The sequence below is a fragment of the Astatotilapia calliptera genome, chromosome 7 (assembly GCF_900246225.1).
Source record: "Astatotilapia calliptera chromosome 7, fAstCal1.2, whole genome shotgun sequence".
Classification (NCBI taxonomy): Eukaryota; Metazoa; Chordata; class Actinopteri; order Cichliformes; family Cichlidae; genus Astatotilapia; species Astatotilapia calliptera.
Window position 1 is genome coordinate 39,843,487 of NC_039308.1, and position 121,896 is coordinate 39,965,382.

Sequence of the window (121,896 nt, forward strand, 5' to 3'; positions counted from 1 at the left end):
CAAGCCCTCACATTCCTCTGCATAATGGAGTGTGATGGAGCACACACAGCTAAAAAAAAGAAAAGAAAAAACAGACATCTTTAAACGGTTATTCAGAGCTTCCAGTCAGAACTGCTGTGGTTTGGGATACAGTACGTGGGATGGTGTGTGTGTGTGTGTGTGTGTGTGTGTGTGTGTGTGTGTGTGTGTGTGTACGTACATCTTGAGGAGGATGTGCTGATTCACATGGAAGAGCCGGGTGTGTCAGACCAGCCTTATACTTGTGTCATGGTTGAAGCACGAGTAAGACTTTATGGTTGAAAGAAGTGTAAACCTCCTGAATGATGAAGTTCACATTCTAATTCACGGAAAATTTGCAACGACACATTATTATCCATTATAAATGTTAGAAATATGAGATTGTGGAATTGTTTTTTACTTTTTAATTAGAGTAGATATGCTTGTGTCTAGCTGGAGCATAAACAAGGTTCATGTATCAGTTCACTCCTTTTGTACAAGAGATGGCCTCCTCGGTGGCTCTAGTGCACTCCCAATGTCATTCCATGTACCTCACTGCATCTTTTGTACAACCCAGCATCATCTAAAGACCTGTTTAATTTTTCAAAAAAATTTTAAACACTTTTAGCATTTGGGGAGCAAAAGAAAAGCTTAGATTCGTGGAGATATGATGGAGACATGTTGAGTCTTTCAGCTTTCCTTTGACCAACAAAGAAAAACAACAGATACAAATCTTCTAAGCACGCTATGGTTCCAGCATGGACCTCTAAGAGATCAAACTGTATCAGTGGTGATGACCTTGAGACCAAACAGCAGTCTGAAGCCTGAAGGTATTCGATCAGACATGCGCTTTTTGGTTTAGCAACATTCATGGGTCTATGCTGTGTGATTTTTTCTTTTGGGTCAGATTTTAATACACTTTTATTGTTGCTGAAGTATCTAAAGACAAAATTAAGGTGTCATGCAGATGTTCTATTGCAACACCAACACGGAGAATGATGTCTTATGCACATCGTGGAGGTACAAGTCCATGTGCGTCCATGTCATAATGGGATTTCCAGGGTGCAAACTAAAAATGGTTTCTTGGGCACACTCAAGGGTTTCTGATTATATCTTGTTTTATTATGCATTACCGATTATGAAGGATGTGTTCAAGACAAGAAAAAAGAAAGGGCGGAAGAGGCTGTCTAGTGTATTTTTTTGTAAATAACAAGTGATTCAGAACAAGAGTTAAAAAGGTGGCACCATTCATGGCCACAGTATTGTGAAAAGTTTCCGCTGCACAACTGAGTGATTTCACATTTTCACCTTTGGTTTAATTTGCACAAAGATTTCTCTGTCTGGATATGAAGTCTGGGATTCTGCACTATCAGGAGGATTGGATCAGCTTTGGAAACATAAGATGAGAAATCATTTGACTTTAAAAAGATTAGTAGATTGTGGAAGACTGATATCTTCCACGCTGAGAAAATTACCATGAAACACTCGTAAACTGATGAAGTTAGAGTAAATGTTTTCTAAATTTTGAGCAGGTCTGTACTATTTCAAGAGTTTTCAGGGGGGGGAAAGGTAAATTTATAATAATGCATTTCTAAAATGTTTCAAATTAGGCTTTAGCAATCTGCATCATTAAAACACTGTCAAACTGTTAATGTATCAATATCACTTTAGGTACTGTATGTGATTAGCCACCTTTCTCAAACATACTTCTCAGTGTCAGAGTCTGGCTCAAGTGCCATGACAAATAATGGGAGAGAACACAATTAAACCAAATTTTAGCGATTTATCGACCAGATAATTTGGAAAACCATAATACTCCATGAGGTGTGTTAATCAGTTATCAGTGTGTCAGTAGTTGGATGCTCTCATGTATCGCTGTGCTGAAGGCAGGTTTTGGACTCTAAGTGCAGGACGCAGGAGACAGGATGTGAAACCACTTTAACTTTTATTACTGTTAACTTACGAAATATAAAAAATACATAAGCCAGGACAGAGCTGGACTAGGAAACCAGGAGCTGAGGGTTACACAGCAAGAGTAATGAGGAATTCAAACCAAGAGTTTAAATACACAACAGGGAGTAGGGCAAAGTGGAGATACCTAGGAAAAAACAGCTGAGCTGAATACAGTAAAGAGACAAGGGAAAGCAAAACTGAACACGATGCACAAAGGATATGAGACGATCACAATACAAAGGGAAACATAGAGGCTACAACACATGAACTGACATGGACAACAAGGGAAACAGACATGGAGACATGACTGACTGGGGAAAAACAACACAAACTACAAGGCACAGACAGAACAGACAGACACGGGGACACAACTGCATTGACAAAGGGTAACAGACACAGAGACAAGTCTAACTTCACTATTGAGACTCAGGACAAGATACAGAGAGACAAGGATGGACATGGGAACATAGTGAGGCAAGAAGGGGACTCCAAGCAAATCAAATAGACTTAACCTATAACTAAAACCTGGAACTAATAATTCAAATGCCAAAACATTAAAATCATCAGTTGAAAACACAGAACGCTGGGGCCAAAACCCAGGAACATGCCAGAATTACTAGAAATATTAAAGTGAACAAAACCAGAGAGTCCATAACACTGGGTGTATGACCCAGGAACCATGACAGATGGGCGATGGATTGTTAAGTATGCATAGTGTTGTAAAACCTCAAACAACTAGGCCAAAGCCAAACCAACAAATATGTGATAGATAAATGAGAGACGAGGACAGTCTGTTCTTAAATGCTCCAGAGAGACTGGCCAGGTGCTCCCAGATGTACTGATTAACCCCGCCTACCAGGAACATGGAAGACAACACAGTGACAAACAGAAAGGGACAGCAGGCCCTGCCCAAAGCAGAAGGCCGGCACAACAGTAACATTCAAAGATGGTGTAAGAGAAACACAACAGGGGTGTCAAACAAGCACATGCATTTTATATGTATACCAATACTAGAGCTGCTCTAGCAGCTGGACTTTCAGTAAGCAGCTCTGCGTGTTTGATTTTGCTTCTTTTTTTTACACCACATACGCCTTCTAGAGCAAGTTCAAAGGGATTTGTGTCGTCTCCTAGCACTGAACCAGTGATGTTTCTCTTGTTTGGCAAACCACTAAAGCAGTTCATTAGGCATAAAGAAAGCTCAGACAGGACCACTCGAGCTTCAATCCGAGGAGACTTGTTTATACCCCACAGACGGACAGCATTTGGGCAGAACGTCCTCTCTGTTAAGGGTGGCCATCTGTGGAACAGTCTTCCTCAACCCATTAGAGAATGCTCGACATTCAATTTGTTTAAGGCAAAGGTTAAAAACTGGTTATGGACAAATCAAGTGTGTGATCATGTATGAGTTGTATAGTTTTAAGGTTTTATTTGGGAACAGAATGGTGTGTATGTGTAAGTTTGGTGATGGAGTTTTTATTATGAATGAATGATGAATTTTTATGAATTATTATGTCTATTTTTATGCTTAAGGACAACAGATGGAAATTAGCCCTTGGCTATAATCTGGTATGTTTACATTCATGTAATTTTTTTTTACATTTATGTTCATTAACATGCACTGTCCTAAATAAATAAATAAATGTGTAAACCATAGGTTAGTGGTTCGATTCCTGGCTCCCCCTAGTCTGCATGCCAAATATCCTTGGGCAAGATACTAACCCCAAATTGCTCTCCGATGCATCCATCGGAGTATGAATGTGTGTGAATGTTTGTTAGAAAGCACTAAGAAAATGTGCTGGTGTGAATGGGTGAATGCAAAAGTTGTGTAAAGCGCTTTGAGAGCTCAGAAGAGTAGAGTAACCAGTCCATTTACCACTACATAAGGAGATGTTGCGTTCCAAGTAATTTATACTAAAAAACCAGCTAGGAGACAGCATTCTCTTTAATCTACTCTTTAAGAGCAGAGACAGCCGGGTACTCAAGTATTCTTGCAGTACTATTCATTGTGTCATTTTCTATAACATCAGACACTTTAACAATGTATTTGTTAAAAATAGTTTGTACCAATTATATTAGGCTTAAAGATCTAACTATGCACAGTGTCAAAATGATCAAAGTGCATTTACATATCTACATATCAATCTAATCACATCAGTTTCTTCCTGACTAAGAAGGACTTGATCGTTATCTGGCCATAATACACAGTGCCAAATTTGGTGAAAATATATTATTAATATGTTAGTAAAAAAAAAAACTTCATACCAACTAGAAATCACTGTAGTGGAGGGCTGATTTGGACTTGTTTTGCAGCCACAGGACCTGGGTAGCTTGAATTCATTGAGTCGACTATGAACTCTTCTGTATACCAAAGTGTTTTGTAGTTAAATGTGATCCCATCTATCCGATAACTAACGCTTGACCTAAATTGAGTCATGCAACAGGACAATGATCCCAATTTCACCAGAGAATCTACAACAGAATGGCTGAAAAAGAAAATAATCAGGTTGCTGCAATGACTCAAAGTCCTGACCTCATCCTGAATGACATGTGCCAGAATCTTAAGAGCTGTGTATGAGTCCCTGCAAACCTCAATGAACTGGAGCAAAAATCCTCAACAATGATGTGAAACACAATACCTTGAAACAATTACTTCAAGGTATTGCTGCTAAATGTGGTTGTACAAACTACTGAATCACTTATACCCTGTTAGTCAAAGGACTAGTCTTGTAAAAACATCTTATTGACAATCTAATCAGCAGCAGTTTAACTAAAGTAAAGCAGACTTAGAAGAAAAGTTATTTATGAAATGTATTACTTTTAACAAAGTAACCAGTTGTAACAAGCACAAGTCTGTATTCTAAATATCTAACTTGGTTACTGGAACACTTGCAACACTCTTTATGATTAAATTAATTTCACAAAAATGGCTGGAGGGTTTGCCAGTCGTTTGGTGTGTCTTACAGGTCTGACTCAACACTGCAAACAATGTACCAGCGTGGTACTGTGCATGAACCAACAGCTGCTCTGCATACCTTCCAGTGCTGTCATCCTTAATATTCACGTGACCTGCAGCCAAAAAATCTCAAAGAGTAAAAAGTATCACTGTCTTCTACCTGGCTGGAGCCAGCACCCATCACTTACGAGAGTAATTCTTTGTCTGCCATCCATGAGAGGAAATTACATCCCTTTGGCACAAGGCGTGAAATCTCTATCAGCCCTGGGATGACAGGGTGTTACCATAATGATTAGAGGGAATACAGCTCAAATGATGTTGTTGCTGCTTTCTCTTTACATTGGTAACTTTGCTGCCTGTCTAAATACAAGAATAATAACACACACTACCAAAGAAATGAGCAATCGTTTTCCCCCCTCAGGACGTTCTGGGTGTTTATTTTACAGCACGGGAGAAAAAGCAGTGACAGGTGCACATCATTCTTCTGCTCAGTGTGAGGTAATATTTTCCACATTTGCAAATATGAACCCTTTAGGGTGATGACACAAGAGGTTCACCGCATAAAGGTGGCAAACTCAAAGGTGGTGAAAAAGCTGTTGAAATGTTTTCCTGGCAATAATAGTTTCCATCAAATGTGGTCAGAGATACAACGGTAAGTGTTGTGTGGTGCGTTTTCTAAACACGTTTCTTACTATTTTGATGCATTTCATGTAGAACATCATCATCATTTTTTTCTGTCACACGCATCTACATAACACTGTTTTTTTGCTTTCTGTCAGTATCACATGTTTAATATCAGCACTTTTTCTATTTGAATAGTTTGCCACACTCCTGCTGGTGGATCTTTTCCTTTTTGCCACAGGTCATAACCCAACAATATCCCTTTTATGTGATCATACTTACAGCTACACTGGGAAGCACTGGGGTGACTTATTAACCTGATAAACACCTTCTAATGTCCATCCTTGCTTCATATTACACACTCTTGGACACATGGAATTTGATAAAGCAACAGCTATTTTCAAATTCAGCTGCTGTCCTTGCACGCTCTAAAATGTATTTCTATTTGAACACATGCCTACTGTATTGTGTACAGAATGACTCATGTCACTAACATTACAGACATGGACAATGTAGCTCAGAGGCAGCGCCTGGATATCCCAACAGCTTCAGTAAGTGTAATAAACCCTTGAAGTTTCAAGTGTTAATATGTCCTCAATCTCCCAGCAACAAAATCCCTCATAAACACATGTTTAAAACCTGGGGTTAATGACTTGCGGCATGCTGACGGTTGTGCGTGAATTAGCTGTGATTTATTGGGGAGGCCTATGTTTGTAACAAACCACTCATCCTGAGAGAAATATTTACAGGTTTCAGTCTGCTCCCTGCTCACTTCCTGGTTGACAGGCAAACACATGCAGGACTTTCAAACTATTTTCAACCAAAATGCTGATCCCATCAGCTTTTATGATGTTTGCTTTGAACTTATTGTGGCAGCAGATGGTCTCTACTCATTTCCTACAAAACAAGACAAAATGCTGTCCCCGAGAGAGCTCATGGTCATCACTCGTCAAGGCAACAGTGCTACCTCTGTAAAGGATGCATAATTGCATCTGGGAGGCAGTCTTGTTTTATCAGTTTCTAAATGTATCATAATATCTTTTCTTCTCTGATTTTACAAAGCAATCACAGTTGCCCACCCAATAATATCAGTTTTTATTTCCGTCCTAATTTTATCAGTAAAATTCTGGTATAACAGCCTGAACAACTCAGGCATGCGGAGACAGATAGGTGTGCCGTAGACTCTCAGCTGGTTTCATTTTATTTGGTTTCCAGAACATTTTTTTCAGAGTCCACTAAAGAAGACTGTCCTATCCGAGATGACATAGAGACAACAGACGAACATTTACCTCAATGCAGAGAAAGGCATGTGACACAGAGAGTTTACATACGGTGTCCAGCACATTGCAAGATAGATCTGGGCTATTTTGGAAAATGGTTTGAGGGGCTTTCAAGCTTGCTATGAAGATTTTCCACCACTCATAACAAATGTGACAGTCGATGCCTCAATATGCCGGGGCCTGTCAGGACATTCCTCCCTCCAAAACCGATATCCTCATTCTCCCCTTCTCATCTTCATCCCTCCACCTCCTCTGTAAGGTAAGCAAGAAGTGAGGTGCAGAGACAGAAGCGATTTATCTGTGACTTCATTCATGCCTACTGTAAAACGAGGATGTTGAACAACTAATAATCAATAAATGCTGAGGTTTCGTCATCATATAGATTTGATTAATATAATCCAAACACCCGTTTGTTTGACATTCTGAGACTTATTTATTTTCTAATAAATATCAGACAATTGTCAAATAACTAGAATTGGATGTCTCGAGACTGGTCTTGGTCACGAGACCAGTCTCATGACCACTTTTACGTGGTCTTGGTCTTGTCTTGGTCTCGCTGTCTGGGTCTTGCTGTCTCAGATCGACATAGTGGTCGGGAGATTTGGAATCAACAGTATCCATGACACATAACGTAACGTTCGATAATGTGTCGTGCGCAAAAGCATCAGCTCTAAGAGCCGTGCTTAGAGAGAGCTTTGCAGTGAATCAGAAGAGTCAACTCCCATTGAGCGGCTACTCACTTAATTTCTTTTCGCTGCTCAGCTCTCACACAGTGTCTCAGCTATGCTCCAATCCCTCCATGTCTTATGAAGCATAAAGCAATTTTAACAAATTTGATCCATAGTCTTTCACATTGTGTACGAAAAGAAGAAAATTACAATTACCTGCTTCTTAAACTGACTTTGGCCAAAGCAAAGGTTAAGTTTTAAAAGGAAGAAATGTCAGCATGCATAATTAAAAATTTGTGTAACTCCTCAGTAACATATATTATAGTTTTGAAAATAAATACTTTAAAAGATTCTTTTCAAGATTTACTTCCATCGTGAAAGATCAGGGTCTTCTTTCTCTGGTTTCTTTGCCCTGGGTGATGATGGGTGTGGCCTCGTAGCATTTCTTATAGTGCTTTATTGTTATCTGATGAAAGCTCTACAGAATAAGTACCTGCTTGTTGACTTGTTTTAAAATAGGAGAAATATGCAGTGTACATAAGGTTGTGTCTTTTCTTTTTTAATTATCACTGCCACATTAAAATTAGTAGTCAAAGCTTACACGAGTCCTTTGTTCAAAGAACTTTATCTCAGAAACATACAAGGCTTACTATGATTCAGCCAGGGTCACTGTTTTTTAGGTAACAGACCCATTTCTACCAGCTGCTCTGTGCCAGGAAGCATTATACATTATTAGTGGAAAGAATTTTGAATGAGTCACAAGCAGAAACAACACCATCAGAGAGAAGCGAAAAAGGGGATGCCAACAGACTAAAACCAAAAACATTCTAGGGGTTGATCCGATACATCTAAGTGAAAGAACTGTGGAGCAAACCTATTACCCTCAAGGTAGAGCATAGTCAGCAACCAGTAGAGCAACAAGCCTGAACTGACAGAAAGGAATACACATACAATACATGTGCATACCACTCTGCAGACATTCATTAATAAAACAATGATAGAATTTACATTAAACTGACAACCTCAAAGAAACACTAATTGGATAAAGATGAAGATATCGTAGGGGTCATATGCCATGCGTGTTCTCACTCACTATAGACAAATGATTATACTGAACTTGACCCAGCCTCAGTATTTATATGTTTGGATCTGTATTCTCTGCCTTTCCTGTTGTGATAACCCTGTTTGTAATCAAATAAAAGCTTCCTAAATACATTTAACCTTGACAAGCTCTGTTTCATTTGTTGCAGTGATGGAAAGTTTGGCTTCAAATGTATAGCAAAATTAACCTGGGGCTAATTTATGATTCATTTTTGCAGTGTTTGTGGTTTATCATGTCATATATATATATATATATATGTGTGTGTGTGTGTGTGTGTGTGTGTGTGTGTGTGTGTGTGTGTGTGTGTGTGTGTGTGTGTGTGTGTGTGTGTGTGTGTGTGTGTGTGTGATTTAGAGAGCTTTAAGTCAAATCAAAAAGCCTAGAACAGGAACATAAACATTTTTAAAACATAGTACGGGGTCTTTGATTAACTCTGTTGTTTTCTCTGATTTTGCTTCTATTTTGGTCTTTATTTTATTCCTAATCTTAAAAGATATTGCTGGAATCTGAGATTGAGACAGAACACATTAAATTAAATCTAAACACTGGAATGAAAAAACACATCCTCAGACAGAGAGAGAAGGAAAGTTTGAGTGTTTCCCATCTACACCCATAGGCCTGCACCTGCACAGGGATAAATGGGTGGGCACACTTGTAGAATACATATTATTCATGCCTGAATGAAAATACAACCACAGATTGTATTCACATGATAAAAAAGTGCACACCTTTCATTCAAGGTGGTGTGTGTTTCAAACCACTGATGAAAGTTCTTTGGGTACAACAGGAAATCCCTGTACACTGTGGGTGCTCTGATATCATTGTTCCCTCTGGAAACTCCTGGACAAATAGGCATTTCTTCCTCATGAAGTCACTGGAAGTTCTCCAAGCTGCAGCTCAGAATGCATATCTCCAGGGAATGTTTGCCTGGATGTCCTGTGGCTGTTTGTTGCATTAATTCAATTTAATCTATGGAGAATCAAGAGGCTCAAAGGACAGAGTAAGGTCAGCCAGTGGTGACTGCTGCAATATTCTTCACCTGCATGCTAAAAGTAGCATATGCAAGCTTTATCATTAATAGTACATGAAGCAATAAAAATGTGCCACATGCTACCTGCTGCAGTAATTGTTCTTTGAGACACTTTGTACAAATAGACAGGGCAGAATCTAATAACTGAGGAGAGATGAGAAGATGGTTACTGGTTATAAGCTGTCATACCAGATGTCTAGCACTCTTCTGACTTGATTATTTGCAGAAGATCAAATCATCTCAGCTGAACCAACTAATACAATAGGAAACATTCACATAAACTTAAGATGAACTTGTAGAGTCTTTCATGCTTAGAAGGTTGACCTCGTCTTTGCCAGTATAATTCCATCTGTCAGACCGGAATGGGCCACAGAGATATTAAATCTATATATATTACGCAGGATTTGTTGGTTACTGTCTGTAAATACGTTTTCAAAGTCTCCCTCCCTTTCCCTGTCACTTCATAACAATGTTGGTGGCAAGTAATGTGTTAAAAATATGTGCGAGGACTGTCTGGGTTATGTTAATGCCTGTGTTGAGTGGGTAGGTACTGCAGCTTTACGCCATCTGATATGCTTTGCGGCAGGGCTGCCAAGTGGCAGTTTTTACTCCTAGCTGTCGCACCCGTTGTTGTGCCATTAAAACTGATGCTGAACATACGTTCAATAAAGCAGTGTTATAAGGAAAGCTACCGAGGGGTCATTCTACATGGTGTCAGAAGTAACCCGGACCATCGCTGGAATAACGCCATAAGGGAGGAAACAACAGAATGGCTAAATTTAATCCCTCGACAAGCTTCCCCTTCGATAAGCCAACGGAATGGCCCGACTGGAAACAGCACTTCGATTTGACAAAACTGAATAAGTCTGTCAAAAGAGAGCGCTACATCTTGCCTACCCCTGAGGAAACAATGTGGGGCAACGGTCTTCTCCTCGCTGGATGCAGCCAGTGGATTTTGGCAGATCCCGCTGCACCACGAGACTTGCAGACTAACAACATTCATCACCCGTTTGGCAGGTATTGCTTTAAGAGGCTGCCCTTTGGGATAACAAGTGCACACGAGATCTTTCAGCGAAAGATGTTGGAGACCTTAGAGGGGCTTGAGGGTGTAGAGGTCTTTATGGATGACATCCTGGTCTATGGGGCCACAGAGCTGACAGAGCCAGCTTCGCTTCCAAGGGCACCTGATCAACTATTCTGGGGTCAGGCCAGACCCTGAAAAAGTGAAAGCCATTCTTCAGCTGCTATCACCAGAAAATGTGCAAGACCTCAAATGGATCCTAGGAATGGTTAATTACCTGGGCAGATATATTCCTGCTCTTGCCACAGTATGCCAGCCATTGTACGAGTTGCTTAAAAGCAAAAAGATTTGGACCTGGGGCCACCCACAGCAGGCAGCCTTCGAGAACATCAAGAGAGTGCTTACATCAGCACCTATTCTTGCCTTATATGACGCCAACAGACCCACAGGTGTATCCACTGATGCCAGTAGCTACGAGCTTGGGGCTGTGCTGCTTCAGCTTCATGGCGCAGAGTGGAAACCGGTTGCCTACTGCTCTAGACCCCTCATGCAGGCTGAAACAGGCTACGCACAAATTGAAAAGGAGGGTTTGGCTAGTGTGTGGGCCTGCGAGAAGTTTGACAAGTATCCATGTGGCTTAGATGGCTTCAGTCTTGAGACCGACCATAGACCTTTGGTGCCCCTGGTCAAGAGCTGGGACCTTGACAATGTTCCATTGAGGTGTCAACTCCTCCTGATGCAGCTCATGAGGTACAAGCCGGAGGCCGTCTATGTCCCTGGCAAAACGCTTGTCATCGCCGATACGTTATCACGGAGTCCACAGACTTGGGCTGAGGATGACACTAGCACTCACAGTGAAGTGGACTGCTATATAGCCACTGTGTTACCGGGCATTCCAGCATCCCCAAGCCGAATGGAAAGCATTAAAGCAGCCACTGCAACTGATGTTGAACTACAGACTGTCATCACATACATACGCAGTGGTTGGCCTGCATATGGAGCTAGTGTGCCACCAAACATCAAAGTGTACATGAAAATGAAGAATGAGCTATCAGAGGCCAACGGCCTGGTCATACGAGGCTGCAGGATTGTCATTCCAAAGTCACAAAGAACAGCCATTCTAAACAAACTACATGACGGGCACCAAGGCCTCACCAAGTGCAGGGATAGGACTAATTCATCTGTTTGGCGGCCGGGGCTCTCCACTGAGCTAAAGAACGCAGTGCTGCAGTGCCACACCTGTCTGGCACAGAAGCCAACACAGACAAGGGAGTGGCTCATCTCCACACCTTTGCCGGATCGTCCATGGCAAAGGATAGCCCTGGATCTCTGTGAACACAACCAGAATAATTACCTTGTTGTGTCGGACTACTACTCACGTTTTCTGGAAATACTGCACCTACCATCCACGACCAGCGGTCAGGTTGTTCAGAAACTGAAGTCAACCTTTGCTAGGTTTGGGATCCCTGACTAGGTGGTAAGTGACAATGTCCCTCAGTTCTCCAGCTCTGAGTTCCAGGCCTTCACGAGAGCGATGGATTTCGCCCACATAACATCTAGTCCCCACCACCCGCAGGGAAATGGTCATGTGGAAAGGGCAGTACAGACTGCAAAGAAAATCCTCCGGCACGATGACCTACTGATAGCACTAATGTGCTATAGGTCTACTCCCTGTACCACTACAGGCTTCGGCCCAGTGGAACTCATTATGTGGAGGAAGATCAGGACAAAACTGCCCACCTTGGAGAAGAATCTTCAACCCAAATGGTCTAACAAAAGAGAGGTTAAACGAAGGTACACTAGTCAGAAGGCCAAGCAGGCGTTCTACTACGACCACCGCCATGGTACTAAGCCCCTACCTCCACTCCATCCAGGGGATGCTGTCCTTACTAAGCTTGACTAGGAGAAGACTTGGGCAACACCTGCCATTGCCTCCAAGGAGAGTGTCACTCCAAGGTCTTATCTCATCGCCACACCCCAGGTGCGGTGCTGCGATAGAACCGCCGCCATCTCCACCTCGAACCATCTCCACAGGCTACGCCAGAACCCCTTCCACCACCCACTGCGGACACTGAGGGGCTGCCATCCCAGTGCGTTGGTGTCTCCACTCCAGAGACCCCACGTTTAGCCCCTAGTCTGGCCCCAACGCTTGCACCCACTCACGCAGACGTACCAGATCAGGTATGCACGAGGTGCAGTTGGGTACGCAAGCCAGTGAAGAAGTGGTCATCAGAAATGTACAGACTGATCTACACAGGGATTTCAAAAAAAGATTAGAGACACTGGGTATGTCCAGTGAGTGATATTGGTGAGAGTGTTGCCAAGTTGTGACTTGAACAGGCTCCTTTCCAAAAGTTGGGGTGCCAAATTGCTTAGTGAGCTCGTTAGCCAGGAAACTTTGCTGTCCCCCAGAGTCTACAAATGCTTGAAGAGACAGTATTCCTTTCACAAAAGATTTTAGCAGTGATCATAATACTTGGTAGGACTGACTCAGATGAAATCTTTCCCACCAGCATCCCCACCTTGGCTGCTGGGTCTTTTGGTCACAGGGACAGAAATGACTATCACAATACAAAAATTCGCCAACCTCAATTCTTTTTCACTTTTCTTCCAGAGCAGGTGAATTTTTCTAGTTGAATGGGTTCAGCTTTAGCATCACTGCCAACTATTCCTCTTCTCCTCGTTTCTTCTAGAGGATTACCCCTCTACAAGCGGAAACAGAACAGAGATGGGCCTCATGGGAGTTTAGACTATAACGACACTTGCAAATGTAGTCATCCATCCTAGAAACAAGTGAGTCAAGAGAATGAGGCAGGTCTCTTAGCAGCTAATTTATCTCTCGTGTAACTTTTAAAAAAAACTCAAAGGAAAGCTTTTTCCTGTTAACCAGCCTCATCTGCCAAAATCCAGCAGTCCACAGAGTAACCAGTCACACTCCTATTTCCCTGTCGCAGACTGATCAATCTACATTATAAGCGACAGCATCTGGGTTCATTGCTAGGGGTGCAACGATACACAAAATTCGCGGTTCGGTTCGGTTCGATACTTTGGTGTCACGGTTTGATATTTTTTCGATACAAAAAAAAATGTTCATGCCTTTTTAATTTGTCATTTATTAAAATTATAAATATATATTTTAACTCAAAAGTACAGTTTTTAAATTTAATGTTGCTGAAACAACAAAGTAATAAAAATAAATAAATCTATCTGATTGAGGAATCACTCATCTTTGGAAAAGAGAGTTTATTACAGAGAAATGGCTCTTTCCAAAATAAAAGCTATACTATACGCTTCATCTGGGCTATATTCTCAGCAGCATATTAAACATATCAGGTCCCATAAGGAGAATCATGTGCTAACGGCTGTCTAAATGACTCGGGTAAAGTTTGTAGCATGCGTGCTTGTTGTTTTTGTCTGCTTCCACTTGTCTTTGCACTAGGATGATGTCGGCGTAAATGTGCAGTCATATTCGTTGTGTTCCGACTAGTGCTGTCAGCGTTAATCTCGTTGAAATAACGTCACGCCACAACACGGCAAATCTCCGTTAACGAACTACCACGGATCGCCCATTGCGTGGGGCTGGACGGCCAACACGTTAACGAGCTAACTGCGCTAACGCACTAATTCCCACCAATGTAATTGAGCATTGCGTGGCACATCATACATACTGTTTTACTTTTGTCCATGACGCGCTTACCTTCAGGGTCATACGTCACATGAAAATCCAAATAGTTCCAAACACCGTACCGGAAACCCGATCTGTACCCCGCATGCGCAAATCTTACATCACTTCCTCTCTTTGCCAACATTGCGACATTCAATATATTTGAATGATACGGTTAGCGCCCAGTTAGCTCCTAGCATTTCTCAACAGCTCTGCCTCCTTTTTGACTACCGGGACATTTAAACAATGGATAATCCGTATCCGCAACAAATTTTTGCTTTTCTCCTCAACAGAGAGCGTTCCCCGATTGAACAACAGCGCCGCAAAATAAGAAGAATGGTGCCTAATGACAGAGTCAATAATACAGACTTTATAATATGTCACGTGAAGATTCAGCAGCCAGATGAAGTGTTTACTGGCAATTGACAGTGATAGCGGACATTATGATCACTTTTCCAACAATCCTCTCCACACAGACAAGCATAAACACACTCGATTATCACTAAATCTGTTAGGAGGTGGTGGGTAGGTGTACTGTTGTTGTTTGGGTTTTGTTTTCCTTTTGGTTATAGGTAGGCGAGGCGGGGCTTGATGGCATTCCAACACACCTGCGACGCATCGGACGTCATCAGTGAGCGCTTTTAGGGAGCAGAGTCACGGACGTCTGGTGTCGGAGTATTATCGCTGTCACAAGTGGTAACGAGTTAGCACAGGCTGCATCTGTTGATTTTACACTGTGGAGCTGTATGTTTTAAAGGATCCACGTTTCGCCTACTTTTCTTTGTCTTAGCCTGTTCCATCACCTGCCCGCCTACCTAGGATTTTGTGTTGGCTATTCTGGATCCGCGACGGAGTGCTACGTACCATCAGGCGGCGATCACCGCAGCGGCTGTGGTTTGGGTGGTCAAGTAAGCTCTCCAACTCTCTCCGTCCACTTGTGTTTAACGTTCGGCTATCAACGGTATGCCATAAACCCTGTTTTGTTCCCTGTTGTCAGGTAGCTCCGGTGCATCTGCTACCTACCTGTATGCTTCGGCTCCATCTCATCGCCTCGGTGTTTTCCTGCTGGCACATTTTTATTTATCACTGTATATAGCCCCTTTCCCTTGTAAATATTTCCCCTTACTTGTGTATATATAAAACTTGCATCACCAACTATTCTGCCTCCGTGTGTGTTTCTGCCACGTAATCCATCTGTGTAATCCAGCTAACCTAACAAAATCAAATTTAACACACGTTTGTAATGACGCTAATTCAGTTTAAAATAGGGTTCATTCGCTCAGTCAGCAGGTGGCGGTATCCTCGTACACTGGGGACTACACTGCCATTAAACGAACAGAAGAAGAAGAAAACCCCTGCACATGCGCGGTACGGATCGGGTAGACCCGATTTGTACAGTCCGACTTTACACATGCGCAGTAAGGATCGGGAGTCCCGATCTGTCACTATCTTTTTATTTTTTTTGTTTTTGTCTACATTATATTAAATGTTTCATTATCAGAAACATTTTAAGAGATACTTGTTATTCTTAATATCTTAACAGATACTCTGACTGACCTGTAACTATCGTAAAATGCTTCGACCGGAAGTAGACACCTTTCGCGCATGCGGTGTACCGATCGGGTTTCCGGTACGGATCGGGTAGCGACAAGGTTCAATTTGCCATGTTGCAAGGAGAGCTTAACTTCTGTCTCACTAGCTTGCCCTGCACTCAGTGAATCTGCGTCCGACTACTCCGCCTAGGCTGCACTGTTGAGCGCAGATCCACTGAGCCGCTCAACACAGACAGCATCGTCAGAAGGAAAGTTGATAAAATAAATTAAAAATTTTGTATTGTTCGATACATATGCGTACCAAACCGAAAGCACTGTATCGAACGGTTCAATATCGATACGAGTATTGTTGCACCCCTATTCATTACATTGTTTGGTGGAACTGTCTGAACATTAGTGCGAATTAAGTGAGCAAACTATGGCTTTTATCTAACTCCCGGGAGAAGGCTTGCTGTGATGGAAGGGCTTTTTCCAGAGGGTGCACTATAAATGGAAAAGTGGAGGCAGTGGAGCTGTGGGTTTCAGACAGGTGGTGGAGGCACAGCTGGAGATGATTCAGATTGTAAATAAAGAACCCGAAATCTGCCAGGTTCACTTTTCCATTCTGAACACTCAAAGCTCTTTACACAACTTTCCTCATTCACCAATGCACTTTTTTTCTATGCTCTAAATACTTTCTAACATTCACACGCATTCATACTCTGATGCATCAGAGAGCAACTTGGGGTTGGTATCTTGCCTGTGGATATGTGGCAGACTGGGATCGAACCCCCAGACTTCTGATTAGTAGGTGGCCTGCTCTACCTGAGCTATAACCACCCCCTGAAGCATGATGCCTTGTTGTGAGGAGAGAAGACCCAATTGTATTCACCAAGTTGAGCTCTGTGTCTGGAGAGGGCTCTCCTGACTGAGTCTTTTTCTGCCATCTTTGTGGCCAAACTGTTCTGTCAGGCTTTTGACTCCTGGATACAAATACAGGACACAAATGTAAAAATGTAACAGTTTGGGGGGGTTTCTTTGCTAGCTTGGAGCAAAACAGAGGTTTATCCAAGGAAGTTATTTCAGAGTTGAGCTGTTGGAAGAGCAGGCAGGATATCCACAGATTTCCTTCAAAAGTCCACAGATGCTGTTACAGGATTCTCCATAAGCACAACAATCTACCATCCACTGAGGGATTTCTTCAGCCAATTACTCACAGGTAAGTCAATTGCCAATTGCAGTGTTGGGAAGGTTACTTTTAAAATGTATTCCATTACAGAATACAGAATACATTCCCCAAAATGTATTCTGTAACGTATTCCGTTACGTTACTCAATGAGAGTAACGTATTCTGAATACTTTGGATTACTTAATATATTATCATGCTTTTTACAACTACATGAATGTACTATTGCTGTGATTTATTACTATTACTGAAGGTCCGCGGCTCCGAACCGTAGTAAAGGGACCTCTGACTAATACCATGGGTTCCGTGTTGGGCTCGTAGCCGAAAAATAGCTTTACTTCGTTGTGTGGGTCAACTTTGCTTGCGAGAGACAGAGAGAGGCGTTGAAAGGCTGCTCCAACGGAACTTATTGATTCGGAGGAAAACACGAACACAGTGTACAGTAGAGTCTTAATAGCTTACTTACAACTGGGCTCGTCAGGCACTCTTCTTGGCTGAAGTGGTTATTATTATATTTACATGCTTCCAGCTCCCGTTTCTGCTCGATGACAGCTCGTACTTTTCCACTCGCCTTTTTCTCCCTCCTCGCGCTCACAGACACATAACGAGTATGGCAGTGCATTCTCCCAGCAGCACGGACTACACTGCCCATGAGGCTACATTAGAGCCATACCTGTAGCTTAGCACAACAACAAAAAGGCGCTCTCTCACCCAGGAAACACGCAGAGAGAGAGCGTCACCCTGTAACCGTGGCAACCGTAACGCTGCCGCCTGGAACAACAGAACATCACAGCTGTCAAATAAAACCCAAACACTCCTGACCCACCACATTATGAAACAGGAAAGTACCGCCGTGTAATCCATTTATTTCATCAAAGTAACTCTATTCTAAATACCACCTTTTTAAACGGTAACTGTACAGTTACTCATATTTTGTATTTTAAATACATAACGGCGGTACATGTATTCCGTTACTCCCCAACACTGGCCAATTGTTTCCAGGTGTGTCACGGTGGAGGTCGAGAACCACGACAGAAACTGTTGCCAGACATAAAGACATGAGTAGTTTTTACTTGTTTACAGCAAAATTGCTGAGCTGGAATTAGAAATAGAGCATGTTTGAGTTCAGTAATGTAAAGCACAATAATGCTTGAAATAATTTTAGTAAGCAAAAAACAAAGGCAATATGTGTAGCAATTCATATATAATTTACCGATAACAATATAATAACAAAATTCTATGATATTTTAGCCAGAGCTTGCCATCAGAGAAAGGTTCTCTGTTATCTTCAATTTACTTAGTTTTGCCATATTCAGTGGCACACGATTTTATGAGTTGGACATCATGCTGGCACAAAGCAAATATTTTAAAAAGTCATCACACAATCATTAGAACGTTTGAACAATTGAGCCAATATTTATAATATCTTGCTCTTGGACAGAACATTTGCATCCTTATTAGGCTGCTGCATAAAAGTCTTGTTACAGTATCATCATACCATTGGAATCCAAACTGTAATACAAACCAAAGATAATAGCTTCCTCTGCTACTCTTTCATAAACTCACATACTCTCATGTCAACACTGTCCTCCCATCCTGCTTTGCCCTCCACCTAGCCAGCCCCTCCCCTTGCTGAATGCTTGTCTGTCAAAACTGTCCACTGTGTGTTAATCCAGTAGGATTGTGTTGTTGTATTGTCACAGTGCCAGGAGCCAGGGGTCACTTTGATTGCTCTGAATGCTCAGCATCCCTCTGTTTTGCCTGATGTGTTTCTGCTTTGCTGTCTGACACTGTCATGACCTAGATTTTTTTTTTTGTCCCTCTGTTTAAATTCCAGGCCAAGGTCTCCAAACAAGGCATGTTGTTGTTTAGTTTGCCCACCAATAGGCAGGATCCAGCACCTGCCCATTAACAAATGAGATGCAAAGTGCAGGCAGTCAACAGTTTAGCTTTCTACTGTAGTACAGCCCCATTTTCAAAGAAGTAGGTAAAATGTGTGTAAAGTGTGTAAAATGTAAATAAAAACAGTATGCAATGATTTGTAAATTTCATTAACCCATTTTTATTCACAACAGAAAATAGAAAACTAGTATGAAATCAGTGCGAGGGCTTCAGAACACTTCCAGAAAACTTTGTCTAAAAGGAAACAGACCATCCAACTTGTTTTCACTGGTTAAAGGCTGTTTTCACTCTAAAGGCTGCATCTCTGATGGCACTAGTTCCTATGGAATTGGAATTGGAAGCTCTAACATCTGAAAAGTCATACAGGTTTTAGAGCAACATATACTCCCTTCCAGACAACATCTTTTTCAGCAACACAATGTTAAACTCCGTCCTGCATCTCTTACAACAGCATTGTTTCATAGTAGAAGAGTTCGGGTGCTGATACTTTCCTCAACTATAAAAAACAGAGAAGAAGACCCAGGACTGTTGAGCAGCTAGAATCATCAATCACACAGGAATGTCTCATTGCAGCACTGTTGGACACTGTCCCTCTCCCAACAGTCCTGCAACTGATGTAGAAAAGTACCTGTTATGTTAATGAAACTTCATTACCCAGCATTCCTTGTTCAGTCATGTGATTGCATCCTCTCCTAGGCTAACAGAAGCAGGGAGCTGTTTGGGAGTTAGGAATAGCCCATCCTTTATTTGTTAAGGCTGGTGTGCATCACCTGTGTTTGAGGCAGCTTATGTAGACCTTTTGTCCTTATTTATATTATAATGTGTTTTGTTCCTGTTTGCAAAAACTACAGCATACCTATCCTTCATATACTATCACATTGAACATATATGCAATAATTTCTATTTCTTTTGTTTACCCCTTTAAAATCACATAATCCATGCTATCACAGCACGATCCGTCAATTTTCCAATGACCTTCAGAAATCTTTGGTTTGTTAACTGAGGCTGCGGTTAAGTGACTGTAGAGGAGAGTCCACCACAGTCAGCACTCTTTAGTCTTCTTTGGTCATCAAGTGACTCCTGCAATAGTAATCCTTTTTCCACAACAAAGAAGAGGGTGGAGTAGGTATTTGGACAAAAAAGTTCCACTTCTCTTTGGTAAGAGTGGTGTCGATTAATTGCAGGTATAAGACTCAGTAGGACACAAAACACTACCAAACTTCAATATTGCCAACACTGTGGTTTACTTTGGATTTGGCTTTAATACACTTTGGTATCATTCTGTCTTCAGTTTGTCTTCTATATATACACCTGTATATAATATACCTTTCTATTATCGCCACTACTGTCTGACATTTATTGGTAAATAACACATTTTTCTGTATTTTTTTCCCAGCCCACTCCAGAGCATGTTTTGTTTTCTCTAGCAGTTTAGAAGGCACTTGTAATAATCTTGTTCTTACAGGACTTTAGCTGATTGCATCCTTGGAAAAGAAAAATACTTAGAGCATCTTTTTTTTTTAGAGATAAGTGCATAGGAGAGATTAAACAATCAAATCTGTCTCAGTTTCTGCTTCTGCTTCTGAAAGCTCATTGGTAGATGTACAATGCTACCACTGATACAGTAGCGTAATTTCATGTCTTTCGTATCCTGAATATTAACATTTAGTTGGGTTTAAATGTTTCTTTTCCCAAACATTCAGATATTTTCACGGTTGAAGATATAACAAACTGAACACACTGAACTGTTTAAGAAAACTGTCATGTTTACTAACTCCAGAAAACACAAGTGTGTAAACAGACTGCACTTTTCTGCTTTGGTCAATTTGTCTCTTTAATGCAAGTGCTTTCTAACTAATATTCACACACATTCATACACTGATGGACGCATTGGAGAGCAACTTGGTTAATATCTAGCTGTTTGGCATGCAGACTAGAGCAGCCAGGGATTGAACCATACAATTAGTAGATGACTTGTTTTCCTTCTTGAGCTACTACCACCCTCTTGTCCTATTATGATTTGATAACCATATCTTCATATGTTAACTGCAGTTTAGCAGCATCACAAGCATCACAAAATGACTCAAAGTTAACCCCTAACCAACTTTCTGAAGTTGTTGTCACGGTTTGCCGGGGCAAGCCGTGTGAATAATAATGGATCCAACTGCAGGCTGCTGAAGTGGAGGGTGAGTTTATTTGCAACTAAAAGGTACAACAGACAGGGTGGCGAGGAACAAAACGGTGAAAACTCTAAACTGGGAAAACTAAATAAAACACTAACCGGAATACAAACGTGACATGCAGGGAGAATGACCAGAGAATCAACACAGAAGGGTGGAAGGGAAATAACACAGACGAACCAGCAACTACCATGACAGAAGACACAACTTAAATACACCCAGAGAAGACAGGGAGATTACACGCAGGTGGGGAACACAGCTGGGAGTGATTATCGTGACGAGACTAGGGAGGCAAACTGAAAACACTCACATAAGACGCAGACCTTCACAATAAAACAGGAAACACATACACGCAATGACATAACACACCAACTAAACACAGACTGGGGGACACAGAACATAGGAACATGAACAGAAGAATACAAACACCCAAGGTAACCAAAACCACAGAATACTAATAGACTAAACATAAACACGGAGTCGCAGACTCCGGACCATGACAGTTGTAAAACTTTTGTCTTCAGAAGCGAATTCTTCTCCAACCGCCTGAGGAGAATGTCTTCCTGTTGTTGTTCCTCTTTAGACATCTGAAGACCTGCAGTTATTCTAACAATGTTGGCTGGTGGGTTCAGAGCATGAAAGAGTCAGAGGGCAATAAATCTATGTAGACCAAAAACCAAAAGAGAAAATATGTGGTAAATCAGCTCAACAGGTGGAACATTGTGCTCAACAATAATAACCAGGCTTTGTACATTACAAATTATTGTGGCAATAAACATCTCGGTGTACCTTTCCAAAATAAAAGGCCTGGAGCAAAGCAGACATGGAATGTAGGTGGATGCATTTCCCAAAGCATCGCTGTTTGTTTTGGAAAAACTTCACAAATAACAAACCTTTTATATATATAAATATGAGTTTTGGGGCTGTGAGAAGAAAAGCCTTGCAGGCTGTGTAATAATCGCACTCAATCACATGTCTATAAAAGGCTAGTTTGTTTAGCCAGTAATTAACCCTGAGGACTGTTGGGATTCAATGGCTCATGATACAAGTCCAGTAAAGTGCACAGTGGCGTCTCTCATTGCTAAAATGTTGAAATGCTCCAGGGAAGTGACTTTGGGCTTGTTGTGTCTCCTCTGCTCCACGCTGCGCTGACTTCCGTACGGGGCGGGGTGCCACTGAGTCCGGCGCACAGCTCACAGCGCACCGTCACCAGCCGCTCTCCCTGCACCGTCTCCCGGCCTGACTCGACAAAATGGGTTTAGAGAAGGAGAAATTGGATACCAGCATAATTATGGACGAAGATGAGTTCAACAGATCGATAGAGCCCATTCTATCGAACAAGGGGAAAGTGTATACAGCGTCACCCGACAGAGATCCAAACGATATCAACCCACATCTGAAGGTAAAGTCTGTGCGATGTGTTGGGTGATACTTTGAAATTGAAACTACAAAAGGTGAAGGCTGTCCAGATGAATTATTTGTATAGCCTATTGCACTATTATTGGATGGTTTTTGTAGTCCAGCAAGATTGTTAATCTGCAGTATGAATACCTGGAAGTCGCTGCCTGCGCATTAATCCATCACATTCAAACACTTTCCTGCCTCTGTTTACTTATTATGTTTTTATTGCTTGCCCTATGACTTTTGTGACCTAACAGGTGGGCTTTGAAGATGTCATCGCGGAGCCCATTTCCACACACAGTTTTGACAGAGTGTGGATTGGAAGCCACGCCACCTTTGAGCTGGTCAAATTCGGTTTTTACCGCCTGTTGACTACTCTGCTTGCTGTGCCCGTGGCTTTCATCCTGGGGATAGTGTTTGGAGTGCTCAGCTGTGTTCACATCTGGTAAGGAGTTGTTCTCAGGCAGCAAGGTCCCGATGTTGTGCTAAACAGTATTTTCAGACAACAATATGTGAACACACAAATGATCCCACTGTAACAAGTTAATGTTGAGAAGCAGTGAACTTACAGTAGATTAGTAGAATATTTGTAGAGAAGACATCTTAATTCATAAAGATTAACTAGTATGCAAAATATCAACATTTCCAAGAGCGTTACGTTAATTATTACCTTATTCTGTTTACCTTGTTTAGATCATCGCATCAACATTATGAACTCCTGCGGCTTTCCACTATATTTGTTCTGTTCTTTAGGCAAACATTGACACAGGTTATTTTTACAGTCAACATCATATCCAGTGTGGCATTGAAACATTATGTCAGCAATTTGTTCTTATATTTGGAAAATTATGTCATGCTTATGTCAGCTCTATATGTCTGCAGCAAACCCAAAGAGTCTATTTGATGAAACAACATTTTATGTGGAGTAATGAACACCTTATGGAAAGTTGTGAGGAACATTGAGTTCCCCTAGTAGTGATGGAAAAAATGTCCTATGTCCCATGTCAGTTAGAGGGTGCTCTAGCAGCATTTGGAGCCTGTTTTCAGAGCAGAGTGGGACATTCTTTAGATGTGCACGGAGCACTGTAGAGTAATTTGTACATGACTTTTCACCTAACTGAGCTCTCTTGGGGCTTATAAGCTTAAGAGAAAGTCAGGCACAGGTAGGCATCACCAGAACAGGGCAGTGTATCAGGAGACCATACACAGGGGGTGTTAGTCCAAGGGAGGAAATAGCTTCACAATACACTGAAACAAACTTCAAAATGCAGTATGATGACCATCTTTCATCTTTTTCCTAGACAGGACCTATAAACTTTTTTAACAGCTGAGACAATAACAAGAGCAACTGTTCTGGCAACACAAATTAGTTTAAAACAGAAATCTGTGATGAAACCTCCATGCCTAGAAAAGTGACCCTCTGACCTTCTTCCTCCAGGGTGGTGATGCCTATGATCCAGAGCTTCATGATGCTCTTACCGTCTATCCACATTGTGTGGAGGAGTCTGACGGACATTCTCGTAACACCGCTTTTCCACAGTATGGGGAAAATCTTGTCCTCCATTCAAGTCAAGGCTACAGAAAACTGAAACTTCTGTCCCTGGGGAGAAAGAAATGTGCCGGGGGGACTGGAGTCAGTGACGAAAGAGTGACTGAAGCAAGTCAGATACATCAACTCTAAGTGAAATATGATATCCTGGTGGATGTTATTGCAAAGTAATATTCTGTAGATTTTTTTTTTTTTTTGAAAAATGTGGCCATGAGGGCTAAGTTTGTCAAACATATAATCTGATCTGCTTTTTCTCAGAACACATCAAATGAATGGTTTGAAACAGCAAAAGCACACCTGTGTTCAGTCTGAGCGAAACAAGGTTAAAACATTAGAAAATTAGAAATTTAAGATATGCTATGAACATATTTCACTAACCCTTTTCAGTGTATCAAGCAAAGACACAATGCAAATAACATGACTTGCAAATAAGCAAATCTGCACATGCAGTCATCTAATGAAACCCTCATATATTTGCAGACAGCTTGTGTGCACCACCCAAAATGGAGTTGTTTTGCTGATTGTGACCAAAAGATGTTTGTCATTCCATTCCTTTGTGGGTGGCAGAGTTGTAAAAATTGTTGCTGTTCAACCTAACATATTGCTGACTTGCTAAGAGATGTAATATTTTTGATTTTTTATCTATATATATTGTGTATATTATTAAGCATTCAGCTGGAAGTTTAATGTAATGAACCGAATAGTTTGCTCAAGAGCAGTTTATTGGAATATTAAGCGCTATGAAGCAGCTTGTTGCACATTTGCAGCCTTATTTTACTGTATCAGCAATAATAATGGGCATTTGCTTATGTATGGAGCATACAGTTATTTAATTATGTTATATAAACAGGATTGTAGATCATTTTAGAAGGGCCTTTCTAATTTATTATTTATGGGACAACTAGTTCTTGATTGACAGACACTGACATCAAAAGACTTTACTACAGTGTGATGAAGGAGTTCCGTATTTCATTCGACTGAAGCCTTGGTTGAGCTGAGTGAGACTGTGGTACATGCATTTTGGATAAGCTTAGTGAGCTGGGATTTGGAATACTTCTACAGCTGGAATTCATTTAAAAAATGACATGATTTTTACCATTTTGGAGTGGTTTTGATAAATGTTTAATTTGAAATATAAGCTTGCACAGCTCCTACTTGCAATGATCTGCACAGTCCAAAGTTTAAAATGTGTTATTGAGAGCATCAGTGCAGCAGTCAGGTCTGCGTGTCAGGTACATGCTTATATGTCTGTTTGCTTTTGTACTGTTTTCACTGTGCACTTCTGTCAAGTGCAAACCCACCTTAGACACTCACGGTCTAAAACCAAACTTTGGTATAGTTCGCACATCCCTTCTCATTCCCAGACCGTCAAAAGAAATTATTTCTGTCAAAGCCACTGACAGAACTGAACAACATATGTTCATTCCAGTAATGAGATGGTTGTTACATTTCCTCTTCTTTAGAAATCTGTGACTACTTTTGTAACAACATACAGGGAAGCACAGTGGGTAGCACTGTTGCATCGCTGCAAGAGATATGAATTTGCTGGCCAGCTGTGGCCTTTCTGTATGCAGTTTGCATGATCTCTTTGTGCCTGCGTGGGTTCTCTCCAGGTGCCCGGCATCCTCCCACAGCCCAAAGACATGCATGATGAGTTGCTTAGTGGTTCTAGATTGGTTGTAGGTTTGAATAAGCCTGGATGACTGTATGTCTCTGTGCTAGCTCTGGGGTGGACTGGTGATTTATAGGATGTACTCTGCCTCCCACTCTATGACAGCTGGGATAGACTCCAGAACCTTTCCACCCTGCAGTGGATGGATGGATGGATTATCACACTGAAAATTCAAAATAGCCTTTAAGGTTTTGCATCAGCTCTCATAAAAATACCTGATTAGGATTCCAACTAAGGAAACGCTAGGTTATTTGCTGCCATTTGGACTGATCTTCAGAGCTTTAGTTTATAATCTTACACTACCAAGCAGTGAGTGATGGGTATACATTTCCAGCTATACCTCCTGTTTGGTGCCTCGGGATGAGAATGTATATGTTGTTGCTTGGTTAGTTGCTTTTACTGTTTGAAGTCTGAAAAACTTGACAGCAAGCTAAAACGCCTGTATACCTCTCACATACTGTATTATCTCACTGTTGTGGCTCATGTTATAAACAGATGCTACATCCAGGTGACACTGACCAACATTTCCACATATTTGAGTTTCTGCAGTCCTTTGTAGTCTTGTAACAAATATCAGAATTTTTAAGTAGATGCTATAGTTTCATTAGAAGCTAGTCGCTAACGTTGTAGTCTCTTGTTGGAGATAGTAAAATGGGTTCATCCGAAAGGGACACACAACAAAAGTTAAACTTGTTCAGTGCAATTAAGTTTATAGTAGATCACAATTCAGATTTTTCAAGGAAGATGAATCAGTTGAAATAAAAGCTACATTGGCATGTACTGGTGGTTGCACTGCTGGCTAACCTGCTGAACATTTAAATCAAAAAGCTGAACGCTGTATGATGCAATGCTTTGTTTCAATGCATTTTGTTGGGCTTTGTGGTCAGCTCTCGGATGACTATTAAAGTAGAGTTGTACAACTGAAGGTGGAAGACAGTTGTGTGCAGCAGCAGCATGAAACCACAACATTTTATCTGGGCTTTTTAGTCTAGCGCAGGCTATATATTCATTAAAGACAAAAAGGTTATAATACTGTAAGGTATTCACTTGTCACTAAAGTAAAACTACTTAAACTACTTTACTTTTAACAGTAATGATGCTACTTTTATGAGTTTGATTTTAATTTTTGTAGTTACTGTTTTACACAACATTGACACATTTTGGAATGAAACTCTTATTTTAACAATAAATATGTCCTTCATGACAAAAATAAAGATCTTTTTTTTCCTTAAGGTAATTCTTCTGTGTGTGGTTTCTTCTTTCTGTCACAGTAGATGAGTGTGGTTTTGATGTGCAGGTGAGTGCCAAAATAGTCTCATAAATCACTTTGCTGAGATTTCATAACACACTTTCCTATACAAAGATGAGCTGTGCATTGATGGAACATGACCTGAGGCTTTAGCTGTTAGATTTGCACGCCTGCGTGGCATTAACACTCATAATGCTACACAGAAGTTTTTTGTTTGTTTGTTTTATGAAGAGTAGTCTCTTATCCAGACATTCATGATGTTCCCCTTTGACCAAATGAAGAGACTCAAACACAGTTCTCTCTTGAACTCTGTCCATCTAAAGCTGAGTTTTCAAATTATAAAATATTTTGAGGTGCAAGTTGAGCTGTTGTGTCTGGCATTTCTCTTTTTGTCTGATAAATAGCTTCAGCTAGCCAATCACAGCCCAGCCTGAAACACAACGCTGTATTATTGTATAATTACAAGGAAATTAAAGGAACGTCTGAATGCAGTGAAATTTTTTCTGGCGTGTTCCAGCAACCAGTGCCAGAAACAAGCCAAAGAGTTTCTTCGCTTTGACCTTTTGACCTCCAACTCTTGTTCTTTGTGGATTAAATCAACCCAGAACATAAGCAGTGTAAAGACAGATAAGCACTGATGCTCATATCCACAACTACAACCACTTATTGCATTTGTCTGGACTCTGGAAGGAAGCTAGAGCACCCAGAAGAAAATCCACAGGGACATATGGAGTTGAACATGCATACTGCACACAGAAAAGCCCCACCTGGCTGTTGGATTTGAACCCAGGACCTTCTTGCTCTGAGGTAATGGTGCTAAGCACCACACTGCTGTTGCTGCCCTATGCATATCATGCAATGTAAAAAATTTCATTTCACATATGTTTAAAAAAGCAATAATTTAAAAAATGATCCTGCATTAACCTGATACCCTTATGGCTGTTTATTCTCCTATCACAGTTAACTCCGTCCTGATACTCAACAATGTCTATTAGTATTGTTTCCACTTAATTTTGCGCAAATGGAAATTATAATAAGTTTGCTTGTAATTTCTAAGCAATTGACACTAATGTGTACTGAATCCAGTTCCTATTCCATATCCTCATGACTTTTTACCTCTGGCACTGGTGCTGGATGAGTTGTTTGAGATTCTGTCTTCTCAGTGTTCTGAGTGGCAATTAAGTGTTTTTAATATTCTCAGCATCAACTTAAACTGCATCATCTGAAATTTGCCACAGTTCACAATGTTTTTTGCACCTCAGCTTACATAAACAAAGTCATGCTAGTGCACAATGTGCAATCTCATTTGCACAAATGTTACTTAAATTTGCTAATATTTTCCACAGTGTTAGTAGCAGATTGTGTAAGCTTCTCTTCCAGGCTTCAGCAAAGTAACATCTTTGTTTGAAGCAGGTGCTCATTTGGTTATTTTGATCTCACTTCAGTGCCACACCCAGTGAACTCAAGGAGGCTAACCAGGTGTTTATTCATAGAATAGCTTTCTAAAAAAGAAAAAGAAAAAGCATTACAGTACTTCATAATAAATGAAAGCAAGAAGAAAAATGATGCCTACACAAGACTTGTTCTTTTGCAGAGACAATGAAGCAAAATGCAAACAACTGAAGTCTACAAAACCTTCATTGGTGCACTCTTTTATCTTAACATTATGCGCTAATGAAACATTAGTGCTTCAGGTTTTTAAAAATAATTTTATTTGGTGTCTTGTATGACATTATACGTCTGCACTTTACTGTAATTGTATTAAACTGGAACCAACACAGTCCTGTATCCCTACATGGCGCCATGTTCAAACGTGTCCACTTGAACTCATTCCACTTGAATTTATTGAAGAAGTTTATACACCTGCTCATTGAAATGTTGAGGAAAACAATCAAATTGTCACTGGTGAGTTTGGTCAAAGCTATTTATTCACTTCCATACAGATTTGAGCATTTATGCATTACTTTTAGCCTTTTCAACAATTTAGACATATGCTTATACTATTTAACCTCTAAATGCATTTTAAACATTTCTGTAATATTTTCTTTTTTTTTTTCTTTTTTTTTTTGTGTCCCGTTTGGATCTTTAGCCATCAGAATTGTTGTCTTAAGGCCAAGAAAGATGCCAAGCGGATTTATTTTACCAAGTGGATCATCATGGCCTTGCCATATTGGTCCATTTGATTGACCTTTATTATAATTATGAATTTATTTTATTTTCAGTTGCTACAAATGGGACAGACATGACTGGGGGATTCTGAAATATTTTCAGCTTACAGTATATATTTGTCATGGTTCCAGCGTTTTGAGTTTTGGCATGTTTTGAGTTTTCTGTGAGTTTGTTTTGTTTTGGATTTTGTTCTTGCATCCAGTCCTTTCAGCATAATGTTTCCTTGTGCTTCTTAGTTTCCCTTTCTTTCCAGTCTGTGTTTCTCATAAGATTATGTCATCTTTTGTTATCATCTTTTGTGTTCCCTTTCTCCTCAGTCAGTCATGTCTCTGCAGTTATCTCCTGCCGCTGTGTGAAGTTCACATGTGTTGGTCTCAGTGTTTGTTGCTTCCTGCTTTATTCTGATTGTCACTCATCTCCTGTAGGTTGTGTTAGTTAAGCTTCCCATTGTCTCCTTAGATTCCATTCAGCTGTGTTTCCTGGTGTTTCCTATCTCCGTAATTACCTGGTGTGTAAGTTGCCTGGCTTTCCCTTTGTCTTCTGCCAAACTGTGTGTTTCTTTCTCCTGTGTCTCAAAGTTAGGTTTCTCCCTTTGTTCATTCCTCGTGTTATGATTCTCAGCAATAAAGCCACACAGCAATATTTTCTCAGCTATTATGTTCAACTAATAATTTTTCAGTAATGGTTAGGTCTTGTAATAATTCATCAATAGCTTTTAGCCTTTAGTTTTAATCATTCATCACTTTACCTACTTCCACTGTGTGGAGATACTATTAGCTATTACTGTTATTAATACAATTGTTTAATTACGAGAAAATATTCATCCATTTTTCCCAATTACTCATCTACTTTAATCATTTTTGCCTCCCTTGTTTATAGATAACTTTCAATGAATTAAAAATGGTTTTAATTTTTATTAATTTGTATTATTTTCTTTCTTGCTCCTTAAGTTCATTCATGTTGCTATCACAAACAAATGCACACCAGTTTTGTTTGTAATAGTTTATTGGCGCTACAATCATCAATAAACAATTGAAATGAAGTTCCTGGAGATAGAGTAGATAGCAAAGTGTTTAAATTAAATAACAGAATAATTACAGGATAAAGATAGTAAATGAATAGCCCAGAGTTAATAAGAAATAAGGTGCTCCTCAAAATAAACAGCAAAGAGGAGTTACTCTTCCTTGAACTGAGATAAGCTTTCACACTGAGGAAGGCAAGAGCTGACATCTCTGTGCATGTTGCTCTAAAACTAAAAGCAAATGAGAGCTTTGAAAAATGTAAAAACAACTTCATCATTGTGCCAATCCGTTTCTTTTATTGACACGCCAGTGAGACGCACCTAAAATTTGTTTCTATTGCAGTCCCTCTGGCTGAAAACAGCAAGGTGCCAGCTGGCGTCTCTCCACGATGAGCTGACACAAGAATGTAAACAGACCAGAGTGGCCAGCACGACTTCAAAACCTGATGAAGCTGACACCTTGAAAAACTGGGTTCACTAACCAAAATATAAATGTGATCTTATGAAGCAGCTGATGACAGGCGTGACTTTAGATGTGCTGAAATAGCTGAACTACATATTTCTTTCTTCCCCTCTATCCATTATAACCACTTGGATTTTTCCCCGTAGGCTAAGGTATGGCAAGTGTCCACACCTTGCCAGGTTCAATTAACTCCCACGTTTCACTGAACAAAAAACTTATTATACTCTGCTGTGATCCCTAAATATGAAATTCCATGCCGGCTACAAACACCCTTTCAGTCTGAGATCACGTCAGTCTCTCCTCCAGCCGAGCAGGTTCCAGGGTGGCTCTCCTGTCTGCTCACTGGTGACTCCCCAGCTGCGCTCTGCGGTATCCGAGGAAACACTGGAGGTTTCCCCGTACGCGCTTGTCCACTGAATTTTAGTCACGTCCAACAAAAAGGGCAGGAATAACTTCACTATACAGGACTCTGAGAGAAAGACCCCGTCCTCCCAGTTTGCATCCACGCCTCCCTCTCTGCTTCCTATATTATCTTTTTTTTGTCTGTTTCAACGTGCTAATCTCTCCAAACGTGAGGACAGCATGACAGGAGGACCGAAGGACGGCGAGACAGAAGAGGTACAGTATAGCTCTCAGCTGTAGTTCTTTTAATTTGTGGTTGTTTGTTTGTAGCTGACATTTACTTTTCTTACAGAAGCTGATTATTCCCCCCCCCCCCCCCCCCCCTCAAAAAAAGAGAAAAAAAAAGAAAAGAATGCGTTCACGAGGGGGAAATGAGTGCGCTATGTTTCTGTCCTTATCTTGCGCTCTGGCACCCAGTCATGAGCACTTCTCCCACACAGGCTAAGAGAATGCGAAGGTCGATGCAGTTTACATTAGAATGTGGGTGTGAGGATTTTACCTGTTAGGTCCTCTTTCAGCACAGTAACCGATTATTTACGCACAAACGTTTAAACTGTACATTTCCATGCGTTATACAAGGGGGAAACAAATCCATTTTTTTTTACCGTAAAATTCTGAATTTCAGTCACAAATCTCCCCTGTCCTTTAATGCCAACTGAAGTCGTGTGGTGTGCGTAATAACATAAGGTGCTTGACTCGTAGGATTGAGGAGGCTCATAGAAGCCAAAGGGGTCTTTACGCATTTTAAATGAAGTTTTTGCATACGTAATGTGAACATATTACAAATGACATTGCAAATATAACTGAATTCGTGATTTTCTTTACTTTCTAAATATATATTTTTCGTGTAGGAAGAGTATTAATTGGAGATTCGTTCATATTTAAAAAAATAACGCCTTTGCACGTTTCTTAAAAGTGTTTCCATTGCCATGGGTAGACAACACGTTGAATCAACTGTATGTCATGTTAACATACTGGATTAGTGTCTGGGTGGTGAGGACCCCTTGCGGCTGGATGAAGGGGTGTGGTACTTTACTTTCTATTCACTTAAACCCATCCCTGTTTGTGGGGAAGCCTGGTAACTTGCAGCTCCAGTCGCTCTCTCTCTCTCAGCGCGCTACACACTATTCCTTCTCCTCTTCACCCTCTTCTCCTTCTGTCTCCCCCGGCTCTTTGCAGGAGTTTCTACATTCGCCGTTTATCCGAAAACAAGGGAACATATATAAACCCAACAACAAAGACATGGACAACGACAGTCTGAACGAGAAAACGATGGAGGATGTCCACACCAAAGAGATCGACCTGGTCAACCGGGATCCCAAACACATAAACGACGACGTTGTTAAGGTGAGTTAAACTTCAAAGACTGGTAACTTCTGAACTTTATGTTTTCGTCCATGGCAACCGAAACCACCTGTTCCCGAGTTTACACAGGGTTTACCTGTATCACAGGCGCTGCAAACTGAAATAATCTCTAATAAACGATGTCCATTTTATTTCTATGAGCTGTCAAACAAGTTATCTGCGCGTCGGACACGCATGCAGTTTTGCGCACCTTTGCTATGCGCCGTGTCAGTGTTACCACTCAGTGTCTTCCCCTATTAGGAAGAAGCTTTGCAAACGTATTAAAGATCATTGAGCTGCAGCGATACAATGGCATGCAGTCCCCTTGTGTGGAGTGGGCTTGAAACGTGAACGTCCCAACTTCGCTCCAACAGAGGAAACATAACCTATTTCCTGTTGTTGGAACACACATTTCCCACAGTCCTCGCTGCACACGCCTGTCTAATGGGAAAGTAAAATTCTGTCCATAACAGAGAAGTCTCGCCGGATAAATACTCAGTACTTATTTTTGTTAAAAGCACAGGGAGAGATGTTATAGCGGCAAAGGAGTGGTGCGCTGCAAGCCACCTGATTCATCTGTGTGGGAGAGAGGAGCAGCAGCCGTGTGCGCCCGGCTGTGCTCCTCTCCAGCTGGTGCATCTGGCTACATCAGAGTGGGGTCAAGCAGCTCCCTGCGTGTTCAGGAAGGGTCAGATCTTTGAAATGCCTGAACTCTGCCTTGTTAAAACAGGGAAACACCCAAGTGGGCGATTAGTATGAGGGGATCCCTCACCACTCCTTATCCTCCCTTCTTTCCTCCCATTCTGCCACTGCCCCCTCCGTTTCCTCCCCGCATGCCTATAGTTGCGTCAGAGGAGTGAGTCCATTTGTTTCTTTTTGTTGGCAAATACAAGGTTTTCAGTAGAAATGAGTGCCTGTCGCTGCTGATGTAACTAATCAGACCATAACTACTGAATATAACCTTTCTCTTTAAAGAATATATAAATGTGGTAAAGTTTCATCCCCTGCCAAATTGACTGATGAAAACATACTGACAGAGCATTTTGATTAAAACAACCATAATACACATATACAAGGAATCCATTAAAAATGTTGTGCTCATTTAATTTTCTGTTATTACATGACACTCGTTTCACATACAACCTGCCCAAAAAGTACATTTTGTCTTCTATTTCTCGTTAAATATTTGAAAACACTTAGTTTTTATGGAGTTTATCACTGTCTGAGAGGCATGTGTGTTACTGCCAGTTTGTGCATTTTTCCCATATGACGCACAAGTCTATATAAAATGTGCCATGAACACGATGAATTCACATGTTTGTATGAAAACACTTTTACAAAATATTTGTTGCTGGGTTTGGAAAGAAAAAGACTCTCATTCTCTAGTTTTCCTGTTTGCTGCTTCTATCCCAACTTCTTCCACCACTCTCTGGCTGCTCTCTCCCTGCTCTCTTCCATTGTGACAGTGAGTCAGACTCTCCTTCCAGTCTCAGAATAGAATGCAGCTTCACGATTGTCCCACCCCTCGCTAATCAAGCCAACAGACTGCTGCTGAAATGACCTGACAACACATGTGCATACACTGTAAAAATGAACATGCTATAGGCAGCGTTTAACGTAAGACGCCTGAAACCGTTCAGCTTTTAACTAGCAGTAGTAAACATCTATTGGTAGTAATAGATGTTTACTAATAATACAACGTAAACTGATAGTAATACTTAATACCTTGTCTTCTTGCGACATAGAGACAGTATCAGAATCCTTCTTTGTAATAAATTATACTTAAAAAAAAGACTTTCATATTGAGTTAATAAATCCCAACAGAGAAGCCTCTGGGTATATTTTATAACGAGAGGCCCTTAGGTACTCATCGCCTCCCTCTGGATTTTGAGAGTAAACACTGATAAGTTTGTACAGTGTGCTGTATACAGCAGCTCTGAGGTGCTTTGAGGTCAGTGAAACAGCTCAGCCAAGTGGAAGCGTGCATTCAGTATGCCCCGATGAAACACACAAGCAGGGAATCCCTTCCAGCGACGCTCGCTCTGCAATCCACCATGACCACACGCAACCCTCAAATGCCGGACTACCATATAAATCTGTAAAGCACGCATTCAAACACACTGCTTAGATAGCACACAGACGCAAACACACAAACACTGCATTCTTATAATCAAAGGTGCACTCCTGTTGCTGCTGCAGCTGGCCTCAATCACCTGGCCACATCAAACAAGTTCCATTACTGCCATGCGTTTGGAGTTTCTCCTGCAATGATTTTTTTTTTCCATTTGGAGGAGTTGTGGGATTTTATATGGGAGAGGAGGAGCTTAGGCCCAGCAACGAGAAGACTGAAAATGCCCCCAGTGGAGAAAGTTTTTTAGAGGGAGTTGTGAAAAGTTTGAGCTCTGGCAGCAGATCTGAAGTCTCTATGGTAAAACTGAAAGGAATGAAACACTCCCACTAGGACTGCAAAGTCTATTTTTGGTCCACTCTTAGTGGTATTTTTACTTATCTGCCTCATTCTGGGATTTTTAGTTGATTACAGATGCCTCTGGGTATGGGATCTTGTTGTATGTAAAGCTCACATGTCCTGCTTTGATAATGTCTGTGCTTTTTATTAGCCTGCGCACTCCGCTGTGGGCTGAGACATCAGGCGCTATTAAAACCTTTTTGAACTCAGTGTAGATTTGTTTCCGTGCAAATGGCATGCAAATTTAACAAAGCGTGTAGAGCTATGACAATAAATACATGCAAAAGATTCCGTTTTATTTTTACTCGTGTGGCGCCAAATAATAGCAATAATCATTCCAAGACACTTTTATATTGTGGTATAAGCTTGTGTTTTGATCCAAAACAAGTCGTGTGTAAATCATTGTGTTCTGCCACCTAAAATCAAACACACTGACCACTAAAACCCTGCAAATAGTTCTGTAGAGCACTACACTCTGACCTTCTTCTCCTGGAGCCCACTTTGTCTATTCAAGCATAGTCGACAGCCTTAAGACAGAGCTCCAGAAATAGAACATGACCTTATTTACTCAATAATACAGTTGCCTTGCTGACTGGTCACACACTGGTCTCGAGACGCTATTGTTTCATATCAAACTTCTCAATGGAGGTCCCCTTTTTTATTTAGCACAAAAGTGATATTTTCTTAATGTGACTTGCTTATTTGCTTATTGAACTAATGTTCTTCATTCAGGAACTGCTAATCCCTAATCCTTCTTTAAACATGTAAATAATTAGATTAAACTGCCTAACATAACTGGATAACAGATGTTTTCTATAAGGGATGCCCATATCACTTTTGGACAGTCGGAATTCAAACAGCATTCTTGCCAAAATCCCACTTAACACTCGAGTGGCTTACAAAGGAAGCCTCTCCTGAATTACAGCAAAGGTAGTAATGATAACTTTCCTCAGAATTGCAAATGAATAACAATACTTTAAAAAAGAAGAAGAAGAAGAAAAAACCCAGGAAAAACACCAAAGAGCACCGTTTTATGTCAGGAACTCCCCACCACCCTGCTGTGGTTGTTTGTGCCTCTCTGAAGAAGGCTCTCATTTAGTCTCAAAGTTCTGGAAACTGGCGCCGAGTTGGCCCACTTTAAAATTTGTAGCTGTGGAAAAATTAAATGGACGGCGGGCTGGTTTTGTGGCTGCAGTCAGTTTTATATTATAAGGCTGTAGTGAGCTTCGCCAGTTGGTGTTGTGAGAGACGCTTTGTGCTGCTTTCAGGATAAAAGAATTGGACTTACAAGCTGATGTTTCAAGGCAAGAAAAAAAGGCTGGATGTGAGGAGTCCTTTTGCTAGGACTGTAAAAAATATTACATTCACCCCAACATAAAGAATAACAGCATGGCATGAAGTCCTAAGACACTCACTGTTATGGACTTCAGTGACTGGTATGTGATTTGGAGCCGTGCATTATATTACAGATTTCTGATGTATGGATGCTGTTGCAAAATTAGAATCTTCAATCCAGTTTATTTTTTCCAGATTTTATATAAAAGTTGCACTCTGGTTGCTGTTATCACATTATTTGTAATACAAAATATTACATAATATTAAATCACTTGGAACATTCTTATTATATTGGCGAATCTTAACCGATTGCTGACAGTCTGCAAATTTACATTACATGTAACATAATAATGGCAAGAAAAGGGAAGATTAAAAGCAAAGTGAAAATATTAAAAAGATTTTTGAGGATAAATATTTTCAAGTTGACTGGTAGAAAATAGAAGGAAGGAGTTGCAGGAGAGCTATTTTTTAGATCTAAATTTCTATTTCATGCTACTTTAAACAGGAGACAAAGAAATGCATTATTTATTTAGCTTATACCAGTATAGCTCTCTAACTTTCTATATGTATTTTTTTAAATCTAAAAATTACCAGAAGGTTATATATTGTCAGCTCTGGATTAAGGGCAGTTACATATACTATTGCTATTATCAATAAATATCCCTATAGAGTAATAAATACACTGCAGAAAATCTGTATCACTTTTTAGTAAGATCTGAAAGTGGTCAAGGTCAGACAGTTTGTGTAAGCAGGAGTCACATCTTCCAGATGGTGCATCTCCTAGGAATGAAGCACTTCACTTTTCCATTTCATTGTTAGTGTAACACTAGATATTATCTGCTTGACTTATTGGTATTGCAGCTATTAGCCCTCAGTAGCCCAACTACTTTGACATGACACAGTCTCCAAGTAACTGTAAAATAAATATTGATTTGGGGCTCAGAGGCCTAGGAAGAGGCTGACCGGGAGAGGAAGGTAGGTTGAATAAGCATTGAGATGCCACTTTTCCCTCCATTCTTTAAACACCAGCAATCAGCCTGTGCACACTTGCATTGAGTTTCCTATTAAAAAGAAACCTAACAGGAGATGGAGGATGTAGCAGAAGCCCAACAGCCCAACAGTTCATCTACCAGTAACATTTGCTATTTTTTCTGTGTGTCCGGTCATTTCCAATGTAGGAGGCACGGGAGAAAAAAGCCCCTGGGCTGATTTTCAGAAATTGAAGCTGATACCAGAGATAGCATTTGTGCAGTCAGTGTATTGGGTGGGGCAGATGCTGGATTGCGTACCAGTCCCTGCTAGGAGAGGTATAAATCTTGTCAAGAATCCCACCCTCCAACTCTGCGAAGCTGACATATTAACAGGGAGTGAAGTTGATTTGTGTGGAAATAATGAGCTTGGATTTGACAGCGTTAAAGTTTCCATAGTGGTTTCATTTGCGCCATATCAGAACTCTTGTGAAACTCTGTTGGCAGGGGATGAAGGTATTTAACAAGTCAGAGTGTTGAGTTTCAGCTGAATGCAGTGCTGATATGTTTTTCTGTGTCTTAAAATTCCATTTTTCACACAGGGATAGTTCACCGAAAGCTTTGTATTCTCATACAAAGTTTTTACCAGCAATTTCTAACTCGTCTACTTTCATCTTCCTTAGGTTGAATTTGAAGATGTGATTGCAGAACCCGCAGGGACCTACAGCTTCGACGGTGTGTGGAAAGCCAGCTTCACAACCTTCACTGTCACCAAGTACTGGTGCTACCGCCTGCTGACGGCACTGGTGGGCATTCCCTTGGCGTTGATCTGGGGAATTTTCTTTGCCATCCTGTCCTTCCTGCACATCTGGGCCGTGGTGCCGTGTGTCAAGAGCTACCTGATCGAGATCCACTGCGTCAGCCGCGTCTTCTCTATCTGCGTGCACACCTTCTGCGACCCGTTCTTCGAGGCCATGGGCAAGTGCCTGAGCAGCATCCGAGTCAGGATGACCAAGGAGGTGTAGCATCCCAAATCAGGAGGAGGATTCAAAAGAGGGCCAGAAGAATGGGCGCAATGGAGATGGGAGGGGAGTCAGAACAACAACCAAAAAAACCGAAAGAAGACGAAGAAAATAAATGGAAAATGTGTTGAGACTTTTCCAGAGTGGGGTGGGGGCTGGGTGGTTGTTTAGAGGTAAAGGGGTGCTGTGACATGGCACCTAACCCCACCTTTTTCTAACAGCTGTTTTCTCCTGTTTTTTTCTTTTTCTGTCTACGTTAGTATTTTTTTTTATTTTTCACTGTTAAGTTTGTCAAGCAGGCAGCCAAGCTCCATATGTTGTTATTAATTTTGCTCCATCATGTAAATTCCTTCCATTCTTACTCTTTGTAGAGAGCCTTTCAAACGGATCGATCCGTGCAAAGAGGGGACGTCAGCATCTGCTGTAACCTCTCACGCTCGTGTTTGTTTTTTGGAGCCGTAGGGCAGAGTAGGATAGTCGGGAGGGGGGGGGGGATGCTGGGGTTGCATACGTTCAAACAGGGAGAACGAGTGAACGCTGCCAAATTCTGTCTGACTCAGCAAAAAAGAACAACCACACAGATCCAGCAGCACAGAAGCACCCCTCCCTATGCCCCACACGCCCACTAAAGTGACCTCCCACCCCTCCCCTCTTTGCCCTGCTTTCCAGCAGTCTGACACACTGAACCTGCCCCCGTTTCTGCATGTACCTGCACCGCCATGCCAGCAGCTCACCGTCCACCGCGCCCGTGACACAGCCTGACTGAAGCTATCTGCATCTTCGCTCACTCGCTCTCTACACCAGCTTTTTGCTTCGCCTCTGCCTCAAATGAATTTTCTCAAATCTGACAGAGAATGTCTGAACCTTACAGAACCTGATTTGATTTTTTACTCTTTTGTTAGTTTTGTTTTGTAAGACAAATTTAGACTTTTTATTTTTCATTCAGGCTCCACGTTTTATCATCATAGCTCCATAGTGAATGAGGTTTTTTTCTCTACACTATGAAAATGAAGAACTTGAGGAGGCTTGATTACAGTGCCATTGTTTTGATATCCTGTATGTACTGTGTGGGTGTTTATTCATAAGACAAGACTTCCAAAATGATTCCAGTGCACTAATCTATAGAAAAGTATTGGTAGTGAACAGCACTAATGAAAGTCTCCATGTTCCTCCATTTCCTAATACAGCAGAGTGCAAGCAGTTAATTTTGCACACTGGAGATTAACGCTGTGCAGTGAGGAGCTCGTGTGGAGATGTTCACATATTGTGGTACTTAGGTTAATGCATTGGAATAAAGACAATGTTTGGTGAAATGTGCCCACTCCCCATTTCGGTTTGCTTTTTTTTGTTTTTTTTTTGTCTACAGTTTTGTTATGTGGCCTTGCTTCTTGACTGTGGACACAATGCTAAATAGCATTAAAACGACACCTCCCACCCCAGGATGGGTGAATTTGTGGATGGGTGAGAATGGGGTGGAGAGAGGGTTGTGTTTAACTGAGACACTAAGCTCGCTTTGACTATATCACCTTTAGTCTACCTGCTGTTTTTTCACAGGGATGATAATATCAAATCGAGATGTTTTTTTTAAAGCTCTGAAGGTGATATTTTTGTATAAGAAATGATTTTTTTTTCTTCCTTGCTTTTACTGTACCATATCACGCTGTGCACATTAAAATTTAATATAATCCGTTGTGCATTTGTTTATGTTTTATTACCTACAGTTTTACAAGCATGGATAAAGTGATCACTAGCATGTGCTTCCCCATGAAAGTCAGAACCTAACAGTGGGCTGCTTGTTCTTTTATACTTGTGATATTGAGTCATAGCAAATCTAATTGTGTAATGATTCACAGTAGATACTCGGTGACTGGTTTCATTGATGTGCAGTGCAGAAACCAGCCAGCTGGGATTACTTTTGTGGAAAAAAAATACATACAGTAAGAATGAAGCTGGAGTGAGAGCGGAACAGAAAAATCATTTCCAGCAGCAGTGCCCTGCAAACCCTCTCTAGTATTTATTTGTATCTCTGTCTCTGTAAATAAGGTCTAATGCCTCCAGTGTTGCCCATAAGCTGTTTTTCTCCAAGAGCCTGGCACACCATTTCCATGGTTACTTGGAAAACAAATAAAGTGTTGAGCAAAGCTCGTGAGACTTGAGTCCACTCTCTTAAATGTATTCAAGTTAATTTACAGTAAGCAAGCACATAATTATGCTGCCCGAGGCAGACCTGGATTCACACTTTAAACAGTATTGTTCAGCAGTTACATCTGAGGAATGAAGTCATGTTAACTTAACAGTGGTTCATTGTTTTAATATGTTTTAAGTTATTTTTAAACATGAAATTAATATTAAAAAAAGGAATCACTGATGAGCTGCTTAATGCTGCTAACAGCTCTATAATATTGCATCACAAAAGTATGTGGGCAAACAAACAAACATTACATGCCATGAATCTGCTGCTTTTAAAGCCTGTTTTCTACTTCCAGCACATCTTAGAACTCAGCTGCAGGGATTCAGCCACAACACGGGAGAAATAAGCCCCAGAGATGCTGGATGGAGTTAGGTCAGGGGTTTTCATCTTTCACTCTGTCAGGTTTTTCCACACCAAACTTGGAAGCCGTTTCTTTGTGGGCCTTTTTTTTGGGCACAGGGCCACTGTCCTATTGACAGACCTAAGACCTAACAGACCTAAGACCTAAGCTAAATCATGTTCCAAGCTGGATGTACATTAATGTCTTGAATAACACTGACAGAAAAAGTATTAGGTTATCATATTAGAGTTATGGAGAAAGCTAGATCCCCTTCATGAACCCCAGTAGAGTCGTGCCTTGTCCTTCACTTGTTAGGTAAACATGCAAATCATTACATTATTTAGCCACACAGGGATTGTTAAAAAGCTACAAACCAAAAAAAAAGAAAAACCCCAAAAAACATCCATTCGCTACCGCTTATCCTTTTCAGGGTCGCGGGGGGCGCTGGAGCCAATCCCAGCTGTCATAGGGTGAGAGGCGGGGTACACCCTGGACAGGTCGCCAGTCTGTCGCAGGGCCAACACACAGGGACAGACAACCATTCACATTCACTCGCACATTCACACCTAGTGGCAATTTGGATTATCCAATTAACCTATCCCCACAAACTGCATGTCTTTGGATGGTGGGAGGAAGCCGGAGTACCCGGAGAGAACCCACGCAAACACGGGGAGAACATGCAAACTCCACACAGAAAGACCCCGGCCTGATGGTGGAATTGAACTCAGGACCTTCTTGCTGTGCGGCAACAGTGCTAACCACCGTGGTACCCCAAAAAAACAGAAAAATAATATAAATATATTTTAAGTTTAGTCTACAAATTTACAATTGTCTAACAGTACATCATCATAGCAGGGAGAGGATGGTAGAACACAGAGACTGGGGCATTGTCCCCCAGCACAAGCCCAGTGCATCTCTGTGCAGCAACAACAAGTTTATCTCTGATGTGTTTGGTGAAAAAGTGTTAAATTAACTGTAGCAGGTAATTTGCATTTTAAACTTCCTGTGAATCTCAATTTCATTTACATTTAAGATTTACTCTCTAGGTAGAAGAAATTACATTCAAAACCCTAAAATGCAAAAGCATGTTTTCTGAATATCTTTGACATATGTACATATAATTTAAATGATTTATAGGTAACATGCTTAAATCTGTTGAAACATCAATATTTAATTGAACAGGTATATTGGCTGATTCTTGCATTGTCTGTGCCTGAGGTTAAGATGGACCCCCATATACGTGGTCATACATCCTATATGCTTTTTCCTTTTTTTTCCTGCCCAATGCATCATTTGAGTATATGCCAATTCAAAAGTGTAAAATTAATTTAAAGTTCTTGTGAGGATGATTTTGAACGGTTTGGTTTTACATGTAGGTTGATGTCTCTCCACTCACTTTGTGAGGAGCATCACTCAGCTTTTAAAATGCAACAGCCTCCTCTAGTGGAAAACACAGAGAACTGCATATTCGCAATGTAGACAATCAAACAGGAAACGTTCTGCACCTTTATAGTGTCTTCAACCTTAACAGGACTTAATAATGATGTTGTTGGACTTGTCTTTTTTGTATGGCCTTTATTTTACTTTCGGTTTTTCTGAAGTTAGTTTCATGATTTTTTTTTATCCTGATCTATTATTGCACTTTGTATTACAATTAACATAAAGTGTTAAATAATTACAAAATGTAATTTTTTTGCCCCAGTTATTTTGAGACATGTTGGTTCCATCAAATTCAAAGTGTGCCAATGTTTCTCTTAAAGTGGTAGATATTCTCAGTTTAAATATTTATATTCTATATTCAGCTGTCAATAAAATATGGATTTATGAGATTTGCAAATATTGCACTGTATCGTGTGTCTTTTGTCGTGTCTCCCTCCCCTCATCCCCAATTGATGCTCAACAGGGTTTAAGGAGACATGCTTGGCCAGTCAAGACCCTTTACCCTCAGTTTATTGAGCAAGGCAGTGGTCATCTCAGGGGTTTGTTTGGGGTCATTATCATGTTTAAATACTGCTCTGCAGCCTAGTTTCCGAAGGGAGGAGATCATGCTTTACGTCAGTATGTAAAATTACATCCCGAGGTTCATGGTTTCCTCAATGAACTGTAGCTCCCCAGTGCCGGCAGCACTCATGCAGCACTACCATGACCATTCACCTGGTTCCCACCACCTGAAACTAAATAAGTTTATCTTGGTCTCATCAGACAACAGTAATCTATGTCCTTAGTCTGCTTGTCTTCAGCAAACGTTTTTTGCCTTGTTTCTCTTTCTTGTGCATTATCTTTAGAAAAGGCTTCCTTCTGGGACTACAGCCATGCAGACCAATGCATGCAGTGATGCATTGTGCAGTGTATGGTCTGAGCACTGACAGGCTGACCGCCCCACCCCTTCAACCTCTGAAGCAATGCTAGCAGCACTAATACATCTATTTTCTAAAGACAGCCTCTATGACACTGAGCAAGTTTGAATGTGAGAGCAATAAAACCAAATTTAACACACGTGGTCCCCATTCACACCTGAGATCTTGTAACACTAACAAGGCACATGACACCAAGGAGGGAAAATGACTAATTGTTTAACAAATATGTCCTCAAACTGTTTAAGGAGGTCAGACTTCCCACTCAGGCACATAACATACAAATTCCACACGAAAGGCCCAAGTTGACTAGAAAGTTCAAAGAGGAACCTTGTTGCTGTATAGTGACAGTGCTAAATTTTGCACTACCATACTGCCTAAAACCATGAACCATCCATTGCAAAAAATATGTAACGGAGACAATACAAGACAGAAAAACTGCAATCAGTCTATCAATTGTCTATAAGTGGCTTTCACACATGTGTTAAGAACTGAGGTACCAGTCTTTTCACTTATATTTACAACATTCTATGTATGTATCTGTATTATTATGAGAGTGGCCTCTAGCTATTGCCTGATGCATTTTCCCACTTGAATTAGGTCATTACTGGCTAAGCATACATAAACTTTTTTTCAAAGTGAGAACTGCAGCAGAAAAAAAATGAACAGCTGTCAGTAAGCTGTAAATGAATGAGGTATCAGACATGACTTAGACATGAGGTTCAGTCTCCTCTCTTCTCCTCAGGTCAGAATGACTAACCACCATCACAAGTGTTTGTCAGTTGAGAGGTGGAGACCAGGTGAAGTAAACCACCTGGAGGGCTGGAGAGTCAACAGCTGTTTCCTATCACAGCATAAAGTCATTGGTGATTCTGTGATTTGTTGGATATATCAAGAGAGAGACATTCAGCTTCTCTGAAGATGATATTTTGATCTCTACACTTGTTTACATTGAATCTTTTAAGACTCTTGGCTGCAAAAGTGCTACACCTTTAGGGATTTATACTGAAATAAACATACAAAGAAGAGTTGTTTACTTTGCATTCTCCTTTAATACCTTTAATACTAGCAAATAAGTGACATTTATTTATATAGTGCTTTCGGGACGAGTAACAAAACACAAAAGACTTCAAATCCACTGAAGACAAAGCTGACAGAAATGAAAAGCACTCAAGACAATTCAGAAACTAGTCTTAATAATTTATTTTAACTCTATTATTTGTAGGAAGTCTATATTGCTCTAGGATTTATAATTTCTTTAAAGTCTTCTTTTCTTGCACTTTTCTACCAAACATTTTTAGCTTTTCCCCCTAGAATACATAATATCTCTTGCAGAATGTCACTGCTGGCCCAAAACCAGAACGTACATTTGTCTAGGAGATTTCATTGCTGTCCTGGTCTGTTAACAGACATCTGGAGCTGAAACAAATTTCAGAGGGTTTTTATAAATCAGGTCAAATCGTAAACACCATCGTCCGTGTTCTCTCCTCGTGTGTGTTCAGCAAACAACTCCTCAGGGAAGCTGCTACTGTCCTGGTTTGCCCCAACCTCACACACGAGCTCTCAGGCTGATTGCCTGTAGGGTGTCATGTCAAATTTGTCTATCTAAAAGACAAAAATCTGGTTTGTTTTGTTTTTTTAAAGATGAGTTTTAATTTAATAAAATATCACTCAATTTGATCAACGTCGTTTTTATATGTGTGACAGTCGCTGCAGCATCTCTGATGGTTTCCGAGCCCCATATGTTAGAAAAACGAGACACTCATACTGTATTTTAATGGCATGCTCTATTTGATCCCCTTTATTGCCCTGTAGAGAACATATTCCCTCGAGCCTCCTAATTTTGCAATGGTCAGTGAGTTTACAGAAGTTCCTTTGTAGCCATTCTTGAATGAAAACAAAACTTCACACACACACAAAGGGGAAAAACACATGATTTTTTTCACAGGAGGAATTTGAGTTGTTTGTTGGCCTGATGCTCTGTCAGCTGTTGCTGCAGTGAATGCTGAAACTGATAAAGCTATGACATCAAGCAAGAAAAAGGCTGGCAGAGAACCTCCCACTCAACCACAAAAGCTTGTTACAGATGTTCCTCTCTCCAGCACACCTGGTCTCTAGAAGTCAGTGACTGCACTATTTGAAACGATACGTCACTTAGACCTCTGAGCATAGCTCTTAAGAAAACATAACTTGATCCACTAAAGCTTACAAGGTGAATCCAGGGCATCTTCGTTTATGCCATGCATAGCTTCTTCTTTGTTATTTTTGTACTTCTCAGTAATTACCTGTCAATCAAATACTGAGAAAACGCGGTATCCTTGGAACTGGTCTTGATATATCTTGAACAGTTACTGTATACTAACAACTACTGGTACAGGAGCTTATATAGCCAATGTTGTGAAGGTGAGGACGAAGCAAGGAGATACAATTTTAAAAAAGAAAAACAGTAATCATTCAATTAAAAAAAAAAGTCTGAGTTTTACATTTAATGGATCTGACGCTGAAGCTATAGTCCTCTAGTCTTTTTTAACTGGGTCTAATTCTGTGCTTACTTATATCTGTAGGGTAACTACTGAGTAACATGTACCAGTTGTGATGAGACAAATACATATGGGACAACTTCAGCCTCTTTAAAACACAAATGAAAATATACACGATAAAAAAAGAACATAGCTTGCTAATGTGATATTCAAAGATTTAAAAAAAATAATGGAAAAATGTACGAGTGGTCAGAGGTATTATTGGGATTGAGATGCAACTGGATATCATCTGCACTGAAATGAAAAGCAAGCGTTTGAGTGTGATTTCACCAAAAGCGAACATAAAGAAAATAATACCAGGCCTAACATTGAACCTTAGGGAACTCCACAAATCATTTATGCGAGCATTTATTTGTTCGTTTTATCAATACAATAATTCTTACCATGCACTGTAGAGCTTTCACAAACTGAATATTGAGCACTTACCCATGAAAAACATATGAAGTCATTTTAGGCAGTTTTAGGTAATCTACACTATATATCAGGATTATATATTATAGTGCAAGAAGAATGACAAATTGTGTGCTGGATAATATAAATATATTATCCCATTTGTAAAGCAGAAGGCTGTATTGCAAACAGAAACAAACCCTATTGTTATTGTTATCTTAAAAACTGTCAAAAGTGTGCACGGTCCTCATCTAAGAATTTGTATTAAGTATTTTTTGTTCATTCAGGCACTAAAGCACAAAGATAAGCTGGGTGTAGAATCATGTAAAGCAGTCTACCAAATTAATTATCACTAAAGTTTGCACATTTTAGCTGTCAAATTAATATGTCTTTGAAAAAAAAACTGGAAAAAAAAAACCGAACAAAGCAAATAGACATTCAGCATGAAGGCCAGAATCTCTGCTGCACTTTCACGTGCTCTTAAGTGTGGTTTGTTTTAGTCAAAGCTTCCACACATAAACAACCAGGGTGGGAGAGTAAGAGCTCTCGAATCATTCTATAAACTGTTTAAGAAGAGGGTGACACAGCAGAAATGGAGATGAAAACAGAGAATCTTGCAAGCAGAGGAATTTTGCAATCTAATTCGATTGTATTGTAGAAACTACTTGCAAAAAAGAATAAGGAGAATGAGAATTTAAAAGTAGAGTCAAACTACTTAAACAGAGAAAGAGGGTTTTTTGTAATCATTTATAGACGTAGCAGATATCATACTGAAGGGATATAAAATGTTGCATTTGTATATTTTAAGTCATTCTTGGTTGTTTCCAGATACACTTAAATCTGAGCATGTCTTAAGGATGCAAACATTTTAAATCAACAAAGTTTTTTGTTTGTTTTGTACACAGTAGAAAAATTGATGAACTACGTGGTTTAAATTTTGAAGACGTTGGACACGCTTATTTTCTTTTCCTTCATTATTTTCTTACCTGCACTGATGGCCTTTAGTGTGTGTGGATATGAGCTGTGTTCTGACTCCATCCATGGTAAGTCAGATTGGCAGATACAGACATAGAACGCGGCTTATTGACTGGCAGTCCTGCCCATCTGTTGCGAGAACCATTTCCTATGATGTGTGAGATTTTAATCTTTTGATTTCCTTTTTCATTAACAGCCCTTATATCTGAGACACGGGTAGTGGAAGATGAGCGGCCTGATCTGTCTCTCTCTGTATATGAAAATCTGGAGTCTGGACCTCCAGCGCTGGGGTTTGATAGCTGGTGAGGAAGCACTGTAACCAAAAGGTGACTAAAGGTTCATTTTAGACAGGAAACAATATGACTAACAATGAGCAAGACCAGTGTTTGTAGAAGAAAACAGAGTGTTAAAAGCAATACTGTGCAATATCTTCTCTTTCTAATAGTAACTGGATTTGATGAACAAAAAAACACACTTTAAAGTATGAGGGTGATAATTAACCACTTTAAAATAACTTGTTTTCCTGGCATCTTTTAAAGCAGTCTGCTTATTTATTTTCTGCAGACTGAAAATAAATCCATGTGCCATATTGCTTAGGATCATGGTGCAATGATATTATTGTAATATGCTGTGTATGTAACATATGTAAGATTTATGTGCGTTAGATTGATATTCTGGAGGAACCTTTATAGCACTGTGCAGGGTTTTCTATTGAAGCTGATCATAATTAGCCATACAATGCATTAATGTAAGTACATATAGACAAATAGGGTGACAAGATGGGAAATTTTTAAGAACAGAAGCAAGACAAATTCCACTGTAGTGTTTTTTTTTTTCAGGCATCAACATGCTGAACTAAGAATTATGCCCTGTGTTCATTTAACCTGTAATGAACTGTTCTGTTGCGTTCTTTTATGAATGATCCCGCTGATCAACTGAGTGATCAAAGCGGCACACTCTTAATCATAGCTCTTCTCCATGAGGTAAAGAACTCCGAGAGGTAAACATTCCATCTGGAGAATGAAACAGCCGGGACCTTTGATGGGTCAACAGCATCAATCAGAGTTTACTGTCCTGATCAGCGCTGAACCAGGGATTTTATTGACTGTGCAGGTGATAAATAACCTCCACTGAACTATATTTGGGTGAAGAAGAATGATCCACCTCCCTGGTAGTCTCTCACTTTTGCCTATGAGATTATTCCCTTTAGTTTCCATTCAGTAGCTTGTAAATTATTCTGGCAGTGCGGTCACTTCATGCTTTAAGAAAAGACGCCTGTTTGCTTCAAGTAACAGCAGATGGCGTCATAATAAGTCAGATACACTGACTGAAATAGATTGAAATAGATGAAATAGATTTTAAATGGTTTAGTGCAATCAAAATTGGCAAACAAAAAAATATGTTCTTTTTTTTACTCGACTTTAGCCCTGCAGAATTTTTTCTCCCATATCGTATGTTGACGTCCAAACATTGCACATTGCAAACATTGCAGCCCTTGTTGAAAAAGGCTCAGATTTGCTGGTCTAACACCAAAATAGTTTTTTCAAGGTTTTCCATCAGAGTTTGTAACCATGGCTGTGGAATTGGCTCTAATTCTTCCACACTTACAGAGGTGTACCACTGACATTTCGCAATAAGTACAGCTTTGTGCACTGGAGACCTGTCAAGACATGAAGACAGAAACAGTTTTTTCTCCACACTCCTTTAAACCAGCAAAAGGGTCAGTTTTTCTCTTCACTTTCACGTTTTGATCTCAGCCAAAGTGCAGCCTGGACCACATGAACAGAAAATAGAACTTAGTTGTTGTGTTGCAGGTGCTGTGGGTGCAGATGCAGATCATTCCTGCAGTGCACGTCATACACTGAGGTTTCCAAACTCTGTGTGTGACCATGGTTCACCACCAGACCAAGCTTTTCCATCATCGTCTTCTACTGCTACCCAGCACGACAAGAACATGAGCCAAAACAGAGTTCACCACCACAGGAGCCACACAGACACACCCCAGGGGTATACACTCACACAAATGCACACGCCCTGTGTCGGACACACCCCTTGCCAAGCGCATCAGAAATGCCCCGAGGTATGGCAAAACACAGTTGCTCCATCAAACATTGGCTACAGCAAGCCAAGGAGTGTATGAAATACAGTCTTGCATGTGAGACTAAAACCATTCTATCTTCTCATGCACAACAGAAGGTACTAAAACAGCTGAGCTGAACTGAAACTTGATCCTAATTGCACATAAATCTTGCTGTGATTTCTAGCTTCATTATGTTAGTGCATGAAATAGCTCACCAGAAAATAAAAACAGAAACTGTCAACCTAAAGCTTTGAAGCATCAAAAGTTGCGCTGTCCATTTATTATGCTCTACTTGTATAATCGGTGTTCTCAGTTTTAACTTTGAGCTCTTTTTAGAACTGTGTCATGTATATGGTATTTAGGATTTTGTTGCTTTATGAGTTTTTCCTCCTTTGACAATAGTCAATGAATGATGCACATTAACAGGTTAATTGCTCTCTAGTGTTGTCAGAGATAACCATGTTGTCCTCTGGGAAATCAAGGAGGAAGGCTTACTGTTAAAAACTGAGAAAAGTAGTAGGAGGAAGGGAACTATTACTCTGTCACGTTACTTTTCATAACTGACATCATTGAAAGAGCTGTAAATCCAGTTTAACACTGAAAATGTCACAAATTCCACCACTGCAATGCATTCTTCCCCATCTATTAGCTTCATTAAAGCCTCACTGTGCAGTGAGTGCAAAAAGCCACCACCTGTGCAGATCCACAGCAGACTCCAAACTATTAATTCTGCATACACACTCTCTGTTTTCAGGCTTTCCAGTCTCCAGTCCGAATGCCCTCCTTTCAGGAAGTGGGACAAAGGAATTTTTTGAGCTGCCCACTGTGATTCATTGCTGACACACACACACACACACACACACACACACACACACACACACACACACACACACACACACACACACACACACACAGTAGGTTTAGCCTTTATTTTAACTTAGCTCATTATTCATGGCTGAGTTTTAACACGACGACCGGCACTCTGACTCAGAGGGCTTCTGGAGGAGAGTCAGGTGGAAGTTGAAAGAAGAACTGTTCTTCTAGAAAGAGTTTTGTTCACGTTTTCTTTGTTTTACTGGCAAGCAATGCAGCATCAGAAAATCTAAGTGTGCAGTTTTAAATTGGTTTGGTATCGTTTTTTTAGTCCTAAGAAGTAAAAAGGAAACAGATTTAAATACACATATATATATATATATATATATATATATATATATATATATATATATATATATATATATATATATATATCGGCTAGTAAAGAATGTACTATTGCTTTAGTGCAAAAGAGCTGGAATTAAACAAATGTAGGTTGTTCGAAGTCACAAGATAATAATGCACAATTATAACATTTTATTAGTGCTTGATATTCCCAGCTCGAACACGTCGTTAATGCTTAGTTTAACAGCTCCTTCTTACATGGGTGTCTGCATTGCCTTATAGTCATAGACCGATTAGCTTCTGCAGCACCTGAAGAGCCGCACGGAGCTCCAGTGGAGGAAAGGAGGCGGGGCATTGCGCACCACGAGAGGAACTGAGATGTGAGCGGGTCTCTCTGCTGGATGCAGCCAGAGTTTAGTCCCACGCGTTTCAGCAACAGCAGGTCCACGGGCTTGCCTAAAACCGAAGGGTTTAAAACTAAATTGGAAGAAAAAAACTTTGCAGGGGGTTTATTTGTTTCACCGGGAAGCGAGAAGAAGAATCCCGGGTCACTCTGGATTTATTGAGAAAGTCTCAGTCTTGAGAGATTGTCCAGCGGAATATGATTTGAATCAACAAGACGTACCGCACTGTTGCTCACTAACAGAAAAGCAGGTAAGTTTGTTTCCAACTCCGCTAGTTTCCAGGATTTTTTTCTTTCTTTCTTTTTTTTTTTTTGGATATACTGTATATTCGTGGACCCTGACCCTCTCCTCCTGCTCTGTATATCGCAGCCTGTTTGGAAATGTTTTTTCTGGCCCCTCACACCATTTCACCAACTTCCCATTTGTGTTTTCTGAGCCTCTAGCCATGACTCACTTTCCTTTCAAACTGAAAACATTTTCACTGTTTTCCACCTCGCCTTTTGTCTTTTGGGGAAAAAAAAAGAGAAAGAAACAGTCATGCTTAGAGGTTGTGATCTTTTTGTGTTTGCTGCAGGTGCACACTAATGTGCCCCAAATTACTCATAACAGATAAAAAGCAAGTCTTTGCTTCTCTTGACCCTGTCCTGGGATGAGAATGTTTTATAATAGAATCCTACATTGTTTAATGCTTATTTTCTTTGGCACACTATCGTCACCCTGCTGTGTTATTCCGTTTTTGACATGTATGAGTACCGCTTCATGTTTTCTGCCTTCAAGCACCTGTTAGTGCTGTCAGTGTGAAAATCTTCTCCGTGAAACATATGTTGCATCTGAAAGCTGAGTTTTCTCACCCAGACTTGCTCTACAATAGCAAATGAGCTCGTACCGTTCAGACATGATATAAATCAGGCAGATAGCGCACACTGGGGGGTTCTGAATGGTCTTACGCATAGCTGTGGGCATGAATATAAAACCCAAACTAACTGTGCAGCACGTTATTGGCTTATTTTGGTTTACAGCCTGGGTCTGTGTGTATGAAGCCACATCCAGACCGGGAGCATGAAAATGCGCATTTTGCCAATTCCCTCTGGTGTTGCTGTTGCCCCCCCCCCCAACAACCTCCCAGTGGATTACCATTTAGTTGGTGGGGTTATTTATCATTTTGCTGGAAGGTGCCCCTTGCCTTCTCCCTCCCACCTCTCTTGTTTTAATTGAGTTTATCTTTGCTCCCTTGGGTACTTGCTGTCTAAACTTAGGCCAGTGCCTGCTTCAGCGTGTAGAATGGCCTCCTCTCAGGGTGATTCACTGCTTTGCTTTGTGCTGTGGTCACATGGGAGCAGAGCAGAGCAGAACAGAAGTGCTCGCCCAAGTCTTGTTGCTTGTTCATCCAGTGGTCAGTGAAGGCAGATGTTCAAGTGTCCATGATAAGAGGACTGATATCAAAGTTTTGTGTCACCAAAATGCCTCCAGTGACTTGAGTATGACTATATTAATTGCTTGTGGTGATGTGAGTAAACCCTGACTTTACTCCCTGACAGAGTTCTACTTGTGAATCTAAATAAGGGATTTGAATCTTCCAAATCAGCACAAACTGGAGCTTTTTCCCAAAAGTTCACACTCTACACAATTAAGGCCACCTATTCAGAGAGGCATGTGATGAATGCTTTAGTGCTTGTTGTTATAGCAGCGATGTTTTAATAATTAATTTCCCGTGTCTCTTATTTCTGGAACAGGATGAATCTCTGTTTGCTTCATGCCATCATGTTGCTGTGGGCTGTTCGCTCCAGCGTGCAGGGCCAGTGCGATAAATCATCAGAGGATACCAAACTCAACCTCTCGGTCACCTATGAGCTCCCATCGTTTACTGCAGAATTCCCAATCCAGAACATGGTGATACTGGATGGAGTCATCTATGTTGGTGCTGTAAACCGAATATATGCCCTGGCCCCAAACTTGAGAAAGCTGTCGGAGTACCACACAGGTCCGCTGCGTGCCAACGAGACCTGTGGCCAGAAGCTGAACGGAGCAAGCAGCAGTGGAAGAGTAGACAACCACAACATTGCCTTAGTAGCAGAGAACGTTTACGACAAGGGGTTGTACAGCTGTGGCTCAGCAGATAACGGTGTTTGCCGCCGTCACGTCGTGGATGATGGCGTGAGAAAAAGTGTAGATGAAGAAGTCTACTGCTTTGCCGACAATAAGAAACTAGAAACCGGGCAACCCGATGACTCAGATGTTGTAGTCAGCCCTTTGGGCTCCCAAGTGCTGAATGTGGAGAGCAATGTCATCAAATTTTTTGTTGGGAACTCAGAAATTCCCGGCAGAAGAAACATCTCAAGCAGTGCAAAACATCCCCATACCCTTTCTCTGCGGAAAATGAAGACAAGCCAAAATGGTTTTACTTTCTTCTCAAACAGATCATACATGGACCTAATTCCATCTCTACGTGGAAATTACTACCTGCGCTACGTTTACTCCTTCCAGAGTGGACCATTCACCTACTTCCTCACCGTGCAGCAGGTGAGCAAGAACTCTCAGGCCTACCACTCCCGCATAGTCCGCATGTGCTCCACAGACTCTGTGATTCGTCGCTACGTGGAAATGCCCCTTCAATGCATCAGCACCAACAAGCGACGGCGGCGCTCTGGGACAGATGTGAAAGTGTTTAATATCTTGCAGGCAGCCTATGTCACTAAAGCAGGAATTGACCCGGAATTCCAGAAGCTCATGAAGTTGGAAGAGGACGATGATGTGCTGTTTGCTGCCTTTGCCGAAGGAAAGCCAAACTCTAAAGACCCAACACCTAATTCAGCTGTTTGTGTGATTGCCCTGAAAAATATCAACGCCATGTTCAAGACCTACATGGGAACGTGCAACACCATAGAGCCATACCACTTCACTGGTTTAGACAACATTTCCTGCTACAATGGGGTAAGATCTGGGAATGGGAGGGGCTTACAGTTCAGTAAAAGTCATTGTAGACCAGAGGTAGGGGAACGCCAGGTCTCAAGGCCAGTGTCCTGCAGGTTTTAGATGCGTCCTTGATCCGACACAGCTTATTTAAAGGGCTAAATTACCTCCTCAACATGTCATGAAGTTCTCAAGTGGCCTTGTAATGAACTAATCATTTGATTCAGGTGTGTTGGCCCAGGGTGAAATCTAAAACCTGCAGGACACCAGCCCTTGAGGTCTGGAGTTCCCCACCCCTGTTGTAGACTTAGAGGGGGAAAAAAGAACAATCCCATTTAAATAGAAAAAAATATTTGGAAATAATGTTTGTCTTGCTTTTTATAACTTCATAGCGTTTCTCCATTTAAAAAAACAAAGCAATGTCCATGTATTGTTTCAAATATTTGGTCTTCCTAAGATATAATAGTTCTTGCAGTTATGTTCCAGTACAAGTCTGCAATGACTATCGCTGCATTCACATGTATTTTTATGGCACTTTTTATGACTAGAGTGAGTTTTCCTGAAGGAAGTTTTAGAAGTGTTCCAGTGAAGTTTTACAAAGATGTCTGATTTTAATCTTTTGGAATTATAGACTTTACCTGTTAGACTAAATCCCATTTAGTTTGTTGGACGTAGAGACTGTAAGTTACTGGGTGGTCTCAGGTTCACACAGGCATTGTATCTACTTTGTGCTCGTCTAAGTTCCCTTGAGCAAGACATTGAAACATAACTTTGACCTCTGGCACCTGTTTTTAGGGGTGTACAGTGCAGTCTGTTGGTCAGGGGCAATTCTCGCATTGTTGTGGCTCAGTAATCCAGCACACTGAACATGAAATTATAGAATGACAAGGAGCCAAAAAGTCCTGACCTTCAACTTTAATTTGAAGTTGTTAACGTACATATTAGATAAAGACTGTACAGCTTGTTGTCATCTCAAAAGACTCATTCCACATTTGGAGCGAAAGAACAGCCATGTAGATTGTTTTTATGCCAAAATCACCAAATGTTCTTGCCCAATCTGTCCAACTCATGATATGCTTTTCATATGCTAATGAAATATCATTTTCTAAAATAAGCAAAAATAAGAAAGAAACAGAAAATGTTGAACAGCAAAAGATCAGTGTGGATCTTTCCGTGAGAGAGTTTATAGTTTCAGTCACTGAAAAGGACCGAAGTATTAAATAAAATTACATTTTCATTGTATGTTGATTGGATCAACATTTAAAAACATCTGCCTGATGTTGTGGGCCCTTTGCTCTGTTCTTCAAGTCAATACTGAGAAGGTTTTGGTGGTTAAGCAAATTTCCTGCTCAGAGAGGCTGCTACTGTCAGAGAGTGCAGTTGTCAAGTTAGGAGATGCTTTGCTCAGCAGCAATTTTCAGGTGGGTGCAAGTCAGAATAACATCCCCATAATGGGAGCCCAGGTTCCAGCATAAGACTGCATTGTAACGAGATGAGTAGCAGTAGTTACTTAACTAACTGCTTAGTGTTTTAATGTTGTGGCTAATGGATTTTTTTGGTTTCTTAAAATTTCTTTACTTTAATCTGATGTGGAAGGATCTCTGAATTAAATCTGAAAGTCAGCTGTAGCTAATATGCTAGAGAAGTCCCCCCTCCTCCATTGCTGTTGCAAAATTGTTGAAGCTGGTCATCTTTTCTGCTTCGCCTCTGTCCTCTGATCTATCAGCAATGGCCCAATCAATCGGCTGAATCACCTGATCAATAACGACATGAAGTTAACTGCTGACCACCCTGACAAAGGGCCTGTCAATATGTGTACTAGAGCTTGCCCCTCCGTGACTTCATCTTTACTTAACCTCGGCATCAGTCAGTACTGTATATCACCAGTCAGGCACTGGATTACCTCGATATATTATGCAGTGAATAGGTTGTCAAAGGGCAAGCACACACAGGAGTAATGAGAGAGTCAAGTGGAAACAGCCAACACACTCCAGAGGAAAACTGCTGTCAAAACACTGGGCGTGTGTGTTACTACAGAGGCTGTTTTTGTGTCACGAATTGGCTTTAAAATCGTTGGATTAGCCTTCATAGTAGCAACGTTTATTGCCGCTTGACTGCAAACCACAACCATGCACCATATCTGGGGTTAAAAAGCATTTCTGATTGATGAGGTTTGCACAATTGATCCTTTTTGTTATAGACTGTGTACTCCAGTGAGTGACTTTTGCATACTAGGCTGCTGTGTTTTAGACATTTTCTCTATCTTTCTAAGTGTCCTTCTTGTACAAAATAAAAATCAATAAACAGACAGTTTAAATTAGCTTGAAATGCATAACCCGTTCCAGTAAACAACAAGTCTGCAATATAGTGTAATCCTCATGAGCAAAGATTTGTTTACATTCAGCTTTTGCCATTGCTTGCATGCTTATGGCTTAACAATCCTATTTAATGAACCTTTAGAAATGGCATGTTTGCAGAACTGTGTTTTGAATAGTCTACATACTTATTCCATTCCATTTCCCTCACACAGACTTTAAGAATTGCAATTTAGTTTTGAACAATCACCTTGCTCTCATTTAAAAAGATTCAGTCAGTGCTAAGTTGCTAGCCTTCCATCTCCTGCTCCGTGAGAAGGAAACAGGAGACAACTGAATGTATCGGCCGTAGCTTGTTATCACCAATATCCGATTCAGCTCATCAAAGAAGGATAACTGATCCGGATCAGTGCATCCCTAGTCATTTAGAGAGTCTTTTGTTCTGTGGTCAGAGTATCTCCAGCTCTAGGTTTGTAAACTGCAGGTGCCAACAGTTGTTCTTTTGGTCTAAAGATCCATTGGACTGCCATTTGAACCAAAACATACAACTGATGGAGAACTGTGTCATGTGCTGGTACACATCGTGCAGCAAGGCTGCAGAGAAGAACAAGAATACCATCACTAGTTGAATTCTAAGACTGCAGAGTTTGGTGTCTATCCATGGGATGAGGAGCTCACCAATGAGGCAGATGATGAGATCATTAGTAATTGCACAAAGTGTGTGTAGTATTATATATTTATTGCTCTAAAAGGTGTGAGTACATGTCCTAATGCATGCAAATTCAACCTCATCCTGCTGACACGTATACAAACTTTTCTTGCTGTGTATCAGTTTTCTTCTGCAGGTCTTTTTTTCTGATGGATTCGTTCTTTTCTGGACACATTACCTCGACTAAATGTTCATTAAATGTTCACTGTTCCACTGCATCAGCAGATGCGAAATGAGCAGAAATGTAATTCATAAAACATTCCTCCAATGTGCTACAAGTGATCAAAATCTGCAAAGCTGTATCTTGCCAATCTGCGGTCTGATCTTTTAGTTCTGAATGTGGTGATTTTTTTTTTCTTTTCTTTTTTTTTTTTTTGATGGGACCTTACAGACAGACATGAAGAGTGACACGTGGTTGAAAGGAGATTGAAAGCAGCTTTACGAATACATGCACATACGTGGTGGGTGGGTGTTTGTGTACATCAGTGCAGTCCTGACAGCTATCAGCAGCAGAGATCCACAGGGGAAAGTGAGGAATGCTGGGAGCAAGGGATGGTGGGGGGGGGGGGGGGGATTTGAGGGCAGTGCATATCTGACTCTCAGTGAGCTGTGATGAATGGCTGGGGGATAACAGGGCATCAGCAGCTGGGTGGAAGATGATCCTCTAAACCCGCTGTGGCGGCCAGCCACACTGGCAGTGTCTCTGCCCTGCTTGCCCTGACCCCCACCTGTTACCGGCACCTGTGGGAAAGTGCAAAATGCATCCACGGCAAAACAGTTTCATCATGATGAGCGCAAATTTGCAAAAGTGCATTGGTGTTTAAAAATTAGAAGATGCGCTTTTAAAGTTTGTGTCATTGTAAAAACAGGACTCCCATTGGGAGAGAGCGGGGCGGGAGGGGGGAGTTTAAAAATGGAGAACTCAAAACAAACCACAGACCAGACCTTGTTGCTCTGTGCATCACTGCTGAACAGATGTGATTTTTTTTTTTTTTTTTCCCCGCTGCTTAACAGTGAATACATTTGGATCCTGAACCATTTATCTGCTGTAAGCTCACAAAGTTTGTTGAGCTACTGTGCGCGGGATCAAAACAAAAATCTTCCTGTTGCAAATCAAACAGCTCCCACCTCAATCTACTTCGGCTCCAAACTTCTTGAAAAGGAGACTCATTTATCAGATGGCAAACACCGAGCATACCCTTTTCTCTCCTGAAACCACAAACAGCAATTGTCTGTTTCCTCTCCTTGACAGGCTCCATAAAAACTGCTGTTTTGATCACTGAGTGAGAGTGCACTATTCCATTATTAGACATTCTTTCCTCTTGACTCAGTTGATTACAGGGTGACATCAGTTTTTGCTGGAGGTACAGGAGCATCTCCGTGCTGTGTAATTATCAGAGGACTCCTTCTGTTGTCTCTTTGTCATTCACTGCAGTGCACACATTTTGATTTAAAAGTTGATTTTAAAAACTGCGCCTCGTTCTTTCTTTTGCAACTGTTTTTGCTCACTGCTCCTTATTTGGTATCCTGACACAGACATGCAGCCACTGTTGACTTTGTTTCATTCGTCTGCAAAAAAAAATCTGGGGTTTCAAAGTATCTCAAAGTTTGAAACTAGAGTTGCACAAATGCAGCAGTTCAAGTGCCGAATTGCTGCTGCCAAAAGAGCTTTTACTTTTGAATTTCTCTTTTATTGCTGACAGTCCTCGTGTCCTCGGCTGCCAGGTTAAGAAACAAGCTGTAACAACAAAAGGCTATCGAACAACTGTCCACCTGATGCTCGTGCTTTAAGTATGGCGTAGAGTCATGGCTCCCCTTAATAGATTTATGACCTATATTCAGTGGCATATGGCAGGTAGACTCTGTTATCAGGAGGTTTGTGAGAGTTAAGCACAGCCATAAATTCATGAGCTGCAGACATTTGGAGGATTCATACTTAGGCACACAAGAGGTTATTTTTGTCAGTTGCTCCACCAAACTGTGTGTTTCTGATGGAAGACTCCCAATAGGGATCTGGATGAGGTTGAAAGCTCAGTGTAAGAGCATGTTTGAAGTTTTTAAGTGCTGGTTGTCAGCTCAGACGTGCCTCTTAACTCCATTTCAGGCAGCAAGATATGATAAATGTTGTAATGATGAGTGGCCCTCTTTTCAGCTGTCTTTGTGACAGAAAAAATCTGCTTTTTAATTATTTCTGCAGGCTTATTTCTGTCTGCACGCTCCTCTCAGTTGCATGAAAGCCATAAAACTGAAAAAATAATAGATAATGTTAATCATGAAACAACTGAGCAACCAGGAGCAACTTCTATTTACTTTAATATTAGTTTATAATAAATTAGATCTATTGAGGTTGTATAGAGCAATTAAAAACTCCTAATTATCAACAGGTAACTGCTAATGAATCCATGAATTTCTTCAAAATTGAAATAAATACGATTAGAATTTGTGTGCATGCTAAATCCAAACAGGTTTTTGAGTGCTTAATCATCCAGTCTCATTCTTTTAACTAATTATCTTCTAAACACATATGCTAAAATGTAATCTCAGCTCAGCGATTGAATTTGATTAGTCAGATTTTATATTTCACTTGTCCTCCACCTCTGAGAGAAATTCACGAATATCAAAAGCACTCTTTAAACTATTGATCCGGCCCCCAGAATGTGCTGTGTCCTGACAGTATTGCTTTTGAAAAAGACACGCGAAGCCATTTTCTGGGGTAATGTAGTGTGCAGGCCCGTGGCAGGGATTTTTGAGCCTTTCCTTAAGTCTACTGAGGGAGCAGAAACACTTGAGACTAGAAATAAAGAACAGCCGCATTCGGGGTCAAAATTATCATCGGATTACCATTGATCTGAGAAAACCCACCAAAGGCTGATTGCTTTTAAATTGAATTTTGGGCCTGATTGATTATAGTGCGAGTAATATAATTCCAGGAGGGAGACAGTTTTGACCGACGATCATTTTAATTAAGCTTCTTGTTTAAATGAACAGGTTTTAAGTGGTGGCTTGAAGAAAAAAAAAAAAACTGGCAAACAAGCTGCTACAGATACTCACCCAGTGATATTTTGTTATGTGTCTGATTATAAAATAGTAAACGTCATTTTATGTGGTTTCAGGAATTCACAGGTATTTAGTTGCTAGATGAGATATAATTTCATTATATTTGCAGATAAAATTTTTGTATACAACACTGAGTGCGTACTGTAACAGCTACCTCATTAAAATATGGAACACAAACACTGCTGGAAAGTGTTTTGTTCCTTATTGCCTCAGTTTTTAATCATTAAAAACTCTATTTCTTCTACTTTTTGCACCTACACTTATGAGGTTGTTACTTTATTTTACAAATAAAGGTTAACATAGTATAACTATAAAAGTGTAACTATAAAAAAACACTAATAACTCACATGACCTACACAGGTAATTTCATTAGACTTGTCTTTTTTGAAAAAATGTGCCTGAAAACTACAAAACAAACTGGATGTAGCTGAATTGTGTCCCCAACAAAGTAAGTGGGTAACCTTTATTTATTCACAGCTTGTAAAAACACAGAGAGGTTTAAGTATTGGGGGGGGGGGAACAAATGTGTATGAAACTGTAAAATGCATTATGTCAAGAAAATACCAAGACACATAAGAAATGTAATGTATCTAATGTGACAGCAATTACTGAGAAATCAATCTTCACTTTACGTGTCCCAGATGTTTTATAGATTTTTTTTTTTTTGTACTTTTCCGCTGACCTAATGAGAGTTTCAGGTGATTAGATCCACAGCTGTCAGACAATAGATGGACTTATTGCTGCAAATCTCTCAGTGGTGCTGCTGATTCACTGGGTTCTGCAGTGAATGTCATGATTTTCAGCCCCACATGCCCAAACCTGCTTATGACATCACTAAGCTGGTTTTTGTTCATTTAAACATATGCATGAAACAGATGTGGAAACAGCAGGCTTTATTAAAGCAAAGGACATTATAGTCATCATTTAATGAAGTCACTTAGTTGTTGTTGTTTTGTTTTTTTTTTGCATGTGTGTTGGGAGGAATTTTTACTTTTATTCACAGAGGACAGTGGTGATGAACAGGAAATGTGGGGAGAGCACGTAGGGGAGTGACATGCAGTAAAGGCCTGTTGGCTGGATCGACTCCATCTGGCTGTGATGAGATTTTACTCCAGTGGTATGTGCCCTAAACATTTGGCCATAGGGTTGACCTAATACACCATGACACTTGAACAATACCTAAACATTTACCACTAATGGCAGCCAGAAAATGCATTATCAGTGACTGTTTTCTTCACAAGCTATGGTGGATTTAGCTCTTAAAGAATTTTCCATTTCACTTCCAGGATAGACAGACATGTAACAGGTGCCCGCATATACAGAGTAGAGAGAAGTGGCGGTAACAGAATTACAGAGTACAGACAAATGTGCATGGGTTTTCTCACAGCGCTCCATTTTCCTCCCACAATCCAAAGACATGCACAGTAGGCTAACTGGCAATTCTAAATTGGCATAAGTGTGGACTTAGGTGTGAATTGTTCCCCTTTGACAGAACAACAGGCTTGGATACTCACACCCAGTGATTCTGAATAAAAAGAATTGATGGATGATATGATAAAAGGAAATGATCTTACATTTTTGTGGTATCTGATGAGTCTGTATGTTTATGTTACTTTTGGTTTGTGGCACATGCACCTCCATCCTTTACACATTCTGCGTTACCACTCATGCCACAGATTGTGTTCACATGTCCGGGCCTGTTCGTGCCATTGCTCAGTTGGGTGCAGAACCCGCCGCTGCTCACAGCAAGCGGGTGCGTCTCCGTCTGTGTACAAGAATCGACAAAAGAATGAAAATAGCAAGTTCTTGTCCTGTCCTGTCGCTCTCTTTTTACTGCTCGTAGGCCAGTGTTTTGATAAAGAAGACATTGCATGAGTGATTGTGAGAACGATAAGATCAGAGCTGTGTTCCAGTAAGTTGCATCTATCTCTTTACATATGTTAACGCAGAGCTTTTGTGCGTGTCTGGACACCAGGTAAATAAAAAGCAGAGCTGGCGAAATAGGTTAGGTTTGTTAACGGATCAACTGAACACAGCAGCGTAAAAATGAACAGAAAATAGAATATGCACATATATGATTCAGTGATAATTGTAGGGACAGAAACTAAATCATCAACTATCCTTTGAGTGATTCCAGCTGCTCAAAAATGAGAAAATCATATATTTTATTGATTTCAAAGTCTGTGTGAAACTCTGATCTATGGGCAAAAAGAAAAATAGAGAAAATAGTCAAGCAATTTGCTGATAGTCAAGATGTTCATTTGGCTATAAGGGTGAATCCATAATAATGTTCAACCCATGTAAAGTACTTTTTGTGTACCATGACATCTTGGGAAATTCTTCATGCCCTAGAGCAAAACATTCTGACTTGCTGTGAGGCGGTAAGAGCTGGCAGCTCTGTATTCCTCCATTCTCAGAAGGGCATTGCATCACCTGACAGCCATGTTGGGACAGGTCCCCTCTTCAAAAGGAGAGGCTTGGTCAGCACCCACTCAGGAAAAAAAACATGTATCCGATGTCTTGGTTTCCAAAGTTTTACCCTCAAATTAACCTCACCTTGGAGTTGTGCCAATCACGACAAGTTGTGCTGCTACTGTGAATCATTAATTTTTGACCAATACGTGACTAACGGTCACCTTACAGAATCTTTTTTTTATTTTCTTTCAGTTTTTTTGCTTGTTAAAGATAAAACTGTTGTGCAAAAGTTTGCCTTTTTTTTTCTTTTTCCAACGCTTGCAGCGGTGGTGGGTCATTGTGAGCCTGTTCACGTCTGCAGGCATTTCCAGGCAATTTTCCACATGATTCCACATTCAGTCAGTGTTAATGTTTAGTTTGAATCCAAATTGTTAATTATTAAACCAGGAGTTCAGTTTCTTGTTTTGATGGAAGAGTGCGTAAATTGTTTTTGCATAGTCTTTTGTATGGATACCTTATCTTTGTTCCCTAGATAAAGACGGGTGTAGTAAATATGCAAACGGTTGATGCCTGCAAGCTGTCTTTCAATAAGCAAGGTAGGAAATTACCACCAGCCAAACATCAGCCAAACAGTGGTAAAATTAGGCCACAGCTGTTAGGATTTTTATTGCTAACTACAACGGGGATGAAACAAGCAATTTAACCCCTTAACTTATTTTATTTTCTCTATTTTATTTTAGAGTTGTTAAATTCATGTTATTTCTTCTTGAACAGCAGTGTGAACTTTAACTCTTCCTTTAATCTCAAGGATGATTACACTTGGAGACGTTTACAAGTTTTTTCTTTTTAAGCACACATTTATACGTTTTCTGTAAACATGCTATCAAATGGAAATATTCTACATGCCTTATGCATCATTTTAACTTTCAGGAAGACATATATGGTATCTTTGGAAATTTTACAGTCTGCACTTTAATTTAAGACTTTAAACATTTCTAATTTTGTTTGGAGGCACGGCATGAATTTGCAATGACCAGTTTGCATGTGACACTGTTTTCAGTGACGAGAAAGAATCTGTGGAGTGTTTTTCTTTCTTTTGTGCGCTTTTTAAAACAATTTGATGACCATTTTCAGATGTTGATGTTTAAATAAACCCAACTGCGAAACCAGTATTTTTTTTTTTTAATGGTTATTTTTGAAAACATCTTTTTCTGCGGTTCACTGATATAATTCTGAACAAATTCTTTGTTTTTCCAACCAATCATTGGTGATCACTGTCACACATGTCATATTTCTGTTTTGACACGGTGATGCAAATTAGATACTTTCCTCATATGCCATGCCACAGAGTCTTTCATCTCCAATCTGATTTTTTTTAAATGCTTCCTTTACCAGCATGGAGACACTTGCCAGCAGTGCCAGAAGCCATTTATGATACACTTGTTTAATGTCAAATATGGAGGCGTTTTGCTCCGTGGAGCTTGTGAATCAAGGCCTCCAAGCTATTTCCTAATCAGCTGCATGCCTACTACTCGTCTATGTCACCACATAGTGATATCCTGCTCTGAAATGAAATAAGGTATGTGTCTGTCAGGAGCACCCCCCCGCTTCCCTCGTGCTCGAAATAAAGGACCAAAAGCCTGTCCTGAGCAGTGGCCTCACCTCGACCCCAGATCACTCTTACTTCCTTGACTCTGGGTCCTTCAGGCTTTGTCATAAGGTCTGTCTCCCCCTTTGAAAAGCTCATAATCGCAAAGTTCACTGGAGCAGCAAATGATCGTGGCAGGCCTGCAGCCACATTAAACTGGAAGGACAAAAATACAATTTTACCTCATCTCCTTATTTCTGAAGATATTGGAAAAAGGCAGTGTGTGTAGATTTTCTTTCTTTCTGATTCGAGTCTGGTTGATGAGCTCCTTGATACCATAAAGGCCCATTGTAAAAACTGAGGCTTTTCTACCTCTAAATGCATGATAGCTCAAAAGAGTCAAACCAAAGTGAAATCACGACCCGTGGAGTCATCTCCTTTGCCCTGTGTGGACTTCAGTCCTGCAAAAAAAAGAAAAGAAAAAAGATGCATATTGTCACTGGATATAAATTGTGGCTCTCAAGCTTTGCAGATATTGGTTTTGTGATTTTTCACTCAGCCCAAATGAAACAGAGGGGAACTGTATTTTAAACATTTCCCAATTACAAATAAAACATTAACAGAAGTGACACCATGTCATTCAACAGGAAGGTCTCACCACACATTAGGACTGATCCTTCTCCATTCCATTCAACCAGTAATCCGCACACAATGCAAGCAAGGGATTATGCCAGAATGTGTACTCAAGTAATGGAGGAGGTCGGAGAACAAACCCTCCCCTCCATCTCACTGTCTGCACACTTGTATGGCTTTTATCCCCCTGCTGTGCCCCTGAACAATGCACCACAAACAGAAAAGGTATCTTGCCAATCCCTGGGACACCGCAGATATTGTCTTTGCAGGCTTTGATCTCACCTTCCTCATCAGGGATCATGGTTTGAATCATTTAGCGGGAAGTGGGTAAGCTCACACCTGAGGGCTGAGTAGCTTTTCTTGGAAATGAATACTGTGTTTTACAGTTAAAAGCCACGCTCTGTACACAGCTGGAGCCTTCCAAGATTGTTTTGATCGTTTTAGTTTAAGGACTCTTAAAAAAAAAAAAAAAAAAAGTTATTTCCCAAAACAACAATTTGCTATATTTAGTTTGTGAATATAGAATTATTCTTCATTATGCCTGCAAATTTGACTCCGTAAATGGTTTTATTGCTTAGGGAACAATCTGATTACCAGTTTGCATGCGAGTCAGACAAGCATTGTGTTTGCTAGGCTGCATCATACACCTACATCTTAATTTTCAAAGTTAAACATGGAACCAAGCCGTCATCATGGCACAGTCTTACTCGGATCCTCCATTAACAATTTCTGGCTTTCCAAACCTGATCCCTGAAGATCTTTATTTGTGCAAGGCGGTGAAAAGGAGGGTTGAGCAACTCTGCAAAGTTTGATGCCAACTTCCAGGACTTTTACAAGTGAGAAAAGTAGCACAATGCTGCATTGTTGTGTTCAAGGGCTGCTCTCTGAGGACAGACGCAATGCTAATATTTCTTTTGTTTGCTTTGTCATGCAGTCTTGTGTCTCAACTGCACAAATGGCTGCCACCTGCAAGCTGTCACGACAAGCTATGAAATATTTTATGGTGACTTCACAAAGATCTGCATCCATAAAGTAAAGCGCCTGTTTTCAGGGTTTTTTTGACGAGGTTTTGTGTGTGTTTTCATGGGATTTCTTGATTATATTTTGTCTTTTTATCACGAAAGCAGCTGGAGTTCTATATTTGCTTTTCTGTCACTTGGAGAAAAGACGCAAATATGAAAGGCCATGCAGCTGAGCAATAAAAGCCATTTCAGATTTAGTTGCGTTTGTTTGGTCCTCTTCAGCTGAGGCTGATCTGAAATCTCTGTGTGTAGAAGCACAGTGTGTCTGCCAGCACTATAGTGCAAGTGATCTTAGCTCATTCAAGACCACACTGAGTTGAGGAGGCCTGCGTGTGCAGACCTTATGTTGACCCTCAGCTGATAAGCTGTCTTGCTGCGGGAGCACAGGCTGGTGTTGTTTACAACCTAAGGTTATCAGGCTGCTCCTCAACGCTTGTGACTCGGTTATCAGGCTTCTCCTCAACGGCTGCTGTTGGGCTGCAGCTCTCCAGCTGCTGTTTCTTTTCCACATATGTGTGTAAGTCCTGCTGCCTGTAAGATGGAAGTTCACCTCTGAAATCTGAAAAAAGATGAGAAGCAGAGAGAGGCACTTGTAGCTAAGAATGTTCTGAGCTTTACATGGTAGCAAGAAGGGCGCAGGAGCCGTTTTTGGAAATTTCGGTTCACAGTGAAGTCTTCACTGTGAAGATTCTGCCAAGTGTCTGCACCGGTGGATGGATTTGATTATTCCAGACTGCTGGGAGGAGGAATTTCAGGAAAAAAAAAGATATTTGGCTGAATAACTTGTCACTTTAAATCTTGTGTGCATATCCCTGCTTCAAAGCCGATGTTGGCCTTCTCAGCATAAAGTGCTTGATATTTTGACATTTTCAGTGAAGCTGTTTTTAAGCCTGCCTCTCTGACTGAAGTAATCAGTGGGAAAGGGTAATGCTAATGCTAATAAAATAATGTAAGTAGATGATTAGCGCTCCTCGAATCTCCCTGAAAAAATCTCGACAATAAATCAGCCTCTCCTTCATGCGTATTTATGCCTGTAATTAAGAGCACATGTAGAAATGGCAGCTGCTTCAGTAAATACGACCAATCGTTCCACTCGGCTGTCAGCTTCAAGATCGATGTGATCTCAGAAAGACGTTAATGCTCTAAAATAATGTCTTGAGTGACTAATATCAAGGCTGAAAAAGCAAAAAGCAATGTGGTGCTCATTTACACCCTAAAATTAACTTTTGTCATTCCTCATTGACTTACAGCGCCGTCAGCTAGTATTAGGACAGGGTGTTTGGAGTTGTTCACATCTATATGCACCCACATTATACTTCTTGCCCTATTTTCTTTGGGGGCTATATAAAATGATGAGTGCATTTAGACAAAGGTTAACAAATACATATTTTCTGCAAAGGCACCCAGACTTTCTGATGGTTTCAGTTTATTTCTCTTGGTTTTGAGATATGTGTCTCAGTTTTGATTCTAGTGGTTACACCATCTGAAAAAAAGTTACATTATCTGTGAAAAATGTCTATTTTGTAACTATTCTCCTCAAGGGAACTTTACTTGTGAAATCTCCTCACAGCCAAGATGGGACACTAGTATAGTGTGCTAGGGTGCTAGGGACATTCACAAAGGAAGAGACTATCATACTGTGGTTATCAAAGACCAGGTAACGTCAGTGAAAATCACTGAGATACTGTAGCAGTTACAGGGGGCGTAACTGTTGGCTAGTGGGGGATAATCACATTTAATGAATCTAAACTTTGAGGTTAGTGATTCCTGCTGACTAGCATATGACACGGTGGTGTAAATGGAAGAGGATTACCTGTGCAACTGGAGCCTGAAATGTCCCCTAGCGACCAACTGTCAAGTACAAAGTAGGGCTTCCACGATTAGTCGACTAATCACGATTACGTTGACTATTAAAATCGTGATTAGTCGACTAATTTAATAGTCGACGCGTCGTTTGAAGGTTTGTAAGATCCCAAAAGACGCAGGAATAAGTAGTAGTATTTAAGAGTGTAATAACGGACTGAAACAGAAGATGGCAGCACTGCATGTACAAGGATGCCAGCTGCCGTTAAACCCCGAAGAAGAAGCTGTGTCCCAGAATTCATAGCGCGGACCAGCGCAGTTTCCAACAATGGCAGCAGCTAGTTAGTTTTAATATTACTCTTATTATTCTTTTTGGGTCACAAAATAAAGTTTAACATATTTTCAGGCAAGAATGTAGCTGTGTAAACCTCAAATATCTGCTCAGTTCATCAAGACAACACATATTTTCAAAAGTGCTCCAGCATTTTCGGAGACGTCTGTTACCCACTAGCTCGTTAGCTAGCCGGGGTTCAAGGCTCAATAGAGCCCGTGAGAACACCGGACTCCAGGAAAATTGTTTTCAAACCCACCGCTGTCTTTCGCTACTCAGGTTAAACATGTAATATAAGTCACTTAGATAACTTAAAAATGATATTATTTGGCTTTTTTAGTATTTTATTTGTTCCTGAGTAAATCGGTTTGGCTGGGAAATAAAGTTATAGTTTTTACACAGCTGACAACTGATTATCAGAAGTGTGAGATGCTCGAGAATCTACTCTGGTGTCCTGTTATATTTTAGATAGCAAGGAGTTTATTAAACTCCACCGAAACAATCTGCAAATGTCATTAAAATTTAATAAACTATCATCTTGTCTTTATTTTTAGTTAGCACATACCTTAAACACTTCAAGCTGTAAGCTAATGATAGTTATATAGATGCATGCTGGTGCAGTAAGCTGTATGTTTTACGTCCAATGGATGATGATCTGATTAGTCGACTAATCGCAGAAATAATCGGTGACTAGTCGACTGTCAAAATAATCGTTTGTGGCAGCCCTAGTACAAAGTGACATGTGGGCAGGGATTCTAGTTAAAGCATTGCTTTACAAACTGTGGGGTAGACCTCACTGATGAGACCAGAGCCTCTGAACATGGGGGTGGACCATTTGAATGAATAGGAGTTTTGGCAGTGAATAATAAGCTACCAATAAAACTGTAGTAGTACTTAACAAATAAAAGTCAAAGGGTAAAGGATTAGTCTAGTTAGTGTTTGACATGATGTTTCATGCACAAAATGCAAACCAAGCATGAAAAGCCCAAGTTTATATGGTGTTAAGTATCTCCAATATCCAAAGCTTTTATGAAACACCTAGGACAAGAGCTGTATGGAACAATACCTAATATCAGTCACGCATGGGGAAAAACGACCCATCTGTTACTGAAATACTATAGAAATTGGTCTCGTACAGCAATTGCAAAACCTCCTCCTTCTGTATGTGTGAATTCAAGAATGTATTAAGAAGTCGATCCCTCTGCTTCCCTTTTAATCTCCCTTTTTTTACTGTAATTGAAGCTACTGTGTCAGTCTGACCAAAACGTATATTTGAAGGTCAACTCTGGAAAGCTCATCTGAAGAATGTGCCATTGCCTTTCGGGAGAGGTGGAATCAAAGACATTCTCAGTGAGAAGAAAAAGTATCTTTTGGCTCCCAGTCTTCAAACTCAGCAGTCCATCATCCTGCTCCTTATTTTGAATTGTGCAAATCCCCAAGAAGAAGAGGAGAGAAATATGTTGATTCATGCTGGAGAAGAAGTTGCTCTGTCTCACAGAGGTGAAAAATCATCCCTCGCCGTGTTTTCTGAGATTATATTTTAGTCTTTGACTGGAGGGAGAGGAGACAGGATAATTATTCATCCGGCCAGGTTTCAGACAGTTAAGGTGATTTACTAGGGCTGAGAGACTGGAAGCTGCATTGTTCCTTTGTTGGAGAAAACACACACAACCATACACACACACACACACACACACACCAGCAGATTATTTAGAATGAACTGAATCTGTGTGTGTGGAGGGAACTAAAGGAAACAGAAAAAAAAGAGGAAGGCAGTTAGTGGACAGAAGAATTAAAGGGGGATGAGGAGCAACATTTAGCTCAGGGACAGCTAATGGAGAATAGTAGAGGAAGAGTAGCTTACAAACACTTTCAGCATTTCCATGAAACAATAAGATTTGTTTTCATTATCTTGGCTGAGCAGAGAAAATGATATCCTCCTGCCTGTGTTGTGTGAGAATTTTTAGTTTAGTCAGGACAGGAGGTGATTTGTTTGGCATATTAGATAAATAAAGACAACAATCAAGCCATCTTTCCCCTTTCTTCATTATAAGAGTGACTTTCGCATCAAAGGATCAAAAATTGTCATGAACTGAGCGTGGCATGGCCTCTGAAATGCGTTCATGAAATGTAATTTTGTACTATATATAGTGAGTTAGAATAGTGTAAAAACAATACATTACCTCATTGTCACTTACCACACTGTCGTTTTCCTCTGTGTGGAGTTGTCAGCTAACTCTCGGGCAACTTAAATTTTTTTGGTTAAATGAGTTCTCCAGCAGTGCACAGCCTGCTGACTTAGTTCAATTTTGAAGTGACACCAGACATGACTCACGTGTGAATCTTCACTCACCCAGTTAATCAGAGCTGGTCAAATTGGTCCAGTTGGCAATTTTTCTGTTGCCAAGTAATTATTGCAAATGTACTTTTTACAGCAGGAATGCGAGCCACGTGTTTAATATCCTGACAATGGTGATCTGCTTTTACAGCTGCATACAACTGAGTGTCATCCTTGTATCTGTAGAAATCGAATAGTTGTCCGATATACTGCTCAAAAAAATGAAAGCAACACTTAATAGGTTCTTAATAGGGGAAAACCCATGCTTGATGTCTGTATCATATGGATTTTGGAATGTGTTAGGAACAAAAATTATTTGACATTGTTTTAAATGAAAATGATCAACCTACAGAGGGCTGAATTCATAGATACACTGAAAATCAAAGTGATTTTATTCCAGCTACTCAAATGGTACTCAGTAGTTTTTATGGACCCCCAAGTGCTTGTATGCATGCCTGACAACATCAGGGGATGCTCCTAATGAGACACCAGATGTTGTCCTTAGGATTACCTCTCACATCTGGACCATGGCATCACTGCGCTCCAGGATGGTCTGAAGTGCAACCTGGTGGTGTTGGATGGATCAAAACTTAATGTCCCAGAGGTGTTCTGTTGAATTTAGGTCAGGGGAGCTCGGGGGGCCAATCAGTGGTGTCACTTCCTTCATCCTCCAGGAACTGCCTGCATACTTGCGCACATCAATCACTGTTGTACACCTGGAGGCACCCAGGACGCACTGCTCCAATGTAGGGTCTTACAATGGGTCCAAGGATTTCATCCCAATACCTAATGGCTGTTTTCCAGCCTGTAGAGGTCTGTGTGCCTCTACATGAAAAAGGCCCAGTGATAGCCTGGGTCCTCGGCTGAAGACGACCCAGACTATCACTTACCCATCACCAGTCATGGTGAACGATTTTAAGGGCGCTGTAAAGACGCTTTAACATCTATCACATGTGCTCAGGGCTAGCCTGCTTTCATTAGCGAAGCACAGGGCAAGAGTAGTTGACCTGCCAATTCTGGCATTCTGTTGCAAAAGCCACTCGGGCTCCACAGTGAGCACAGAGCCCACTAGAGGACGTCGGGCCCTCAGACCACCCTCATGAAGTATCTTCAGTCACACCAGTGGCCAGCGGGAGGTCATTTTGTTGGGCTCTGCTCATCCTATTCCTCCTTGCACAAAACATCAATCCTACTGATGGGTTAAGGACCTTCTATAGCCCTGTCCAGCTCCACTACAGTAACTATCTGTCTCCTGGAATCTCCTCCATGCTCTTGAGACTGTGCTGAAAGACACAGTAAAGTATTAAAGTATTACTAGTATAGTAATATATAAAGAAATATAAGAAGAACAGGGGGCAGAGATACTCCATACACAGAGAAGGAATTAGAGTATCATTAACAACTTTAGTAATTGTTTCAAGTGACAAAAGTGACTAAAATGGTTTGGGAAGTTTGCTGAGGCAAAGTTATTCTTCTTCAATGTGTTTAGACAAGTTAATAATTAGAAAAGCATTGAGTTGAGATTCAAATTGATCTTACTATCCATTGAAATTCTGCAAAAATATAACAATTAGCAACAGCTGTTAAACTAAAATTAAACTTTTATAGCATGTATGGCACAACTGCAAGATGGTAAGTTTAGAATAAGTGCTTATTGACATCTTCCTAACTCAGTGTAATTGATTTTGAAGTTGATTGAAAAATGTATTGCTGTTTGTTTTATTTGGTTATCCATATATAATTAAACAATAACAATGTTTGGTTTTTTTTTTTTGTTTAACACTGATTCAAAGCACATGGGGGAAGCTCAAGAATTCTGAGTACTACATAACCACAAGCTCTACAAATATGCAGTGGTTGTTCAGATTAATAAAACTCAAATATGCCATACTTGTGTGGTTTAAGTATTTGGTTATTGACAAATACACATATGCCTCACATTTTTAGAAGACGTGGTCACATTTCACTACAATCGTCACATATTATTCTCCCTGTCTTCTGTTGGACCTGTTTATGTGTGCAGATGTTTTTCTCTACAACACACACTTTCAGACTGCATATTGGTACCAGCCACCTGTGCATTTTAAACACACACACACACACACACACACACACACACACACACACACACACACACACACACACACACACACACACACACACATCATGGTTGTTACAGCTGTTGAGATCAGGTTGCAGAGTATCGTGCATACTGACTCCAGGTGGGGTACAGTAATGTGTGTCCCAACATAAGTGCAACAATACCCTGCTGCAAACATACACACACGTGTACACAGACATTCTGGGCCCATACGTTGCATTTGCTTTCTATTTCTCGAAAAACTGCATTCACACACACCCCAACGACAGCCAAACCTCCCTGCTGTCTGGAGTGTGCAATCGCACACGCGATCAAGAGGTCAAAGGTTATTTGAGGGAGAGTGCCAGCTGAGAGGCCAGCAGTGACACAGACCTCCTGAATTTCATGAGTGCAAGTTTGCTAACACAGTGTTATACCCCCACAACAACCGTTACATTTTTTTATATTAGCAAAAGTGCCTTTAACCTTTTTTTTAATCATTTTCCCCTGGATTGGCACTGAACACACTGTCATACCGAAAGCCTCTGCTGGCTGTAACCCAGTCCATGCTTTATAATTCAGGTATTAGTGTATCTCTTCACACTGGACCCAGGAGCAACAGCGAGAATATGAAAGTGACATTGAAGCCTATGTGGATCACCTTTCACCCCTCTCTTGACTCTCCTGAGCAGTGCCCCAGGCTTTTGGGAGCTCCACAACGCCGAAACCCTATCGCAGGACCGTTGTTTTGGGGACAATAACTGCTGGTTAAGTACAGAGCAAAAGGTGTACAGTATCTCATGTATGTGCCCCGTGGTGCCTGTTACACGACTGGAAGACATGTTCACAAAATGGCTTGAAAGATGTAGAACAGCTTGCCAACACCATAAATCTTCTAAAAGATGAATGTAAGAAAAATGTGAAAATGTTGGTTTGAACTTAGAATTACTAAGGTCATTGATTAATAACACTTTTATTAATACTGACGTTTGATTGTGGAAATAGTGAGGTGCTCTTTGCAGAGTTCCTCTGAGGTTCCTCTTTTTTTTTGACTGTCAGTTGTTGAAATTGCACTTCTTCTAACTGGCAGTTACTGAATAAAAATATTTAATTTAAGTCTCTATCAGACTTTAAGGGAAACGTCACCCTCTTGCAGAACCTGTTTGACTCTGTGGCAAACTCTCTGTCTCTGTGCCAAGAAACAGCCAAGGATAACAGCAGCGGTGCTTCAAACGAAGCTTGTCAAAACAGTCTTTTCGACTGTCCAATTTCATTGCTTTGATCTTTCAAAATAATTTAGCACAGGGATGCCTCCCAGACCCTTTCTGCTCTATCACCCAACGTCCTATTCCACTTCAACAAACACCTAAAGTCCTGTTTGTTTGCTCTGAAAATAATCAGCCTGGGGCCTGTTTTTTGAGCTGCAGGGTGTAATCTCTGTAGTGATCGTGACATCTCCATCTGCTGTAGTTTTAGGAAAGTCGGTAGAGTTTTCGCCGATTCATATGTGCTCAGTGATATTGATGTTCTGCTTGGAGTTGTGATCAAATGTATGAGAAGGGTAGACTTTGTGAAGGTGTTCTTACACATACACATCAACAGATAAAAAACAGGTTTGTGTCTTGTTTGAAGAAGAGGTGTTTCTCTTGCCTCAGCCCTTACACTGTCCTGTGTGTCTACTGTCCTACGTGTCCATGTACTTATCCAAGTCTAAATCAATTTCAGTCGCAAAGTGTCATTTCTGAAAAAATGTTCCTCTTTAAAGCCTCGCAATTCCATCCATATCAGCTGGCTTCATCACCTGCCAGCTGTGGACTTAACAAAAAAAAAACAGCCAATCTTTCTGCCAGCTTTAAATTTCCTCCACATTTTTGCTGGTTTTGACTTAGCCATTGTCTCTGTAATTGCAACCACTGGCCTTGAGGATATTTAATTTAACCAAGGTTTGTTGCAGCATGCTTGTAAGTCAGCCAGGTTTTTCTGCTTTCCTTGCCTTCCTCTCCGTGAGGTCCTGTTTATCTCTGTTTAAGTAACATCACTGAAATTGAACAAAAAACCTTCAGATTTATTACTTCACCATTGTTCTCCCGAGTTTCAAAGCTTGACACTAAACAAATGATGCAGCATATTTCACACACACCGCAAATAACAACCCAAGCTTACTTTAGATAGAACCAGAAAAGGATAATGAGCCTGTAAGTGATTAGCAGTTTTGGAGGCAGCCAATTAAATTTTTGCCCTTTTGTGCACAATAAATGGTCACTACCAAAGTCATGAACATTTCTGTGTGGCATTAAGTGGTAGACGTTAACTGTTAGGGCTGTACACACCGAGGCACTGAGACTGTCTACAAGTTTCAGCAATCATTCTGCTTGTACGGCCTGCCCATTTTTGTGACTACAAAGAAAAGGTTGTCAACCACTGAAGTTGAGAAGACAACAGAAAGTGGAGGTCTGGTCAAGCAGCCAGGTCAAGGACCTTAAGAGCCACAAGAGGCCCGCCACTCTCTGGGTCATTAATAATTAATGAAACCCGAGGCTAGGACAGAAGGCCATGACTAAACACAAGAGTCCGAACAGTGAGAGCAGCGCTGGGCAGTAAGAGGAGGGGGGTGGTTATTGAAAGAGAAAAGACCCTGAATCCAACTCTGGCTTCAGTCTGTGCTTTCACTGTATGCTCCAGAGGCTCCAGACACAACAATGTGAACAACCCAGCAGCATTTGCAAACTAAGAGAGTAACAGATTTTGGTTCTAAACTCACGAGGACAAAGAAAAACAGGAGGAGGGTGGAGAAAGCGAGAAAAAGTGGGGTTTCCCAGTTGGAGGGAGAAAAAACTGCACATGGAATGAAAAACAGCATGAATATCTCCTCGCTGTTTCCCATGAAATCTTCCAGTCCTCAAACCTCTGTTCAACAAAGCATGTACTTGCCCTAGAGGTACTATCACACTGAGACCTCCATTACGAGCTCGGTTTGATGAAAGAGTAGCTAAGAGTGGGCTTAGGAGGTTTTGGCTCCTGACCCTCCCCCAACTGAACAGAAATGAAATAAGATAGCTCAACATGATATTATATAACAAGTCGTTTTTTAGAATCTGTTTGGACAAAGAGATCAGATCTCGCTTAAAAGTATATTGTTTTATTTTTCTGGTAATCAGATTTTTATGGTTATGCCATATTTTTCATTCTTATCCAAGTTTACTGATTTTAATTATATGTTCCATATCGGATGTTTTTCATTGTTGAACATGACCACACTGGTATTTGACATTTCTTGGCTACATCATATATCCTATCAGTATCATGTCTCTAACCACAGCAAAAAGTACTTTCTCCACTATTATGTCCATGTATATTATTATTATTGTGGCACGCTAGAGGAAATTTTCTCCCACTGACTCCTGTGGTTTCTTTGCAGACTTCATCAGATGACTGCGACCCCCATGAAGGAATCCACGAAGGAAAAGAGAGCACATATCGCCTACAGGTGACCCAGTTATACCAGAGGTTAGAATACTGGCACAAAGACTTGACAAACACCTTGGTGACCTCAATTACTGTGGTGCCAGTCCACGGTCGTGCTGTGGTATACCTAGGAACTGCTGATGGACGTCAAATACAGGTAAACAAGTCACCGTCAGTGTCTTAATTTGCCTGTCAAATGCATGCAATGTATTCTACAGGCCTGCATTTATAATCTTAAAGCAGTTTCCCTATCTCACTGTTCATGTAAATGTGCCAGGATGTTGATCGATGTCGGGTGAAAGTGTCCTGCAGGAGACACAGTAGAGAAAACAAGTCCAGGTGTCTTAACTAGAAGCAGGTTAGGGGAAACTATCAGCAAGCTCCAGAATCTTCCAGTTTTTCACAGTTTGCTTACCTTTGAACTATGCTCAGTGAGCTTTCAAAGAACTCTATGTTCTAACTAGTCATCTGAGCAAATACCGTCCCTATTTAGGCTATTAGTGCTCAGACCAGCAGTAGATTCCACGCCTCTGGTCATTCTTTTTAAGGATGTTATTGGATGACTTTATAAAAGAAAGGCAGAATTTCAAGGTCCTCAGTTTATTAATTTAATTTTCTTAAAGGATGTGTGATTTGAATTATAGAGCCAGATGTTTTTAAGCCAGAAATGGCCATATTTGAACAGCAGGGCTAAACTATCAGCTAATGCTAGCTACACTGGTTAGCAAGTAGTTTCCACAATCTCCATGTTACACATATTACGGAAAATTAGTAAAATATGAAATATCAATAAATTAATACTAGACTGTGATCTAACAAACTAGAAGCTAAAACTTTCTCTGAGAATTCAGAGAATTATGTTAAATATACTTTCAAAATCATACCTTATAAGCACAGCTAGCAGCAATAAAAACACAAAAAATTAACAGTACTTTTGTGGCTACACACCTCAAAGAGGTCGCTACTCTGGTAATGCATACACAATGCATACAACGTAACTTTAAGCCTTGATAGAAAAGTACAAAAACACAAGTTTAAAAGGAATCACATTTAAGACTAATAAATACCACATGCAGTCATTTAGTATTTAATTCCAATGCACCTGAAGTTCAAATGAATATTTAGCCTGTAAGAGGTACTTTAGCTAATTAGAGTCATGCAAGGGCGGATTATCAAGGTAAAACATAACATTTTGGCTTTCAGTTTAATTAAGTCAATATGACAAGCCTGTGTAGCTGCATCTTGGACTGTGACTCACCATCTGCAGCTACTTTCAGTTTTCTTGTGGTGCTGAAGTCATTTACTCGGACAATAAAACTATGCATGCAAGGGTTGCAGCTGAAAATACAGCAAGTGCAGCAAGTGGTGCATTGGTGTGTCTGTAAAAAATAATAAAAACAAAAAACTGTGGCAAATGGAATGAAATGCATAAAGTAAACACTAAATTACCTCACGTGTTTTTGAAACACAAGAATGAGAAGACGCATGGAAAAGAACAGCAAGAAAGATGTGGAAAAAAGGGCTGACAGCTGCACGGAAAGGCAGCGCAGGATGGAGGAAGGGTAGAGACGATGGTAGTGGGGCGTGAGGGGGGTTTACAAGTCGAACGACACGTTGATGGTGAACGGCGAGTTTCACTGACACGTTCTCTCACACGCCACATTTCTACTCCCTGAGCGTCCCGTGCAGCTGTTGCTATGCGTTTCTGTACCGTCAAACACCACCACTCCAGCCCCTCCTTCAGTTCTGTTTTTGCGTTTTTGTGGCTGCCTGAATTGGATGTGGTTCATTGTTTTAGCTAAAAGTCTGAAGAGGAGACCAGCTGTATTGCACTGCAAAGCTCGCCATTTCATTTGTTATTGCGTACAAATATCTTTTTCTAAAAACGGACCAAAGAGGGACATTAAAGTCAACAGTCAGGAGGGAAAGACGCTGATCAGGAATAGTGGTTAAAAGATATTTCCAAGGCATGAAATCCAAATGAACAAAGAAAACTTAGTGAAAATCATTAGGAAGATATTGTAAGATCATAAAAAAATGATAAGTAAACCTTTTGCTTTTTGGATTGATCTTCTCTCATTCATGCTTTTACCTACTTTTAACCCGTGGAGTGCAACAGTCTTGCTTGCTGTGGGTTAAAAATTTCCATCAATCAATTTTTTAGCAGAAGAAGCACCTTCCCTATAAAACATTGAGGGAAACTCTGGTTTTCTAGTCACAAAGGTGGGAAATGTATGGGTGCAAACATTGCTTGTGAATTTTAGATGCACTTGATTTTGACACAAACTACTTCAAAGCTATTTCAGTTGCTCCTTTGTCACAAGGGGTCATAAAATCAGGTATCTCAGATGTTATTCCTAACAAAACCACAAAAGGTTGTGTCTCCACCTGGAACCAAACCACTGTAGTCCCACTTCACCGTTTATCTATTCTAACCACTTTGTGTTTACCATGAAAATTTTGTTGGCTCATTGGCTCATTAGCTTTTCTAGTCCTAAACTGGGAAGGCGTACATTTGAACTGATGACCTTCTGGCCACCTGGTCAGTCTCAGCCCAAGCTATGCAACAACAAGACAAGAAGCTGTGAGAGGTGGTCGTCTTTGCTATAGCAGTTCATTTCATTGTTAGTGCGGTAGAAAGAATATGTCAACTTTTCATGTATTTCAGTTTCCTGGTTGTTCCCAATGGACAAGGTGAGAGGGAGCATAGGGTAGAGGCAGTGAAAGAAAGAGTGTTGTTCACCCCGATGGACTCCATTCTGGCTCAGGAAGTGTTTCCCTCGACTTCACTTAGGCCACTGTGGGAATAACACAGTAGCTGTGTTTATAGGCCAAATTTCCCCCCTGCCTGCTTAATACAATAAGCTGTAATTTACGCCGCCATTCCCTCCAGAGAGATTCCTCTTGTATGGCCTTGTCCCCAGAGGAAAGCTACCTATTATATTCAATGATACAAAGCTAATGTTGATCATGAGGCCCAAACAGTGGGAAGAATGATGCAGGAAAACCAGACATTTCTGAGGGTGAGGGCGAGGGCAAGCCGTGTATCAGCCAACCAACAAAATCACATTTAAAATTTACAATGCACAGAACTGTAGGGATTTACGGGACACTGACCCACACAAACGGACAGAAGATTTACTGATTTATTCATGTTTGTTTTCTCGTTTTGCAGTAACTTCTCATTGAGGGACTCTTACCAAACTCAAACGAGGCAACAAAGTATGGTTAGCCAGTCATTACATGTCAGGTCCAGATTGATAGAGGTAACAGTGTTTCTGTGTGAGCGCTTCAACTGAACCAGGTCTGGATATCAACAGTGTAAATGCAAAGCAACTGTGTAATAGTGCATTGTGTAACTTTTTTTGTACTGAACCAGAAATGACAGCTATAACGCAGCCCTTGTTCCTGCAGGGCCCTGTCAGTGTGTTGGAGATATGCTGGACATGATTTGTTGTGTTTCCAATACCACAACTCTCTTTTTTGAGTATAAATAGTGTTGCAGAGTTGATGTGGAAAAAAATGTGTGTAGGTGGGTGAGTGTATTATTTAAAAGGTTTAATGGCACTGGTGTAACCGCACACCCTATTAGAGACCCTGTTCTGTGCAGCTTGCTGCGAGGTCTGTAATTGCAGCATAACCACAAGTGATGAATGGTGTTCCAGGTGTTGGGTGCGTGTGCACGTGTGTGGGGAAAATTGATGTGCTTTCGATCATTTCTTGAAGCTCTGTTCATATTTGATGACATGTGGTCATGTATTGCATGTAAGTACAGTAAATTGTATTGCAAGCATCAAGCTAACTGATTGTCAAAAGTGTCAAAAGCATTAATTCTAACCATCCATCACCTTTTGGAGGTTATGGCCGCAGCACCTGAAAGCACTGGAAGGATCTGTAAAATCCCCTGGCTTCCCACGTTTGGAAAACTGTGCATTCACAGCAGTGGGGTGTCATACACTGACTGGCCACTTTATTAGGTACATGGTATGTTCATATCTAATCAGCCAGTCACATTTCAGCAACCCATTACATTTATTTCACTTCAATTCAGGCAAACAGCTGCCTAAAGGTGCTTTATATTGTGAGGTAAAGCTACGATAACACAGAGAAAACCCCAACAATCAGACGACCCCCCTATATGTGTTTTGGCGACAGTGGGAAGGAAAAACTCACTTTTTACAGGAAGAAATCTCCAGCAGAACCAGCCTCAGCGAAGGGCAGTTGGGGGCGAGGAGAGGAAAATGGGACAAAAGACATGCTGTGGAAGAGACGCAGAGATTAATAACAACTAAGAACTAAGAACACAAAACTGAGGATACAGTTGACACAGGTTCAGCAAAATGAATAATAGAAGACTGAAAAAATGTTGCCTTGTTTGATAAGTCTCTTATCTTATCAGGTTGATAGGGTCAGGTTTTGACATAAACAATATGAGAGCATGGATCCATCTTGCTTGTATCGCCAGTTATTGGTGATATTCATGGTGGTATAAAGGCGGCAGACTTTGGCCCCCTTATTACTAAGTGAGCATTTTTCAAAGCCCACTGCCAACCTAAGTATGTAGATATTCTGATGGGCTCCTTCTGTGTGACAAAGCTCAAACATTAGTCAAACTGGTTACTTTAACATGGCAGTGAGTTCACTGTACTCACAGTGGTCTTTACCGTCACCAGATCTCAACCCAAAAGAATACCTTTGGGATGTGCTGGGACAGAAGATTTGTCTCTCGGATGTGCTGCCGACAAATCTGCCAAATCTCCAAAATCCCTGAGGAATGTTAAGGGTAGAAAAAAGTGCCTTGGTACAAAGGCAGGGTACATGAAGTACTGCCAGACTATCAAAATGTGGCTAAAAGACAAATCTGAGACATTTAGATCAAATGGTCACTAAAGTTTTTCAGGAGATGAAAAGATGCCAGCTTCAGTATGAGGACACCATGTTTTTTCAGAGTCCAGCTGTTGTAAGCAAACTTCCCACTCCATTCACGGATTTCTATAGTTTCATTACTGTGTCATTGTTCGTGTTTGAATACACATAAATCATGTTAATGATAAACCTTTGGAGTTAATTTAAGACTCTTTTGTGGATATTGTGTTTTGCATAGGCTTAGTGAAACGGGTACTCGGCCGTTTTGTTTACTAAATAATGTTCCAGACACGTAGCTCTTAGAGAAAATATCAAAATGTATAATGGTGTTTGTTGGGCTGGGTTTTTTTTTTTTTTTTCAACCGAAACAATCAATTGGGGAAATGTGGCATTCCATTTATTTTAACACATGTTGTGTTGGTAATTATATTGCAAACTGCTATAAATAATTGTCCAGCCATTTAGATTTTCTGAAATTAGCTAATAACATTTATATTGAGTCCATTCCCATTGGTATATTAGGTTAAGACAGATTATAATTACCATTGGTTACACATGTGAAGTTCCTGTTTTGGAAATTTCGAGTATACATAGAGTGTGTGTGTCAACTCTGCTTTGCACAATAGATCTTTTAAAGTGAGCCAAAATCCAATGAAGAATTGCCTCAGGAAAGATGACACATTCTGGATCGTTTTCCTTCATGTCAATAAAAAGTCAATCTTCCAGCGTTGCTATTGTTCATATAATGTTTCCCAAGTTTCCCCTGTTATGAATAAATATAGCAATAATGAAAAACAGAGGTGACAAAGGAAAATAACTCCACCTCCACCTACTTATCAGGTGTCCTGATCTGACTTGAGTGCTGATTGCTTAAAAAATGGGGGTTGGCTAGTGGTGGGAGGTGTGTGTTGGGTGCTAACGCAATGTATTGTTGTACATTTGTTTTTTTTTAAAAAGAGAGAGAACTGCTTAAGTCCTGTTTCTATCTTCTCTTAGAAAGTAGTACTCTTGTTACTAGATCATTTTGAATGGCTACATTTTTGTTTGATAATCGTCTCCGGGTGGCTTCTTCTTCTGATACATGTTGCAGTCAGTTTCAGATTATATAAGCAGTACCAGAGTTGGGACTGTGATGATGATGTTGTCGTTATACAGACGTGAACAAATTGGTTGGTACCATCTCTGAAAAGACTTGTAACTGCCATCTCGTGTTGTTTATTCCATATTTAACACATATCTGACTTTATTTTTGATTTCTGATTCAGTTAAATATTTGATACAATTAAAGAAATGCAAACACGCCATAATGATAATAATAATAATAATAATAATAATAATAATAATGGATTGCATTTATATAGCGCTTTTCCAGGCACCCAAAGCGCTTTACAATTCCACTATTCATTCACTCTCACATTCACACACTGGTGGAGGCAGCTACAGTTGTAGCCACAGCTGCCCTGGGGCAGACTGACAGAAGCGAGGCCCCTCTGGCCAACTCCAGTAGGCAGTAGGGTAAAGTGTCTTGCCCAGTGTAGTGTCTCCACACTGCATATTTTCAGCTGTTCCCATGGATGTTCAATAGAAGATTAAGATCCTGGCTCATGGAGGGCCATTTAAGTAGTCCAGTGTTTATTTTCCAGCCATTCTTGAGTGCTTTTAGCTTTCTGTTGTGGGTCCTTATCCTGTTTTAGGACCCACAACCTGGGGCTAAGCTTTCTGACGCTCCATGTTCACAGTAGGTACACTAGGTGTCCTTTGTTAAAGCTGATAGAAAAAAAAATCACCACTTTTACCTCAGTCCAAAGGAATTTGGGGTTTGTCAACATGCAGTTTCACTTTTTTGTATTTTTCCGTCAGTAGAGGAGCCCGCTTGGTTCGTCTTCCATGGAACCCGTTATTGTTTAACATGCAGAGGATGGGGTGATCAGATAGTGACAAGATTTTGAATGGCTTTCTTTACTCTTCTTCTACCATCCACACTATCACTTCTGATGAACCCGGGTTGTAATTCTCCTTCTGTACACATCCTGGAAGGTTGGCTTATATTTTGTAAGAAAATTGGCAACCGTGGTCACAGGAGCACAAAACCTCTGGAGATAGTCTTAACCTTTAATATCTATAATCTTCTGTCGGAGATCCACAGACAGCTGTCTCCTTTGCTTTCTCTGGTTAATGTTCAGTATGTTGCATACAGTGATACCTGATTAAGCAACAGCCAAAGTAAGCTGAATGTCTGATGAAAAGCTCAAAGACACCTGTGTTGATAATTAAGATTAAATACTTTGTTACTTTGTTAGATTATTATTGTAGAGTCTTTGCCTTACAGTATAAAACACATTGAGGTGACTATTATTGCGATTTAGTACTATAAAGATAAAATTGAATTGAATTAAACTTTGTTTAAAACGTGAATATTATGCCAGGATTAATAGTTGCTTTATTGGTACCAACAAATATGCCCATACTATTTTAGCACGTCTTTATAAAATATTCATACTTATATTTTTACTCTGTCACAGGCATGTTCCCAGAGGAACCCACCCGAGGGATTAATAAAGTTCTATCTAATCTAATCTAATCTAATCTAAGTATATGACAGACATCGGTATGAACTGAAACCCCTTTAGGATAACTGCAGTAATGTTTCCCTCTTTTAGGTGTTGTTCTCCCGATTTGCCTCTCCCCATGTCAACATCCACCTGGACTCGAGACCTGTCACCGCCAGTGTAGCACTGCTCGATGCTGACCATTCAGATGGAGCCATTCTGATGGCCACAGGAAACAAGGTAAACCACTAATTATGGAATGCGCCTGTGCCTTTTTTGTTTGTTTGTTTTTATATTAAGTTCTTTTGTTCTGAATTCTGCCCACCTAGATCACTAAGGTCCCTTTAATTGGCCCCGGCTGTGGTCAGCTGACCACATGCATTTCGTGTTTGTTGTCGTCAAGAGTGACAGAATGTGGCTGGTGTGATGGACGCTGTACAAGAGCAAGCGAGTGCACCTCCTCCATCTGGACCCAGGACTACTGCACACCTGAGATTACCAAGGTAACCACAGTACACAAAGGTTGTGCATGTTTTGCGTGTTCATCATTAGCCACAGGCATGATTTGGTCATCCAAAATGAGCGCTATTAAAGCTCATTGATATTTCAGTTTTTAGGTTTCTTCTATATGTTCTTCAGTGGTTCTGAAATAAAAAGCAAACTTAAGTAACTTCTCCTGACTGTGTTTCCTTAACCATGTATCATACAATCACACCATGCTGTGTTCATACCTTACACAGACTGTCTCTTACTCTTCTCCTGCCAAATACTGTTCATGTAACCTGTCTGTTGAGCCTTTCATCTGCACGTGTTTGCACTGTATTTGTATAGTACTTACGAAGGTTAAGGTGCTTCCTGAGAGGCAAACGTTTTACAGCTGCACTGAACTACTAAACTCTGCTCTGGCATTGTCAGACTCAACTAAGCTCAGCTGGATTCCATTCTCTCTGACTTTAATGCTACACTCCATGCTGCTACTCTGCCTTCATTTAAACGCACACACACACAAAAATGGCAGCTGACCTCCATTGCCCTAAATGTACCTCTAAAAGCACCTTTTGTGCTTGAAGGTCTTGCTTGAGGGTCGGCCTCAATCCAGAAAAGCTGAGTGGATGTTTCTTGCACAGCAGTCGTTGCCTGGTTGTTACCTTCTAAGTGTTGTTACTTACTCTTCTGCATCATGTGCTCAAAGAGTGTGTGTGTGTGTGTGTGTGTGTGTGTGTGTGTGTGTGTGTGTGTGTGTGTGTGTGTGTGTGTGTGTGTGTGTGTGTGTTTATTTTGTTTTTTTCTAAGAAGGAAACCAGTTAGTTGAAAAAGCTTGGTATTGAGCAGTTTTTAGAAATGGAGAAAATTAAGTTCAGAATTCAACTGCACACTTCTTTACTTTCTACATCTCATCTCAGAACATATTTGTAGTATTGCACATGTCTGTTAAGTTCAGGGTCCACATCTCAATTTTATGGGAAGAAAAATGTCAAAGGGATTGTTTAAAATATGTTCTTTATGAATGCATTAGGTTAGTCCAGCCTCTGGACCAATACGAGGCTCTACTGTAGTGACGATTTGTGGCAAGAACTTTGGCTTCGACAAGACAGAGAACTTCAAGGCTTCCATGGTAACCGTGGAGGTGGCAGGGGCTTCCTGTAAACTGTCCAGGCAAGAAAACTCCAACAGGTATGCTTGTGTTTTGGTAAAGAGTGTTTTTTGGGGATGGGAGTGTTAATAAATGTTGTGCATGTGTTTTGTGCAAGTTGCACTGGCCTGCTGTGACGTATTCAAACAGCACTGGTTCTGCACAGTATCTAAAAGCCACCTTTTAGAGGAAAAGGGAGAGCTAGAGTGTATGTTAAGTGGTGAGTGTTTATGAAACAAAGGGACCACTACACTGGTGTCCTATAGGGGGAGAGCACATTTATTAGGGGTTATTGTGTTGAAGGAAGAATGTTAAGAAGCCCCAAACACCCCCACCCTTAACTCTTTTGCAGCCTGCAACATTCAACACATGACTCCCTTAACTGAAAAATTGCTGGGAAAAATCGCTGAATGCAGACTTTCCGCTTTCCCAAATCCACTGGGGCCATGTCCCATTCAGAAGAACCCTTTTGCTACAAACAACCTCATTACAAATTGGGGGGAAAATAAAAACACTGCCCACACAATCCCATGAAAATTGTGTCTTTGTGCATTCCTGCAAGGCAGTGGATGATCATTGAATTAAGCTAAATGCCGGCTGGCTTGGCAGGGTATAATGCCTGATCTATGTGTTGTTTGGGGGGGGGTTGGCTATAGGTGGACTGAGATGCACTGTTCCCCAGTGTTTAATGGGAACCTCACCCCATCAGGAGACGTTGTGAAGGTCACCAGTGGCCAAAATGTGACCAAGTTCAAGGGTTTCAATTTTGTGGTAAGACTACTTTTCTCCTTCTTTTTGGTATCACTGTTTTGAAAATCTCAGTACTTTACAACTGATTCTTGACATGTAAAAATGGAACATGGTGATATCACATGTTACCAAGTGTACTTGATGATGGTAAAACTGCTGTTTAAAACTGTTTAGGATTGATTTGTAATTCTTCGGTTCCTACGATTCTTAGAGTCAGTTTCAAAAACTATATATTTTTTACCCACAGAGTGGGTAACAAACTTTATACATACCCGTTATTAAAATGCATCTTGGGCTACAGCCTTGTGCAAAACAAATGGGTAGTGATAACTGCACTCTTATGAACTGGTGCATCACTGCTTAATTTCCCTGGGGTGAGAAATGTCAGACAAGTAAGCTGTCCTAAAATATCAACCGAACTTCTTGTACACTGCTAGAAAGTTAACTTGCTCTCAAGTTTTCCAAACCGCCTCAGAAATCCATCACTGATGATCACATGAACAAGTACTTGATATATTGAAAATAATAATTTATGTAATTGTAATATTACTCATATTCACGATAAATAAATTCATATGTAAGGTAGAGACCCAACAGTAATACAAAGAAACCCCCAACAATCAGACGACTATGAGCGAGTACTTGGCAACAGTGGGAAGGAAAAACTCTCTTTTAACAGGAAGAAATCTCCAGCAGGCTCAGGGAGGGCATCTATTTCCTGCAACTGCTTGGGGTTTAGGGGCAGGAGACAGGACAAAAAACACACTGTGGACACAGAGAAATGAATAACGCATATGCATGGTGAGTGAAAAGATCTGAGAAAAAGTAGTGCTCAGTGCAACATGGGAAGCCCCCAGCAGCCTAGGCCTATTGCTGCGTAATTAAGTGAGGATTCAGGGCCACCTGAGCCAGGCTTAACTTATAGGCTTTATCAAAAAGGAAAATTTTAAGCCTAATTTTCAAAGTAGCAATGTCAAAATCCTGAGCCCAAACTCAGAGCTCCTCTTTCAACATGATATATGATAAATATGGAGAAAACCCAGCTCTTGTAAATATTTAGTTTACCCTCCATCATTAATAACACCATTCAGTTGATATTGCAGCAACATGGAAGAAGATCTGATAGCTAGATAAATCTGAAAATCTGATATCGTGAGCACTAAAATCTCCATGTGTTCTTCATAAATCCTGGGTACGTTCATACCTTTACTTTGTAGTCCAGTAGTGTTCATACCACATGTTAATGTTAATGTCAATGCCAGATTTAAAAAAAAGTTGGTGGTTGTCTCCTTCTCTACCTGTAGGACCCTGTGATCAGTGACATCTTCCCAACATTTGGGCCAAAGTCAGGAAACACCATGCTGACCATTACAGGAGCAAACCTGGATACGGGAAGCAAGCGAGAGGTGACAATAGGGAATGCAATCTGCAACGTTCAGAGGTACGATCACTCTTTTTTTCTTAATGCTACCTTTGTTTTCTGTTTGGCTTACACAGATATATTGTCTGTATGGATAATTTCAAGTTAGCTTTTTTAGTTGTGGGCTTTTTGGGGAGGGTTTTTTTTTTTCATGTCATCAGAAAAGAATATACAAGTGTTTATTGTGCCTTAGCATTACTTTCATTTTAGGGAGACTTTTTTTGCCTAGCATTAGCCTTTGCAGAAAGGCTAATAAAATTAAATGATCTTTTTTCATTATCTCTTGTTTTTCTTGCTCTTGTCCTCATTCTATACTTTTTTCTGCTCTACAAGCAGAATTACCTGCAGGACCGATGAGAAAAACGCATGAATAGCCTCTTGGACAATGCTTACCATTGTACATACTAAAAAAACCCAATACATCATTTGTTTTTACTCACTCACCCTGACCTCATCTTTATCACCACCATCAGCTGGTCATCCAACATGGTGACTTGTAAGACGCCACCATATGCGGTTCTCTCAAGCCAAACTGTGAAGCTGACAGTGGATTCGGTGGAGCGCCGCGCCCCTATGCAGTTCACCTACAACCAAGACCCGATCATCAACAACATCCAGCCCTCACGCTCCTTTGTGAGGTTAGAGTTTAGTTTATTAAGATCCCCATTGGCCCCTGCGATAGCTGTAGCTACTCTTCCTAGGCTCTGACGAACTTTTCAACAAAAAAACCTTTTTCATATCTAAAACAGTCATTCAAATGATTCATAATGAATTCTGATATCATTTATAGCCACATCTGTGTGATGGCCAGAGTTGAACTGCTTACTACATATTTAAGCCCATTTCTTTAAAAAAAAAAAAAAAAAAAGTTGGGAAGCAATGATTTACAAATCTCATAAATCCATATTTTATTCACAGTAGGGCATAGAAAACATTTCAGCTGTTTAAACTGAGGCATTTTACTATTTCACAAAAAATATTAGCTCACTTTGAATTCGAGGGCAGCAACATGTCTTAAAAAGGTTGCAATGGGAGCAACAAAAGGCTGGAAATGTAAGTGGTGCTAAAAAGAAACAACTGCAGTTGTCAGTTTTATTCATATAGCTTAAAATCACAACGACAGTCACCTCAAGGGGCTTTGTATTGTAAGATAAATACTCTATAGTAATACAATACAATAATTTGGCATCTAATTAGGTCTGTTGGCAATAGGTCATTATCATAATTGGGTATAAAAGAGCATCTTAGAGCTTGGAAGAGTTTCTTAGAAGTGTAGATGGGCAGGGTTTCACCCATCTGCAAAATACTACACCTTCAATTGTGATAAGTGATGCAGTGGTGTCACTGCATGGGCTCAGGAACACTTACAGAAAACACTGTCTGTGAACAAAGTTCACCACCATGTCGTGATAGCGACACAGTGATACAGAGAAGAAGCCATATATGAACATGATCCAGAAAGGCTGCTATCTTGGGCCAAAGCTCATTTAAAATGGACTGAGGCAAAGTGGGGAAAAATCAAAATTTCAAATTCCTTTTGGAAACATGGGCCAGACCAAGAGGATTGTTATAATTCCTCAGTTTAAATGCCTGATGGTTAGGTGGAGCAGCTGCCTACTGAATTGGCAGCATGCACATCTGGTAAGGCACCAAACAATGCTGAAAGGTATATACAGGTTTTAGAGCAATTCATGCTCCCATTTAGACAATGTTTTTTTTCAGGGAACATCTTGCTTATTTCAGCAAGACAACAGTAAAATGTATACTGCATCTATTTGAACAGTATGGCTTCATAGCAGAAGAGTATGGGTATGGAAACAGTCTACCTGCAGTCCAAACCCTTCCCCTACTGAAAACATTTGGAGAATTAATAAAACAAAAAGTACAACAAAGCAAACACAGGACAGCTAGAATCCTCAATCTGACAGAAATGGTAAAACATTCCTCTCACGTTTTCTCCTTTTCTATCTTCTATTGTGAATAAAATATGTTTGGGATTTGTAAATCAATGCATCCTGTTATTATTTAAATTTTACCGAGCATCCCACCTTTTTTTGTAAGTGGAATTGTATTTATTTTGGATATCAGTTTGCAGTCTCAGCAAATTTCCTCTGAATATAAGCTGAGACATATATTTCTTGACCCAAGATGAAGTACGAAAGAGTGAGTTGGCGTTTCGACTGCCGATTAATGCTTTAGTTTTTACAGCAGTAGGAAATGAGTGGGAGGTGATGAGTGGCTAAACTGCTAACGCTAACAGCTGGTCACTCCCTGTAGGATTCTACTGTTTCCCCTTCTGATGCTAATGCTAATATCCTTTCTCTCCCACCTCACTGTAGCGGAGGCTGCACAGTGTCGGCTCACGGTTTTTTCCTCAAGTCCGGCCTTCAACCCATGATGCTTGTCTCCATTGGTCAGAATACTGAGACCTTCCATGTGGTAAGTACAATTCGGATTTAAACATTAAAATGAGAGTTGTCAGTGAATCTATATTTAAGTAGATGAAGAAATGCAAGTTTGAAATTTGGTTTTCCACTGGTTTGAAAAATACAGTCTAGAGATGATGATACTTTGGAGATGGCCACCTCTCCTTCCTTGTTTTTGTACATCAGTTCAAACGTCAATTCAACATAATAGAAAAAAGCCACTGTTTAAAGCTATGTGGTTTTTTCAAAAAATCATGAAAATGTAAACATGAATATGTCATGTAAACCTTTTGGTTCCTAATTTACGTTTCTGAGTTTAGGTCTTGAGGCTTCTCATATCCTGGGCCGCATTAAATCACATGATGAACAGCAGCAGGCGAAATGGAGAAAAATAAACATTCCAGTGCCTCACTATCACATGCATGGTATTGCCATTATGCATACCCACGCTTCCACAAACCTCTTAGAAGAAAAAAAGATTTCTCCACAATAGTAAAAAGCTAAAGTTTCAGACAGACATGAGAAGAAAGGAAATGGAAAATCCACAGTCTGATCTGCAGGATCCAGCTGCAACCTCTGACTCATGCACAGTAGCAGAAGCAAAGCCTTTAGGATGCTCTGGCTCACCTCACCTCCGTCAGGTTTTATTCCACTTATTGCACGAAAGTGATACACACACACATACACGTACACACACGCACCACTTTACAGTGAAAGCCTGGAGGTGTTTTAAATTATACAAGACCTCCACACACGTCTTTCACCACGCTGTCTGTGGCCCTTTAAAATTGCTAAAATTGATGTATCTCAATTATAAAAGCCTTAAGAAGTTGTTAAATGTATATAAAATGTCATCCAGGTCATAAGTCAAAGGCAAGGGACTGGTTTGAGTTACAGTGACATTTCTACTGACTAATCCGGCCCATTAGACTCTTGATAAATGACATTTTATAGCTCATATATTATATCACCTGAACAAGAGGATCATATTTGAACAGAGGGAAGCTGTACAATGTAATCATTAAGGTTAAATGCACTTTTTTTCTACCAGTCCACATGGCCTTAGTGTTATACTTCCTGCATTTGAGAGTATTTGAGGGTCTGCCTGGGTCCAAGTAAATGTCATCATCAGAAAGTGAAATGTGGCTATCCACTTACCCTCTACATTGTTGTGACTGCTCTGACTTACCCATGCAGACATTACGCTATCCATGCATTACGCTACAGGTTATTAAAATGACTTTGTCCACAATGTGTGCAGCTGAGATTATATAATTTCATTTAGGACATCTCACCGAAGTGCCAGTGCAGTTACACTGTGGTTCACTGCAAAATGACATTCAAACTATTTCACATTGTAAGTCAGAGTGTTTTTATGGATGATGTTACTGAATGGGATGGACAGTTTTGCTTCACTTCCCAGCAAAAAGATGAAGATCTTCAATGTAAAGCACAGGCGAGAGAAAGGGAAAAAAACTTCTTGGCGAGTGTTTTGCTGTCTTAGCAAAGTTTTCATGTTGCAGCCAGAATAATTCAGTCCTGTCTGAAGTAACAGTGCTGACCGCATAAACTACCCAGCGTGGTTTCCGACGATGTGAACTTACTGATCCTCTGATCCACTCTCATAGTGCACTTGGATAACAGTCTCACGGCTTGGGTTTCATTGCAGTTGCTGTTAAAATGATACCATTTTTTCTCCTTTAAGAGAGAAAGTAAATTAAGTAAGTTTAACCTCTTCTTGTCCTGCCAGCTGAAACTAAACAGAAACTGTTGCTCTTACTTTCCTGTAACTTCTCCAATTGCATAATCGGTTGGAAAATGGTTCTAGCAAATGTTCTTTGAGACTAAACGTGGCGTGTTTTTCTGGTGGTTCAAAACAAACAAACAGGTCCTTTCACACAGGGAATGTGTGCCCTGTCTCTTTGTGTGTTGTTTGCTTTAGGGAGGCGGTTTAAGGGCAAGAAGTGTAATGATGTTATCTGTTATCCTGAAACGCTCCTGCAGGTTCAGTCAGGAGATAATAATAAGCTTGCTAAATACACACGAATACCTGAACAAAACACCTACTCTAATGGAATAAGACCTCCATTTCAAATCTTAGTGGCAGAATATCCTTTTATCTGTCTTTGTTTTTCTGTCACACTTTTAAAAACACACACGCACACACAGTCTGCACTGTCTCATCTTTCATTTTCCCTTTCTCTGGTCATTGACCTGCGTTCAGGTCATCACTTGATGGGTCTCAAGGGAGCTCAGGCTTCATTACACACCAACAGCATGAGCAGATGCAACTCTGAAATTAGCCTGATGATCCAAAATTACTAGTTCCTATTCCTACTTCATCCATCAAGTAGACGGACCTCCCAGTGTAGCTGTTATCACTGCGTATTTTGTTGGCGAACTTCCACTGAGTTCCTCTGAGAGACAGTAGGTTTTTTCTTGGTTTTTTAATTCCTTTATTATTTTTCTTTCTTCATTAGTGTTTCTCTAGCATCCAGTATGAGGGGAAAAAAAGACAATCTGTCCACTTCACGTGCCAAGATTTGCCTACTTCATGTTATTTTGCCTTTTGAGTTACACTGACATTCTCTGTTCTCTTGTCGACACATTGCTTTGCTTTTTTAATTTTCTACCCTGTGTGAACAGTTAGCAGGGGTGTAGATTTTTGACTGACCAGTGGGTGATGCCACATCTCTGTTTAGTTAATTAAATCACGTTTTACTTCACGTGCACATCAAAAAACAAACATTGCTGAATTACAGTTTTGAAAAATGCAGTCATCAGTTTCAGTTTGTAGCAAATTGTTACAGCCAAATGTGACTGCTGTAATTTCATCTGTAGTTTTATGGGATGTGTAGGGCCATTTTGCTTTTTAAAGGGGTTTTTTATGTGTCACCTGGTCCTACGGTAATGGAAGCTTATATGCGGTTGGTCATGGTCTAGTTCACTTTAAAGGTATTAACACATTTTGTGACAGTGTGTGTGTCTAAGATGACTGAAGGCATGTTTAAGTGAACCTTCGACCTCAGAGATTATCGTTCATTTTGAACCGGAATAACAGACCAAAGAATAGCAAAGACGAATTTCAGGCTTTCCTGGAAAGGGCAAGAGAAAGCATGAAGTGAAATGCTTGTATAAAAAGGGCTATTATTACTAATGATTTAGGAAGGGATCATGCCCCATAGGGCTCCAGCTGTCGCCTGTTAAATTCTTTCCAGTAAACGGGATGGGTTAAGCCATAGCCTAGGAAAGGACAGTATAAGTGTCTCATTGTAAGTCTCATTGTGTCTCATTGCACGGATCGTTCACAAATGGACAACACAGAAGTTTCTATCGCCAAGAGTAATGTGAGCCGGCGTGTCATGACTCTAGAACTGTGTTCATGTGATCAGCTTAGTGTCCGAGAAGCTGTTAAAGAATGAAAACCTGCCATCCAATCAGATGAGATCTTCAGCCCTGAGATCTTCACACTAAAACAGGTTGTAGAAAAAAACCAAGACCTACTGAGAAACCAACAGCAGAGATTTAGGGGTCTCAGCTAGAGCCAGAGCATAAAAAAACAGCCAGTGTTGACTTGATATCTGGCCTTTAGATCTCCAGTAAAGCCCAGTCTCAGCCAATCTCAGCTTTCCCACAAACATCAAAGAGATTTCTTTTATGCTCCATCGTGAAAAGCTGGCATGGTCACAAAGTCAAAGGAGGCTACATATACACACAAAAAAACCCAGCAAAATGTCATCTGTGAATTTTCACATTGCTCCTAACACAAAGCTCGGGGAGTGGAGTTCATGATGCCAGGACTGCTTTGCTGTACTGCACCATCACAGATAGTTTGGTTTAACTGGAGGCTTCACCACAGCCAGACACCTGTTGCCTGAATTCACAGATTGGCTTGTTTCGTGTCAGACGCCTCTTCCTATCTCATCCTGGAGGAAATAATCCTTCCAGCTGACACCTGAATGCCTCACAGAGTTTCTTTACTTTCCCATGGCCCCCCACAGCTGGTAGGTGTCTGAAAGTATTTGTTCCTGTTAGACCTGCGCTGTTGCTAAAATATGAGGCCGTAAGATAAAAGTGGTACCAGCCATTTATCAAGAAAAAACAGTTGTTGTCAACAATAAACAGGTAATTAATGCCAGATATGTCAATCTGTGGGTTAAAACATATCAAACAGTTCCAAAACCTGATTTTGAGGATTTCAAATAAACTTATGTTTATTTGATAACCCATAAAGTACTCTTGCAAAGAGTTCATTATATTATAGATAAACATATTTAATGTAGTGTAGTCCAGCTCAGCAACTGAAAAGAGATAAGTAAGAGCATATATAAAAAGACAGAGTGTCTTAGGGGGGTGCAAAATGCATTATATAAAAGGCAAAATAAGAAATAATAAAACTGACACTAAAAAGCTGAGCAAAGATGCAGCTGAAGTGAAGTCTTTAAACCCAAAGTGTATGACCGCACAACGCAGTGTGGTAGGAAGCAGCTCCGGTATAAATCACTCTTGATGTGACAAGCACTTTTGTACGTGGGAGCTCCGTTATGACTTGGCTTTTTCACAGGCTGTTACACTAATGATCCTTCGGGGACAGCAGAGGTTTTTGGGATCGCTGGTTCTCTCATCACCCCACAGTAAACCTCTTGGCTCACTTGCTGTCCAGCTTGCCCAGCAATTGTATTCACAGCTGCTCCCAACTTAAAGCCCGTCACCTTCTCTCCTTAAATAAGAGGAGACATCAACCAAACAATGAATCTGACTGCAGTTTCCACTAATTCACAGGATATTTTTCCTTTCACTGCACCCATGGGAGGCAAGGAGGAGGGGGTTTGCCCTTCGTCCTATTCTGTCCGCTCCTTATTGATATGTAAACGAGAGAGGCGCATTGGATTGCTTTTGTTATGAGACCTGGGAGCTACCCTCACACACTAACACACACTTTATGTTTGCTTTTTGTGTTTTGATTGTGTTTGTGCACTTTATGTCTGCGTTTAAGCATTTGCAGATGAACATTTCCTCTGCATGTGTTTGTATGTGTCCATTTGGGCGACTCACCAGGGAATCAGATTGGCAAATGTGTGAGGAAGTTTCAGCCACACTTCAACAATACTGCTGTTCCTGCAGTCAGAGCACCTCTCCAGGGAGGCAGATATCAATCAGTATGTTAGAAGTCAGATTTCAGCCAGTCTGCCAAGTGATTTTACATATAACAAACTATACTGACTCCATAATACATTGTTTCCCAACTGGTCTAACCCCATGAAAAACGCTGGTTCTTTATTCTCAAGTCATAGTCTTAAGAATTCAGATCTCCCATTGTGAAGAAAATACACTGAAAATATTAAAGTGTAAAGGGGCCTATTCTATAGTTCTTCTGATTATTTGCTCCTTGAGAACAAATGATTTGAATAGCGGGTGCATGGCGATTTCTTTGCCCACACCCATGGAGATGATTGCTTTCACTGATAGATTAAAAAAACCCACAAAACGTGAAGAGCAGTGAGCCGCTGCGTCCGTGCACGCCACCATCTTGTAGCCAAGATCATTAGAGATAAGAAAAAACAGTCCACACAGGGAGTGAGTCACTCATCTACCATTGCGTTGAAGATGACGGTTTGTCACTAGCAGTTATTCCAGGTTCCAGTTGCATAGATAACCCTCTAATGTATGTACTACCAGGTGATATGCTAATCACCAGTATCCTGCTCTCATTGGCAGTTGCTTCAATTGTTTGCCTTAAAGTTTAAAAAGAAAAAATCTCCGGACCTGTCTATTTCACATCACCATTGGTTTTTTCACACGTAATAATTTCAGATTGCAAAATATCATTGACATTTTATGGCTCTGCATTGCTACATTACTGCTAGACACAGACAGAAATAAAGTAAAATGATAATAGGTCCCATTTAAAGTGCACTTGGAGCTGATTCAGGTTTCCCTGTTGCTTACAGTATAGGGAACCCAGCCTACTGTTTATTAACTGGGAGCCACTGAAATAATTGTGAACTGTTTGCAGTATTCATTTAAGGTTTTAGTCCAGTATTCTCACACAGATACTTAAAATTACTAGCAGCTGGCTGGCTGTTGGTTAGGTGCAGAGAAGACCAGGGGTAAGGTGTCTATCCATACAATCATCCAATCCAGCCTCTGGCACTTATTCAAATCAGTCAGTCAGCAGTCTTCATCTGTCTCAAGCAACACAAACACACACTTTGGAGGATGGAGTGAAAAAGACACACACACCCTAGCTGTAATGGGAGGAGCCAAACATATAAACAACATGGCACATGATCCATTATCATAAGACTGTGCATCTGCAAGCTGCTTTGCAACCCATCTCATGCTGATTTAAATCAGCTCTATTCTATGCTGTTACTGCTCTCCTCATCTCATTCAGTCAGAAAAGCATGGCAGTCGTGGAACAGACGTGTGCTGCTGAATTTTAGTCTTCATTTGGCTGTTGTGGTCTACCTGTTCTTTGTTATGCTATTACTCAGTGATTATTCAATGATTATTGACATGTCTCTTTAAGTGTCACATAACTGGCATTCAAGGCTGAAAATACAAAGGATGTTAAATATGCTTCTTTGTTTTTCAGGGGGGGGAAAATTGCACTATTGCTTTAGAGCAACTAAAAACCATCCATGGCATATCCTCCCCATTTTGGCCCTGGACACTGTCACAAGAGAGATTCTTTATTTCAAGAGTTTCACTTCCTGTATAAATAGAAGTTAAAAATCTCTGTGGTGCGTCTCTGTGTCCCTAAAGAACTTCATTAAATGACAGTAAAGACTCACAAAAACATCCGTGTGCCTGCACAGCAGGTGTTTTTCCACCTCCCACTCCTGCTCTCAAGGACACATCTACTTTTGTAACCCAGAAGATAAACACAGTCTATCATTACCAAAGAGCAAATATCAACATTGATCTTTCAGCACACAGACAAGCAAATATGGTTTGTTCTGTGAGCACCTACATGGAAGCATATAATGCCATCACACTTTCTAACGGCTTTCTGTCACTTGCATGGGTATTTGCTTTGTGTAATGGCTAAACCCTTTCTTTTATTCTCTAAGCTTGACCTCTGTACCGGAGTCTGGACATAAACCTAAATCCAGTGTTGTCTCTTTTAGTCCAAAAAATAAAACAGCATGGTTACAGGGAGAAGATAAGTTAGCAAATCATTGTGTAATCATTATTAGCTTAAATGTGAAGGCATGTGAAAAACTTTCAGATTAGTATTGCAATTGCAGTGATATGTACAGAAACCAACATGCAGATGTTCAGCATAGTAGTAGGTTAGTGCTGACCTCTGTCGTACTGTCTTTGCAGTGGATTTCCCTTACGTGAGTCTGTGGCACTCTAACATTTCATGTTTCCCTTATATAAGCACACCGTGCAACATCATATGGATATACAAAGACACAAAGTCCAGCTTTAGACCTTAAGTCAACCACATCGTGTTTAGATCTCTGCCTGGAGATGTCAGCCTCAGTGTCTCAATCCCTGTTGGATACCTTTATTAATGTTAAACAACATGAAACTGCCACACCTCAAAGGGCTGTTTTCTATTTTCCAAGCTGTCTGTCTCTCACTGGGGGCCTTAGCGAGCACAAAAGCTGTGAGGCCTATGTGGGTGGAATCCAACAAAGGATAAAACTCTGTTGTGCCCCTAGGCTACACGTGTAAACACAGCAGTGGCTGACAGCAGGCACAGTCCCATGTAATGTGTTGAGTGTAAGAGAAGCTCCCAAATGAAGAATTATTACATCGTTGCTCTACAGAGTGACTGAATCAAGAGCTTAACCCAGTACCAAGTATCAAGAGTAGTTGAAGAGTTGCATGCGTGCAGATGTGTGTCTGTAATTTTAAAGACTGGGTCAGAGAGGTGCCAAAAATCAATTTGTTGTGGTTTTTTAATGGTTGCTGCTCTTTATGTATCATTAAAGGTTAAGCTTAGAGCGAGCAGTCAAGAAAGGGAGTTGGTTTTATGCAGTTTGGACTATTTTTGAATGGCCCTTTTTTTCTTTTTTACACTGTTTTAAGTCACAACAAGAAGCTGAGAATAGATTTCCATAAATCTAAATTGGATCATTTGAATGGTTCTTCTGTAGTCAGATACAGAGAAAAGAAATAGTACATAAATCTGGAAAAAGTAAGATATATTTTGATATAGTGTCTACAAATAACTTGGATTCCTTTATTTGTGAACATGTGTCTCTGATCACCCAGACATTATTATCTTAATTCCTTGCAACCTTACATCAGAGCTTGTAAGCTTCTTAATAAAAGAAACACCCTGGAGTTTAACAAGGAAAGTGTTTTTTCCCCAGAGTACCTGAGTAGTTTGCTATGGTTTTGGTTTTGTTCTGTTTTTTCAATGAACTAAAATGATCTTGAAAGGTGTCTGCATTTCCACAGTGGTCTAATGCATTTTTATCTGTCTATTGTCCCACCTGTCTTTCCACCAGAGCTGTGTGTATGGTGAAAATCAGACTTCCATCCAGTGCACAACACCCTCTCTGGTCAAACTGGGCATGCAGCCGCCGGTCATCACCAGGGTGTCATTTGTCCTGGACGGCTATTCAACTAAGCAGTTGGATATGATCTATGTGGAGGACCCGCTATTCCAGGACCCTAAGCTCACTTCTAAGGACAACAAGAGCATAGTGGAGCTCAAAGTGAGGAGATTTGCACAATAAACCAACTTTTAACATTATGAACTTTCAATGCAGTGTTCAGTGAAAAATGACCCGGCTACAGTCCATAGCTAAGAAAATCTCTTCCTATGTGCTGCAACAAATTTCAGTTTCAAGTTCAAGAAATGCTTTGCTCGCTTGACAAGAGCAAGACAAAGGTGCAGAAGAAAAATAGAACAAAAACAGAACAAATCATTAGTGTTTGTATTCTATTCTGTATTGTTAAGTTCACAAGTTAGATTGACAAGTTTGAGACAGGTGGAAGTTCACACCCCATAGTTCCTGCGCTTTACCTTCCAGTGCTCACACGCATTCACACGTAAAGCCCCCCATGGTCCAGGTCAAGTGGGGAAGGAAACAATACTGAAAGAAAAACAGGATGCAGAGTCAGTTTCCCATCATTTCCATCCTCCACACCAACATCCCCATCCCTCCTCCACTGTTATACCTCTCTGTGCATGCTCTCTATTGACTTGCATTGTTGTTGCTGCTGAGGGCAAAGCTTTTGACATATTAATGCTGCTTTTTGAACACCACAGTCCCCCGAGTCTGTTGTAGGAACACAATGAAATACATATTTCTCCCCTTGTCCCTTTTTTTATGTTGTTGATGGATTATGGCAGCTGTGCTGAACTTCTTGCATGGGACCCTGGCTGCTTTCTTTTTTTCTTTTCTTCTTCTTCTTTCACTTTTTTCCCAGACATGACCTTGCCCCTGATGCTAAATCCACCAACACCCCAACATATATCCCCCGTTCAGCCCAGACAAACCTCCCATTTTTACCCACGGGGAGGTGGTACCAGTCATTGCACTGAAACAGACCGCATTTAACGCCATCTGATAACCCTACTTCACAGTGGCCTCAATGAAAGAGGCAGATGCTGGGCTCATTTAGCACCATCTGATAACTGTAGCCTCAAATGGCTGCAAATAACAGCCAAATAAAGGAATATTTACCTTTGACTGACAGCACTAGTGTGAAGCATGTGAAGGAACCGGGCTGTTGGCTTTGGCTCGTGGCCAGGCTCTTATCACTATCCTGATCACTTCTAATTTTCATTGCGACAGTTTATTTAGAGGGAATGGTACTGTGCTGTTGTTTTTAACAACTTTAACCCCTCTTTGCAGTGTCTATAATATAGTCACGCTATGGGGAGGAGACACAGCATTAGAAGTGTTTTGGATAAACATGTATTGTCTTTGTGAGCAACGTAATTGCAAGCGTGTGTGTGTGTGTGTGTGTGTGTGTGTGTGTGTGTGTGTGTGTGTGTGTGTGTGTGTGTGTGTGTGTGTGTGTGTGTGTTTGCATAAGAGGGAAAGTGTGTGAGTGCAGGAACAGGTGTGAGCTACCACTCTGTATCAAATTGGAAAATCCCAAGCTGTCACGCAAGGAATGTGATCATTCTCTTTATTGCCTTCTGTTGCACTCAAACAAGTGTGTTTATGTCTGTGTGTGAGCCAGAGGGAGAGGGGAAGAGAGATGTGAAATCACAAGAACGAGCAGAGAAGACGCAGGAACAACAGAATCCTAGAGTAGGAAATGAGTGGAGCCAGAAGAGCCAATTAAGCGCTAATATTTTCTCACAGCTTTCCGTCAAAGAGCACATGCTCACTAACTCAGTTAAACGCACTCACACTCACGTGGTGAGCAGCTGCGTGTGCCTCCAGTCACATCTCAGTGGGGTGTTTGTTGTCATCCCACTAGGGTTCACGCAGCTAGAACCCTAGACAGTTGCTCTGTCTTAATCTCATCAGCTCCAATAAGATGTCCAGTTTGTGTTCACTGGTTTAAATCACTATGAGTCATCATTAACTTTGTGAAGAAGAAGGATGCACCTCATTTGCTTTGGCATGCTTTCCTCTGGTTTCGGTGCCTTCTGCTTACAAATTCCAGTATGCCCTCAAAAAAAGCCATGAATTTGCCTCTGAAATTTGGCTCCAGGCAAGAGAATTAGTTCTGCAACTGCACAAGAGAACTGTAAAATTAAGTTACTAGAACTGATTAATGCTAATTAAATATGTAAACCTTTATCTTAGTATTAAAGTATGGTGCAATGTTGTTGAGTCCTACTTCAATCTTCAAGTTGACCAACCTTTGGAAAATTTTGATCTTAAATGTCATTTCTTTTTCCTATTCTCGCTCCCTCCTTAATCCTTCTTTTCTCTCTTTCCAACCCTGTTCTCCCTACTGCAGGGCGATCGGATGGACAGGGAAGCAATGAAGTGTCAGGTCCTCACCGTTTCCAACCACAGCTGTGAGAGTCTGACTCTAGTCGGAAACACTCTGCAGTGCATCGTACCCACTGAGCTACAGGTTGCCACAGCCAAGGAGCTGCAGGTGGAGGTGAGAAAAATGTGCACTACACAGGCACTAAGAGACTGATGTTGTTATGGCTTCACAAATATGGAATCAAGTTTTAGTTTGAATAAAAACAATAAAAATGATATTTATATTCTGTTTATTACCAGCCCTATGTGCCAGATTTTCGTTTTTTCGATGGTCAAAAAACAAAAAATAAACACTTACACATTAGTCCCTAAAACCTACAAAACATGCATGCGAGACATGCAGTTTGTGGGGATAGGTTAATTGATTAATCCAAATTGCCCATAGGTGTGAATGCGTGAGTGAATGTGAGCATGAATGGTTGTGTGTTAGCCCTGCGACAGACTGGCGATCTGTCCAGGGTGTACCTCGCCTCTCACCCTATGACAGCTGGGATAGGCTCGAGGATGGATGGATGGATGAACCTACAAAAATCCTAGAATTAAAAATTTAGACACAAGTGCAGAAAAGTAGAGAAACCACACCATGTATAAGTACACTGGCAGCACATCTCTATACCTCCACTCAAAGTGTCCAACAGTCAGTTAACACCTCAGTTAATAAAACCCTTTTTTCACTGAGTTCAACACAAACATGCATCCACACACCAGACTTACACATAACCCCCCCTTGCTAGTAATAGCAAGCTAAATGTTTCAGTCTGTATTCATTTCCTTAAAGACAATGCACGGTGCCGTGACCTGTCTCACTCATCCAGTGAAATATTGGCCAGAGATAAAGAAGTATGTTGGTTGTAACAAACCAGCTACTTACTGGTCATAACTAGGGATGGGCGGTGCCATGATGGCACCGGTTCTGACATAAACGGTAGTAACCAGACCGAAAAGCAGCGCACATTTCGGTGCTTTATTTCGGTGCTTTTTTTTCCTGAGCTGTGATACACTTTAGATTCTAGCCAATCATTTTACGTTTCCGAGGATAGTAGGCGGGGCCAGGTACGTACGTTCTGTTAGAGCAGAGCTACAGATTAAAAATGTCCAAGGCGAAGCGGTCAAAAGTCTGGCTGTACTTCATAGCAAAATATGCAAACTCAGCAGCCTGCAACAAGTGCTTTAAGCTGATACTGTGATACTGTCAAAGGAGGTAACACCTCAAATCCGATGAAACACCTGGCGATGCATAGCGTTTTTTTTAAAAGCCGAGAAATGCGCCGTATTTGATAGCTTGCTGCGAGACCTCACACCGAGCACATCTACTGCGGGTGGGTTGCCTGTTATGCAACATCCCCCAAAAACACGAAGAGGAGAGTCCTGGCCCCTAGCCCTGCCAGTGTAGCAGAAATGATGACGGATGATGGTGGCAGCAGCAGCCGTTCTTCTCTGCGTGAGTAGCTAATTTACGTTGAGTAGGCTAACCACGTTATTACATTAATGCATGTAAGGTGAACTAGCAAACACCATCATAGCTACATGCGGCTGTCCTCTTGTTTGATGGCAGATACTCCCTTCACCCTGGCTAAAAAGGCAAAAATGACCAAAGAAAAAGTGGAAAACAGTTAAACATGAGAGGTTTTTGGACAAAGTTTGTGTTTTTTTCCATTGTTTAAGCACTGCTTCCAGCCAAGAGTGATACCATATATGCCCCATAGCTGCAGAAAAGGCTAACATTGTTATCTTTTTACAAAAAACAGCTGAACATGAGAGGTTTTTGGACCAATTTTGTGTTCTCCATTCTTTGAGCACCGTTTGAGCACCGTTTGAGCACCGGCACCGTTTCAAAAGTACCGATTTGGCACCGGTATCAGATAAAACCTAAACGATCCCCATCCCTAGTCATAACCCTGATTCTACCTGCACAAATGCCCGAGGATGATGAAACAATTCTAAAAGCTATTCTGAGGTGAATAGATTTGATACAACAAAAGCCCATAAAACCACTTGTGGTGCATTTTTATGAAAGCTCCCCTCTGTTTGTATTATTGGGCTCACAGGAGGAATTTCAGCAATAAAAGGTATCATATCATATAACAGCACCTGCTTCTGAAGGAAACGAGGGTGACTCGCCACAGAGCAGTAATATATTCTGATGAAAGATGGAGAGATTATGTGCAGCTTTTTTTTTGTTTCCATTAGTATTTTATTTACATTTCATTACATTTTGTTTTAATACCAATTAACTCAGGTTTAAGTTGTTTTTATATCATTTATTATCATTATTATTATTTATTAGTAGTAGCAGTAATAACAGAAATTATAAAATGAAAATTAGCATCGCTGTAGAAGCCATCAGTTGGCTTTAACCACACCATTTTGCCATTAGTCCATTGTCTGCTGGGAGGACTCATGGGAAACGCTACATTCCTTCAGTGTTCCAGATCATTTACAGGAAACTTCAATAAGTCTGCTCTAATGCAGTCCCTAATAAAAAACAGCTCAGTGTTGAGTGAACAGCCTCAAACACCAGCTGTCTTGTCACTTGAATATACATCAGCACTGAGGTCACTTCTGCTCCTACTATACACTCCAGTGTGCTCACTGAGTTTTGGTCATATTAAAAATGTTGCATTTTTAAATATCAGATTCTTAATTGATACATTTTTGAGGCTCCTTTGGCATGTTCTTGGGTAAGTCTGCAGGCTTTGCACAACTGTGTTTGGACTTGAACTCTATCAGTCTGTCACATCATGTCTTTCAACAAATGTTCTGTGGCATAAGTCTGGATAAGGTACTCCAGTGTTGTCATGGCCACAGTTTCAAGTCGTATGATCTCTCTTTATTTGGCCGCATTCATCCTTCCCTCACGTCTGACCTGTCTCCCTGCTTGTGCTGTTGAGAATCAACCTATAGCATGATGCTACTATCCCCATGCTTCATTACAGTGGTGGTATTGGCTGGATGATGAACAGTCCTATTAGAGTTTTATGCAACTGCCTGATGACTGTTGTCCTTCAATTTCAACTGCAATTTCTCATGTAGTTCTTTGGACTTCAAGGTTTGGTTTTTATCCTGACATGCAGGATTGTTAAAGAAAACAGTATACACCTGACCACAATCTGTCCAGAATTATTTTGCAGATATTTAGTTTCTATTTTTAGCTGGAAAATGAACCTGCAACACTGCAAAGTGTCGTAAAAGTGATGTTGTTCGATATAAAAGTAACATATATCACACCATGATCATATGGCACATTAAGGTTCTTACTCGACAGATTTTAGAAAGTACAACTCAATTATTTGTTTCTCCAGAATTTGAGTGTTTTTCGTTGTAGCCAACAGCCCTTCAATCATCATAGTAGATTTAGAAATGCCCGCTCTTGTGATGCAAACTAATATAATTTGCTGAGCTATAGACCTCTTCATGTCATCCTTAGAGATAACATCCACTCGCCTCCAGACCGAAAGCTATCTAGCTCATCACTGTTGACTTGTGAACTGGACTTCAGAGGAAAGCTTTTATCTCAGGGGAGGGTCAGCCAATATCCTTTAGCGCCACAAGCCTTCAGACAGCAACACACGCACACATACACACACACTTACACATATTCGCATTCATATATCCCCTACCTTCAGACATGTCCAGACAGTCTCATTTACACACACAGACAGACAGGCACGCACACTCACAAACACACACACACATCATCCCATCTGCAGCAGCAAGCAGCAGTGGAAACCTCATTTCCACAGAACCTAATAATGGCAGAAGCAATATCACTGATGTAATCTGGCTGCAGACTGTGGCAACAGACTGTGTGTGTGTGTGTGTGTGTGTGTGTGTGTGTGTGTGTGTGTGTGTGTGTGTGTGTGTGTGTGTGTGTGTGTGTGTATGACTGAGTGCCAGCTTCACGTTTTTAAAAGCTTTTGTGGCATGCATGGCCATATATGCATGCATGACATTGCATATGTATCATGTCTGCTATGATAGTCATTATTATTCAAGCTTCTTCCTACAGACACCATAGTGCAGTCTATAAGTATTAGAAAAATGACCCTATGCAGCTGTAGGAAAGTTAATTTGTAATAAGCTTAAGATGAGGGATCATGTTTAACATTTAGAAGCAGATTCTTCAGTGGTTTCCAGTCCACACACACCAGCAGTGTTGGGCTGCAGAGGTCATGAGTTTTTTCATCTTTTGTTAGGTTGTTACTCTGAAGAAGTGTATCACTTACAGCTCAAGTAATCACAGCACTCCCAGGTCATTTAACGTTTCTTTTATACTAAGAAATACAGTAAAAGCATCCTTCGAAGACCTAAATGGTCCCACTTTGTCGTAGAAACACAGAACAATGAGGTGCTACCTCAAGCAATTGCTAGAACTGTGAAAACGTGTACAGGAAATCAGTCAACCCAGTGGTACTTAATTATCGTTTAAAATGCTCGTCAACCTCATGGTCAGGTGTGTTAATAAACCCCAAAAGAGTAAAGAGCAGAGCCAACACAAGAGAAAACACATGCCTGCTTCTTATGATGACATAAATGCAAAACTATTTGTCAATAGAGCAAGGGCTGCAAGGCTATTTCAGGAAGATAACTTGAGACATGGTGAGAAAGGCTGTATTCATACAAAAACTATGCATAATGAGCCCTGTCTCCAATTTGAAATGTCAGGAACTCGATTACACTTACAGTGGTAACACTGCTGCTCACCAACACTGCTACATCGTTCTTCCAGCATGTAACTGTTTGAGAAAAAATGTCTACTTTAATTGTCATACTGAAAGTAATATTTATTAGAAAGTTTTAAATTAATTAAGTGTAAACTGTTTAAAGTAAACAAAGTGCACAAAGTGGGGCCTCTAGTGAGTGACAGTTTGATCATATTGTTTATCCCATGAACCATTTTCAGTGGCGTCAGGCAGACTCCATCAGACATCTTGGCAAGGTGACGCTGGCACAAGAGCAGGACTACACGGGCCTCGTTGTGGGCTGCGTGTGCGTCAGCTTGCTGTTGCTGCTGCTGGGATCGCTGCTGATGTGGAAGAAGAACAAACACATTGATGGTAAGACCAAAGAGGGTCACAGAGCCCACGACACTCTGGGTTTTGAGGCTTAGAGCCATTTGATATCACCATAACACCATTATTTTTAATGTTATCTGCTCCAAAATGTTATTTTAATTATGACATGTACTCACATATCCAGACAGTTTATTAAATGACCAGAATGCCATTTTCCTTGAAAATGTTTGATTAGATTGCAGCAGCTCACCAATGATTTAAGAAAAGTGTTAATAATTTGCATATATAATACATAATTGCAAATGAACTTCAGTGTGTTTCTTCTAACCTGTGTGCATGTGTGTCTGCTGGGTTTCATTTTGCCTGGTCGGTTTGACGTTTAAAAGTTTGTCTGAGGGGCGCACTGGTGGAAATGCTTCGCCTTTCTCAGTAATTCGTCTCTACCTCCCTCCTGTCCACCCACCCCCACACACCCATCTTTACTCTCCTTCTGTCCTTCCTCGTCCTTCCATTCCACTGAATTTTCCATTACATTTTCTACATCCCGTTGCCCTTTGTCTCTAGATCTGTCTGAGGTGTGGTATGATGGCCGGGGTCACATCCAGCATCTGGACAGGCTGGCTAACGCGAGGAGTGTCAGCCCCACTAACGAAATGGTCTCCCACGAGTCAGTCGACTATAGAACAACCCTGCTGGAGGGTACGTCAACCAGATAAGCCCCTCCCCACCTGTCAACCTCTTCTCCTACTCCACCTTTCTCCCTCCTATCTACTCTGCTTCCCTCACCGTGGGGCTAAACGCTAATGCTAGCCATGCATGCCTTACTGTACATGCTGTGAATTAACAACCCTTGCCTTGATGAATTAAGCACTTTTGTCCATTTCAAGGAAGCATTTTATTGCTCCGCAGAAACGCTTTCTTTGTAGCACTAGAAACAGACAGGTAATTAACCATTTGTGTCAAATCTCCCGAAATAAAAAGACTAAAGAGCTCTAAAGAGCTATGTCATCTCTCTGTTGGTTTGTGATTGATTCTTTGATAATGCATTTGATTTGATTAGTTATTATCTATAAAAATCAAATAATTTAAAAGTATTATCATGATACAGATTACCATTCCAAACACATTAATTTTAAGCAATTATCATTTTCTTAATCTGTCACCATGGCCTGTTTCTAACACACAGCCAACACAATTGGTGGATGATTGTAGAGTTGTTGACCATCAGGCAAAACTGTGGTTCTAAAACTGTGTTTTTTGTTCTCTCAGTTTGCATCCTCAGGCTGTGAGAGGCTTGTATCATGATATTTAGTGTCATGGTCAAAGTTATTTTCCAGCTGCTAAAATGTGACTTGAAAGGCTTAAAATCTAAGAAGATAGACTTACTAATGAACTAAAGCTTGCCCGCAGGGACAGGTTGTAGGAGGAGGTTTGGTTGTAGGATCAGTAGCTGAGCTTAACAGCTGTGTCCACTCCGTTTGGCTGTTTTTTGTTCTGGCTTTTAAATAAAATGTGGGTAGTTTGGAATTCATTTTCCTTCTACTATAATCATTGAAGAAAACCTTTGTTTTTCCTCCTCTGTCGACCTCAATTACAGTGTTAAGTTTCTTTCTGCCTTCATAGCCATCCTTCTCTGATCATATATTGCAATTTGACATCTCGAGGCACTGCTGATACAGTCACTGACCTCTGACCCTACCATGTCCCTTGCTTCTCCAGATCAGGGCACCGACAGGCCCGAGACATGCCGAGCAGCTCCTCCTATTTATGGGGGCAATGGGGAACTGCTGTCTCCCAGACTGGGTGCCTTAGGAGGTGGGATAGGGATGGGTCTGGGGATGGGAATGGGGATGGATGGCGATTTGGTATCACCCCTGCTAATGGCGCCGGTCCACATCGACCCATCCTGCCTCCACCCAGACCTACTGACTGAAGTGCAGCACGTGGTGATCGCCAGGGAGCGGCTGCTTCTCCATCTCAACCAGGTCATCGGCAGAGGTGAGAAGCAAACATTTCATTGTGTAGAAACTGTTGTGTATGAAGATCTAGTGCAAACTGCTGTGTCAAATCTTTTAATGAACACATAAAGGATGTGTTCCTTTCCTTGCATTGATGCAAGGAAATGAAAAATAATGATAGATTGATTCATTTCAGCTGTTTTCCGCAGCTGGAAATGAGCATCCATTATCATTGTGACCATTCAAAAATGCAGTGATAATTAAGTACTCACCAAAAGCACTAACCTGAAATCAAAATGAACTGTTGTTAGTGTTGTACAGCATGCCTAAATTGTGCACTCTGATGAAATAGTGCACACTATATATAATATACACAATACAAGGGTGATTAAATTGACCTCAAAACAGCGCCAGTGTTTATAATCTCGCAGTCTTGGTCCAGTGTCAGTTTGCATTTATAGAGAAAATAAAAAAGTATCTGGACTCGAGGCATAAAAATCAATCCATTTGCTATGCCTTTGTGGTCGGTCACAAATTAACACCCAGATATATACAAGATGAACACAGCCAAAGTAACACAATCTAAATTTGTATTATGTGGTTCTTTTAACAGGAAGTTTGTGGAGATTGACTTGTTTTTGTCAGTCGTAACAAGAACTGAACAGTTTTGGATTTACATTTTGTTATGTTACATCCATTATGCTACGCTATGTTACGTTATGCTACATTACATTACGCCACGGTACGTTACAATAGGCTATGTTCCATTTAGCTAAGTTCCATTATGTTATATATATACTCAGCTCTACATTACGTTTCATTACTTTACTTTACTTTTAGGTCCAGACACAGAAGCCTTTTGCTGTGAGAGTGCTAACCACTGCACCATTACACCACTCTCCAATTAGCTCTGTTATAAAACATTCACTCTATTGCATCTATGTATACTTTTTTAGTAAGGTTCAAGGTTGTCTTCTATTGAGATGTGTTTATTTACCTTTATGTTCCATCAGCGTATAGACATCACAGTCCATTTAGCATTCACCAATCTCAACATTTCTATACACATGTGTAACTTAAACCTGTTTTTCTGAAATAGAGAAATAATACTGTAAAAAAATTATGAGCAATTTTCAAGATTGTGGTTGTTGTAACGCAAGAATATATTTAGGATTTATGTTAAGCTATACAAAAGTTAAAGTTACCCACAAAGGTTTTAATTGCCTGCATTATCAAACCGCAACCCTGACATGCAGACACAAAATCACTTCACATGGTGACATTTAAGTAGGCGGCTCACAGTCGCAGATCAAATTCAGTTTCAAGAGGAGAAAAAGACCCAAACCCCTCCGTGTCACCCACAACAGCCCTCTGCCCCCTTGGCTGAATTATCCCCTGAAGTCTGGATTTGGTGGCTGGAGTTTTTCAAAGTGGCGTAGGATGATTTGTTCACAGCTAGTATTCCCAGGATCCATTGTTGAGAGTTGAAATCCAACACCAGCCATCTGCAAGGACGTGATAGAAGCACGCCGCGCTTATTTAATTCCTGCACCCCTCCCCGTCTGGGGCAGGCCTTCATGTCTTAAAGCAGAGTTATAATTCAATAAAATGTATAATAACTCAAGCGGGTTTGGCACTGGTTATGAGCTTATACGGGGTACTAATGAATACTGAGTTACTTGGAGGTCTAAGGTTTAGTGTGATGGTGAATTTGCTGTTTCGAGTGTGAAACACACGAGAGAGGCTATTTCTTCTTTTTTTTTTCTCCATGGATCAATCAAATCACCTCGATGCTGTTGCACCAAAATTTCATTTTTGTATGTATGCAGAGGACAGACATGTTTGTTATTCCTGGTACTGCTGTGAGGCCGATTAAAAGGGTGCACATGGCTAAAATCATTCTTTCGAGACAAAGGCTTATTTAAACCATGATATTCATTGATCGATGAATGCTAAGTGGCTAATTTAGTTGGGGTGGGGGGTGTCCATTTATGGGTAAGATTTAGAAACTGCGGTTTACCGACTGAATCTATGAGTACATCAAGCCATGAAGCAGAATATCTGACCTAAATTACATTCACAGACACGCGCGCAAGCAATTGGAATCTGCTTGTCTCAGTTTGCTTTGATGGACCGCCAAATTTCACCTTCATGCTTTTGTTATGTTTCTGAGTCACGGTGAAAAGTAGGATCGTCAAATTTTATGTCAGCTTGGGCCTCAAGGGTTCCAGTAACCCATTATAGAAGCATGACCTTAACAAACTCTTAACTGTTTTCTAGCCAAGTTTGTGATTAAATCATTGTTTTATGGCACAGTGGTAACAGATCTATTACCACTAATGGTGTGGCCTCCATCACAGCTGGATCCTATTGTCATTGGACCTGAAAGTGTTGCATCCCATTTATCACTGTCATTTGTGTGGGGTAAAGAAGTGCTATTTGTTAGTCCTTTACAGGTTTAAACACGAGGTTTTCATTTCCCCGATGATGACTGACTAATGCTGTACGTCGTGTTGTAACCTGCAGGCCATTTCGGCTGTGTTTTTCACGGAACGCTGCTTGAGCCAGACGGGCAGAAGCTACACTGTGCCGTCAAGTCCCTGAACCGTAAGTACAGGTTTTTTTTCATCAATGTGTTAGCTTTGGTTTTATGGTGTTTTTTGGCGGGTGGAGGGTCTTTCAGTTTTTTTATTTCTTTCTATAGTGTTTTCTTTCCAACAGTGATAAGTGAAATATTTAATTGCACATTTTTTAAATTATTAAACCAATGGTACTGTTTCTCACCTCACCGTTACTATGTTCTTTATCAGCTATCCTTAAGCTTGAATAAGGTGCCTGCATTTCAATGAACTTGTATACAAATACACACATATACACCAAAACCACTTCATTGGGAATACCTCTGCTGCTCATTAATGCAAATGTGTAATCAGCAACTACACAACCTTTTCAGTGAATGAACCAAAAAAGAAACAATGGGGCGGTGGGGAAAATGTCATTTTGTTGTCAGAAGTCAGAAAAGAATGGCCAGATTGCTTCAAGCTGAGGCAACAGTAACTCAAATAACCACTCGTTACAACCAAGAAGAACACCTCTGAATGCACAACGTTAAATTTTGAAGCAGATGGACTCCAGATCAATCTTCTGCATCACCTAATTAATACACTCTCTGACAATGTGACACAGAGTTTGGATAGAGTAGTTTAACCTGCTCCCAACCAGCTTATGGGTTCACTCAAAGTTACCACAGTGCTTTATCCAGGTAAAAAGACAACCACTTTTGTGACTTTTAACCCAATATTTAGGCCTCAAGAGCCTAATTCAGAAAATATGTACAGTATGTAAACAAATGCCATTGGAGTGCTCCAAGGAGCATAACCATGTGTCTCACTCTGAAAATCTCACTCCAAGTAAATGTAATTAATAAATAAGAGTCAGGTGTGTGCAAACTGAGGCTTCCCTGGTTAAAATGCATCATGACCCCTCCTTCACCCGGCACACACAGACTAAAGACACTGTTGTTGTCAAAACGGATTTGCATCCAGCTACAGTTATTCAATCATTCATCTAGTTATATTATATTGCATACTTATTGTATGATATCACCGCGCTCCCAATGGCATTAAAGATCTCATCTCATCAGAAGCCTGAATCCTTTTCAGGCTTGAAATGATGGTGATGAATGAGCATTCGATAGTGAGGACAGCATTAGGGTCCCGGCTAATCGTGTAACCTGTCAGTTGCAGCAAGGGAGATTGATGCAGGAACAATATGGGGAAAGGACCTGTGCAGCTGCTGGGGGACACAAACCACAAGGATGGTAGGATAAGAGGTAGTAGGATAATTTTCGGTGGTAGGACAATTGTAGTGAACGTGCAATTCAATTTTGTTGCAGTCAGTAGCTTAAACTGATTCCTTTATCCTAATGTAGCTGTTACTATGATATCTAGTTGAATGGCAAATATGTTTTATGACAAGCACGAGTAGTTTATGTAATAGAGACATTCTCCTCACAGAAAAACTTGAGAATCAAAACTGAAATCAAATGTCTTCTCTTTCTGCCTTTGGGGTCTAACCTCAGCTGAAGGCTAAAGAGCTTCCATTTCTAACTAGATTATAGCAAAGTCAGCAGGGCTAAAGTGCAAGACACCAGAAGCAGGGATGCAATTGGCAAATGGGAATGGGTCAAGTCTGGGGTGAATCTTCAGGGAGGGTGTTTTCTTAGATGGGTTTCTATCAGCATTCTCTTTCCCCAAAGGTATCTAAGGAAGGGCTTCCCACTGATATCATGACAGGAGAGTTGCACCTTATCATACAATTATCATTCCTGCCAGTTTCCAAATGTCAAATGTTCATAAACAAAGAAAACATTTAAAGAGGGCCAATTCAGCCCCTTAATCTTTTTATTTTATTCTGGGCCTTGATGCAGCAACTAAATTCATGTTTTTAGTGTGAAATAAGCTATTTTAGCTCCTCTCCCCTTAAGCCAACTTTCTTCTCATTGGCTGCCCAGTTCAAACAGAAGGGTTGATCATAAGATGGGTGGGGATGAACGGCTGTATTCGGGTCATTCCTACTATTCGGTGCCATTTCAGTGTGATCACTCTTCATCAAAAAATACAAAATTTTGAATTATTTTAACATTTCATCTAAAAGAGGGATTTTCAACCTATAAGAAAAATGTATTGGTCCAGCTAAGGATATTATATTATAATATTTTTTAAAATCAAAGTCTTTACCCATGACGTGCCAAATGTCCACCCTGTTACAGGACATTCAATTTTCTATTAATAACTGTTTTGAATACACAGTTATAGTAATATTTACATTTTCTAAAAGCTACAATGTCCCTTTTTAAAATCTGCAAGAAAATTTCAAGGAAGTATTTTAAACAAGCATTATATTGAAAGAAGACAGGTTCAGTTTTAAGACACAGTGTAATTTCAAAAGATTGTTTTTAGATTCAAAGGGAATATAAAAAAAAAATTGGCTCCATTTTTAAGTAACTTAATTTTGCTGATTCATTCCCTCCCAATAACCAAAGAGACATGCATTAAGTTTGTTGATTTGATTTAATTAACAAAAGAAACACACAGGTAACAGGGTGGACAGAGGAGAAACAGGGTGGACAGGAGGTAACAGGGTGGACATAACATCAGTGACAAAAAATACCACCTTAAAGAAACTTTGAACACCTTCACCATGCCCGTCCAACCAACACAGGTAGATACATGTCCACATTAAACAAGCAAATTTTCACTGTACACCCAACATAATGAACATTTTTCTCACACATTTTACCTATGCAACAGACCAGCAACTCCAGTTTTTTTCAAGGAAATCCCACACTTTCCTCTCCAGCTGAACTGACCTCTTATTCAAAGGTGTTGGTTCTTTCATCAGACACACAACCTGGTCATCCCTATACCAGGTTATGTCCTCACATGGACTTGGCCAGTGGAACTTGTTGGTCCCGTTCTTGTGCATGCATTTCACTTTAACATCCTCTTCAACCTCCAGAATGATTCCTGGGTAGGGTTCACCATCGTAGTTGATAATGCACCACTGACCAATATGATCTTTTGTGATGTTCTCAGGCCGGGTTGGTCCCTCAGTGCAATGTGGACTTGCCTCTTGACTAAGGCTTATCTCCTTCAGGCCATAGCATTCACAGTCCAGTACACCTTTGTCTGCCTGGCAAAGGCAGGTTATGTCCCTGTATTTTATTGTTCCTGGAGAGAAACTGAGTACTTGGTGGATTTTCATGGTTCCTTTGACAGGCACAAGTGTCGGTCCATCAATAATTTCTTTTACTTTCCTCTCAACATCATCTTCTCCCACAAAAAAAAGTTCCACTGAAGTGCCCATGTCTCAGCTTGTGAAACATAGCTTCTGCGTTGGGGATATCTCCTCCATGGCGGACAATTGTGTCAGCTGACCTTTTAAGGGTGGCTCCAATACCATCTGGAGCCCCCTTTCCATGGCTGGCCTCAAAAAAGTTCCAGCTGATGTTTTTGAACCCTTTTTTGAATGGCTCTTTTGAGAGCAGGTAAAAGTTGCCCTTTTGTTTGTATTGTGTAGCTGGACCATCGCTGAAGACATGGAGGTGTTTGATAAGAGGGTATCTTTCTCTGATCATGTCTAACACAGGGTCAAGATGGGCCCATATCGCAGGGGGATCATGCCGCCTGGAAGGTGAGATAGAGCAGAATGTTACTGGTGACTGTTCAGCTGCAGTGTACAGTACTCCAGTATGTAGGGTTGCCTGCTGGTGTGACCCTCCGAAGTGGACTGCTTGTACTTCTTGAGAATACTTACAGGAGTAGTTCTCACTAAAATCTACATGTAGCAGACATTCATCGTTTCTCAAATTTTCTCTCAGTTGTCTGTAGGCCCTATACTGCCATCGGATATTAAAGACGTGCCGCCTAAATCTGAGTAGTCTGTCATGAAATTCCCCTGCAAGTGCATCCTCTGTTGTCATGACAGTTGTCTTCACTGTAATTGTTGACTTTTTACCAGATACCTCTCCATCATTTAATTTTTATTTCTCTTCTAGAGACCACTTGGTAAAGGCTATCTCTGTGCTGTTAGGAGGTCTCAAGAGTGTGTGTGTTGTACTGAAACAGTCTTTGCACTCACCGTATGCACAGACTTTGGATTTAGCATCACACATTGTTGCATCTACCATCTCTTCAATGTGTTTTGTTGCTGACAGACCTTGGACGTACAGGGCATTGGCCATGAACTGTAAGTTCTCATGTGTCCTGCACTGACAGGTTTCACGATTAGCTTCTGTGGGCACCACAACCCAAAATGGTCTTAAGGTGCAGAAACAAGAATATGAGACCTGATGCTCAGTTTCTGAAAGAAACTTATGGTGCAGATTCTTCAGTGAATCAGTTAGCAAACGTTTCTGTTTTTTTATTTTCTTTTGAGTTACAGTTTGCTTTCGTCCTGTTGTCATCCGACTGACGTCATCTCTTAAGAAGAAGGCCTTTATTTTCTGCTTGCAATCAACCCAAAAACTAAACTTCTATCATCTTACGTCCCCCCTGTTACCATGTGTCCCCCCTGTTACAGTGCATAGCAATAACAGGGGTGACGGTAACAGGGGGGAGATTTTATGCTAAACTTAGCCATTACTACTAGTATGATGAACAACAAGCTAGTACATGGTGACCACTAAGAACCATTTTTAACATGTTTATTAGCCATATTATAAAAATTACAAAAAAAAATTTGTTTCCACTATTAATAAGCGTAACAGGTTGGACGTGTTATGCTTTGCCACATTACAAAATCTTGCTAAAACATTGAAAAAAGGGTTGATTAAAGAGTGGTACTTACTCGTCTTCTTCTTGAAAGTTTTCCCTCCAAAATATGTTACATCCGGGAGTGTCATGTGACTAAAAGAATAATCAGGTGATGTGTTCTATGGAATTCTTATCAGAGTAACAGGGGTGACAGTTGATTCAGGGACACAACATTTTTTAAAGATTTTAAGTATTAAACATGCATTAATAATAAAAAAGAACATTTGATGAGGAACATTAGAAATAAGCCAATCCAGAAATGATGAAAAATCTAGATTTTTTTTTTTTAAGTTATATTTGTAACTGAAGTCGAGCAAGCATGACTGGGGACATAGTACTTTAGTGACTTGTGCTAAAATAAAAGTAATTTACTTTTAATGTATTTATCCTGTGTATATATCAATGTGTTCTATGGTAGAGGGGGGTTAAACATACAAGAAAATGGTTTAGAAATAAGCATTAGACAAGTTTTACACTAAATATACCATATTATGTCATTAGGACTCAAATGGCACCGAATACTAAGAATGACCCATTCATAATTTAAAAAGGAAAACCACAATAGGTCCCCTTTAACTGTATTTGATTTTGACTTTACGGGGGGAATTTTAGAAATGTTTCATGATAAAAGTCAAAAACTAACTAAGCTAACATGAAAATGATGTCAACTTGTTTTTTTCTTATCAGGCATCACAGACTTGGAAGAGGTGTCTCAGTTCCTGAAGGAGGGGATCATCATGAAGGACTTCAGCCACCCCAACGTTCTCTCCCTGTTGGGTATCTGCCTTCCGCCAGAGGGCTCACCCCTGGTGGTTCTTCCGTATATGAAACACGGCGACCTGCGCAACTTCATCCGTGATGAGGGACATGTAAGGGCCCACATATAAGCATGTTGCAAATTTCTGCACCAGAACTTTAGTTCATTTCAAGACACATTTCACAAGTTTGATGATGTGCAACAAGGTGACTGTAATTGATTCTTCCAGAACCCAACAGTTAAGGACCTGATGGGCTTTGGGCTGCAGGTGGCCAGAGGGATGGAGTATCTGGCCAGCAAGAAGTTTGTCCACCGAGACCTGGCTGCCAGGAACTGCATGTGAGCTGGCATTTACTCATTTAGCATCAAGTGATGGTGTTTTAAATATAAAAAGGCACAACACAGCAGAAAATAGAAGTAAATACAGGTGGGAAGAGACAGAATCAAGAGAGCAATAAAGAGTAGAATAAGTACCTTATAACAATGGCAAGTAGAAAATAGTCAAAGAAAATAGTACTATAATACTATAATTAGTATAGTAATAAGTTAATTATTTCAGTTATTGTTAAAATGAAGTAAAAAAGGCATTTCGTGTTTTCCCCGACAGGCTGGATGAGAGCTACACAGTAAAGGTGGCAGACTTCGGCCTGGCCAGAGATGTTTATGACAAAGAGTATTACAGCGTTCACAACAAGAGTGGAGTCAAGCTGCCCGTTAAATGGATGGCTCTGGAGAGTCTGCAGACGCACAAGTTTACCACCAAATCAGACGTGGTGAGGACTTTTTAGCAGTGTTTAACTGTTTACATCAGAACAACAAGTATGTCATTAAAGGGATAACAATGAAACTCTCTCCATGTAGTGGTCTTTTGGCGTATTGCTATGGGAACTCATGACCCGCGGAGCTCCGCCGTATTCTGATGTGAACTCCTTCGACATCACGGTGTTCCTCCTGCAGGGGAGGAGGCTGCTGCAGCCCGAGTTCTGCCCTGATGCCCTGTGAGTGTGCGCACATACAGTATGCAGAAGTTAATTTAAATGGAAAACCAGTGCGAGTACAACATTTCTTTTCTAAAGGCTTCTTGATTCTGATTGCTGAGCACTTGTTGCTGTGGTATGTGAAGTGCTGACCCATTAGTGAAAGAGTTACTGGAAGTGTTAAGAAAACCTTTTCTCTTGACACAGTCGAGTTTTTCCAGTTTTCTTTGGAACAGTTCACATTGGAACTGCTGCCAATCACTTGTCAAACCAGGACTGTTTAGACTGTTTCAAGCAAACTTACCTGAAACTCTTAAAATAACAAAAGAAAATCCTTTTTTTTTTTTTAAACTCAGTCATTTTCAGCAAAGCTCACTTAACACTTGCTCTTATCCATTAAACTCTGGCCTGTGAAGCAAATGCCAAGAATGATCTCATACATCCCAGATAACATCATAAGGTGCATAGTGTGTGTGGACGTTAGAGGGGAATGGGAGTGTTCAGGTGAGGAGGCAGAGGCCCAAATTTCCCAAGCTATAAATTAAACAGACGTCAGGAGATGATGCACATCTGCAAATATTTGTGCAATGTTTCATCCACGAGTGTTCACAGGATGTTTTGGGTCCCAGATTATGGCAGACTCGTTAATAAGGAGGTGTTAGTTCCTGAAGTCTTAACATTCAATTGTTTTGGGGGGTTTTATGGTTATTTTGCTTTGGTGCAAATAATAAAAATGGATATTTTAGAGCTACAATATAATAAATAAAGTCATTACACCAAGAAAAAATATGCAATAACTTAACCAAAGTCACATTCAAGATCTCCAGAACTGACTAAACTGCTAGGATTGCTGGGAGCCCACCACTTATTTGCTGGGCCACATAACAACAGATCACGTGATTTGTCCGCCCAAAAAGATGTGTTTACAATATCTATTTATATTACAGAAATATCAAACATTGCAAACACCTTCTAATGCTTTTTTTGTAGCAGGGGCTACACAGTTCACGTTTCCCGTGACCAAGAATTCACCTCTTGTGTTTGTAGAAAGAAATGCCTCGTCGCTAATGGACATAAATAAACAGCAATCAGACTCGGTACAGAACAATCACTAAGTGTTTGTGTTTGCGCAATTTTTTTGGGCTGCCCTCATACACTGGTTTTCTAAATTGGCACTTCTTCAAAAAAAAAAAATAAAACAACTTTAGAGAATTTGTAAAGTAAGCATTTGTCTCCAATTAGTGTAAATTAATTTTCCTCTTTTGTAGAGCCCAACCATTACATCATATCATGGCGGATATTATGAGTGAATTTTGGCCTCTTACAGACATGTATAAATAAAAACAATCAGAAAGGTCCTGTGGGCTGTTTTGATATCTTGTCCATCACATAGCTTATACATATAACAAACATACATACATAGATTTCTTTTCACCCTAGAAATCCTGAATCAGTCAGGCTCTACTGCTGTGCAAGTTATTTCAGAAGCCACATAAACAAAGACTTCTTAGAGAGGAGCAATTACATATAATATACCCACATCAATACAGCAGCTTTTAAGTCTTTACACTCTACATCTCAGATGCTAGCTTTTGACATTTCAAACATTTTGCCAAATCACTGTACAGTGTACAGGTGTAACCACATGGTAATGTCCTGCCTTCATCATGATTTAATGTCTCTCTTCTCTGCTTTTAGCTACACGGTCATGATCGAGTGTTGGCACCCAAAGCCTGAACGACGGCCCTCATTCTCTGAGCTGGTTTCCCGCATCTCTGCCATCTTCTCCAGTTTCAGCGGCGAGCACTACGTCCTGCTCAACACCACGTACGTCAACATAGACAAGATGAGCCCCTACCCCTCCCTCCTCTCCTCCACCGTTTCCTCCTCCTCATCCTCCTCTGAGCCTTCAACATCCACTTCCCTGCCATCCCGCTCCCCACTCTTCTGTCAGGTGGCCCAAGACTGCTGCACCTGAAAAGGGAAAAGGGAGCGGATGATGGATGAGACTCGGAAGGAGGGATGAAGCAAGGAAGAAAAGGTGAGGTGATGAAGACTCTGTTTGAGAACTACTGTATGTATTTGCCAAACACTGGACACTGCATGCTGAGGGAAAACAGACCTTTCACTCACTGTGCATTGATTGTGGCCCTTTGACCTTCTCAAGCGTCACCAAATGACAGTGGTCTCCAAGAACTTTAGGGCTGACCTTTTCAACTTTTGTCAATCTTTTCTGACCTTTCATTGACCCAGAGGAGCAAGAGGTCAAACGTCCTCCATCGTGTACAAGACAACTACAATGCCTCCTTGGAGATTTCCGGTAGACAAAACGGCCATCGAAGAAGCACATCTCAGTGACTGATGCACCCACACACAAACCAGGGTAGCTTTCTACTCCTCTGTGGGTGGCATGTGCTTCAATGAGTGGATGTGGCTCAGACCTTTACTGCATCTGTAATGTGAATGAGTGACAAATGGCCACGTAGTCATGTTATATATAAAAGTCACACCTCCACAAACCGTAAACATGACTTCATGTTACCTGAGAGACAATCTAGCCTGTGCTCTGATGGGTTTTCTGCCTCGGGTGTGTAAACTGAGGCATACTGGAGGTTAGTGGCAGTGTGTAAGTGTACAGTGGGATGTGTACAAATTCTGCTGCCTGTGTGCAGATCACTGGATGCTTTATTTGTGTAATTGTCTTTGGACCACTAGCTTTCTGATGGGTAAAAATTCCCCTTTCAGAAATGTGTTTCACCTGTGGGGAATCCCCAGATGTTTCTGGTGGTGAAATAAAGCCTTTTTTTTTTCAACTTGAAACTTATATATCAAAAAATGAATAAATAAAAATGCAGCTCACTTTGATGTTTTCTTGGAAGTAAGAGTAATAAATGAGAACCGTGCAAGTCCAGGGAGTTTTGTTGTTGTTGCTTACTGTATGTCGAGCATCTGTTTCGTACGGCTTGCATTTTATTGACAGAAAAACTGTGTACAGTGTAGCTGATAAAACGGGTTCGCAGCCACAAGGTTTTTTATCTCACATTTAATTCATTCAATCAAAGCTCATATTTTGATGCCTTGAATAACTTTTAAATTTTTTGTTGTGCTCTGAAGAATCTCAAGTTATCGCACTTCAAAGAGTCCCTGTGTTTGTCTGGCCTCAAAACAGGACTGTCATTTTATCTGACTGTAACTGACCGCTGTATATTCTTTTATGATCGCTCTGTTTTGATGTTTAACAACCCTACCCGTGTATTTGAAAAAATCTGTTGCCTCTTGACTACAAATGATGTACAATTTAGACTTTCTGAGAAGCATGTGATAGGGTTTGATATTTCATTCCATTTACTTCTATTCATTTCAGCACAATCTAAAAATTAGAGTCAGACCAATATGATGCTGGACCGATGTTATAAGCTAATATTAGCTTATTACCAACATATTGGTATTGCTGTGTAGAACCCAGTATAAATTGTTTTTTTGTTTTGTTTTGTTTTTTTACAGTCTGTAATGCAAGAACAAGATACTTAAAGAATTGTAGAAAATTTTCATCCTTTTCTTTCTGTTTATTCTGGAGAGCATGGGTTCGGAGATGCAGTTCTCTCACCACACTGTGCAGGATATGTAGCAGAGTAGCATCGCAGCTCAAGAAATGGTCGGGTTTTGTCTCTGTGCAAGTTGTGTTTGTGGAATACACAACAACAACAACAGCCCCAGTATTATATCTTTAGGTTGTATTTCTGAGTATACTGTATATATATATATGAACAGAAGCATTGAACATTGGTACCTGCCTCAAAGCTTCTCTCCCAGCTAGAGCAAGAGGCAGGGTACAGCCTGGACAGAGGCTGGGCTAACACTATTTTAAATGTTCTGTTCTGTTTGAATGTGCCAGTTAGTCAAATGTATAAAAACGTATTGCTGCATCAATTTGCCATTGTAATTTACTCAAGTCCCTAAATCCAAGTGGTGACATTTGTGATGACCATTATATAACAAGAAATGACTTCTTTTTGTGTTATACTGGAATATACAACTTGAATTTGAATTATACGGTGTGCTGAAATTAATGGAATTAAATGGTTTCCTGAAAAAAGAAAACCAGATTGTCAGAAATGCAGCAGTTTGATTTTTTAATTGGTTAGCTCTCAATTCCAGTAATTTGTCACCAATGGGCTAAAACTTCACTCATGTGGTCAGTGTCCATTTTAACATTGCTATATGTAGCAGATTTTTGTTTTTTGCTTTTACGTTGTTGTTTAAAAAAAAAAATCTGAATGGCCGCTGATATGATTGGGCCATTAATGGACAGTTATGAATGTTTGCTATGACAAGAAAATTGCTGTACTATATTTTTGTATTGATGATGAGCCTCTTCTTCGCTGGGGTGACCAGGGGTGAGTGAATCATGCCACAAACAATGATTAAAACCACTTATATATGAACCACTGCCGTTAGGTAAATACAGACAGAGACGTGTGGATTCGTTGTGGGTCTGTGTGGATGCTCGTTTAGCTTCATTGCTGGTAAATCATCTTGAAAACGATGTTGTACAAACTGGAGCCGCCTCACAAAACTCAAAGACTGCTGTCTCTTAGATCATGTGATTTTCTGATGCTTTGTTTGTTTTTAACACTGTCTGTTCTGTGTGTGTGTGTGTGTGCGTGTGTGTGTGTGTGTGTGTGTGTGTGTGTGTGTATGAATTCGTCTATACAAAAAATCCTGAAGGTACATGTTCCTATGTAATGTCAGTTGAATTCTGTCAGTGTAATAAAGCTATATTATCAGAATTCATTTACTCTTCTTTATGTCCTTTGCTTACCGTTGAGTTGGCCATGCTTTTTTTTTTTTTACTGAACAAACCGTCCTTTGAGGTGAACATAAAACAACCACAGAGAACTGTAATTACTACGCAGGGTACTGCTGCATCATGCTTTCCATATGTAGCCAACATGCAGCTGCTACTGAGTCAAAAATGCTTCCACAATGAACAATAAAGGTATTGTTGGTGAAATCACACACTGTACGCATATTTGAGAAAACCTGTTTGAAGTTTTGTTTTGTTTTTTTAAATGATCCTTAGTTAGGCACAGACAGAATAGTTGTTCTCAAACTGTGTGAGAGTGATACAGTGCCTGCCTTCAATTACTGCCTTTGTTCTGACATTCACCCTTTTTTGTTTCCACTGCCTGTAGGTGACCTCTGACCCCTCAACTCTAGCTTCCCTCTTTTCTTTCACTCATTTTATATACCTAGTCTAGACTTTCCCCCTTCTCTCTCTGTCTAACTGAGGTGACAGCTTGACTTTCAGGACTGGGTAGTTTTGTGCCGTTACACAGCAAATAGTCTCAGTCCAAGAGCCACAAACCTCTTCAGGAGCATCTTCAAGAGATGAAAAGGTTGTTGCTGGTGTTTGACAAAAGTAAATTCGATCTAATCTGTATTCTTTTACTGTGAATTGTGTGCTGACTTAAGCAACATTTTCTTGGTTTTTACTGTTAACTGTCACTTTTAAGTTGTGGGGTGGAAATGACTGAAAAGGTAAAGGTTAGCGGTTCAAAGCTTGGCTACTACAGACTGCGTGTCAAACTATTTGTGGGTAAGTGTGTGATTAGGTGAACAAGGTTTGGACTGAAAAGGGTTTTCAGCTGTATTTTACCATTTCTGATTCCAATGAATCAGACAAGTTCTTAATTAATGTTTGTATTCATATTAGAATCCATAAATCTCTGCAGATGCAAAATAAACTATACTATACTAGCCTCTGAGGTCAAAGTCAGAATGAATGGATATGCATTTCATGATTATTGTTCGTTTTTTTTTTTCATATATATTATTGAATTTCTTGTACATGTGGTTGATGACTGTGTGAAGCTGCTGCCATTAACTGTGTTGATCTAAACTGTGTTCAGATCAAGGAACTGACCTCACAGCTCAGTGTTCACTAGTGGTGCTTGTTTCAGTCATTGAGCAAATGTACTGTTTATAAGGGTGGAGAAACCTGCAGGCTGCTAAGACAGAAGTGACTTGGATGAGTGGTGACACGTTTTCT

The 121,896-nt window shown here is 40.5% G+C and overlaps 3 protein-coding genes across 3 annotated transcripts; all 3 read left to right on the forward strand.

The window, feature by feature from the left end:
- The first annotated feature begins 22,138 nt into the window (after positions 1 to 22,138).
- Positions 22,139 to 26,919, forward strand: cav2 (caveolin 2). Its single transcript, XM_026174707.1, has 3 exons — positions 22,139 to 22,491; positions 22,748 to 22,935; positions 23,929 to 26,919. The coding sequence occupies exons 1-3, from the start codon at positions 22,342 to 22,344 to the stop codon at positions 24,077 to 24,079; spliced, it is 489 nt and encodes a 162-aa protein (XP_026030492.1). The 5' UTR covers positions 22,139 to 22,341; the 3' UTR covers positions 24,080 to 26,919.
- Positions 26,920 to 30,896: 3,977 nt separating this feature from the next.
- cav1 (caveolin 1) lies at positions 30,897 to 40,300 on the forward strand. The gene is made up of 3 exons (XM_026174708.1): positions 30,897 to 31,231; positions 32,195 to 32,362; positions 37,813 to 40,300. Exons 1-3 carry the CDS (start codon positions 31,196 to 31,198, stop codon positions 38,152 to 38,154), a joined length of 546 nt encoding a protein of 181 aa, XP_026030493.1. The 5' UTR covers positions 30,897 to 31,195; the 3' UTR covers positions 38,155 to 40,300.
- Positions 40,301 to 50,498: 10,198 nt separating this feature from the next.
- met (MET proto-oncogene, receptor tyrosine kinase) lies at positions 50,499 to 120,634 on the forward strand. Its single transcript, XM_026174709.1, has 21 exons — positions 50,499 to 50,833; positions 52,317 to 53,514; positions 75,203 to 75,406; positions 82,776 to 82,904; positions 82,994 to 83,167; positions 84,181 to 84,338; positions 84,954 to 85,068; positions 86,352 to 86,488; positions 86,941 to 87,105; positions 88,807 to 88,906; positions 97,365 to 97,574; positions 99,787 to 99,936; positions 104,725 to 104,878; positions 105,401 to 105,535; positions 106,556 to 106,834; positions 109,321 to 109,401; positions 114,798 to 114,979; positions 115,097 to 115,206; positions 115,475 to 115,640; positions 115,729 to 115,865; positions 117,543 to 120,634. The coding sequence occupies exons 2-21, from the start codon at positions 52,318 to 52,320 to the stop codon at positions 117,820 to 117,822; spliced, it is 4,263 nt and encodes a 1,420-aa protein (XP_026030494.1). The 5' UTR covers positions 50,499 to 50,833; position 52,317; the 3' UTR covers positions 117,823 to 120,634.
- Positions 120,635 to 121,896: the final 1,262 nt, after the last annotated feature.

What these genes read in the sequence shown, in the direction of transcription:
- cav2 (XM_026174707.1), top strand. Translation starts at nt 22,342, where the DNA reads ATGGGTTTAGAGAAGGAGAAATTGGATACCAGCATAATTATGGACGAA. An exon ending in ATATCAACCCACATCTGAAG is followed by an intron (nt 22,492 to 22,747) that starts GTAAAGTCTGTG and finishes GTGACCTAACAG; the next exon opens with GTGGGCTTTGAAGATGTCAT. An exon ending in CTCAGCTGTGTTCACATCTG is followed by an intron (nt 22,936 to 23,928) that starts GTAAGGAGTTGT and finishes TTCTTCCTCCAG; the next exon opens with GGTGGTGATGCCTATGATCC.
- met (XM_026174709.1), top strand. Translation starts at nt 52,318, where the DNA reads ATGAATCTCTGTTTGCTTCATGCCATCATGTTGCTGTGGGCTGTTCGC. An exon ending in ACATTTCCTGCTACAATGGG is followed by an intron (nt 53,515 to 75,202) that starts GTAAGATCTGGG and finishes GTTTCTTTGCAG; the next exon opens with ACTTCATCAGATGACTGCGA. An exon ending in TCAAGGGTTTCAATTTTGTG is followed by an intron (nt 85,069 to 86,351) that starts GTAAGACTACTT and finishes CTCTACCTGTAG; the next exon opens with GACCCTGTGATCAGTGACAT.
- cav1 (XM_026174708.1), top strand. Translation starts at nt 31,196, where the DNA reads ATGACAGGAGGACCGAAGGACGGCGAGACAGAAGAG. An exon ending in AGGACGGCGAGACAGAAGAG is followed by an intron (nt 31,232 to 32,194) that starts GTACAGTATAGC and finishes GGCTCTTTGCAG; the next exon opens with GAGTTTCTACATTCGCCGTT. An exon ending in TAAACGACGACGTTGTTAAG is followed by an intron (nt 32,363 to 37,812) that starts GTGAGTTAAACT and finishes CATCTTCCTTAG; the next exon opens with GTTGAATTTGAAGATGTGAT.